General features: G+C 40.0%; 7 protein-coding genes across 9 annotated transcripts in view; 5 read left to right on the top strand and 2 right to left on the bottom strand.

The window, feature by feature from the left end:
• The first annotated feature begins 28,534 nt into the window (after nt 1-28,534).
• On the top strand, nt 28,535-63,321 carry LOC121954866 (chromodomain Y-like protein 2). The gene is made up of 7 exons (XM_042502636.1): nt 28,535-28,853; nt 43,113-43,704; nt 49,198-49,415; nt 58,446-58,618; nt 58,713-58,923; nt 59,978-60,121; nt 60,212-63,321. Exons 1-7 carry the CDS (start codon nt 28,830-28,832, stop codon nt 60,368-60,370), a joined length of 1,521 nt encoding a protein of 506 aa, XP_042358570.1. The 5' UTR covers nt 28,535-28,829; the 3' UTR covers nt 60,371-63,321.
• A 3,151-nt stretch (nt 63,322-66,472) lies between these two features.
• cmc2 (C-x(9)-C motif containing 2) lies at nt 66,473-69,341 on the bottom strand. 2 transcript variants are annotated; one of them, XM_042488300.1, is made up of 5 exons: nt 69,066-69,341; nt 68,717-68,796; nt 68,053-68,123; nt 67,895-67,966; nt 66,473-67,777 (listed from the first exon to the last, which is right to left on the bottom strand). In XM_042488300.1, the coding sequence occupies exons 2-5, from the start codon at nt 68,751-68,753 to the stop codon at nt 67,694-67,696; spliced, it is 264 nt and encodes an 87-aa protein (XP_042344234.1). In that variant the 5' UTR covers nt 68,754-68,796; nt 69,066-69,341; the 3' UTR covers nt 66,473-67,693. The 2 variants fall into 2 exon arrangements, with proteins under 2 accessions (XP_042344234.1, XP_042344242.1); XM_042488308.1 differs by lacking the exon at nt 68,717-68,796 and having other exon boundaries at nt 68,053-68,169.
• A 1,864-nt stretch (nt 69,342-71,205) lies between these two features.
• Nucleotides 71,206-76,789, top strand: cenpn (centromere protein N). Of its 2 annotated transcripts, XR_006105918.1 has the most exons (11): nt 71,206-71,470; nt 71,754-71,799; nt 71,892-71,951; nt 73,125-73,198; nt 73,321-73,494; nt 73,595-73,696; nt 74,515-74,569; nt 74,742-74,851; nt 75,027-75,150; nt 75,441-76,661; nt 76,758-76,789. XR_006105918.1 is itself a non-coding variant. In XM_042488409.1 (10 exons), exons 1-10 carry the CDS (start codon nt 71,300-71,302, stop codon nt 75,560-75,562), a joined length of 1,038 nt encoding a protein of 345 aa, XP_042344343.1. In that variant the 5' UTR covers nt 71,206-71,299; the 3' UTR covers nt 75,563-76,780. The 2 variants fall into 2 exon arrangements, 1 of the variants encoding a protein (XP_042344343.1); XM_042488409.1 differs by having other exon boundaries at nt 75,441-76,780.
• Nucleotides 76,790-79,488: 2,699 nt separating this feature from the next.
• Nucleotides 79,489-89,351, top strand: atmin (ATM interactor). Its single transcript, XM_042502521.1, has 4 exons — nt 79,489-79,818; nt 84,092-84,217; nt 85,549-85,748; nt 85,847-89,351. Exons 1-4 carry the CDS (start codon nt 79,567-79,569, stop codon nt 87,621-87,623), a joined length of 2,355 nt encoding a protein of 784 aa, XP_042358455.1. The 5' UTR covers nt 79,489-79,566; the 3' UTR covers nt 87,624-89,351.
• An 863-nt stretch (nt 89,352-90,214) lies between these two features.
• LOC121954612 (uncharacterized protein C16orf46 homolog) lies at nt 90,215-94,615 on the bottom strand. The gene is made up of 3 exons (XM_042502280.1): nt 94,528-94,615; nt 93,638-93,865; nt 90,215-92,280 (listed from the first exon to the last, which is right to left on the bottom strand). The coding sequence occupies exons 2-3, from the start codon at nt 93,830-93,832 to the stop codon at nt 91,429-91,431; spliced, it is 1,047 nt and encodes a 348-aa protein (XP_042358214.1). The 5' UTR covers nt 93,833-93,865; nt 94,528-94,615; the 3' UTR covers nt 90,215-91,428.
• A 901-nt stretch (nt 94,616-95,516) lies between these two features.
• Nucleotides 95,517-100,094, top strand: LOC121954695 (protein phosphatase 1 regulatory subunit 3E). The gene has a single exon (XM_042502404.1). The coding sequence runs from the start codon at nt 95,517-95,519 to the stop codon at nt 96,438-96,440; it is 924 nt and encodes a 307-aa protein (XP_042358338.1). The 3' UTR covers nt 96,441-100,094.
• Nucleotides 100,095-140,221: 40,127 nt separating this feature from the next.
• Nucleotides 140,222-144,179, top strand: part of gse1b (Gse1 coiled-coil protein b) — a 193,512-nt gene continuing 189,554 nt past the window's right edge. The window contains exon 1 of the mRNA XM_042501982.1: nt 140,222-140,320. Coding sequence (XP_042357916.1) covers nt 140,237-140,320 — 84 coding nt within the window. The 5' untranslated portion in view covers nt 140,222-140,236. The remainder of the gene's footprint in view (nt 140,321-144,179) is intronic.

The raw sequence follows: 144,179 nt of genomic DNA, 5'->3' as shown, positions 1-144,179 counted from the left end.
GAACAGCCTGCAGGACTGTTTTGATTTAAGGGCCATAACAGCGTCTTCTCTCTATACAAGTACCTGCATTTCATTTGTTTCAGTTTTTCTGAGCCGTATAAGCAACCTGTCAGCTTGTCATAATATTAGGCCGATAATCAGAGTCAATTAGCGTCCACCTTCCCTTTCTTTTGTACCTAATCCTTTGCCTTTCCCCTGCCATGCCTCTGAAACTAGAGAACAACCATTACTGCTTTTATTATGATTTTTCTTTTTTTTTTTTTGCGATCCAAAGTGGTTTTTACTGATATCAAGCTTCTTCCTGATCAATAAATAGGACTGTAGGCTAGTGCCATTTATCACCTCCAAACCAGCCTACCTGCCTCATGATGAGTGATAGATCTTCCATGCAGTCTGCAATCTAAAATTACTCATAAAGACTGATTAAGGCCAAATCAGAAACTTCCTCTTCTGAATCCTGTACATATCATCAAAAAAAGGCTTCCTAGAGTCAAGCAGCCATATGATAGACGAGCATTTCCAAGCACGAGGCCAGGGTATTGTGCGTGCCATGAAGCTTATTTTATAGGGTCCTTGATAGATGTTGTTTAGAGCGATTTAAGCGGCCCTTATGCTGGTGTCAGCATCTGACCCCTCCGCAGTGATAAAGCTATCAGAAAGAGAGAGTAGAACCAGAAGTGAAATATGGAGGGAGGGACATGTGTGCCAGATAAACTCCTGCATACTGGGCACCCACCCAGCTCTGAGAGAGGAAAGCCTTCAGTCTTATCTGCATAAAACGTGAGGGGTGGCTGATGGGGGGGGGGGGGGGGGACAAGTGCAGAAAGAGACATTTCAGTGAAATTGCCTGTAAAGTCCACTTACAATCCAACTTTCCAAACCTGAATTTGAATGAAGACCATTTTCCCCAAGAAAAACATGTGCAAACTCACTCCTCGTTGCATAAATCAGATCAAAGTTTAAGACATTACTTTGCTAAGTGATAAAATCGATTTAACTAAACAGGTGAAAGCTGCACAGTGCACAGTGCAACGCGTAGCATCAAAAGACGAGCAATATCACTGAAAACAGAAGTCTTAATCTTAGTTCAGGGTTCCCACACATTTTCATGGATAAGATTTCAAACTTTTGAAGGACCAATAATATAGTTTTTTTTCTTCCACTTCTCCTGGCATTTTTTCAACCATACCAGATACAAACGCTATTCAAACATAATTTCAGCTAGATGCCATGCATAAAGGGAAAGAGAACGCAGGGAGAAAATGAAAAATCGTACTTGGTGGTCAACAAAATGTCACATATCAACACATATCAGAGCTACAAGTTACATTAAAAGCTACGGAAATAAAATCTGCCATTATGTTACATTGCATAGAAAGTTTACAAAAGATAACTGTGACAATTTCATCATACACAAGAAAATTCCATGACTTTCTCAAAAACGTTCAATAATTTTTACTAATTTCTTGACGTTTCCAGGCGTTAAAAAATATGACAATATGATCAATATGACCAATATCCAGGTTTTCCATGACCGTGGGAACCCTGCTAGTTCTTCAACAAAGTGTTTTGCAATAAACTGACAGTAGAACAGAGCCAAAATACCTAAACTTTAAATCAGAATAATAAAACAACAGTAAAACAATAAAGGCAAAGTAGAAAAATTAAAAAGGGTGATGCTAAAAGTTGTACAAGGGTTTCAAATGAAAGTAAATTTTAACAAATAATTTCAAAGATGACAGCCTGGGACGCTGAAGCCAAAGCTTAGAGGGTCAAGACTGAGAGACTGTATTGAAGGATCAAAGATAAGAAGTTCCTCACCTTAACTTTTCAGGTTAGTTGTTTAAAGAACCAAAGAGCCCTACCTGAGGATCTCAGTCAACTGTGATTCGTAACATGTAATGTCTAAAATGGAGATTGGTGCCACATAGAAGTTTAAAAATGATTAATCCAATCTCAGGGTCAGGTGTATCTTTCAATCAACCCTGATAATAAATAGCCATAAAAGGTCATTTCTGTTCAGTTTCCAAAGGTATTACAACCAGCTCACAGTTATGCTGTGCTCTACAAATTTACCCCCACTGTTTGGAAAACTGTCACCCTTGACAGTATGCTGAATTAGCTGTTAGGAATTCCTTCTTGCAGTGTAACCTTGCGTTCATAATATGTTGGTCTTTTATTGTGGAAAGCAAACAATGGAGGGCGTGTGATGTAATGCCATGACAGTCTGATAAATAATAAAGAGTGGGCGTCTTGGTTCACTCTGCTTCAGAGTACGGAGCCTGTATGTTTACATCCAGCTTTCTGTTGGATTTCACTGCAAACTACGTTAGCAGTTAGCTGCCTCTCCTAGCACAACCAGAATGCTCCAAAAATAAACAAGCGACCATGTACGAGCGAGTTATGTGATGCAATTTTCTGTTTTCGCATTTGGTGTGAACACACAGTAGCAATGGATGTACAGACAACTACCACTCCACATCTAGTGTGAAATGTCTTTATCATCACTGCATTTTTATAAATGATTGCAATGTGGTCTCATATCGCCCACTACACAAACACTGTCTCACTCCCTCTTCCTCTCCTTGTTATATGTCTCGTACTCATACTACTGACGTTACATCCAGTGCAATTACCAACGGCAGGACATAACCAACAAAAGAAATGGATGTTTTTGCAACTTCAGTGTAGCGATTGCAAGGTTTACTACAACTTCAGTAATATCTGAAGAGTTACATTCGACAGAAACAGTTTCAAGTCCACTCATTCACAGAGCAGTCCAGTCTACATCTTTGCTGTTTGTGGCAAGGCAGTCTTCAGTATTGATAGGCTATGACTGGTGACATGTAACCAATCAGATAGTGCTGTGGGCTGGACATTGAGCGAGGCTACAAGGTAGTGACTGCAGACAGACCAAGCCCCCAGGAAGTGCGCCATGCATTGATGCAAACATTACATAGTGGCCGAAAGTGGAGTTACACCGTTTGAGTCAGTCACGTGATGCACACTGCCCCAGAAAGACTTTTCCCGTTTGCTCACATGGGGAAAGAGACATCTGTAAATCAGTAAATCATTTTTTGTGAGCATCAAAATCCCCACAAAACGTATTCTATCCCTGTCTGGATGTAAACAATCCAGTTTGATAACATTTGGAAAGTCTAAAAGAGCCACAAGTTTAAATTTTTTAGACCGCCATTCAAGCTATCCAAGGCGCATATATGACAGTCGGTCGCTCCGCCGGCTGGTGTTACCCGCTCGTCCATACTCGACCCAAGATTAGCGTCACCAATCCAGTATCTGATCCAATGTCTCCCCTTCTCTTCCTGTGATATGATGCTGACTAATGGCCAGAAAAGTGTTTTTGCACAACATTAAGAAGTCACAGTGGAGCTGACATTTTGGGTATGCAATGTCTTCACTTGACATTTATGTGAAATTTTGTCAAAACCAGCTTGTGAATTCTTGAGTTGCGAGGTCACAGTGACCTTGACCTTTGACCTTCAGCCACCAAATGACTCAAAGTGGACGATTGTGAAAAATTTGAAGAAATTCCCTCACGGCATACTTATTATATTGCGTTTATGAGCATGGGACAGACATAAAAATATATAGATGTAGGGACGGACATGCATCCCATTCTCATAACAACACATGGACAGATGGGTGGACGGACAAATTACCCGAAAAACAAAATGCCACGGCTATCACTGGCATAGAAGCATGAAAACAAAAAAAACTGCAACTACTCAAGTGACTATAGTATTGTGGTGATATGATTGTTGTCACAGCTCTTGTTGCAACCGCTTTAATAAGTAGGTCAAATCAGTGGACAAACTACTGTCACAAGCTTCCACTTGTTTTCAAAACACTTTGTGTCATGCTTCTTCCTCTGTGACTTTGCTGCAACTTTGACTTAGATACCTGCAAAGAGTAGGAAAGCTATGTAAGTGGCATGTTTTTATTTTATTTTATTTTATTTCTGTCAAGACTGCAATCTCCACAGGTGATTGCATCATCAAGTGATTTTGTGTGCAAGAAAGCTGATCTTAAATATTATGTTTAGCTTTGGTATAACTATCAGTAGCTTAGAGCCTAAAGCTGGTACACAGACAACCTATTGTGGCTAATTACTTTTAATAAGGTCCACCTTTATAGACCATTAGCACCAGCCAGACTGAGTTGCAGACCTTTAGTGTGCTGATAAACTCGACTGTTTACAGCCCTTAAACCACAGACAGTGTTGTCACATTGCGTTAAAAGCTCTGTCAGTCAAAATGAGTGAAAATTTCTTTTAATTCCATCGAGTGAAGTCAACTTGATTTAGTCACTACTCATCACTTGCACAATTAAGATATAATTAAGTAGTAATTTGCAATAGAAAAGACTCATAAATAAAATATGTGTAAAATGAAACAAATCCAAACTGCATTCCTACCAGCTTGAAATGAGCTAAAAGACAGAGAACAAGGAACGGATTCAGAGATGTACTGCAGGTAAGAAAAGGTGCTGGCACAAAAAATACTCTTCATCATAGAGGTTACTCTTTTAGGAAGGTATTACAAACCCAATGGGACATTAACCCCACCTCCCATCTCCCCTCCAAGCTCTATAATACAGACACTGCCCCAAATGAGTAGTTGGTGTTGTCATGTGAAATTGAGACCTATTGGTTGTAATCAGGAAATGCGACAGGCCTGTCCCCTCTAAGAGCAGGTCACCTCTACTCCCCCGCCCTCTTCCTGTTCTGGTCTGTTCAGCCTTCATGAGCCCCATGTTTTATTCCCCATTTCTGTCCATACACATTGGCCCTGTCATTTTTCACCTGGTGACTGATTATGGCTACACTCTTCAGCCAATCTTCACTTACAGCTCCTTGTCTTCTCTGGCTTTATGACATTATTACATGTCTTTATCACCGCCATCAATACTCCTGGCCACACAGTGAGATCATTCAACACCCAGTCCAGAATACATGTGGGCACAAACACCATAAGCCTAGCCCACAAATCTTCAACACACACTATGCATGTTGTCTTAGTTGGACAGAGTCCTGAGGCAAAGTACATTCAAGTTAATATATTATCAATTGACCATAATCAACATTATTCCGCCCCATTTATAAAGTAGTAGTTACTTCTCTAGACTTACTCTGCTCAGCCTGGGATATAATTTCTTTCTGTCTGGCTGCACAAACTTGACTGTGATAACAGAAGTTCAATAGTTTGACTAACCAAGCATGTGTGAAATTTGTAATGAGATTCATAATCCTCTAACTCAAAATGAAATTCTGTTCAAAATCAATGAAAACAAGGCAGTAGTTCCTATATTACCCAGTCTAATAGATTAAACATGTGGGAGTGGTGAAATAAAGTCACAAGGAGGGACAATGGAAAAAGAGGGTGAGATAAAATAAAGTAGCACGGAAGAAGACATCTCTGTCCACAGAGGATTGTACTCTGTTGTACTGTACTGTAAGAACATAACGCTATATATCAGCATTATATCGATATTGTGATATTAGAACAGATATCTTTTTAGACTTTGGATATCATAATATTGCGAGTGTTGTCTTTTCCTGGTTTTAGTCATTACAGTAGTCATTATATCCACATTACTGCTGATGATTTATCAAAAATGTAATTTTGCAAATATGTTGCGAACGCTCCAATATTCAATCTTAATACTGATGGAAGTATTTGGTCAAAAATATTGTGATATTTAACATATTTCTCCATATCGCCCTGCCCCATTTTGATTTTCTTTTTCCAAAACACACTCAGTGACCACAAAAAGTTTCTCTGCTTTTTCTCTTTACACTCTTAACATTAGGACTATGACTTTATTTTTATTTGTTAAATTTGTCCTTTAAATCCAGACAATTTCTTCCAAACTAACTTCAGAGAACAATGTAGAGACTGAACACACCCAAGTGATGAAATAGCAAGAGAGACTTAAAATTAAGGAAAAGAGATTTCCAGGCCAAAAATCTAATCACATCCTGAGTTCATAAAACAAGTCAAACACTTTGCTCTAAATAAAGAATGAAAGACACAACAAAGATTTTTTTAAGTGGAAACCATATTATCTAAATGCTGTTCAAAGTCTTAACTGATTTCTCAGTTACACAAACAACCGTAGCCTATTTTGTAACTCAGAGGTCAGAGTTCATTTTCAATGTATGTACATACAGAGGTGCATGCTTCAAAGCATCTGACATTTGTGGTTTAGGGTTCCTGACCAGAGGTGGCAGTCACAAAGGTTAATTGCTTGCACAATGGCAAACATCAAAAGGACTAAATGAACTGCCAAAAACAAAACAAAAAACAATAGTGCAAGTTTTTCCATAAGCCCTCGACAGACTGTAAGCCAAGTAGAGGCTGGATTTGTCATGAACTGCTCACACTGTAACTTAGTAAGTCTAAGTTTCAGTTAAGGTAACACTTTTCCTTACAGACACCGATAATAGATATTCTATTTAAATATCAAATGCAATTCATAAACAAAACACAGATTCATTTTTCTGATCCAAACAAGTTAGTAGTAAATGAAGGTGTGTCCACTGCAACCCTCCAAATGTTTATGTTTTTTCAGAGTTTCTTGACATGTACTTTCAATTCATGTCAATAATGACAGTCACATATTTTAGCTTAAGCATAAACCTCCTCAGTCTCCTGTCTGTAATGGAAATGACTTGTGGTCCCACCACAGCCCAGTTGTAAATATGTGTCTAATATTAAACAAAAAATGAGCAACACTTATCTATGTTTCACAGTCACTTTTGTCAAATCTAACCGAACGTACATGCGCGTGTGTATTCTCTTTGTGTACGTATGTGTGCATTAGTGTCGGTTATTTGAGTGCAGTCATGCATGCCTGCCCCTGGGTGGGTGTGGGGATGTGTCTCTGTGTGCGTGTGTCTGAGTGTGTTCGCGTAAGAGAGCTTGAGCACTTACAGTAAGTTGATTGAAATGGGGAATTTTAACATGAGAGAAGCGTAATCTCGGTCTCACAACAGGCTGCCTCAATGTCAGAGGAGCACTGCACTGGTGGCAATTACTATTGACATCACGCTAATTGTAGCTGAATAATTAATCCTTACTGTTCAGGTGTACAGGGACCTGAAAAGGTGAGCTGGATGTGGCAGAGTTGAACTCTCGCATAGTAGAATGGGGACTAATTGGATTTTGAATCATTGTGTTTATTGGACAGTCACAATATTATCTATTCCAGTTTGGGTCATGTTTAAGAAGACATAGTAGCCATAATTAGACTCTTAAGACCACAGCATACCAATTAATAACAATTACAGTATGAATCCAAATATCCACAGTATTCTTGAAGCATATACACATTTATTGTACATGCAAAGCTGAATTCAGATCATGAAAACAATGTAGTCTGTGTCTGTGTAAGTGGATGAGCCAAGTCAAGTAATTGTAGCACTTGTGTGCCCTCTATTGGACCCTACAAGGATTTAAAGTAATGTGTTATTGTTGTTACATTACGATTTGGGTAATCATATTGACTCTCATGATTCTTACAGAGAACTCAATCACAGTAGGCCTGATGTTTTAGGCCAATCAAGATATTTTGTATTATTTTTAATTCACGTTGTAAAATCCCTTTGTATTGTTCATAAAACTGTGGTGATGAAACATACAACATCAAGATGCTTTGAGTATGGAAAGAGCTGTCCAACAATAAAAAGTTGTCTATAAATGAGAACCTGAGCTTTAAAAATAATTCCTGTAAACTCCTGTGTTGCTCCTCTGACCTGCCTTAGGGCACAATGAATTACCAAGATATCAGACATTAAATTTAATGTTTTTTAAGATTTTTGAGATAATTCTTAACCACTTTACAAGATTGATTTTTGGACAAATCATAATATTCTTGTTCAAGCACTGCAGGTAGGTATAAAGGTAAGCAGTATATGTGGTCTCATGCAGAGAGGTAAGTACATACATGAAGTAAAGATTTGTAACATTACAAATGTGGACTTACACACACAAGACCTTGATTCATTTTGACAAAAACAGATATGCATTTGGAAAAATTGAATTAAATGAAATGTTTGAGGCAATAAAGATCTCATTAATTTGAAATCAAGAGTAATTAATGACTCTTGAGGCCTACATTTTATAAAATTGAACTCAAGACATTTTAAGACTTTTTAAGAACCAGTAGACACCTTGATTTCTCAAGAAGTACCACCAAGCTATTATAGGACTTTTATATTTATTGCAATAAAATCAGCTTTGAACAGATAGTTTCTCAATATTTGTTAAAGGTTTTGACCTAACCTTTAAAAAACTAAACTTGAATGCAAATTATCACATATACTGTTAATTCTTAAAGACTTCTATCAGATGTATAGTGACCTACATAATGAATACTGTTCCGTTTGAGGAAAGTCAGATGTGACCAAAGTTTCTGTGTATAGTTTAAAAACTTCAGTTAAGGGAAAACCTATTCATGTTTTCTCCTTCTGACTAGTTCTTCAAAGAAGGCAGCCTGAAAAAAGGCTTTGAGGGGAAGTAAAGTGTAATGTGGTTTGAATGAAATGACACCTCTGATCATTCACCAGGATATGCGGAATAAAATGTACCACTGAAAATGGTGTTTGACGTACAACAGCGTCAAGAGAAGGTGATTCATCCTGCTTAACACCAACGTGTGATATAGCTGCTCTGTTAATCTATCATCAATTATCCTTCATTATCTTCTTATACTAATCCAGTATGGCACTACAAGCCAATGAGGTTTCAATATTTGTGGAAAGTTGACTCATCACAGCCATTTCCAAATGACTCATTACTATACATAAAGACCAACATCCTAAGTAAGTGGCAAAGTACAAATCCGCTTCCTCTTCTGTACTAAAGAGACAAGAGCAAGACTTAACATTTTGAGGATAATCAGACTTTCTTTCAAATGTAGCACAACTGGGAGACTTGGTGCGTCACTATATAGTGAGACAATGTTGCCATCTAGTGAGTAACACAGCAACATTTTTTCTGACCCATTAGCTCATATTGTGAAGTAAAGGCCATTTTCCTGTTATTAACAGCTCTCATCCCCCCAGCTTTAGTGAAACTGATTTTCCAATATTTGTCTCGTAATATTTTATTTCCTAAATTGTTGTTTGTAGTGCTTTGTTTCATACTGAACACTGTACAGTGCCTATATTTTGTACCAAATATGTGAAAAGGCTTCTGAGAAACAGCAGCCTATCCCTCCACGAGTTGTCATGTTAATTTAATTTATTTTTCATCTTACTGAGTAATGCTGCATTTTTCCGAATTTCCCTGCAGACGGCTTCAACTGGAAAACTGCAAATTAATTGCTGATACTCAAAAACTTTAAAATCTAAATATTTTGTACAAAACTACCAACGGTTATTGTAAATGTTAGATGATATCCAAAATATATCTTTGTTTATGAGTGAAGACTCACCTTTACATTTAGATTTATGACTTTGTCATCTGGCAAAGACTTCTTTTCGCCAAATTAGTTGAAATTAAAGTCAAAGTTATGACCTATCCATCAAAATGGTCTAAATAACATTGTAAAAGATATAAGATCAAGCTGTAGGACTACAAAAGTACCATTCATTTGACCTATCATTCATGAAAATAACTAACATCTCAGAGATCACAGCCCATGTTTTAGTTTAAATCGGGCTGAACCCAAATATTCAGCTTTTCAAATATTTGTTAATTGGGTAGGTATTCAGTTTTCAATTTGGGCATTCAGTTATTTGTTTTTTTTCTGCAGAGAATGTATGCTATTTCAGTGTTTTTGATACTGCCCCCCAAGGACACTTGTAATAGATCGGGTGATGCACTATTTTGTGGTTTTCTTATATTTTTTTTTTTTGTTTGTTTTTGGGTTTTTTTTAATCCTGGTCACCATTATCTTAGATTTTTTGGGAGATGAGTGCAAAGACTTTTCCCCATGAAACGCCAGCAGTGTTTTGTGGACTATAAAACTCGACCCGGCTTTCCATCGGCATGAGAGTGAGTGAATATTGATAGAATTTTCATTTTTCATTTTTGGGTGACCATCGTCGCATTTTCAATTACATATGACTCGTAATGCCAGGAAACATCTGATCTGTCTGCTCAGACCACAGTCTTCTTTGCAGATATCCGAATCATATGTGATTTATTTCCACATATGTATGAGGCCTGAAACCCAACTGAGAATATCTGATTTCATGTGCTTTTTTTTCCTGCCTACAAGTTCATGATGGATATCCAATCTGTGCCACATGAGAGGATGAATCGGAATTGGGTCACTTGAACCATGTAGTGTAAATCCAGCCAAATTTTTATGAACTAAAACCAAGTAAAACAAGTCGCAAAAGGGGGGACATGTTCTGACAAGTGTATTTTAGATGTTGTGCAATGATCAGCACCTTTTTGTCAGGTAGTTTTCTTATTGCTTCAGACACTTTGTCACACCTCTCTTGCCACAATAATATTTTGATAAAGTGTCAGGGTCAGACTACACCACTTGAATGTACATTTTAACATTTCTACATCCCTAAAAAGTTTATAGACTTTTTCATTGCTAACCTGTTGCCAGGGTTACACCTTTGGTTCCTCTTTACTTCCTGCCACCCACTGCAGGAAATACAAAAGAACCCATCTATAATGTTTGTGTTGTCGCGTTTGAAAAGATTTGTACAGTTCAAAAGTAGCTGAGTTTGTTATAGATGCTTTATTATGTTATTTTTGTAAGAGCCACACCAGTTCAGTTTATCACTATGAACACTGTCGCCTTCAGTTGCAGTGTAAGTAGGGCCTCTACATTTACAGTCAATAAGTGTAAAGTCTAAAGAAGCCGCCCTGTAACTATGGAAGGAACCCATGGTTATCAGGACGGCATTAGACAAAGTGATCAAGCCATGATTCTGTGATCCAGAAGGGTTAGTGCTCTGTTGTTACAGGCAACAGCTTTTTATAAGTTTTTACAGGATGCATATATGCCATGCCCAAAATGGACAAATTAAGAGTTGTTTCCAGTGATTATGATTGCCTTTCAACTCTTGAAATGGATTTGATATAGTTGTAGCAGCAATGGAAGAACATTACTGGCAAAGCTGACATTTGGAAGGCCACAATCATAGTAAGGCGTATGCATGTATACGATACATATTAGAAGCAGACATCCTGTACAGAAAAGCAAACACTTCCACAAAACGTATCATCAAAACAATGTTGACTGAGTACTGACAATTAAGGGAGTTTAGGGATATTGAGGGAGTTCTTATCCTTGGAGCTGGCTGTGTCAGTAGACAGCATGCAGAGACAGTTGCAAAATGCAACTTAAATACAGCTGAAACCAAGTCAGCAAAGCACAGTATATTTAATTTCAACAACATCAGTTGCACACAGCCCACCAAAGTCATGCAGTATGTCTGCTTTGACCAGCAGCATCCAACAGTCATATCACAACCTAACATGTGAGAGTTATCACACTGACAATTAAGACTTTTTTTCTTTTAACTGAATTTCACAATTACTAAGTTTGAAGTTAAGTGCATATTCACCTTTTTTTTGATGTAGTAGTAGTCAGTAGTCACAAAACTGAATACATTACTTATGGCATTTGGTTTGGTTTTTTAACCTGAGACATCACTGAGACCATCAGTCAGTGTGTGCTTAGGGCACTATCTACAGGACAAAATGTGTTACGACATGTAAACTAGAGAACTGGATAGGTTTAATTCAGTTGCTCTGTCTTTAGATGCACATAAAATTATCCCAAAAAAAGGCTTTATCCATAATTTATGGATTTAAATCTGACATTTCTAATCTTGACAATCAATAGAATTTATGATGACATTTTTTAAACAAGAGAACAAACCCTGTAACCTTTTTAGGTGATATTGTGCTTCAAGGGTGATTCTCCCAAACAATTTTTAATTGATCATATGTTTTGGGTGCTATCTCTGTCTTGAGACAATGTTTGTGTAGTTGGTGGGGATGTGCTGATGAAGGCCATTCTTTCTGAATCAGCATCAGAAAAGAATGAGTCGGGGCCTTGCAAAAAGGAAAACACCCTACAAATTCTATTATTTATAAATACCAGCATCTCTTTAAGTTAATTATACACTTATTTTTGCTGACCTACAGCTTTGCCAGACATACAGACATATACAAAATGCAGCCCTTGCCCTGGTTTAGGGGAGCATTAAAGTTTAAAAGGTAATGTGGCTCAAACAGCCACATTTTTTTCTCATTCTTTCAGTTTTTGACTGAGATATGACATTGCAGACAATTCACATACAGATTAGATAGATAGATAGATAGATAGATAGATAGAAATTTGTACAAAGCTCTTACAAAAATGTTTGCACAAATTTGTATTTTCAGCAGGTTTCACTGGCCAATGAAAGAGCAAAGAAAATGGTGAGATGTGGAAAAAGTATGATGCACTGCTGCCATTATGCAGATTCATTTAGTCATTTCAAGATCTGAGAAAACATATACCCACCCAGCAAATTCTGGCTTTTGACTGTGACATTTACGTTAAAATGCCAAAATTTGCTGGACGTTTTAGAACTCACAATTCTATTCTAACACATCAGTGATCAAACAGCTGATTTCAGAAGATGCCACTTTAGAGTTAAAACACATACAGAGCCAGCAAGAAATATGCATCATTCAATTTTCGCAGCAATCTAAGTATGGCAAAATGTGCACTCACAAACACAATCATAGATTAGTGAAGAACACAAACAAACAAATTCCAGGCGACAATTCAACAACAGATTAAAACATCATGGAGGCTTGTGGGCGAATTAATAAACATCCAAAATGTATAATATCAGATGTCTTCTGCAGAAATTGCCCAGATGTGGCAATATGACATGGCTGCATTGTATATAAGCCTAGACAAAGCATCATCCAAACACTAGCAGGCTTTGTGTCAATACATGGTTTGCAAAATCAAATCAGCTGCGAGTCAACTTCAGAAGGGAAAAACCAACTTACTCTACCAGCCACAAAACAAGACAGAAAAAATGTATTTGACTCCATCCAAATTCCCTGTCTGTCACCTCCATCAAAACTCAATCACAATAACTGCACAACATAGCCTACTTTTTCCAGTAAGCAAAGCATTGAGCCCAAGATCTTCTGTTGCTCATTAAACCAGCAATAAACATTATCAAAGCCAGCGGTCCTACCTTACAGTAGCTGTTGGATGTTCTTTAAACTTGCTCCTCCACGCCAATTCAGCACCACCGCCATGACATAACACAGCACAGTCTTTCAGCCACTTGTCCAAACATTATTGGGGGCGCTGCCATGGCTGCTCTTCCTAGTTAGGGAATGAACATACAAGCTGTCACTTACAGGGCTAACATTAGCTAGCATCAACTTTAGCTGTAGCGGGCCAACTTTACTCACCGCCACCCTGCTTTCATTCTCCGAATTGTCCTCCAAATCTGTGGTTTCATCGTCCTCTTCAGATGTAATTGTTGAAAATATCTGCGTTATACCGCTTTTTGTAATAAACTGTAGCTTGTGTCCATCGACTGGTCCGGTTGACCAACAAACACTGAGTCTGAGTCCAGCTCGAGCGGCGCCGTCTGAAACGTCACGCTCATTACTGCACGTGCACGCTGCAAAGATATTTGGTGAGGGACATTTGTCGCGCAAATAAAAGAGCAATAATCCTTGATTTTGGGCGCCCTGGGATAATTCGTGCTTTATCACTTGCATGGCTTAAATTAACTATCACCACAGGAACAAGTAAAAATGGATCCGCGACATTACCGTCGGTGTGTACCGGTGCGCGAGTGGGCGGAGTTTGAACATTATCTGGCAGCTATGTCGGTGTTGTGGCATTTTGCGCTGCCCCCTAGAGATGAGCAAGGCTGACCTCATTTTATTATCATGGTCCATGTTTGCGGACCAGCCTGCCTGAACACCTACCTTTTTAGTTTGGCTTTTAATTTAACTTTATGTATTCATCTATTGATTATGTGTGCATACATTTCAGTCTGTTTTACCGTTTTAATACTTTGTATACCATTTTATTATTTTTAACTTGTATGTATTATTTTACTTTGTGCTGTTACCCTTTATATACCCTTTATTTGTTCTTTGACTATTTTATGTACTTATCTGTTGTTATTATTATCATTTTATTTTTTGAAATCTATTTTTATATTTCTATTTATACGTTTTATTCTGCCTCTGGTGTTTCCTCACTTATGGTAACATTTCCTTAGTGCTTTTTTAGTACCTTACTTTACTAAATCACAGTCTTGTGTTCATTTGCGTGTGTGTGTGTGTGCGTGTGTGTGTGTGTGTGGAGGGGGGGTATGAAGCACTTTCTGTTACAAATTGTATGAAAAGTGCTATGCTAATGAAGCTTGATTGACTGATTGACTGGTTGATTGATTGATTGATTGATTGATTGGTAGTATCAGACTAGTCTGATGAACTGGTCTTCTGATGCACACTGATTTACCCTTGCAAAAACAATTTTCAGTGTCTACTCAGACATGTCGTGTGAAACAGACAGTGGTGGGCTGTCAGGACCACCAGGGCCTTCTCTGCTGGCCCTGTCAAAATCAGAATCATAATTTGTTTTTCATAATTAAATAGAAATATGCTTGAAATATGTCTGTATGTAATTACTTGTTCAGTGTGCTACTTATCCACAAAACAAATACGGTTTTTTTCTCTCTTATGGGCTGTGCTTGGATTTCCTATGTCACCTAAATGCATCACAGCTCCTTCAGTCCAGCTCTGTGGTAGTGCTAGCTTTCTGATGGAGTCCAGATCTGCTAATTGATAACAGCTTTGAGTGACAGTATTATCAACCAATCAGATTTTGATATGTAGTGACAGCCCGCCCCGGGGGTCCCGGTGTATCGCTGCTACTTTGGTGTCGTCATCAGCTTTGAGCTTGACTTGGCGGGTTTTGACGTTAGCTAACGAGCTACCGACTTATTGATGGAGAAACACAATGGCCGCTGCATTTACAGCTGCTACCGACCTTGTTGCCGATGTACTTCAAGTTCCCTTTTCGAGAATATCGTTTGTAGACAAGAAAGAAATAATTACAAGAGGAAGACCTACACCTAAACTGGATGGACTTAGTGAGGCGAGCAAAGGTTTGTGCGGCATTTCACTCAGAGCAGCTGTGAAGCTATGAGTGGCTAACAGCTAGCGCTGAGCGGAACAAGCTATTTAGCTGACCATGTTTACTGTTTAACAGCACTGAGGGGACGCGGAATAGCTCTGGTTTTAACAGCCTGAACAGCTTCACCAAGGCAGCTATCAAACATCAAGCCTCTGAGCGGTATCTCATGGCAGTGGTACATCTGAAGACCTTTGGTGCGTCCAGAGTGGATTTACAGCTGGATGAGCAGCGGAGACATGAGACGAGCCTGAACAAGGAGAAAGTTTAAAAAAAAAAAATTTAAAAAAAGGCGTGCGATTTTAAAAGGGCTTGATCGTGGTGGGTTTTTTTGGGGGGGACAGTCAGAATGATCTTTCAGGGGACACGAGGAAGGGAAAGAGTCGCTGAGTCGAGATAATGGTATTACTAACTTTGCTATCAGACTATGATGCTGACTTGCGACACCATCTTGCCACCGCCACAGTTTTTACTGGGACATCAGGAAATTCAAAATGACTTCATAAATGCTGTTGCTGAGCTGCTGAATGATGCTATCAAGAAAGAGATCAGACACACCAAGTTTGCGGCAGTTATGGTCGATGAGACCACCGACTTCAGCAGTGCTGCCCAGCTGTCACGTGTCCTCAGCTACGTCACTGAAACAGGTGTAAAAGAGAGACTTAAAGCTCGAGGATGTTACGGATAGAAAAAACGATCACATGATCCAGCTGCTTTAGTGCTTGATGTGTTGGATAGCTACTGTTACAAAACAAACTTCGTAGCTCAATGTTATGATGGAGCAGTTGAGCGATCTTTGTCGGCTCTCAAACGCATCCAAACATATGAAAGGATTACAACTGGACAAACTGTGGGCTTCTCTCTCCATAGAGAAGGAGCTGCTCATTCATCTAAAGCAGGAAGCACAACTGCACGAGGAGGTCATTGAATGTTTCATCAGAAAGGATCAAAGGATGGATTTTATTTATAAGTGATGGGTGAGTGCCACTTTTTTACTTAGATAAAGTTATTGTATTGTGGTTTATACAGCATTGTGCATTGTTAAGGTTGTATGTGATAAGTATTGTTGGGTGTTGCTTGCACATTTAATGTTTCTTATTGAACTGAAGGTCACGCAGTGATAATATTATGCTAATATTTATTGAATGGAACAGTTTTTTTCTGCCATGTTGTGTTGGTGTGCGATGTGGTTGCTTGGAGACATGTAGGATGATCTGATGGTGGTGCTGCAGTCGCTGCTGGTGGTGTTGCTGTTGTTTAAGCTGTTGATGCAGTGGTGCAAATAGCGTGATGATGTGTGCAGTCACTGCCATGAAGGGTGTGTGTGAAGGGGGGGTCTTGGGTTGCATTTCATTACTGCTGGCCCTGACTGAAACCCCAAGGTACACTACTGTGTACAAATATCTATCAGAATGGACTACTTCCTGTAAAAATATAGTTAAATGTAAAGAAGGTTAAGCTTTCATGTACAGATATCTGTCAGAAATGGACTTCTACCTGTGTAAATGTTAATAAGGTTTTAAGCAATGACAGTTTTTGGGGGGTTTTTTTGTAAGGACAGATTCCACACAGTCCACATGTGCCCATCAGAGACAAATGTCAGACTACACGTGAGGACAATAATACTGTTTAGACATTTGTCAAGAAAGACAGCGTACTTATTCAAAATGTTTCTTATCTTCAACCCTTTACGGGGTCAGAAATTACAATCAAAACGTCTTATTTCATGTGAGACACATTGACAACTCAAATTGAAATTATATGTCCTTAAAATACTGCAATGATTGAAACAAGAAAGAAAGTAGCTGTCCTTCAAATTACATTTTTTGACTGAAAATGGATTGTTCTTGCCTGTCACACAATAATAATTTCAATAAAACATTGTATTCCGCAGATAAAAGAGCCTGTCCTGTGTCTGTCATAAAAAATAAATAAATAACAGATGGAATTGATCTTCACTTTCGATGAAAACCCGTCTGTAAACTGAGCTCTTGCAAAAGAGTCTCAAACACTTTATTTCCAAGCACCTAAACAGCCAGTTTGATTTTTATAACTTTTGAAACACATTAAAGTAAGAAATATTTGACTTTTTTCTTGGTAATTTTAGGGATGACGTTTAAGTCTAAAGGAATTTCATTTAGCCTACCTGTAGAGGAACGCTCCCCCAACCATGAAAGTCCTAGTTAGTGTAAAATTATGGACATGATGTGTGGTCCTCTCAAATGTATTTTATTCATCTCTGAGACATACTGCACATGTGCACATTGTGCTCATATGTCATTCTGAGATGACATTATTGGTTGTTTCAGTGACTGAAATGTATGTTTTTGCTGCCACTGGCTAACACATTTCACCTTACGAAAAAACAGCTCACCCGGCCCTCACTGTTACATGTTGAGCAGTGCACCGGTGCAGTGAAATAAAGCGGACCCACTGGCTCTGGAATTACAGAGGCCCCACAATATTATACTCTCATAATACTTATGTCACAATACGATATTGCAATCTTAAATGTTTTGCGATATGTTAATAACATATTGTTATATATTGCAATTTATAATTTACCTATTTCAACTGCAAACAGCATCCCCAAAGGAAACCTTTGTCAACATCTGTTTTATCTACAAAGCAAAAGTTTTCAGTCTCCATTCACGATTCATTTTTAGTGCAGAAAAATATTTCTAGTGGACTGAAAAAGTGACAGATTTTATTTTCTAATAGGCTGCCAAAAGTTTAGCTAGTGTTTGCAATATCAGTATTTTTATAATTTAAAAAATCGATAGGCTTACTTGGCATATCAGTACAATAATGCCACGCAAAATATCACAAGACGATATATGTTGGATTTGTCCCAACCAGTATTAAAAATGCAATATGTAAGAAATCATTATCACACTTTTTGCATTTTTTGTTATCTGACAATATAATATTGTAGATAGCTACTGCATAATATCTTACATATTCACTCAAATATAATAACTCAAAATATGAAATTATTGGTGTGAACAGTTACCTATTATAAATAATACTGAAATGGAGGCTTTGTGTCCCTCAAGTAATTCTGATTTGGTAAATTAACACAAATTCCCCCTCTAGGTCTATCTTTTTTCCATGCATGAAACTCCAGCACATTCTCCTCAGCTGCCCTTTATTGCTTCACAGCAGCAAGTGAGATGTCATCCTATAATTTGTGGTAACATGGACATAGCTCACTGGGGTAGAGATGGTGATAATGAAGGGGATTTGTCTGAGGAAGATGGTTTTGCTGTCGCCATCATCTCATCCAGGGTACATAGCTGCAGATACTGCTAGCTGCTCTGTAGTTGATGCAGTTGACTCTGACTTTGGCCGAAGTCCAGTCTACTCTTGCTGACTCTCCAGATGATCAGACTGACTCAATCTAGATCCAGTAGCATATATATATGTGTGTGTGTGTGTGTGTGTGTGTGTGTGTGTGTGTGTGTGTGTGTATGTATGTATGTTTATGTATGATAACGTCTCAATACCATAGAGTGACCTTTCAAGATAATCCCAACTGTACTGCAGGTCATATGATGTAGCACCTGGATAGAACTGTTTTGTTAGCTATAAACATCTAAATGCAAAAAGAAACCACTGTAATGCAAAAACAAATCCTGAATGTCATACTTATTTAAGTCCCCCTCCAGACACAGCACTGACATAAAATATCTGCTATGATGGATTTTTAATAGATAGTGGAAGGAAGCTCCAGGGTCAGGTTTACATCCTATAACTACACACTGTGCCATGTTTGCTGGTAAAACTTACAGTATGATAATGCAAACTCTTCCCCGAGGAAGTGGGTTCGATTTTTAAGCCAGTTTTCCTAGTGGCCAAAAAGTGCCACTTGCCCCAGAAAGACTTTTTTCCCATAGCCTTATATAGCAAACCAGGTAGGTGGCTCTACCGGCAGAAGTCTGGGCCACACAGTGCAGTAGCCATGTCAGTCCTTCAGGTAATTTTATACACAGCAGTTGATTTTCTTTTTTTTTTTTTTTGCCTAATGCCCCACTGAGCAACATTCATAGAATAGGGCTCAAAGTTGAATCTACTCTCTGTATACATCCATGGTAATAATAAGGCTGCTCTGCACTGGTGCTTCCAGGTTTCTTTGCCAGTGTTGTGTAGAAATGTGTTCCCTCATTGATATATGTTTGCTATAAAAGACAGCAATTGACTTCAGTATTAGTTACCTACCTAATGTAGCTTTGCCAGCATACATTTAAATCTCAGATTTTGCACAGGCATTTCCCCCTTCAGTTAATGAATATATAACAAATATAGTGTCAAACTTTGTACAGACACAAGTCAGTGTCTTCAGATCAGTTTCAGGGTCCTGGTATTGTGCATGCTGGCTCACTGTCACTCTGCCACGGTTTTCTGGGACACTTGAATAGAACAGAGCTATTGTTAGTGGTATTATTTACACCTGTGACAAGTCAAAATCACTGCATTGAAAAAATATCTATTATATGAATATCCATAGCTGCAGGCACATGTTTTCTGCAAGGGGTAATGGGTGCTGCACACTGAAGTACACTATATGTGCTCTATGCAAGAGCATATTATGTAACACTTTGTTGTCATCAGCTGTTATCTGTGTCCTTGGACTCCTTTGTCACAGTAAACAATGGCACTGTAAAAGTCAAGCTTTGCTTTGTAGCAGTTTACAATAATAGTGGCAGAATTGCCACTTGAAATTCATAATAATTAGTGTAAGTTGCATACCTTCTAAACTCAGGCCTGCCTCCAACAAAAGCTAGATCATGGTAGGGTTCAACAATCAAGTATTTATAGAACTATATCCTAAAGGCAGTGGATGGAGTAAAATATTGCATTCTCTTTCTAATGTCTAACTTCAGGTCTACATGTAAATAGTTAAAGCTTTTTTCTTTTTAACTGTTATGTACATGTAAGAAGTTTTGATATAGCCTAAATTTAGTTTCATGACCTACAAACCTTATGGTGGGTTGCTTGCTAGGATGAGGTGTGGCTGAAGATTGAGCAGCATGCTGCTGGTGCTGCCTGAGCAGCCGGGCAGCTTTCCGTCAGCAGCTCAGCATGCTGTTAGGGTCCGTCTGTCATCTGGTCATTAAAACAAAAAAAACAAGTCATAATTTTTTTGAATTTGTTTTTCTGTATAAACCAAATATTAAAAAAAAACCCGTTCTCATTTTCTGCTTGAAAGGAAAAAATCTAATACATTAACAAACAAAATAACAATTTTACATTGTTCTTTATTTTTACGTTGTTCTGTATTTTCATTTGTTTATTTTCTTATTTCTCATTGTTTCATTCTGCGGCGGCTTCGTGCATGCGCCATCAGAAGACTGACACTCAGAGTTTGGGACATGACAGTGGAGAAGATTTAAAACATATTTCAGGTAGTGTGATCATCAAAGCCGAGGTCACCACCTGGACGTACGTCTGGCTGTAAAGTCCAAAATAGAGCTAAGAGCTATGACCAACAGGAAGTTGTGACCAGTGCACCATTTGGACTGGATGTAACTTTTACGCCTCATATGGAGCAGGCGTAAAATGGAGAAACAAGCATCCATGGTAGTGTGGAGTCGCAGCCAAATGAAACCATGAGAAATAAGAAAATAAATAAAGATTACGAGCAGCGTAACTTATTTTGTTTTTGTTTCCTTGTTTTGTTTTGTTTTTCCTTTCAAGCCAATAATGAGAAAACAAATGTCCTCTTTCAATATTTGGTTTATACAGAAAAACAAATAAAGCAAAGTCTTGCTCGTTTTTTTAGTTTTTTTTGTTGAATGAACGGATGATACACAAACTTGTTAGCATTCTAGTTAGCTTAGCATGTTAGTTGAGGGTGATTGTGTTGTTGGTGCTTGGTTAGTTGAGCAGCGTGATGAAAACAACATGCTGGTTAATGCATCTTGACATATAACGGTAGCTGTTTGTTGTTAGCTAGTGATGTTGTAGACAAAAAGGAAGGCTGGAGGGTGTTCACCTGATGACCCTGACTTTCCTGTACTCTTACAAACAACTTCACATTGAAACTAGATTTTTTCCTTAGGTAAGACAGGTAAAGGGATATAGTTCATACTACATACATTAATTTAAGTAACAAACACTAGATGAAAACTGTCCCTCAATGACCTTTTTTTAATGACAAAAACGAGATGCTGACAAGCTAAAGATAGATAGTTATAGTAGATAGATAATTGATAATGAACACTATGATTTCATTTCATTTTTGAAAACTAAGACAATTTCTATTTGTTCTTTTTGACAAGATGTTTATCAATTACTTCTTTTTTTGTTCTGACAAAGAAAAGACAACGACAGTTGAAAATTTATCATCGATAACTATGACAAGATGTTTGCTTTTGTTTTCATTGATGAGATGAGACGGGACTAATGTTAATAGTGACTTATATTAAAGTTAGTGGTTGGCTATAGGACTAGTGGCTATTAGTAAGACAAGTGCAAATAGATGGTGGTTGGACAATTGAGTGGAAGTCAAATGTTAACTGACAGAATTGTTGTCACACTGAAAGAGAGGAGGAGTGTAATCAGCTGTTCATCAATAGTTCACATTAATTCAGCATTAGTCAGATTCTGTCAACTTGCTTATTCTTGTGGCTGAACTGGAGTTTGTCAGGATGATTGATTAAATGAACTTCTAATATGGTTTTGATTGACAGCAGTGTGGAAGCTGTCTTCTTTCCTATATGCTGTAACTCTTGAGAATGAACCTAGTTTAAACCACAGTAAAGATAATTCTAATAATCCCATTGCATTCACTCATGCAACATGGCCAGGCTCACTAAAAGATATAGTCTTAAAAACCATTATACAGTAGTTGTTCATTGGCACTGTGTGTGTCAACTTCCAGTGTTGAGTCAGATCAGTTCATGTTCCTAAAGGAAAATGTGCAGCATAACATTCTCACTGTGATTGGCCTCACATGATTGTAGGTCGCTGATGATAAAATCAACATTACATGCAAACAGCTAAGCGGACACGCCCAAGACTGACATTTAGCTAAGTGAACAGCGTGCATAGAAAACACAGAGAACTTCTTACACCACCTGTAGGGAATGGTTAGCAACATGGGAGGTAAACCACAGGAGTCCAGATGTCCTCCTCACCAGCTAACAAGAGAATATGAAAAAGCGAACATGTGAGAGACGCACTACAATGACCGTAGGGAGCACATGTGGACTGTTTGAAGCCAATAGTGGAGGGGGGATGTCTCAACTGTATTATTAGCTCTTATGTGCAGTGAGGATGTTTCTTTCAAATAAGTCATGAAGAAGTGAGATGTGCAACTGCAGCCTTGTTGACTTAAAGGTGGAGTCAGCAATTCTTGAGGAAGTTTATTGATATTTAAACTCAACACCCAAACAAATAACCCCTCCCTTCATGCGCCAGATTTAATGTTCTCTCTCTCCCACTACCTTTCTCTTTATACATCAATGGTCTTCCCTCTGTCCTGTGCAAGCAGTGGTGTTTTTTCACATGTAGCCGGTCGTGGGGTGCACACCAAAATCAAAAGCAATAATTGATTTTCAGGAATTGTGTTACGTTGTGGAAGTATATAGTCTAGTTGAAAACTATATATTAATATAGAGTAATGGAATTGCAAACTGACATATTTTGATGTCTTATTTTATAGTCAGTGACACTGATTATCTGAACCAACAGTGTGCAAGAGGCCAGAACGATAGTGTTGTGTGGCTGAGACTGAGCCACTTTTACAGAGTCATGTTTTTTTTCCAGAGCTCACACAGAATGTACAGCTAGTAGTCTCTAAAGAGATATTCGCTTATTCTGACAAAAAGTTTATTAGGTTAGAATCACTGACTGTACATTTAGCTTATCTATTACATCTGCCACTAGGTTTAATTTTATTCCAGTGTGTTTTGTGTAGTTAGCCGAATATTTCAAAAACTCCATCACAGATTTCGGTTAGAGTAAGGAATTAGGAATAAGTGATTCCATTTTGGTGCAGCTGGTTTCACTATTTATGAACTACTTAAACATGAGGTTATTTGGTCCAAAATTGTTCCAAAATTTCATAAATTCTTTTGGACGTGCTGTGTGCCTCCTATATGGTTGTGAAATTATGTAGCTACATTTGCCATAACATTTAGCAATTTTAGACATTGAAATCAGTGAATGTGTCACAGTTAATGTGGGTTTCCTCTAACCATGACCATGATATCCCCCCTAACATTGTATTTAAAAGTGTTTATTATGTTGAAAGTCTTGTTTACATACATGTGCATCCTTGTCCACAATATACAAAGAAACCGGGGGACCCAATCATAAAATTATTGCTCTGTAGCACAGCTTAGAGGACAAAAACTGTGCAGGGCACCTTTAAATAACCATAACTTAAATGCTGCAAGTTTAACTCATTTGAAAATGGTGATAATCAAACAAGTGTTCTCTTGTTTGTTTATCATAACGTATTATTTGATTTGTAGGTATCTCCACTGACAACTCTACTGATAATAAAATCTAAACGTATAGTAAATAATGAATTGCATTTCACGTTATCATTTATTCATGAAGATTTTCTTTTCAGGAACACATTGCATCAGAGTACACACTGAGGACACACTGCTTCTTTTACACACTAAAACAGAACATCTGAGCTCCTGACTGTGACATGAGCATGAATGGGCATTACACAACAGCTAAAACATTAATTTCATTTAATGATGAACATTTATCAAGATTTAAAAGTAAAACACAAATCCAGAAACCTCATTTGATAACTTTCATGTCATTCACTGCAAGGTGAATGTTCAGAGTTCAAGCTCTTTACAGTTGTGATAACTGAAAATGTTTTAATTATATCATAAGCTTAATTTACCGTTAACACTGTGCCATCACTGAAGTGGCCAGCTGGGAATGGAAATACTGATTATCAAAAATGAAAGTCATGTCTCAAATCCACCTGTCACAACAGAAATAGCAACTGGCATCAACACTAATGACAGAGGAAAAAACACATCTGCGACTATAGGAAAAGATAGCATTCATTTCCCTTTTTCACAAATATATAAATACCTGCATCATTTGAAATGTGGTGCACTGCTGCCAATAGCAGATATAAGCACAACTAGAAACATATAGGCTATATGGCAAAATACATCGTTGGTCTGTAAGGTGAAACATGTTTGGGAAAATTTGAATCCATTGTGTTTTTCTATGATAAATAGCTTATTTCTCTCTATGGAAAATAATGATCGTAACTGTCTCCTGCAGCTAACTGAAATCTATCCAGATAACTCTTCCTGTTTTGCCATTTCCTCATCCTTCCACATCAACAGTTGATTTACAAAACAGGACAAAGGTGCCGTACTGGCGCCTTGTGCAACTGTTTTTTTTTATTTGTCAGTATGACTCCATTCAGAAAAGTCCTATGTTTCTTTTTCCTCACATTCAACATCATTTCCCTCCTCGGCTTAATAAAACACAAGGGAAAGTCTCCAATAGCTTTAAAAGACAAAATCATAAGGGGAGCACCACATGAAGTGCACTGTAACAGATACCTCACTAGCCACAATAAATGGTGTCACAGGATCCCAGGAAGCCTTTTCAGGTTCTCACACACACACACACACACACACACACACATACCTTTGAACGTATAGGCTACACGTGAGGTACTCGATTAACATCATGCATTCCCTAGCCTCTGACCCTAACCTTAACCATTTCAACTAAATAGCCAACATCTAACCTTTTTTCTAAACTGAACCTAACACTGCTCTAACCTGAAACTCATAGCCAAAACCAAACAGTGTTTTCAGTGACTTGGAGGATGTATAGACTCAGGTGTGCTCTGTGATATGATGGAATACCAGTAAATCATGAAAAAGAAGACATCCAGAGGTCTTTCAGCAACTGTGAGCTCTTGATAATACATTGTGAGCTCCCTCGTGATATTTAGAGAAAGTCAGCAGTTATTTTCAGCATCAGACAAGGCCGCTCAATTCCTGTTGATAATGTTAATATACTGTAAAGGTTAAGCAACTCTAGCACCTAATACAGACACATGAAATGCCCTTGAACTTTTTGAAAATAAAAGTTGAGCTTATACCTCTTAGTGTGGTTAAATTCATTCTGTGCAGTATTTCAAATCTTTCCAACCAAGCACAGTCCACATTAATATTAAATGAAGGGCAAAATAAGGCGCCAGTTTACACCTCTGCTGTGATATCAGCGTGGCCTGTATGCTTGTTTTCTTCAGCATTTGTTTTAATGGTGATGATATTTCTTTCTATTAAAACAGAACAGTGAGATATTTTTACTTTTGAGCACACTCACAGGAACAGTTATGCTCCAAATGTAGTGCGGCCTGGAGAACAATTGCACATTATCTGCACTGAGTGCCTTTTCTCCAAATTTGTTTTCATATGCTCCTAGACACTGAGTAGAGTAGAAGAATACCTTACAGTGTTGTATAGCCTAGTGTCTTGATAGGTATGATTTTTCTGGGTTTGTTGATTTTTGTGGTTGATCATGTGTGCACAGGCATGTGTGGTCAACATTTAAATTTAAAGAGAGAATGACTGACGGAAAGAAAATCAATGAAAAATAAGAATTAATGGCTTTCCACACTGCAGTAAATCTTTTGAAATTATATTGTGTATGGCATAAAAACCTTTTTCTCTGGATATTCCATATATTACATCAGCTCATAACGATTTGCATTATACTTACATTTAGTATCACTCTTTACATAACTTCATTATGAGGAAGTTCTCGACCTTTCAGTTTGAGACGCATCATTTCAGAGTCATGTTGACGTGGTGCTTACCACATGACTCTTTACCATAAAGCCTACGCTAAAGCGGTGGACTATAACACTGATAATGTTGTTGATGCATGGATGCATGGATGGGTTACTGATCAGGTCTACAGGCACTGGCTCAGGGGCCCAAAGTGTCAGAGGGCTCCCTGGCTTCACTTACAAAATGTCAAATATCAGATTACCATGTCCTAGCAGGAAAGAGACTAAAAATGACCACAAAGAGACACATAGGAACTGCGAAGTGACACGAAATATCTACAGAAATGAAAAAAAACTACCACAAATTTACACAAAATTACTACAAGGAGACACAAGAACAATCACAAGGAGACATGAGATTAGAACAGTGACACAAAAATAAAAAATAATAAAAAGATTTACCTCAGAGACCCAAATTTACACCAGAGACCCAAATGACCACAAAAAGACACAAAACAAGGAGACAAAAATACTGCAAAGTGACAAAAAAAGACACAAAATCATCTGACAGAGACCACAGGGAGACATAAAATGACCAAAAAAGACCCCAAATTACCCCAAGGACACACAAAATGATCTCAGGAAGACACAAAATTAAATAAAGTTTGTAGTAAACATAAACAAAAAAAGACACAAAATGACCACAAAGTAACACAAACCACAAAAAGATGCATATTGACTACACCACCAAGTCCCTCTGTATTAAGGGGGCCCTTCGCATATCTGTGCCCAGGGCCCATTGTCTCGTCCACCCATGCTGCTGAGAAGCCCAACTGTGTCCTTGTTGTATGATGTCATTTTATTATGTGTAGACAAGTAGATTTTAAAATGGAAAAAAATAAATAGGCTACATATTATTATTTTTGAATCCTGTATTTTTGCTTGCCATCACATTGTTTATGTCGGTGGTAGGGCTTAATATTGTGCTAAACTGCAGCATGGGCCTGCACGGTGCCGGTCCTTCATGCTGCATTATTGTGACTGTCTTGACCTGTTGATGGTGATGTAAACTAGGCCTACATTGGAAATGGATGTTTTTAGGAGACATTGTCATATGTAATGCTCACTACGTTATTACAGGCCCTATGAAGTTATAGAGAACCTCAGTAATAAGTCCTACAACCCAGAAATGAATTAGCATTTTAGCACCTCCAGTTCCCTCGTCTCAAAGGTTTTTGGTTAGAGGGATTTTGGTTAGTTAAATAAGGTGTGTGGATAACACTAGCGTAAGACACTTTCATGTTTTCTTCTATGACATAAAATATGTCAGTAAATACTCCTATCACTAACTTTTAAGCTTTTATATGTCTCCTGAAAAAGATGGTTTCTAACAAGTGGGTAAACTAAACCGCGCCGAACACGGCTTTACAGCTTCGTAGCAGTTGCAACACGACCACAGTGTTTGTATCAGCCCAGCTTTTTGCTTCTGGCGATTGCAGTTAGGCTTCAAAAGTGTTTTGTAAAGATTATCTTGCTAAATAAACCCTGTAAGTATTATAAATGTTTGTAAAATCCAATGCAAAAGTCCCATAGGCTTTTTGACAAGTGAACTGGGGCCACGCTAACTTCTGGGAGTACAGAAAAACGTCATCCATGAGGCACTTTATGGTGGACACATATTAATCTGCTGCTGTGGAGTTTGAATGTTCATAGGTGCAAGTCGCCCTGTGCACAGATTATTGTCTGTTGTTATTATATGTTTCCATTAGAGGTTGACCGATATTGTTTTTTCAGGGCCGATAACAATTATTAGTAGTTAATGAGATCCATAACTGATATTTCGAACCGATATGCATTTCCAATAAAAATGAACATTTTTCTGTCAATATTTAGAATTTGAAATACAACAAACTCTAACTCAAACTCAAAACTTTGTTTAAATGCCTTTACCAAATGTTTAATCAAAACTGAAGTGTTCAACATCATATAAAGCAAGTTCCCTGCAACTTGTTTTTATAAAGTTCAGTGAAAATTTTAAATAAAAAATGAATAAATGAAAATAGCTCTCTGAGGTTTTACAAAGTAAAAGTTCCTCCCATACTGACATTTGCTTTGCACCTTTTAAAAATTAATTTTATGGGCTAACATTAAAATAAAATCCCGATACAGATAATCTGCAAAATGCCAAATATCGGCCCCAATAATCAGCAAGGCTGACAACTTTTGACCCCTAGTTTCCATTTCATATTGTTTGTGATTTGATGTGTTTTTTTCCATGTTTTTACACTTGCTGCAACATAAACTGCCCTCAAGGACAAATAATAAAAATGAACTGATTGAATACACTTTGATCATATTTCTATAAATATTGTAAAAATGATGGAAATTCTGTGTCGACACACAAAAGTAATGCATGAACATCATTAGTTTTGTATTTTCCAGTTTTCTTATTGTTCATTATAAATAGTTGAGATGAATTTGTTGTGGGTGTTTCCCAATAACTCTAAATGAAGGTGGACAGGTAGAGTGGGTCACAGAAAGGGAAGTGTCTCTCTGAAGACAGGACATGTAGCATATCATCTCCCGTTGAGTTGTTGGATTGCAACAGAGCTCGGAGGAGCAGGGCGCGTGCAGACCATCAGGCTGCGCATTCTTAGCTGGGGACTAATTTCCAGTCCTCCACTTGGGTCTGGGTAAACAGCACCGCCCCGATGGTTGTTTGTTTAAAGTGTGGAACGATCCATCGCAGAGCGCCGGGCTCGATTGACACTGTCTGCTGATCTGCTACTGCGGATTGCTCAGAATAACACGGCTGCTCGCTAATTCCCGTCTATCGGGGCTTTCGCCGAAACACCGAGAGAGTAGGGTCCAAAAAAAGCCAACAAGGCAGGCAAGAACGCCGCGCCGCCGGAGTCCGCACCCCAGAATGGCTTCAGGAGACCTTTACGAGGTAAGATAAACCCATGTCCACGGGAAATGCTCTGTAATATTGACGAATAATGGAATTAGGAAGTAAAGGGGAGGGCGTCGCGTATGCAAAAAGCGGTGTACTAAGCCCTTTAACAGGCGAAACTAACCCTTCTCAAGCTTTGCGAAGACAAGGTTCGTTAATTTATGCTCAGACTTTGTGTCGCTTCTGATATACTTTGCCACAATTGTTCGCGGCTGTAGTAAATAGGTAAGATGTCATTTACGGGCTGAACTCCTCAGTCTGTCGCCGAGTTGAAAGTCGTGGTAAAGTGACAGCAGCGCGGAGCGGACGGACGGGCATGGTGAATAGCTACAGACGGAGTGATGGTTCTGAAGGTGCGCATACATGCCAAAAGATATTTTGTCATCACAGGCTTTTACAGCAGTGTGACTGTTTTGTAGGCACATAAGATGAGACACCAGTTTATTTTTATCGAGCGGTGTAAACAGGTCTGCGTGAGCTTCTTTCCCGGTTCAACCGAATTGGTGAAATGATCACTCCGACAGTTTTGGGGCGTAAAAGTTGCCCCAAATGGGTGGCAGGAAGGTCACGCTGCCCTCGTGCGCAACATCACTCTGGAATCGGTGCCAGAATTTGCATGAAGCCTGGTTTCTACATCAGTTTCACTGAATCAGTCACTTACTGTCATTAGCCTTTGTTGTGCTGACATGGTGTCATATGTTTCAGTTCGTGGTGGTGACAGAGGGAGATGGGGGGGCTGTGGATGTCTGATCACTTCCAGGGACAAACAAAAAGGCTTTAGTTTAGGAAAAATAACAAGTTTTCAATTTTTTAAAAGTAAACTACACATTTTAAACATGCCAAAAAATATCTAGCCTATCTGAAAATAAACTTAGAGACCCTCTTGTGAGTGTTCAAGTAGATAACATTATCTGCTCACAGCACTGACAAACAGCCTATGAGTCAAACAGGACATCTGTTAGAGGACAATGGAGTAAATAAGTGGAGATGCAGTTGGTAATTGCCTTTTCACAAACTGTTAGTCCTGCTGACTGTTTTTTTATTAAAAGTGTAAGTCACTCGTCCATATTGATACATAATCACAAGGGTTGCAGCACTGTTTCGAGGTATACCATGGTATCAAAGTTGATGGTTATTGTACCATGTGCATTTATTTATCCACAGTACTGAAAAGAATACAATCAGACAGAAAATTCATATTTTCTAATATGATCAGTCCATGAAAATCTTACACCAATGCAGCCCTCATCCCCACCCCCTCATGTGCATGTGTTTTAATTATTGTCAGTTTTATTTTCTTTCAATTTTTCTCCTTCATAATATATGACAAGATGGATTATAATTGTATAATATCAGTTCTATTTGTTATGCTTATTTAAGTTAGGTAATGGGGGCCTCATGCATTCATACACACATACGCTGCAAAACCTTTTTTGTTTTATGCTGCATTCAAATTGAGTAATTATGAGTGGCTGATTGGGAAAATCATTCACATCAAAGTGAAGGTAGCATCGCGTCACTGAAGTAGTAGTTAGCTGTTGTTTTAAATATGACTACAGATTAGAAAATGTTTATTCCACACAGGCAGTTGGTTTGATGTGTAATCTGCCTCATGTGCAGTCTGTACAATTAGCATGTGGTCACTGAAGGTTGATTAATTTTCTTTGGAACTGCATGGTTGAGTGCTCATTGTTAAACAGGTTACTGGGTTGTCACTCACAAAATATGATTTGTTTTTGTTAGTACCAAGGTGTTGTCAGTCCTCAGCAGTCAGTTGAGTCTTTGGGTTGTTTTCCTACTAACATGGTAATAGTCTAGTTGCCAGAAGAAAATGTTTGCATTGTTAGTTTCTGCAAACCACAGATATGTTGCATATGTACATTTGATATGTATCATAGCAATGTTTTTAAAGTGACATAAAGTGTAAGCTGTCTTTGTCATTGTGAAGTGTAAGGGGTTTTTGGATAGTGGGTGCAGGCCAAGCTGCAGACCAACAACAACCAACAGCACATTTTTTTAAACATAAAAATTCAGTGTATCTGATACATAAATACATGCAAATGTAGCCTAAATATTCTGTAGTTTTCAAAAATGTAAAATGCTAAGACATTTCTGGTTATTGTCTTGCGTGGCAGCGGGTCATGAGTGACGGTGACCTCTTAGAGTGACTATAATTGAGAAGCTGACCAGACCACCAATAAAGTAACTAACAACTTCATGAAAGTGTTGTTTGTTTGATGGCATGTAAGAGATTGTTTGGAAAGTGAAAGTTAGAAGATGCATATTTTGGAAAGAAGATGTGGGTGGGGGTCAACAATGTGAAGCCTGGGCTGAAATGCTTTGGATAAGCAAGCAGTGACATCCAGGACTGAGTGAGATAGACTAAGACCATGGTTGGGTAAATTTTGGTACTTTGGTAGCGTTCAAAAGTGGGAAATAATTTTATATTTGACCTGTTATTATCTTTCTGAATTCAAAATTCAGTCTAAGCGCTCCATTTATGGGTGTTCCTAAAATGTTCCGTCACTCTGATCTACTGCATGCTTCACAGACCCATCAGTAAATTAGGCCTTTGTTCTCTTTCTAAGTGATAATATGGTAATGTAGTAAGTTGTGTTGAGCAGATTTCATGGCATCAAACCATTTGAGAAGTAATGTGTGAAAGCATTTTTTACAAAATCGCTGAATAAGGTCAGGCTTTCTGCCGAGTCGTGCCGACTTCATTAAATGCATTGACGCAGCCGAAGCACAGTGAATGAACGGGACAATGTCAATTCTACAATGAAGTTAAAAAAACAACAATTGCTGGGGTCAAGGATGCTCACGGCTCACCATTTATTTACTGAGCACATTTAACACTTAGATACACAAACACAGATGCACACAGAGGAGGAACAAAATTATCTTTAGAGAGCCACCGTCCTGTTTTTCCGTTGTTATTAACACTTGTGTGTTTACCACCAATACCTAATGTTTATGAGAGGAACTAAGTATTAAAGTGAATCTCCACCCCAAGTCTGCACTTTGAGCATCAAATACTTGCCTACTGTAGGCTTTAGATTTGGCTGTCAAAAGCAGCGGTTGTCAGGCGCGTCTGAGCTGCGTGTCAGCTGCACATCTAGGGAAACAGTGGCTTGCTGTTTTTTTACGCGTGATGCTCGTGTTTGATGCGTGTATACCACTTTATACTGCAGTTTAAAGTCTCTCTCGGTCACAGAGATGAGGAAATACTAAAGTTACTAAAGAAATAATAACGATTTTTTGTTTTACCTCAACTTCCTCACTTTCCTTTCAAAACAAAAGCTATCTGACTGTATCTCTGTGGACAGAATGCCATCATGCTGATACAATGCATTTTATTTTTTGAAACATTTACAGGACAGGTTGTCAGCTGTATAGGAGCTTGTATAACTTCAGAAATGAGGAATATGTGCTTATAAATATGAAAATACAACACTGTTATTCAAATTGCACTAATTTCACTGTAAGATGTTTTGTTGGACTGCTAGGTTTGAGGTTTGTCACTGTTACAAAGAGTAACTGTTTTGTTACTCCTCCTAAAAGTGACTTGAATTTGACATTGTTTTATTTGTTTTGCTGTTGGATTGCTAAATGTAGATTGCACTTCATTCCTTTTACTTGAGTGGAACAAGCTCTTGCATTCACTTTATTTGAAATTTGAAATTTTGGAGAGTTTTTATGTCAGACTGTAAAACACAGATTACCAGTTAAGACTGGGCTATTGCCCAGTCTGCCCTTAGACCCTCACATCACCCAAGGAAAAACCCTCTTCCAGGACGGACAGACGTGCAACAGATGTCGTAAATAACAAATGAGAAACAATTGCGGCAAAAAAGAAAGAGAAAGAGAGAGGGAGGAGGGGGAGAGAGGCATAGCAATATTGGAAACAGACGCATGTCATATTACAATAGCGATAGGTGTGAAATTATCAAATGCACTCTATGATGATATTGTGGGTGTTGATAAGAGGCTCATGCATGTATTGATACAGAGGTGTCCACAGGCATGATCACGGCGTTGGGCGCAACCAGGACCAAGAGCACGATCAGTGTATGACAAGTTTTAAAATGCTATTTTCAGTAAATTCGTTGTTATATTAATCGAGTAATAAAAAAATTATAGTTAGATCAATAAAAAAAAATTATCGATAGATTAATCAATAAAAAAAATAATCGTTCAGTGCAGCCCTATTCCAGTAAAATATCCGTAGCAACCTGACTGTATGTTACCGAAGGAGGATTTTCTACAATATCTCAACATATACTTGAGGGATTGGGACAAACATTTTGGACAATGATTTTGGTGATATCGGTGTTGCCAACCTAAAATTTTAGGACCCCTTGAAAGACTTAAATTTAAAAATAAAAAAAGCTGAGCGATAAAGCTAGTGACTTTTCTCCCTTGAAGAGAGTCAGAGTCAGGATTTAACTTTAGTTTCATGTTTTCTCTAAATACCCAGAGTTGCAAGGACTGACTGTATTCCAGGATCTGAATCTTCTCTATTTATGATACATAAGTTTGATGGTCAATATAACAGCCTTCATAAAAACTTTTTTAAATTAGAGGCAGATATAATGCTTGTTTATACCTCATATTATCATGCATTCTGGGAGATGTTATCACCAATGGACAGCTCTTACACCGGGTCCGACAGCAAGCAAGCTGCATCTGAATATCACACCGCATTATGTCACATGGGACGCTCTCTATCCACACTAAATCCATAAAATATGGCAATCCATCAGGTAATGCAAACAAACCATTTACCTATCGGCTGTTCACTCAGAGATGTAACCTCTGAAAAGAGCGTGAGCTTCAAATTAGGGACAGTTGGTGAGAGTCCGTCGAGCGCACAGACACACAGTGACAGGACTGTCTGTCAACATTACATGGTTAAAATAAGCTATCGGTTACTAATAGGTTTAATTATAGAGTCCAGCCATTTTGGTGGCAGTGTGGGTTTGTTGGGACTGTTTAATAGCTGCTATGTTAGCTTGTGCTAATAGGCCAGACATTGAACTTAATGTTCACGTGGAGGAAAACGGCTCCAGAAATGGTCCTTCAGCGCTGTCTCTAACCTGTAGAAAGGCAGTAACAGAAAGTGTTCTTATCTGGTGGGACAGTGGAAAAGCTCACCTTGCTGACACTAAAATAAAATAACATTCGACTTTAACCTGGTGTCTGTTTGATAAACTCAGCACGTGTTTTAAAATGAACTGATGTTGTAATAATTGTTACATTATGTTTGATTTTACCCTTTTTCAAAGAGTATATCCTTTGAAAATGATGATTTGTTGGATAATAGTGCCCCAACAATGACATTTTTGTGTGGGCCAACCTGGAGGCTAACGTCCTCTTGTGAAAAAGCCTATGGGATTTTTTCATTGGATTTTGTATCACTGCAGAAAATTAGCTCTGTGGTAAACAAATATTTATAATTAAAATTTTGCTGCAGGATTTTTGAAGCCTAAATCTACTCGCCAGAGGTAAAAAGCTATTGTTAGACTACAACTAACCACACTCTGGTCGCGTCACCACTGCTACGAGGCTGTAAAGCCGTGTTCGGCTCGATGTGATGACGCTCTGTAGTCTCATTTAGCCACTGTTAGCAACTACCTTAAATGTTTTAAAGTTCAAAAGTGGGGTATTTACTGACAATTTATGTTGAAGAACAAAACGCAAAATTCTCTTAAGCTTGTGTTAATCTCAGACCTTATTTAGGCCTTCTAACCAAAAACCCTTTCAAAAAACCCGCTGACTTTGAGACGAGGGAACTGGGGGTGTTGAAATGCTGATTTATTTTCAGGTTGTAGGACTCATTATTAGGGTTGTCTATACTTCACTGATGTTAACTGTCATGGCATTAACTGGATGCTTCCAGGGAATTTGGTTGTTGGTTGTGCAGCTTGGTCATTACTTCTGTTCTTGTGAGTTGAGTGGTGTAAATTGTGCTTCGGTGCAGACTCAGCATGACAGGTGAGTGTGGTCAGACATCTGCTATGTTGCACCTGTAACCACACTTAAAAGTGATGTCAGGGTGTAAAATACCTGTCATGATATCCCTAACAGTCTATTATATGTTTTTTTTGGTTCTTTTTTTTTTATTTTGCTTTGGGTCGGACGTTAAAGTGTAAATGTTGGTAAACCTGTCTACTCTGTGTATTCAACTGGCCCTTCTGTCTGCTCCCTCCTCCATTTCTTTGCATGTGTTTCTGATACGCTGTTATATTCTTAGGTGTCACTGTGTCTGGGAATGTAATCATTGAAATCTCCTGTTTATTTCAGTGACACCCCTACAACTCACCCATCAAAGACTGTTTACTCCTGTTCATGTGCTCAGCACTTCTGAGGGAATGAAGAGCAGTTATAACTACAGCTGCATTAAATCTTCCATTTCTGGTTTAACAAACAGGAGGCGATGTCAGAGCCCTTCTAATTTCTACTGGAGTAAATATTCACAAATCCACTGCCTGCAAGGGGACACATAATACTTCATCTTATGAACTGTCATGCTCGCGTGCCTTCATATGAACAAACAGGCTTTTGATGGAATCTAGCACAGAAGAAAATATTGAAAATCTTCCCCTAAAGCTTGATTTGTAGTAGACACAAAGGGTTAAAGGGAGTCTCACTGTAGAAACCCATAGCGTAGGTTTCGATTTATGCAGTGTTGGATCGATGTGAGCTGAAGGTTTGCAGTTGGCATGTCTTTGCTAGCTGTGTGTTACTGAATAGGAGAAGACTAATCTCTTCAACAACCTGAATTTTGTACTCACTCCGATGAAACTCTACCAGCATGTGAAACTCGAAGGAGAAAACACAAGCAGCCCAATCTGACCAATCACGGTTTTCTATGCATGTCAGCTTTGTCTGCTGCAGTGACTACATTTGAAGGCTTTGTAATGCTATAACCCCTTAAATATAAATTCTTACTGTAGTTTACTGTAGTCTAATCAGCAGATGATGGCATATCGGTGAGTCACTGGCAGTTATTTTCCCACTGAAAGTAGTGTGACAGTAATAAAGCAAATTTTACTTGAAGCATTTAAATATATCAAAGTTAGTTAAGTTGGTAACTATAAAAATAACTTTCTGTTATATTTGCTGAAACTGTCACTACGTAGAGATCCTGTTACCGCATTGCCTATTTCTTGCCTCGAATGTTTTCAGAAATGTAGTTTAATGTACTGTTTATCTGTAAAATGAGAAAGAATGCTCTGGCTGGTGGACGGTACTTGGTTTTGGCTCGACTGTTTCCAACATGGCAGCAAGGTCACAAACTTGTTCATATAACAGCTGAACAGTATAAGTTGTTTTTCTGAAAACATCTGGGGGGAAAAATAGGTAATGCAATAACAGAATATTGATTCATGTGTGATCAATGCTGCCAAGTTTAAACAGTTTGACCACAGGTCACAAGCAGTGATTGACAGCTGCGGTAGAGACTCCGCTGCTCTAATTGTCTGTTTTTGTTCACGTGCGGTATATTTCTGCAAATGCCATCCAAAGCACTATGAGGAGTGACTTTTTTTTCTCAGATTATCTGTCTCATGTATTACTGTGTTGATGTAGAGCCCCTTTTATTAAAAATGACAAAAAGCTGTATAAACAACAGCTTTAAGAATGGATATCGTATATTCTTGTGACATCTGAGGATTAGTAAACCATTAAATATATACAATTAAGATAAAGTATATTTTTATCCTGAAATAAGCACTAACAGTGATCTTTGTAATTTTATTACAATGGGAATTAAACATACGTAATTAAAGAGTCTTGGCTATAGAAAAATCATGAGAGAATGTCTCTGCGTTGAATGGATTTCCCACTTGGTTTGTGTGTTGCTGTCATTACTTTTTAACGTCAAGTTCGTCCTCCTCTTTCCATTTTGTTGTCCGTTTCTAGAGCAACAATTGTACACAAAACAGAACTAGACACAATGCTCTTTCTGCGCCTTAAGTTTTAAAGTAGCCACCTATAACTTTTAGTTTATAGCAACTTTTACCTTAATCTGGTGAAAACGTCCTTAAATAGCAGAGAGAATGGTGATTTTAGGCCTTGCAGCAAAGAAGAGAAGCTTTGATCGTAATAAAAATGGCCACTGGACATTTCAGTATAAACATAAGAGATGAGGACAAATCATCGAGTCAGAAAGGATTTATTTGGACGGTCAGAACACAAAGTGAAAACACTACCATCATTCATGATTTTGTTTGGTCACTCGCGGTCAGCTCAACAAGCTGCACACAATATATTATCACCTTGTGAAGTTGTATGGTTAAAGGAACAGTTCACCACTCCAGTCAGTATATACACATTTTCCCTTTTGCCTGTAGTGTTATTTAGAAATCTGGATTATTTTGGTGTGAGTTGTTTGGAGATAATGCCTGTAGAGTCTGCCTTTTTTCGAATAGAATGGATCTAGATGACAATTGGCATGTGTTGCTCAAACTGCCAAAACATATTTTTTTTTTAAATTGAAAAACTTGACAGTAATGTCTTTTTCCAAAAATCATGACCTCATTACTCAACAAAGACCTTGTTGTAAGCAATTTCATGTAGGAACTATTTTCTTTTTACAGAACTACACCCACCAGCTTTATCACTACACAGAAAAAAAACTTGAGATTATTTTACTGAGCTAGTGAAAGAAAACGTGATGGCCCAGGTGAGGAGGATGCCATTATTGTGCACTTCTTGTTGTTCACAAACACAAGACTCTCGTCCGCGAGTAGATGCACGCCTCCTTCTGTGCAGTGATATGGTTGGCAGGTGTAGTTTCATAGAAATAAATCATTCCTGCAGAAGAACGACTCACAACAGGGCCTGTGGATTATCTTTAGTAAATGGGTCATGATTTCTGAAAAGAGGTATTGCTGTTGAATTTTTCCACATGAATTTGTTTTGGCGCTTTGAGCGCCACAAACTGAATGCCATCTAGTTCAGTTATATTTAAGAGAAGGCAGAAATCTCTATCGCCGACATCTCCGACACTAACAACAAAACAGTCTAGATTGCTAAATGCAGCACAGGCAAGAGGAAATATGTTTATTTTTGATTTTGGCAAAACTGTCCCTTTAGCTTGGTCAGTCAGCCCTTTTACACATCCAGCAGTCACAATGCGACTTTAGAATTCATTTAGTGATTCTGACCATCTGATGAATATCAGGTCAACATTTACTCCTCTTTAAGTTCCTTTCTGTTATTCACCGATTCCTGAGGAGAATTGCTGGCTCTTCTGAAAGCAGCTCAATGCACTACTGTGTTCACCAGCTTGTTACTTACTTTTTCTGTAATTTGGTGATGGACAGGCAGCGCACCGTCACTTTATCAGAGCTTTTTCACTGAAAACAGCTGCCTGCTGCAGCCTTAAACACTTAGAGAGTGGTGACACTGAGTCAAACAGTATAGTTGCGAGCGGTAAAACAAAACAACATGAGGTGTGGGCTCATTGCTGTGAGTGAAGCATTTTACATCACACCCAAGACGTTTTAAATCCCAAGCTGAACCCAGTGATTTAAAACATTCATTCAAAAGTGAACCCAACCAGAATGTCTATTAAGGCACGGACATCCTTTGCAAAACTGTGTGTGTACACAGGGAGGCAAGGTGTAGTGCACTGTTACACTGGGGAGTAAACTGCTGATCATATTTGTTCTTTAGGTACAAATGGTGGTCATTGCATTTGGCTGAATGTTTTCACGTTTTTTTGATGGTAGCCTTCTGTAGGTTGTTACTGTGGTGTGAGCGTCGTTGGACCAGAGCGGTGACTTGTTGCAGTGGATTGTGAATGAGTACGTCCACACAGTTCAGCGCAGTTCAGTTTTTGAATGCATCTTTCTATCTGAACCCCCTGTCCATTCTAAAACACAGTTTTTTCACTTGCAAACTGAAATTTTCAAAAGCGGTTTCCGAAATAACTTGATCAGAAAATGTGGGCTTGGTGTTTCAGCGTGTACGGACAAGGACCTTGTGCAAAAACAATGATGTGAGCTTTCCGGTAAGGGCTGGAGGTGTATGTCTGCTGTAAAGGTAATAAGACATCGATTCATTCCTCTGACCGTCTCTGTGAGCGTTCCTTATAAATGTCAATGTAACCAAACACAGCACAGCTGCTGTTTGTTCCTCATGTCAGCATTGCTGCTGATGGTTTGTCTGACTTTATACACACCGTGTGATGAAAACAGCAGAGTGTGTGGTTGGTGTTGGAGGATACCGATGGCCCACATTCACTCATTTTCTGCCAACTCATACTAAAGCATCAAGTGTTTCTGAACCTCTCCGGTCTGTGTACACAAGTTTACCCCACGCTTTCTTCTTTCGACGCTTCTTTTCTCTGCATGCGTCTCTCTGCAATGCTGTTAAGTGTGACATTGTTTGGGACTGTAAGCAACCTAATCTTCTGTTCATTTCTGTGACACCCCTGCGGCTCACCCATCAAAGGCTGTTTACTCCTGTTAATGTGCGCAGCACATCTGAGAACATGATGAGCAGTTATTACCACAGCTGCACTAAATACTGATGAAACCTTCCAAGCATTTTCCATCAGTCTCATGGCCAAAACCTTGTCGAACTGTCCTACGAGAATAACATACCCTTACTTAAACTTTTTCATTGTCCTCACCTGTAGAGCTTAGTCTTAAAGACCAAAAAGATGCATTAAGCGTTTATCTTCAGGGTAACCAAAAGAGACTAACTGCAAAATCAGCTTTACATGATGCCTAAGGGTGTGTGTGTTGCATGTGATTTTAGTGCAAGTAATAAATCTATCCCAATGTCAGACAATTATAAGGAACCTCATATGTAGATATCCAAGCACAACCTGCGTATTACACATCTACAATGTGTCGACAATCTCAGAGAGACGCTGACATTGCTTCTAATGCTGACAGTGTGTGTTGGTGTTTTAGTTTGACGTGTATGTAAGACCATTTGATGTGATGTGTCCTATCTGCTATCTGTTTTTTTTTTTGTGATGTGATGATTGTGTGTTTGGCTGTTTGTGATATTTGATTTTTTGTTGTTTTTATGATGGACCAATGGTCTGACATAAAGTACACTGATTATAGGCCTTCAGTTGGTCCTGTTTTTGTTCCCTCAACCTTTTTGTGGCTGCTCTCATGCTGTCAGCGTGTCAGCACCTCTGAATTGCAAATCATGTTGAATGCAATCAAACTGAATTGCAAAGTAATGATTCACTCTGATTATTTGAGTGCTTTGTCACACACATTGTGTGAAGTTTGTAGACGACACTATTTAAGTGTCTTAGCTCTTTTGTTAATGCAACAGCAGAAACGTACTCTTTAAATTCAAACATATATTTTGGTGTTATGTAGCCCATCATTTATCTAAATGAAATAATTTCACTAACTATTTTGAAAGAGAAAAACACAGTCAATATATATATATTTTTTTTTTACTTAACTGTAGATCTGAGGTTCATTTTTTGTTGGTTCATATTCAGCATTCAGCAAGACTGTGTAGTTTCTGATAGGGAAGCACCAATCCGATAATAATATCAGGTATTGGGCCACTGCTGACATCCATGGCTGGATCAGGTATCAGTGACAATGGAACTGATCTATTCATTTAAATTCTATGTTTACATCTGATTAAATTTGCGTGCCATTTAGGGCTCGACAGAAACACTTGCCTGAGGAAAGTATACTCTGTGTTCACCAGGACACTGGACTGGACACTGTAGGTGATAACTCCAGGGTCAATGATGTTGTACACGACATAACGCTACTAAACATCCCATAAGCACTGTATGGGAGGGGCCCCTGGTGGCACAGTGGATACAGCAGCGCCCCATGTACAGAGGCTGTGTCCTTGCACTCACACTGTCCTGTCAATTAAAGGTATTAAAAGCCAAAAAAAATAATCTCTTAAACACTGCATGGGAAGCTCACTTTTTTTGCCCAGAGGCTAAAACTAATCATTGGGGCCATTCCTAAGAGGGTTTCAATCACATCCCTTTCATAAGCTTTGTTATCCAGCCTTGAACTTCATTGTCTTTTTGGAAACTTAATAAAAGTAAATCCAGAATGACATTGAAATTCTTCTGTGATTATCAATTTTTCCACGTTGAAAACAGTCATTTTTAAGTTTTGTTGTACCTTCACTAGCCATCTGTGATGCCTGGATTGAGGCTGAGTGGATAAAGCAGGCGCCCCATGAATAATGGCACTGTCCTTGCCACAGTGACCGTGGTTTCAAATCCAGCTCGTGGCCCTTTGCTGCATGTTGTCACCTCTCTCTCACCCTTTCACACTGTTGATCTGTCCTATCTAATAAAGGCAAAAATGCCAAAAAAAAAATCTTTTTTTAAAAAAAAATGTTCCTCCAATGTCCTTAAAGTAGGTAGAGTACCAGAGAACCAGGCAAAACAGGCAATAAATCTATGTTTAAGTTAGAATCGTCATCGCCATGTTATTGTTACCTTCTATTTGCATGTTATATTATAATTGTTTAAATCCTTTTTCATTTTATTTATTCATTTGACAGATTTTATGCCTCCTCGCTGATAGCCACGATGGCACAAAAAGGCACTGGAGGAACTTAAAATTTGGCACCTCCACTTGGAGTAAATGATGAACTGATTAGATTTTGGTGGTCAAAGGTCACTGTGACCTCACATAACATGTTTTTGGCCATAACTCAAGAATTCATACACCAGTTGTGACAAATTTCACACAAATATCTGATGGGATAAAATAATGAAGTGCTGACAGTTTATATCTAAAAGATCAAAGGTTAGCTTCACTGTGCCATCATGATGTTCTGCAAAACCCTTTTTCTGGCTAATACTAAACGTTATAACTCAGGAACAGAAGGGGAGACATTTGGTCAGATACTGAATTGGTGACACTTATCTTGGGTGTCCACCTTGAAACTGTGCTGATTGTTAAGATCTTCTGTGATGCCGGGGGGTGAAGATGTGTGTGAAGCATCCACATTTTTACTTACGTGGGTTTAAACTGCAAAGTGCAACTTGACTGGCATGCAGAGATATAGAAATGCAATGCGGTAATTCTAGTCTTTAATTTTAATTTCTGTTTATGTCTTGACTATTTTATTGCTGCAAATAAATGATTTACACTTAAATTTTAATTACTGTTAATCTTCAAAGACTTTTTTAAGCTGCCAGTGCACAATTTGTATGATTTTGTGATTCAGTAAATTTATATCTATGTATTATTTTGTTACATCATGTTTTACAAAGTTAGGAAAAGAATTCAATAAACATATAAAACACACATAAAAAATGATCCCAGTCACTTCCACATTTACTACCAGTACCATACTTGGTACTGGCTGGTGCCCACGGCTAAGGTATCGGTACTGAAAAAGTCAAGTTAGTTCTAGTTTCTGACGAGTGCTACTTTTCTTGTGTGGGCTTATTCAGTCACTGTACATAATTAAGTGTCTGTGTCAAATAGTCACATTTATTGGTGTGTTGTGGTCTCTGTTGTTCTAATATAATTGTAAAATACACACGATTTTCAAGTCTTGGTTTGACTTTGTAGAGCTGATGTTTAAGGTGTTTTTAGGACTGCAGCCTGCAGCTCATTTCAGCTCCTCTCCGGTCTCTTATCTTTCTTCTGCAGGGAATTGCGTTATCTAAAGCTTGATATATGTCACAAAATTTGGGGGGGGGGGGTTCAACATTAAAACATGCATCGTTAAACTATACACATCCATGATTGAAGGGTTCTTGTTCTGGGAAACAATAGTGTTCTTGGTCACTTCTGCAGAAATCTGACCACAAGGTTTTAAAACAGTTTTGTACACAGTTTTAAGAAGAGATTTTGGCCTGATGGTGCCATTACAGAAAACAAGAGGATTCAAACTCATTAGGGTTTCATGAATATTCACAGTAAATTTCAGTGTTGTAGCTGCTGGAACCACAATGCAGCTGTGTATGGTGCTTGGCAATGAAGTACACCCACAAGGGGGCCACACACTCCCACAGGGCCCTGCTTTTCAGCAACATAAAATCATCTTGTGAACTGTTTCTTACTCTTATATTCAGTTTGAGACTGTATTAATTTAACTCTCCCTTTTAGAAATGATTTAACATGTAAAATCTCTGTCTATTCAATTCACTGTGATTTTTTTCTGCTGATCAGTTTATTGTGGGAGTGGAAACACTATTAAATCTGTGTAGTAAAACAGTTTTTAGTTTTATTAAAATGCTGTCTGATTTCCCACCTCTCTTTATGCTGCCCTCAGGTGGAGCGGATCGTGGACAAAAGGCGGAACAAGAAGGGTAAGTGGGAGTACCTGATCAGGTGGAAAGGTTATGGAAGTAAGGAGGACACCTGGGAGCCAGAGCACCACCTCCTGCACTGCGAGGAGTTCATAGACCAGTTCAACAGTTTGAGACTGCACTCACACAAACGACCCAAAGTTCCAAAAAATCGTCAAGAGTCCCTCATCACAAGCCAGCCATCTGCTACGGAAAACTCCAGAGCTCGGTCCGAGGCCCGAAAGAAGAAAAGGACTTGTGGCCCAGCTGTTGGGGTTAGAGTCGGAGCTGTTCTAGGGATTGGGAGTGGAGGGAAGCAGAGGAAGGTGGGTGTTGGACCTGGGAAACATGCTATAGGGGACAGAATTGGCAGAGCCATGACATACAAGGCTCCTCCAGCAGGAGGGCATCACTTTGTTCATCCAGTGAGGGTTCCTCACAACGGACTCCAGAACGGAGAGATGGATCCTCACGTGTACAGGACAGCAGCAAGGTCACATAGACTGCCCTCGGACAGAGCGGATGGAGAGCTAGGAGACATGGACACCACTGGACAGCAGTTCACTACTGAGCTAGGTAAGATGTTAAGAAATTAAATGAAATGAAAAGTAGGGCCCAGCTTTTTTGGCAGATATTGATATTGTCAAGTGACAGTTAAAGAAATGTGATTATGATATAGAGAGCCAAAGTAATACCCAAACTCGTGGGTCCTGTTCCTGAAGTCAGAAAACACCACTCAAAACTCTGTAATTTTTGTAATAATGCAAATAACAACCAGTACAGCATTGGAACAGTATTACTCAGCAGTATATCAAGTAGTTTACTCCACATGTTAGATCATTTATTTATCAATCTAATATTGTATTTAATAAATATTTGTGTTTTATTGGCATTTAAAGGTCCAGTGTATAGGATTTAGAGGCATCTAGCAATGATGTTGCAGATTGCTACAAGCACAGACTTCTCCCTTGTGTCAAATGTATAGCAGAGCTATGACTGCCGGCATAAAAAAGGCTAATGGTCCTTTCTAGAGCCAGTGTTTGGTTTGTCCGTCATGGCCTACTGTAGAAACATTGTGCTGCAATATGGCAGCACCATGTTTGGTTGTGGCAAACTGATGAAAGCAATGCAAAAAGATAGCATTCATATTTTAAATGTGATCTTAGATTTAGTTATCAAAGAAATCTTAACTGTGAGATATGAGCAGGACTTTTTACTCTTAGTACCCTCTAAGTCATGTTTTACAACTTTGAATTGCTACCACCACTGACATCAGTTCAGTAATTCATTTTAATAGAGTGCATCTCTTTCATGCTCCCTACCACAGCGATCGAGATGCAATCTGGGGTCATTGGGTGTTTATATTCTTTCAGCATCAGTAACCCTCAAGTTACCCAGCCGAGGTTGATCAGGCCCCCACTTGTGTTCAGGTCACTCCTCTCCATGGAGCTCCTCTCCTGATTTCAAACCCATCTTGAGACTTTCTCCACTGCCTCTGTGATGTTTTTGATGGCTCTTCTCCTCCCAGTGCCTGGGATGCCCAGTGCACTCAAGGCCTTGTGAAATGGCAAATCAGTTTGTGAACAATCAGTGGTGACACTGGTTTCTGAAATACTTCAAATATATCTGGCCTGTCTGTGCTGCAATTTCTTGTTGCTTGTTGACTGTCATAGATGTTTAGGCCCATACTGATATACCTGTTGTGAGCTCGAATTAGCTAATTGGTTAATTTTAGATGTATCTAAGCCTCGTATCTAAAGAAGATTGTATTGGAGGGTGGACTTTTCCACATGGAAATTAATAGTTAAGGTGCTGAAAGCAGCTGGGTGATTACTTCTTGTGTCATGACAGATTGCTTTGCTTATAAGGAGAAATATGGTATATTTTAGCAGGCCCATTTTTGCACTGTAGAGACTTGTGCTGACACACAGCTGTTAAAGTTCCTACTATGGTTCTTTACTGCAGGAGCAGCTGATAACACCTATGAATTTCCCTCCTGGGTCACAGTCCAGAGCCCGTACCGCTGAAGTTAATCATTACATACATTTTCAAAAAGTCATCTCAACTTATTTAACAGAAGATCCAGATCAGAGTGGTCAGCCTTTCTGCCATATAAGAGTAACACATGTCAGTATGAGAATGGAGCTTGTCCATATTACCTGTTAAAGGACTGTTTTGTCCTCTGTGGTGTGTGCTGGGTACAAACTGTTCTGTTCAGATGCACAGAACATGCAGAAAGCGTATATCAGTTCTTGTTGTGCTCTCTTGATGGTTCTTGGTTTTGCTGTTTGTTATCACCGAGCTGGCATCCACTTCAGCCATATTTTTAAGTGTATTCAGCTGATATTGAGTGGAATTTTGGGGCTGCATCACCATTTCTAGGTAGACACATGAGAGTCTGTCAGTGGTTCACTCATTTCAAAACGCCACAACTTGATAGTGAGACCTCATCTCCTCTGTGTGAGAACATTAAGGCTACCAACCTAACCTAATAGCTATCGGTCTGGCACGCCATTGCGGATCCTAATTACCTAATCCTGGAAAGACTACACGCTCACCTCCTTCAGCACTCTCAGCTCCACCCATTAATCTGCTGCTGTGCTGGCAGAGGGTGTTTCTGTGACTGTCGACTGGCAGCAAAATGTGCACACGAGGTCATGTAATTTGAATGTCTCTCTGCAGAGGACTATAAGAGAAGCAGTGCCATATATTTGCTTGCAAAGTTGCAACAAGCCAGTGTCGGTGGCGTTCGCAATGCTGGTTTGATTGACCTTTATTCATGAAACATTCCGTGCAATTTTCTGTTTCACCAGATAAGTAATTAGTAGCCCTTGGGGAGATATCAGTTTGTACTGTAGTCATGCCAAAGCCTTTCAATAAATTGTAGGAGCAAAGACAGGATGTTATAAATGTTATTGATTTTACCACAGTGGTTGAGATGCTTGCATCGCTATGATAATCAGCTAGCCAACATTAACACTCTGAACCAGTTTCGAACAGCAAATCTTAGACTGTCCAGAAGTTTAAATTGTCGCGTGTCCGGAGCGCCGTCAGCGAGACCAAAGTCTCGTCCTCTTGTCCCACAATAATTTGGAATCACTGCTGCCATTAAAAATCTCATGTATCAGGGCTGATCTCTGTTTGTGGTCTTCCTCTGTAGAACTGAGATGAAATAGACTCTTCATCACTCTTTATTACATTTTGTATTATGGAATCAAACTCCAGATAATTCTGTTTGTTAGAGGAACTAATCCTATTTGTAGGTCAACCCAGCAGTAAACATCGCCCTTGAAAAGCCAATATAATTTATTTTTCATTAGATTTTGGTTTATTGCTGAAAATAACCTCTGTGGCAATCACAAGTGTAGGATATTTATACATTTTGTTCTGTAAGATGATCTCCATAGATGAACATCACTTTCGCTATTTTTAAAGCATAAATGCAGCTATAAACAACTTACACCACTGTCATATGACTTCCACAATGAGGCTTTAAAGTGTTTGTTTAGCGTGATGACGCTGTTAGCCACTTCAATTAATTAATCAGTCAATCAATCAGACTTAATTTGTACAGCACTTTTCATACAAATGAACTGTAACACAAAGTGCTTCATACAGTAAAACCAAAATCCACACCCCCACCCCCCAAAAAAACACCCACACACGTCTTTTTAAAGACATGTAAAGCCTTCAAAGTTCACAAGTGGGGTATTTACTGATTAATTTGACATCATATAATAAAACATGAAAGTCCCTTTAGCTTATATTAACCAGAGACTTTACTTCAAGCATCTGACCAAAAACCCATTCAAAAAAACAATTGACTTCAAGATGAGGGAACTCATTTGGGGTTTTTAGGGCTCATTCCTGCAGCTCTCTTGTTAGGTTTGGCTGTAATTTGAGTCGTTATATGTTGGGTCTGAGTTTGAGAAAGCTTGGAGGGATGATACAACATAAACCTTTTAATGAACATTTTAAAATCTGACGCCCATATGTTCAGCCTGTGTTACCTTTACCATTATTTGTTTTTGTAAAACCCGTGGAAAAAGTTACAAACTGTTTTTTTTTTCTTTTTTAAATTTAGTTTGCTGTTGCTGTTTCTATCAGTGACAGCGACCCACTCAAAGGTCGAGTTCTAGTGATTTTTGAAGCGCCGGCTTGGTCTACAGCTTCAATGCATTATTCATCCTGAAATCACTCATGGTTAAAAACACAGACTGAGGCTTTCAATGAGTGCTTTCAGGTCGTTTCAAAGTCTCTACTGAGTTTTTTTTTTCATATCAAGCCCACGTCTATGTGGGAAAAACCCAGCTTTTGTATTAGTATTCTCACAATCGGCGGTTAGCTGAAATGTTTCAAAAAAAGCATCGAACCACTCTCTGTGGTGAGCAAAGCTGTGCTTGTGTTTCAGAGTGATGTATGACTTATTGGTGGTTCATTGTTTCCTTCTCCAACATCAGTAGATCTCAGATAAAGGACTCATGCACTGCTTAATCGTAGTACTTTCTTCTTTCATCCATTCAGCAGATAAAACGTGTACAACTCAGATCGTGTTTCTCAGCTTTCACAAAAATCTTTTTATCAACAGTCAATTTTTTCCCTAGGGGAAAACACCTTAAAATGATTGAAAGCAATGAGGACTGCTTTTCAAATGTTAAAGTTTAACAAAACTGCAAAAAAAAAATTAAACTCTGTGTGCAGTATTCAAACTAGAAATATTAATGCAATCAACAAAAATTCAAATTGAATAAATCCCACAGTGACAGCTCAGATATCATGCAGAGAAACTACTGTTGGATGACACAAAAATAGGTTATTGCTATCCTGGCACATTAGTGCCATGAGCCTGCAAGTTATAAAAAAAAAGCACATTTATCAAGGAAAATAATTAAGATCCTTAAAAAAACAACCAACAACACTTTACAGTTAAATTTCTACAAACAATCTACAGTTAGTGTGCATGTACATATGTCAGTATTTCCATCTATCCAGCCAGAAAACTTAAACCACCTTATGGCTGAGGTGGGACCAAGTCAGTGTTTTCTAATGAACAAGTAAGTCTCAAGTCTTTGCACTCAAGTCCCAAATCAAGACAGGCTGGTCCCAAGTGAAGTCCCAAGTCCTAAACTTAGAGTTTCGAGTCACAAAAAAGTAATAATGCACTCTTGACTAAATGCAGAGTAAAAACAGAGTAAAAAAATATTAAATTTACAAAAATCGTGCATGCTTTTTAAAATTTGTGTTTATTTCTTTAAACTGGTTTGTTGAAAGCTGTTGCTTCTCTGTCTGTAATTTTTGCCCCCCTTGATTTTGTTGACCATCTTGTTGTTTATGCACAAACTAGAATAGCAATAAAGATAAAATAAAATAAAGAATAGGTGGTGAGTATCTGCAGGAGCCTTGTTGTTGAGAGTGGTTGACAGTTGCTAGGTGAGGGTTTTCAAGTGCATCTCCACCCTCCAGTTATCTTTGGTATAATTTTTTTCTAACTGGCACTCAACAACATAACAGTCCTTCATGGCTTTCTCCTGCAACTCAACTGGATGATGTCAGATTGTTTCAAACAAAGTGAATCTAGAGAATTAAGTGCCGATTTGCTGTGAATGAATAGTATAGATGTTAGTTGGTTCAGGAGATAAAGGAAAATGGATTGATTTGTGATTTTAAAGAACATACTTTTTCATTTTGGGGGAAGGTATCAAGTATTTTAGAGTCAAAAGGCTCAAGTCTAAGTGAAATCATGAGTCTTTGGTGTCAAAGTCCAAGCTGAGTTGTAAAGACATTACACAGACAGATGGTCCACTTTTCCATATCAGATATGCAAATCTTTTGTATACCAAGTCATATCAAGCTTCATATATATTTTTTTGGCCAACAAGCCTATCTCAAAAGTCTCCAGTTTAAGCATGTTTTCTGCAATAATTCCACCGGGTGAAGGGAAATTATTAGGATAACTTTCTGGATTCTGTGATGGAGGTGTGTTAATTATCAATTCTCAGCAAGTGTCTAATAACTACACAAGCCTGAAGAGACATATTGACCTGTTTAGTCATCTCTCCTCTGTGTCAGGCTCCCCTCTGGCTAACGGCAAGATGCATCTACACAGCTCAGTAAAGCGGAAGCTTGCTGAGGAGAAAGGCTACGTGTTCGACAAGCGGCTCAGGTACAACGTGCGACAGAACGAGAGCAACTGTCGATTCCGAGACATCGTTGTCAGGAAGGAGGAAGGCTTCACGCATGTGCTGCTGTCCAGCCAAACGACAGACAACAACTCTCTGACACCAGAGGTAAGAACGGGAATGTGCAGTCACCCCTCTATGTTTTTGTGTTTCTCTGGTATGTATTAATGCATCAAGATTTAATTATGTAACTTTTTGATTGTATCCCAGTTGCCATGGAGCTCTGTTTGGGAAATATAAATGAGGAAAGTTTCCTTATTAACTGCTGTACAGATGCCCTGGAGCTATGCACTTACTCCCCAACTGCTCCAGGGGAGCTTTTCAAGAGACAACTTTAGGAAACTGTGGTTTTATTTGACAGCTGCCAGGTGTGAATATGTTTAGCTGCATGAATCTTACACAGTCCATTGCTGGAAAAGAGTGTGTATACTCAACAAAAAGGTTAGGAAATGGCTCTTGGGCTCTGTTCTCAGTACTGACACAGAATTTCCTCAAAACTGCCTCCTGCCAAACAAGATTTCTACAAGTAAAGTAATTAGGAGTACATACAATTCAGCGTTCTGCCATCTGTTGTTATTGCAGCAAAATGTCAGTTTTACTGAACTGGAGATAAAATTATGCAGCAAGTTCACAGTGAGGAGCACTGTGCAATTATTCTCAGAGACCCAAGAGATGCCCAGATTTCCAGTGTGTCCACTGCTCACTGTTTAGAGATAACACTGACATCTCTGCTAGAGATTGCAATGTTGATGTTAACTTTTCTTTGTAGTCCAATTAGTGTCAGATCATTTGGTTTAAACAGGCTGTTTTAAAAAAAAGGCGCAGCGATCACTAACATCTGGAGAATCATAAAAATATATTATTTTCAACAGACTAAAAAAAGAAGCCCCAACAATTTGATGAGTTGTTTGCTCTGCTCTCACAATGTTATCCAGAAACGTCATTACAGAAGCAGGTGTAAAAAAAAACATTGCTTTTGCAATGATATGATGATGCGCAGATGTTTGTGCTTGACGTAAAGTCAAATGGCAACCTCCAAGGCTGAAAAAATGAAGTCAATGCAGAAGTGCCAAGTTCAAGTGCAGTTCATTGAATGGCCACTTGAGGCTGGCTCCAAAATAGAGTTAATCTCCATAAACCCTCATGTTAAAATGCCCGACTTTACAGCACTAAATGTTTACAGCCTGGTACAAAATCTGTTTTGGTCTCTATAGCTAATTCCAACATTAATGACAAATGTACAAGGGGTGATTTTTTTTTATTGAGGCCCAAAGTTGCACATATTTAACAACAGGGCCACTTGAGTGACAGGCTGTCTGCCAATAGTGCCCTTGGTTTAACATAATAAATGGGAACTGGCGTGCTCACTGTGTGTCGAGTCAGTTTCGGTAAAAAGGTGCACTGTGGTGGTGATCCAGTAGACAAAAAAGAGCCAAGGACCAGCTTACCTCTGAGCAGAGGTGGAGTGGTCTCTGGGTGGTCACAGGCACTCTTGTGTAGGAGAGGATTGAGTAGTCGTTGTGTAGCACAAAAATTAAAAGTAACAATACAAATAATGAAAAATAATAATGAAAAAACACTCAGCATGGTGAGAATGTTCCAGTTGGATCTGATGAATTGTTTAATGCTGTATGTAGTGGTGAAATAAGTGTGGTTGGAGTGGGCCTTAGTCCTTTCAGTGCCCTATAGTAGACAAGCTGTGTCTTGTGTGGCAGCCCTCTGACGGCGACGGCTAAAATGCTGAACTCGAGGCTTCAAAACAGCAGATCCTGTGGGTGACATCACGGTCCATTTTTATACAGCCAATGCCTAACACAACAAAATGTTTTTTTGTAAATTATAATAGATTGCTGATTTACCATGACGCTGAACACAGGATGAACAGGATCTTGCTTTTTTAGGAACATTTTTTTTTGGGGTATGATAATATACCAGCTGAGTCTTCAGGCAGTGAGGGTGCATAATCTCCACACTGTGTTCACTGGCATGTTTTCTCCTCTGCAATTATTGGATCACCTGCAAAGTCCATGTCAATCAAACATCCAGTGGCGAAACAAACTGTGTATTCATAATTCAGGAGTTGCGCTGCGGTTTACTATAACCTGTCACAGTGATGGATGAGTTCTATCAAGGAGTATAATTATAACATTGGATATAACACTGTACCTATTTTGGGATGTTTACGTGTATGATTGCTGCTGTCACAACGTGCTGCTCTCCACGAGCCATTCTCAATGAAGAGGTTAAAAAAATGACAGCTTGATAATGCCGGGATGTCTCTCACACTGACTGGCTCTCTGCCTTGGTGCTGTAGCTTCTTGCATCGTGATGATCTACTTGTAGAATCGGCTGCCTGCAGGAGAGTACCAGCCTGTGATTGGTCACTCGTTCACACACTCCAATCAATGGCAAGCTGCTCCATTAAAATTTCCCCCTAAAAAAATATTCAGTGACTTGCTTTCACAGTTCAGGAGATGCGTTCCCCTCTCTCTGTTTGTGCTGACTGTTGTGACTTTTTGTAATATTCTGTTTGATGTTATAAAGGTTTTTATTTATGATTTATGAGTTACCATGTCAGTTCATTTTGAATCAGTCAATATGACAAATAGTTTCTATAATTATTCATTAATGCTTTTAGTATAGTAACATTGTTGTGTTTACTGAGCGCCTCCTGATATTGACCCTGCTCAGTGGAGAGGCCGCATGTCATTCAGGTGTTTACACTTACAATTTACTTTACTTATAAGCTGTTTAAAGAGATACTTTGCCGAATTTCAACCAGCTTTGTATCATAACGTTATGTGTATAACACGTAAATGAATTGTGGTAAACTTACCTTCATCTTAACCAGTGGTCAGATCTATCTGCTCATCTCTTAGCTCAAAATCAGATTTCCACTGGCTGTACCACAGATTGCACTTTCTCATTTTTGTGTGCCAGCTGCCACGGACACAAGTATAGAAGTACACCCCTCCACTCTCAAACTCAGACCAAGCTTCAATCAAACTGTAAAGCTAGGCAGTGCTGATCAAATATAAAACAAGAGCAAAAGCAAATGTCACAGTCCTTTATCCCTGTTTTCTATGGCCATGTATCACAAATGTCAAAGTATCATCATCTTTCCATTGCACAGACAGTCATCTTTCCAGCGGTGAACTAGCTCCTTAAGCATATCACAAAGAAGTCTCTTTTTTTTCATTTTTGCAACATTTTAAAACTTAAATCTTTTAAAGAATTGAAAACTGAGTTTTCAATGTTTGTTTTTTTTTCCTTAAAGGTCCATTCCTACACTAGTAAGTTGGGCCACAGATAATGGCATGTATCACAATCATCCACCTCTGGATCATAAGTCTAAGTAAACAGGATTTTCCTCCCCTCAGACTGTAGGATGCGTCTTGATCTTCCACAGAGGGTGGTTCTTGCTTTGATATGGGGCCGTGTGCACAGCAGCCTGTACTTCACAGGCGCTGAAGTGGCCTATAGTGTGTGTGTGTGTGTGTGTGTGTGTGTGTGTGTGTGTGTGTGTGTGGGTGTGTGTGTGTGTGTGTGTGTGTGTGTGTGTGTGTGTGTGTGTGTGTGTGTGTGTGTGTGTGTGTGTGTGTGTGTGTGTACGTACTTTCATGTGTGACAGTAAGCCCGTAAGCTGTGGGCTTATCAAACAGCTCTGATAGCTCCCTCTCTGTCGCTCAGTCTTTGAAGCTACAGGAACAAGAGAGACTGTGGATGTGCCCACTGAATGGCTTTCCGAAAATCTTCTAAAATATCCCTGAACATTTTTTATCCAAACACTCAGCGCTTGCTCAGTGAAAGTCCCCTGAGCTGTTAACTGGTATCTTTCTCTCACCTCTCTGGCTAAATACACAGTAGCTTTTGGCATGCTGTTGTATACTGCTATTAAAATGTTTGAACATCTGCCTTGCATGACTTTTTGATAATTTCATGAAGCAACACACCAACGACAAGAACTTGATATTGTATTTTCACATAAGAGTAAACAAACAAGTATTTGATTTGTTCTTTTTTAGGGAAACTTTATTAATCTACTTGGAAATTGCCTCGATCTTGATCACTCTCAGGCATGTGCAGCATATGATAGATTTATATATAAAAGGCCAAATTCCTGCACACCTGTATTTAATAAGCACTAATTAAGAAGGGAAAAAAAGAGTTTTGCACAGCGGACATTTCGACTTATCATAGCAGGAAAGGCACAGGTGGTACTAATGACATTATCAATGGCTCGTTCTGTTCTAAGTGTCCCAGTAAACCATGACGGTGTGACAGCGAGCCAGCATGAACAACGACAGGATGCTGAAACTGAAGCGGCTAAATAGAATTCACTTCAGCCATTATTAATGTCATTATTTACACCTGTGCCTTTCCTACGGTGACATGAGAAAACGACTTTTCTGAAGAAGGCCTGTTAGAATCTTATAAATAGGAAATGTATGACTTTGGTAGAGCTCTCTCGACTCTGCCCTTAATCATTCAGCATTCACTTTATAGTGCATTATATTCTCTATATCCACAGTTTTATTTGAGTTTATGTATCTCCATGGCAGTCTAGTCTCTAGAGCTAAGTGTCCACGGGACACAGTCGACCCGCCAGGCAAGGTTCAGTTTGGCTCACCAGGTGTTTCTACCAATTTTCTTTTTTATTGATAAAAAACATTTAGATATTGTGAATCAATTTTTATGCATTTTTATTTTTGTGAGGTAAAATGTGTTGTTGATATGTAGTATACCTGATTATTAGTAATTTTTCATTATCTGAGCACAGCAAGCCGAATGACACTTTGCACAGGAAATCAGTTTGGTGCTTTTGGCCCAGTAAGTTTTAGTTATGGCCCTTTGAGGAAATTAGTTTGGGCCCCCTGCTCCATAGTAAACTACTGTTTGTTGTTTAGCAGTAAATAAAGTTACGTTCAGACTGCAGAAACATCAGATTTGTTTCTCAAATCAGATCTCACAGACAGACAGTCCACAATGGTATTTGCAAGTAATCAGATCAGATTTGTTTGCCCATATATCACCAACTTATCTGCATGGGTTGCTGTGGTAACAATGTTGACGTCAGTAACTATGTGGCTTGTGATGCGGCTTTCCAACGCAGAAGCATGAGAAATAGACGTCCATTATTTCACACTCCTAAGAAATTTATTTTGGCATCTGTCCACTGTTGTTCCTCATGTTGTCCACTTTTGAACTGAGATACATCTGTAGAAATCTGTTAGTAATTGCATTTTAAACCACCTCCAAATGTGGTTTAGTTCAGATTTGCAAAAATTGCTTTTCATGTTTTTTTGTTTTTTGTTGTTGTTGTTTTTGTCCAGACTTCCTAAAATCAATCTGGATGTGCCAAAAAAAATGATATGGGCCGGCAGTCTGAACCATGCGTCAGTGAACGAAGGACTGATTTTGGATATAGGCCCAGAAAAAGACAAGCTATTTTTGTCTTCAGAAATCAAAAACTGTCCCACAGAAAAATGCAAAAGTAGCCGACAATATCAAAAGACATGCAGAAACTGGGAAGAACACAAACTTAAAATAGTCTGTCAGGCCTTTTCTATTTTAAAAAGATGTGATTGATTGACTTCTGCCCACCCCTAGATGTGGTGATTTCATTTTAAAGGAGATGAAGCCTGCTGTTGCAAATTTCTTTGTTGTGCATACCTCCTTTGTTTGTCTACAAATGTCCTCGAGGCATCTGCTCACTGCACAGGAATGTCACTTTGACTGCTCTCTTCTTCCTCTCTGTTTCACAGACTGGAACCAGCATCTGCCCATCTCTGCTTCTAGTGTCTGAGCAGGATTTCTAATTCACCTTGCTTGAATAAAGTCACACGTAGTCACAGACATACACACACACACCACACCCAGTTAAAACTGGGGACGGATTATGTGCTTGGTGAGACAGAGAATTAAATTCACTTTGAGGTTGAATGGTTAATATGGGTCAAGGGTGATAATCTGATTAAAATGCAGCAATAGAGTGGGCAGATTGACTGCAGACAGTGATGTGTTGTTGTGGGTTTCCAGACGACTTCTTATCAGGTTGGCTGTCTGACAATGTAGGCTTGCTTCCTTTTTCATCACTTGGGGCAAAGGCCAAATGCTTGTGTTGATGCTGAATGATGCAGTGCTGGCAGAGTGAAACTCTGCGCAGAATACATTGGTCGACCTTTGTTGAGGTGTCAAACTGCAAGTGTACTCAACTGAAGGCTGATCATTGATTAATCAATTATATCCCAGGGATTAATTAAGCGAAAAAAAAATACTGTATGCCAGTTATTACATCACATCTGCATGAACAACTTTTCTTATAACTCCTGTTGGTCCCACACTACAGCCAGCAGGATAAGCTGCTACAGTTAAGTCAGTTGCTGCCGGCAGGCAGGCTGTCAAGGAAACAAGCTGCCCAGCAAGTTCTCATGTAAACATCTCACCTGCCGCCTGAGCTGCACACAACGTTAACTGCCTAGAAACAATATATCTCATAGTGTACACATACTAAACCAACATTGGGCCTCATGCAAGAAACTATATACAAACAGATTTTCTCTTATTTTTGCTCGTATCCAGGGTATGTTCTGAATTTGTTAGTACCCATTGATTTTTGGGATTCACCAATATTTTCTAATGTTTTGCTTCTCTCTTAGGTAAGAGAAATTTTTTTGAGTGCTCCAGAGCGCACGTGCCAAGATAAGAGAAAAACATCTCCCTTTTACAGGCCACAAATTGTTACTGAGCAAAAGGAAAAATAAGTTTTACATTTGAGGAGCATTTAAAAATGCACTAATATCATTTAATCAAATTTAGATAATGTTTAACTAAAAAGTCATGGTTCCAGATCTCATACATTCTGTATGTATGAGGCATTGCTGCTTTTTCTTTTAACTATTTTAATCATTTTGTTTTACTACATTTATTTAAACCTTTTTGCGAGTACTTGTACTTTTAATACTGAAATGCATCTTCCTGAAATCACATTAACTTTAAGTTTATTTAAAGGTATGTCAGTTTCACTGCAGCAGAAGTTCTTCCTCTTACACCTTTTTTTGGTGTCATGTCTGTTAGCTATGTGCCAGAGTCTCTGCACACAGCACACCTACTGTTATTTAGTGTTCGGGGGGCGTTACCTATGCTAATAGGTGACTTCAGATAAAGTGGGATTCATCATTGAGCACACCTGGGTAAGAGCAAATTTGGGTGGTTAAGAGCATTCAGTGCATCTTGAGTTGACTTAGATTTTCTCTCACCAGAAAATTAAAAAAAAAAAAAAATCTAAGAGAAATTTAAGAGAATTGCTGCAAGAGGCCCGTTGTTTTCCAATAAAGAGAGGACATTTGCTGGGGAAATGAAATATATTAAGTATGTTTTATTTAGTGTATAATCACCTGAAAATAAGAATCAGGTTTTCGTTACATTAGAATAAGTCGTTTATATCTACATGGGCAGGGGGTCCTTGTCATCAGAGTTAACACCGCCATGTTTCTACAGAAGCCCAAGACGGACAAACCAACCACTGGCACCAGATAGGGCCATTCCTGTTATCGTGTTTTCGCCATGGTAGTTAGCAGCTGCTCGGCGATCAGCAGTGTTGACAAAACACAGAATTTTAAAATGTGAAACTGCTTTATTCAGTCTTTTTACCATTTTAAATGTCCAGGTCTGTTTCTCTTGGAGAGGAGGAGACCTCTGTGGATAATTCCTTTAGTTCCCACTTTAAATTCCCGCCGCACCCTGTAATTATTGTGTGAAATGACACATCGAGTACTCGCCTATGTCTTATGGAATTTGGTTCATCTTGAAGTATATGGTGAAGAGATAACTAGAATTTTGTTTGAGATAACTAGTATGGGCAGAGAGTTAAAAATGACTGGTCCATGAACTTGCCAGGAAAAGCCATGTGGCATGCTGGTCCCGCAGCTAAATATAACAACAAAAATGGTTGAAGTGTGTTGCTGTTGAGTAACTGTTGGGCTTATGATCAATATATTTTCACAATACACTTTACTTTTTATTTAAAAGGTTTTTGAGAAAGTATTTGATGCATTCAGGTAAAATGGGACAAAAAATTAAGCTAAAATGGGACATTTTTTGAAAGTAAAACCACAATGTTTTCAGGCTACCGAGTGTCATAAAATTATGACTTATGCTGTTTGCACCCTGTCAACTACTACTCAAGTATTTTGTCTCTTAAAAAAATATTAAATATGATGCTGTGAGTCCATGTCAGCCACAATACACTAGTGTTAGCCATGACCTTTAGACACACATGCATGTCCATTATAGACAATATGGCACCAAGGACAGGGGAAAGCAAAGAACAATCTTTCTGAATGAACTGCCAAAGGTTACATTATGATTTAATGAATTAAAAAGTAACACTTGAGGTAGTTTGGAGAATTTTAGGTGGTTTTCTTGGTCATCTACCAAAAAGTGTCCAAAATTAGCCACCTCATTTCACCCTACCTTTATCTCTAATAATTATTCACTCTGCTTTGTTGAGAGAATTTGTGGTTTGTAGATGTTGTAAAATAGGTAAACGACAGATAATGAAACAAGACAAATGGAAGCTTAGAAGCTGCCAAACTGCCCACTGGCAAGGTCTACTTATCTCTCCTGCTCTTTTAACTATTAGTCCTTAATCAGTGAGTGAGCACCAGTGTGTCACTCACAGCAGCTGTAAGAAAGCTTGAGAGAGAGATGGGAGAAAATGATTTTTAAAAAAAAATACCACGCTTTATCCATAACAGTAACAAGAGACTAAAAGCTTACATTATGAGTAACTTTCACAGCAGCGCTTATAAAATTAAATCCTGAAAATCTGTGGCCCCTAAATTGAAATTATTAATCATATGGTGCCTCGGTACATTAGATGAATAGCGCTATTGTAAATGCACTTTTCCATTAGCTGTCACTGACAGTAATGTAGGAATGGAAATTAGCGTTCTTGCATTCCCAGTGTTTGTCATTATTTCTTAGGCCTGTCTGTGTGCCAAATTTTTTTTAACAGGGTTTTCAAGCTGTGCTCTCAGAGTGAACATCTTTATTTTCTCTTTTTTTATCAGCCTCTCTTTGTGTGTCAGGTGAGGTAAGAATAATGTGTATGCATTTCTTCCTCTCTCTCTCCAGATCATGAAGGAAGTGTGTCGAGCTCTTGGTAATGCAGCTGCTGATGACAGTAAATTATTGTTGCTCAGCTCTGTGGGGACTGTTTTCTGCAGTGGCCTGGAGCCATCGTACCTCATAGGTCGTCTGTCCACTGACCGCAGAAAAGAGAGCAGCCGCATCGCTGATGCTGTACGGTAAGAAGAAATCACTCTGCTATACACAGTGACTCTCTTTTCACTTGTCATTACACTTTACAGAGTTGGTACTGATTGTTTGGGACCCCTTTAGGGAGTTTGTGCTGGCATTCATCCACTTCAAGAAACCCATTGTGGCGGCAATAAACGGACCTGCTCTGGGCTTGGGGGCCTCCATCCTGCCCCTGTGTGATGTGGTGTGGGCCAGTGAGAGGGCCTGGTTCCAAACTCCATGTGCTGCCCTCCACCTCACCCCCTCTGGATGCTCCTCCTACACCTTCCCCCAGATCCTGGGCGTAGCTCTGGTGGGTCACAGCAACATCAAGGCTTTCGGCAAATTCAACTTGTTCTCATCTGATTCCTCTAATAAACAGTGGGCGCACCCAGCAGAGTTTTTATAGGGGTGGTCAGATGTGGCCTCTGAAAGTCTTGGGGTAGCACACCAAAATTGGAAGCCATAACTGAATTTCAAGAATTCACTCATGCTGTTGAAGTGTATGTAAGAGTTGCTGGTACCCCACAAGCTTCATGTTAGCCTTTTTAGGCTAGCATGAAGCTAGTGGTATCTTGTGAAACTTGGTTCTAGTGTGCTACAGTCTCTTAAAGACTGAGCAATATCAGCCTCCAGTTGTTTTTGACCAGTAATTGTATTGGGGGCCATGACAGCCCCTGGTCCCCCCTGGGGGCGCCACTGCTTATAACCACGTGATTATCCAAATCAAACCTAATTTAGATTCCATGACACATTGAAAATAATTTGTCATTTCCCCCAGTGGTGGATAAAGTACCCAAAAGTCACACTTGTGTAAAAGTGTAGATGTCATACTAGAAAATAACTTTGGTAGAGGTTAATGTCACCTCACCAGAATATTCCTTGAGTAAAAAGTCTTAGAGTATCTGATATTCATTTCACTTAAGTATCAGTTAATTTTGTGATATCAAATGTACTTAAGTATTGACGGTAAAAGAAAAAGTAAATGCTGTTTTGAAAAAAATTCATGCGGTAGGAATTATGAGAATTTTTTTCTTTGTAACATGAAAACCACCTTAAAAAAAGAGCACACATTACACCTGAAGGAAAACAGGGTCTTCACAACTTAAAGGATTCAAAGAAAAAAATCCAGTTTCTCCTTCCCTCCCATTCCTTTATTCATCCACCTGACCTTTCCTCCCCCTTTCCCCTCCTCCCATCCTTCCCTATTTTGTAGTAAGTAACTAGCCTAGGTGAAATAAATTGGAGGAAAAGCTCAAATAAAGTACAGATGCTCCCAAAAATACTTAAATACTGTAACCAACTATTATTGCTTCATTACATAACACCACTGACCCCCCCACCCCCCACCCTGTCCCCATCGGCAGGCCAACGAGATGCTGTTCTGTGGAAGAAAACTCACGGCACAAGAAGCATGCAGTCGAGGTCTGGTGTCACAGGTCTTCTGGCCGACCACATTTAACCAAGAAGTGATGCTGCGCGTGAAGGAAATGGCATCATGCAATGCAGTGGTAGGTCCTGATCCAGACAACCCAGGAGGGCAAAACATTTTGTTAAATGTCACCAAATGACCCTCACCCCTTTCTGTGTGTTTTTAAAAGGTTTTAGAAGAATCTAAATGCCTGGTGAGGAGTATCCTCATGTCAGTCCTGGAGGAAGTGAATGAGAAGGAGTGTCAGATGCTGAAGCAGCTGTGGTGTTCAACCAAAGGACTAGAGGCGCTCTTCAGTTACCTGCAGAACAAGGCGTTTGAGAAGTGATCATCCACACCCAGATCGATGTTGGTCAAGGGTTATCTGCAGAGGGAGATCCAGGTTTATGATTTGATCTCAAACGGAAGGAAAGGTGCGCTAAGGGTCTTTGTTTCCATCCTTCGGCAGAGGGAATTCTCTGGAGTTCTGTTTGCTTCTATATCTACCAACAACAACATCATGGTCTTCTACTTTTATAAATCAACTTATATTTTATATTTATTGATCCCACAACTGTCCAGATGTTAATTAGGAGTTAAAGAGCAAATATGCATTGCTTAAATAAACACTGAAAGTGGCTCTTCAGGGAGGTACAGAGTGTTTTTTGTACATATGTGTGACTTGAAATTATCAGGATGTATGAAATCAATGTGTCTGATAGCACACGATAAATAGGCGATAATATATATTAATATATATTTATTTCAAGCGTGTAAAGAAGTTGCTTTCTTGAATATGTGGATTTTCTTTAGTCGCTTATTGTTTGAGCTGAAGTGTAAATATCAGCGTACGCATGAGGACACTGTTTCTTGCTCCTTACATGCACATTCCATCCTCTGTGTATGGACCGGAGAAAACTGGCCGCACATGCTCATTCATGCCACTGGATCACTGTCGGTGACTGTGTTAAATTTCACGAAAGTCGCTATTCATCGCTCATACTGTAAAAGTTCTTATTACACAGAAAAGACATCTTGTTTGCCAGTACATTTGTTATCATTATCATAATCAGCATAAATTTGCTTCCGTTACTTGAATTCAAGATTAATGCTGTGTGCTAATGAGACCGTCTGGTCATTAGTGCATAAAGTATCATCGTCATGTTGTCAACATTCATCAGTCTTTAGGTATTTTCACCTGCAAATAAAAAGGCTTAATTAAACTTTTATTTAGAGAAATAAAACCTTATTGAGGTCAGAGATTTTTCTTTCAAGGGAGACTTGCTTGAATAAAAATGAAAATCTGAAAGATAAGTGGAAATAGAGAACACTGGAAGCCTCATGGGAGCGCTTAATATACAAATGTGTCCGTTCTTAATAAAATGGCATTTTGAGTTGAATACATAATTGAATTGGTGGCACATAACATGGAAGGATTAGTGATGAATTTAGTTTTAACTACATTTACATACAGTCCTGTGGTGGTTCAAATGTACAACATAGCTTCCAGTCAACACAAATAGTTGCTGTGTGAAACCTGTGATCATCATGTCGATATTACCTGAAAGTTATTTCTAAGTTGTGTATATTTTTTGTTTGAGCACACAAAAGACATGGTAATTGTTGGTCCTCCGTGAATCACATTGTGACTACACTAATTGTCAGTGATCTATATTGTGGAGATGCAACAGTCATGTAGCTGAAATCAACTTTGTCCTTATCTGCATGTAATGATTCAAGATTTCCAATCATTTTATATTGCGATGTGTATTATATGTAAGGATCTACTTTGTTTCCCCCCCCCCAAAAAAAAAGTAGGTCTGTGAAAATTGTTTTGTAAAACTCAGAATATATTTGTCCATTTTTGCAGTGGTACACATGCAGTACAGAATAATATATAGATAATGTGGACTGTTTTGTGTATATATACTACTATATATATATACTGTACATATAAATGTGCTGCCTGTCTGAATACCTGGTGTTTCAGGGTATGTTTTGTATAAACATTGTAAGTATTGTTAGAAATGGTGCAGTTTATTTTTGTATTTATTTGAGATAACTGTCTGGATGTGCAGTGCCATGTTGTCTCCTTTGCTCTAGAAGCCCGCTCAACTCTCTCAAACACCCTTTCTAAATTAATACCATTAAAACTCTAAAGAATATAATAGTGCAAATAGTTTATACATATATAGTTTCAAAATAAAAATGTGCAAACACTATTCCAGCTTGAATGTTTGAAACTTCACTTGACATTAACAGTTAAACTATTTTGTTGTAAATTATTAAAGGCATGCCAGATAATTTAATATAAAAGTATAAACGGCTGACCAATAAAATGACCTTTATTGTATTTTCGATTAGACTCTGTTAGTGTCCCATGATATTTTTCACTGATTTTCAGCCATTGGTTTTATTTGACTGAAGGGAATAATTAATTTGATGTTGTGTTTATGATATTTTCAACTCTTTACTTAACCAAAATTAACACACACGCACAAGAAAAAACAGCACACTTTCACTTAAGCTCATGAAAAATACAAATGTGCAGATGCATTATAGTGCACCTGAATTTATCCTTTTCTCCCTAACTTGCCAGATAGATAATCAGCCCCAGAAAACAACAGGCAGTTTTGTGACCAAAGACTCCATCAGGCGTAAATATGAAGTCAGTCGTCATTGTGATTTTTTAATAATAAGATAGGTCTGTACTTTTCACCTTTGCAACTATGTATCTTGTCTGTTGGTGAGTAATGTCTCGGGTTCTTTCTTTGCTTTAGGGTCCCAAAAAGAGGTGAGAGGGGCCTGTAATGTGGCTCCTGTATGCAAATCACACTGATCTTTCAAGACTAGGTCTTTATGTATTTATTTGTAAAATGTTTGTAAGATATTACAAATTATCAGTGTCACCTGAGATATAAAATGCATTTCTTTACTTGTTTTGAACTTTTTTTTTCTTTTAGGCATTGGATCGAAATTCCCACTTCAGCATGTGTTTTATGTGTGCTCGGTAATCAAATTTGAAGTAAATAAGTTATAACTAAAAAAAAAAAAAAAGAACTGCTCATATTAGCTCCTTAATTTATTGCAGGTGTCTGCATTTTTGACAGGTTTCTGTATTTTTGTCCTTTATAAGCCGCAGTGTCAGCTGTGGCCCGTGTAGATGTTATATGTCTTTCATCCTTCATGTTTTTTCTCCTCACACTGTCTCAAAGCACACCTTAGGGTGCCTTACAATTTCAGTATCTGTCAAAGATTGATCCATACGTTGTGATGGGTAGAGTGAGCTGCTTCAAATAAAGAAATAGTACTCTCACTTTGTGTTTTTTTTGTTTTACATTTCTCAAACTATTAAGGGACTAAGTGGCTCTTCTAAGAGGGAGTTTGCTGGGATGTGACTACTTTTTTTAATTTCTTTTTTTAGTCATGACCATAGACTGTATATAAAGATGAACAACACGCCCCCACTTAGCCCCGCTATGTTTAAGTGAGTTTAAAATATCCCGCCAAACCACCCAACCGAACAATCGCTACCAGCCCCATCGAATGCGAGTTCAGATTGGCACACACAGCTGTCAATCATGGTGGAAAAGCCCCTTTTTGTATAATTTAATAACTCTTTAAAAACAAACACGTGAACAAACATCAGGGTTATGAGAACTACTTTCAGTGTCAGTAACCATCTTTGGGAAAAACATTTTTGAATGGCACATAAAATTTATGTCCCATGCAGTAACATGCAGGGGCGGGCTTTATGAGCTAGATGCTGCAGTGGTGATCAAAAGTGAAAAGTTTAACTTTTGAGGAGCTGTCATGGTCATGACTCTCTCTGAAGCGACAAATATTTCTCCCGTAGCCTGTCACGATTCTAGGTTTTGTGTTATATAACAATGGACTTTGTTTTGGGGTTTTCTGTTTGTGTGTTCCTTGTTTCTTGTTACTTATGTTCCATTTCCTGTTTTACTTTGTAGTATCACTCATTATGTGTCATGTCTGGTTTTACTTCCTGTCTCTGTGTGTTTTCCGCCCTTGTAACCCCAATTATTTTCACCTGTTTTCACTTTCCCATATGATTTTCCAGTGTCCTTAGTTCTCACTGCCTTTGTCTGTCTCCCCCGTTTTTTAACTCACCTGTTTTAGTCTTGTTGCTCCACTCTTGTGTTACCGGCCACCCCGCTGGTATTTCGTCAGTCCCTGTGTTATCCTCCTTTTCTCTGTCCGCCTACCCCAGCTGTGTCGTCCTGATTAGTTCCCTGTGTATATATTCCTGTGTGTTTCCTTGTCAGTGTGTCTGTTATCCTGCTGTCATCACTCCCGTGTTCATCCTTGTGATCCAGGTTGGTTTTAGTTAAGATTTTGATTTGTGTTTTATTTGTACTTTGTGTTTTTGTTACTTGCTTGTTTTTTGGACATTACCTTGGGCATGAAAGCTTGATTTTTGTTTGTACACCTGCCTGCCCTTTTTTGTTCTGCATTTTGGTCCTCATCTTGACTCACCCGTCACAGGGCAAAAACACCTAACCCTCCCTCCATCACAATTAACCACATTTTTATATTCATACCAAATTTAGGTATTTGAGCCAGTGCAACAAGCAAACAGCACTGGAGTGTTAGTTAACACCAAAACAAACTCTAACTGTTTTAAGATTAAATTTGGTAATGTTTCCTGATGAAAGCTTTTGTCACACATTGTGTTCAAAGAGGTGAAAATATGAAAATCCAACGATAATTTCTGTTTTTACAGATGCTGGCTTTGTTAAATTCTGTGATTTTAGCAATTGTTTCAAGAAAACATGCCTTTTTAAATCCGACAGCGGCTTTTAGGGTTCTGAGGGTATTTAATATAAAATGCAACCCAAAAAAAACCCCAATGATTTAACATTGTATGTCCTTCCGCTGAGCCAAAATAAACACATAACTCCTCGTTGCTTAAAAATCATTTGATGAAACTCACCCCGTTCTGTGCCACCTACTCCTATAAATAACAAACATTCCCTAACTGGGAGTTTGTTTTCTATTCATTTCCTGTAAGCTAACCTTACTGAACACTCAGTGACCCTTAATATAACATCAACCAGGGTGAGGTCACACATCAAACCCCTGTGATTCACCCCGTTAGTAATTATCAGGAAAATATTCACTAAAATAATTTCATCAAAAAGAAAATGCATGTTCACGGTCAAATCTCTTTTCCTAGTAGCTTTGATCCTGAAATAGTGTTTTTAACAAAAGCTTACTCAGAAATGAAGGATGTGAGTTTTTACTCTGAACTGCTCTCTGATCACGTCTTTTCAGTGCCGTTGTCTTTAAACTCAGCTCAGCTGTTGGACAGACAGGCGCTTGCCGTTTCTTTTGTTGGTTGTGGGTAAATAAGAGTCCTTGTTGATCTAACAGGCCTGCTTCAATCAGTTTCTGTTGTTGTGACCTACTCTGACATAAAAAAAAACAACAAACAAAAAACAGACAATACCTTTGGTAACATTACCCTATGTAATAAAGAGGATCCACGTTTAAAGGTCCAGTAACTAATGGTTCTGAGCCCTCACCCTCAACAGTGTCTCATGGTCCTCATTCAGCACATGGGGATGGCTCAGGTTTGATTTCATGACCTGAATGTGAACTTTTCATGTGAAGACTCGGTCATCGATCAAGAGCCAAAGCAAGATCGAGGAGACAAAAAGAGGGCTAATATGACCACATATGACGAAAGCATCCCATTTAGGTGATGTGATGACACCTTCACCTGCTCCAGTTGCTGAATAAAGACCATGACATGCAACTGAAATCTCTATAAAATGCTATTAACTTAATATTTCAGCTTAGATTCTTTTTACGTCTTGATCAGCGTTTCTGCACGTTTGACCGTTTCATTTTAAACCTCTTCACAATCTTTTTAAGACTATAGAATTTAATACCTGCGTAGCAGTCATACCAGTCAAAGTGTTAAAGTATTACTAGAATTATTTATAGTACATTTTTTGCTGAAACCAGCCCTTGCTCATTATTAAGAAACATAAACTTCCCAGGTACTATAGCTAGCAACAGTTAGTATTTTGCTATAGTGCTCCCCAGGAATGAGGTTTTTCTGTGGACTGACGTGGAGGTTAGCTTCACCCTTTTTCCCTCGTTAAAAAGCCTATAGTATTTTTCCATTGGATTTTGGATTATAGCAAAAACAAGGTCTGTGGCAAACAAAGTATGAAACCTACATGTTTTGTTTAGCAGGATTATGTTAAAAAATGACCACTTTTAGGCTTTATGAAGCCTAAATGCAATCTCCAGAAGTAATAAGCTATTGTTTGGCTATAAATGAACTTAACTACGGTTGCGTCACCACCACAAAAAGGCCGTAAAGACATAGATCGATGTGATGACGTTCTGTAGTCTCATCAAGCCTCTTGTTAGGAACCTCCTTTTATAAGACATGCAAAAGCATAAAAGTTCACGAGAGTGATAATTACAGACATATTTTATGTTGTGGAACAAAACGTGAAAGTCTCTTAAGCCTGTGTTAACAATAGACCTCATTTCAGGCATCTAACCACAAACCCATTCAGAAAACCCACTGGCTTTCAGGCAAGGGAACCAGGAGTGCTGCAATTATAACTGTTTTCCAGGATTTAGGACTCATTCCCAGGGGACTCTATACTACATGAACAATTCACTGTTGTAACAATCCATAGCGAGTTCATAGGTTTTTAACTGCTCCTGACAACCTGCGAATGGATACAAAAACATTTTATAACATTATTGCTGCCCACAGCTTGCTATCGACTAAGCCCTTTTTGTGGAAATAAATGTAAAATCTTTCAGGACTTTTCAAGACCAGCAGATGTCGATCAATACTTTTACAATGACAAGCAATATGAAAGCATGAATTCTTATATTAACGTTACATTCACTTTATTTGAAAGCAATCAAACTTGCAATGAATCAATATGATTCCCCATACAAATAAACTTTCATACGAGTGTGTTCAATATGTGTGTTCATGGGTGCATGTTCACATCGAGAGGAAAACCCAGCCACTGCCTCTCTTGTTTTGTGTCTTTTTACACACATCTCTGATACCATGAAATCCACTTTCCCTGTTTTCATGAATAAAACAGGCAGGAGAATATTCCTGAGGTGTCCTGCCAACTTAAATAATGGTTTGAGGAACGCGTTGTGCCAGCAGCTACACTAATCTCTTTGATGGAGCTGTAGCTGTCCTGCTAACAGAATGGGAAATAAATGACGATCCCCAACAGCAATCTTTAATCCAAAGCACTAAATGCTTTTGTTTTTATGTTGACCTAAAATGTTCTGGAAACACTGCACGTTTCAGTCTGTGCTGATGATAAAAAAAAGTCAGAAGTGTTAGGAGGGTTCACGTCACAGTAAATGCAGGAGTATTAATACAGTAGTGGTATATGATCCCATCATTTCAAAAACCTTATTCATGTTTCTCTCTACTAATATCAACATTATATATTACTTAAGTAATAACAGCAGACACTTAGATTTATCAGTGCCAATATAATCCACACTCCTCTGAATTTAAAGCGACAGAAGTTATAAACCCTTCTCCCGTTTCGACATAAAAAGAGCAGTGTCTTGCTTTAGTCAATGTCCCATTATCTGAATAGTTTTAACTTGCAGTACAAGTGGCAGAATTGCAATAAAAAGTCCTTCAGAGCTGTTCTTTGGGCCCTTCTTTCAGCCTCCTTTTCATCTCTTGTGCATGCTGCTTGCTGCGCTCCCGTTTTTCCAGTCTCTGTTGAATGGTGAGGAAACAAAGAAAATATTGATCAAATAAAAAAACAATCAAGGCTCAGTAGTCAGAGCGCTTGTTGCATCTCTTACACAAACTGCTTAAAAATTATTGACAGACCTCCTTCTTCAAGCACTGACGCATAGCGCGGTCCACATCGTTACACGTGCCAAAGAACTTCATGACATTGTGCTGAGGGGAACATAAAACAACATTTACATTGTTTTGCTTCAAGCATATATTAAGCATGCAGCAATAACATTTAGAGAGCGACTTACCTCTGTGTGGCATTGCCTCAGCTGACTTATCAGTTCATTACACTCATCTGTGTGCAGGTGAGGCGACAGGTCAGGGTGCATGCTGAGTTAAGGGCTTACTGTACCACTGCGTCAACACTGAAAATCCACAAACAAGAGGAGCATTGATTGAGAAGCTTTGAGTTAACAATTACTAATAAATATTACTGCAAGAGATGTTATTTGGTGGTAACGTGCAAGATTGCCTTTAAATAAGTTTTACTTTCTGCTGTACTGCAGTTTTTCATCACATTGGAATATGCTGAACATACTAAACCTGCAAATAATGATTATTTTCAATTTAGATTTGTGTATTCATTAATTTAGTCTACAAAATGGCCAAAAATTGAGTCAAAATGCCTCGTCAGAGCCCAAGGTCAAATCTTCAACTTGCTTGCTTTGCCTGGACCAAAAAACAACAAAAAAACCAATTAACAAAAGTATAACAGAGAAAAGCAGGATGTTCTCACATCTTATCTGGAGCTGTGAATATTTGCCATTTTTGCTTGATAAATGTCTCTAAAAATTAATCGCTTTTTTAAAAAAAATCAATGTTGAATTATTATTTAAGCACTTCTTTATTGCACCAGGTCAACTCAGCATTGATACACTAAAGCAAATGTTTTGCACGTTTTCTAAAGGATACTAATGCCTCCCCATCCCTCTCCTTCCTGAGCTGTCATTGTGATGATGATGATGGGGTTTGTTTTTCCAGTGGACACTTACCTGCAGACACAGAGAGGCAGGGAGAGAGACAATGTAACAAACTACCTGCATTTAGCCTGAATCCCCTGGAATAATGTCAACAATGCGACCCTCACTAGAAGACTCTGGATCAGAGTAAATGCTCGACTGAAAACAGTTTTGACATGTTGTGTACTTCCACCACACTATACAGAACTGCTAGGTTTGCTCAAAACAGTGCAACACATACTGCATATCTGGTTGTTTGCTAAAAAGCTGTTTGATAACAATGTTTAGTATGATGTCCTTACCAGTGGAGAGGGTTTGTCATCTGAGAAGTTTGACAGCAAACCACGGTGTTATGTCACGATAGCTTAGCTGCTAGGCCTCAGCTAACGTTAGCCGTTTGTAACACTGCAGAAATCCATAAAACAACTGAAAAACTACGTCTCGTCTGTCTCTCCGTAGAATAACGGCGCAGGTTACTATATTTCCTCAACAATTTGGGCCAAATCATCCGGTCTTGTACTATCGCAAATGTAACCTACAGCAAGGACCTGTAGGACATGCTAGCTGCAAAAAAAAACACTAGGAGCTTTTCCGTAACTGTTTGGCGGAGGCGAATTGAGTGACATGGGGGAACAGCGAATCAGCGTCTGCCATTTTTGTTAATCTACCAATGGTGTGCGTCCTTCTCAAAAGAGGCGGGACTTTTTTGACGGAAATTGACCAGAGGTACAAGATGCTTCCCTGTGGTGTTTTTCCGTTTTCGCTTATGGCTTCATTTCACAATTGGCCATTCGACCCTTTGTTGGAAGTGGTTACAATATAGCTATCTGTGCTGCTGGGATAAATATATACCGTGTGAATGCTGACTTAATTTAGTTAAAAGTCATGTAATGGCTAAAATGCCAGTGCTGGGCATCAATGATTAAAGTCCATGATTCCACTAAGCAATGTTGCTTTTGCATCCCATGCGTTTCAGAGGTGATGGCCTTGCTGCTGCACTGTTTCGGGTTAGTGGACAAAGGGTCCAATGTGATCTTAACATACTCAAGTAATGGGTGTCATGGTGACTGGACTGGAGTGGAGAAACAGTAAACCTACTGTATTTCATATGAGCGTCAGAGAAAAAGAGAAGCAGAAAAGTAAAGGTAGTATGCTAAGTGTAGCCAACCTCAATATGGTAAAATAGGCAGCATCCTCCAAAGGGAAATATCATATTGCTCTTTTTTATTACACTGTTTTCTTTTTTTTTATGTATAGTTCCTTCCTTTTCATTAAAGGGATACTTTACCCACAAAATTACTGTTTGTAAATCAGATAGTCATGCCATGATGAATGAAAAATTTTGTTTTTCTCACATGCCTCCAGGGAACACAGCAAAGAAACTGATTTACTTTTTGACTGGAGACAGGGTTTGATAGCAACAAAACTAAAGGCTATCAAAACATCAGTTTACAAACAAACGTGTTGTCTACTATTTAAAACTGAACTGAGACTGAAGCTTATCTATACGCTCTACAAAGCCAGATTCCACACTAAAGGATTTGTTTTTTAGCAAAAATGTATGTGTTTGGGAAGGACTGAGCCTATGGCTGGACAAGTGAGACTTGGATTATACTTAATAAGTTGTGTGAGAGTTTGTTAAAGGATAGTTTGACATAATTTTGCTGGTGTAAAATATGGTCCCCAAATCAATTTGTATATTAATGTTTGCTGTTTTCCGGTACTGCATGCAAAATGAGAAATAAAGTTCTTTGGGTTTTTTCAATGTCATCTTTTGGGTAAAGCATTCTTTAACACTGATTTAGAAGAGGGTTTTAATGAAATAACTATAATAGCAGCACGTGTACTAACCAAGACCAGAAGGAGAGCCCACATTTCACCTGTGCTAAAGACCCTTCACTGGTTACCAGTTAGTTTTAGAATACATTTTAAGATCCTTTTCTTGATGTTTAAATCACTCAATGTAATAGCCCTCGAATATTTATCAGACATGCTTTTAATGTATACTGCACCCAGACCACTAAGGTTTTTTGTACTTCCTTGTAGATAGAACCATGGTAACCTTTTTTTTTATGGTGCATTTATTAAATCTGAATACTTTAATTGTTTTATCTTTTATCATCTTGTCATGTTTTATCAAATCTACCTAAGGGTACAAATAAAGTAACCTTAACTTATCAGAAAGTAATCAAAAATGGCCTAATGACTTTCATTACAATGATGAAGTAATTAAAACTGTAACGTTACTTATTACATTTTCAATTCAATTCAATTCAGTTCAATTCAATTCAATTCAAATCAAATCAACCCAATGCAATAGTTTAAGTACTACCACTCCAACACAACAGAGGGCGCCACAGGAGGCGCGAGAGGTTCTCTGCTGTTACCTGATTGGTTGATTCGTGTGTTCTCTTGTAGGCGGTTTGTTTGGAATTTGCCGCTGACGCTGCAAACTGAACAGGACGGAGCCGACTGCTTAAAACGAGCAAAAACTAATTTAACTTTGAAGCTAGACACAACAATTGTTTGAGTAGGAATGGATGACTCTACGAAACGTTTTCTGCAGCGACTCGTCAGGCGGATACCGACGCAAATGCTGGAAACGACGCTGGAGAAGTGGGGCCGTTTGAGTCGAGCCCAGCAGCAGTCAGTGGATTTCTCTCAGACCAAATGGGCGATAACGGAAAAACTAATAGCAATTTGCGAGGTAAACAGAGCTTTTCTTGTACACAAAAGTAAATGTACAGTGTAAAAACCCGTAATCTGGTAGTTAACGTCTGTTATCAGCGCGTTGTTTTTTAAAATGCTTGGAAAAAAGTGGGCCGTGTTAGCTATCGTTATACTCAGCATTACCACGGTTATTGTTACGCCACCTGAGATTAACAGATACTTCTCAGTTTGTTTGTTTGTTTTGTTTTGTTTTTTGAACAGTAGGAAATCATTTATTGTGTATTCAGTTAATCTTTTAACCTCGCCTCTTTCCTGTGCAGGAAAATGAGTTTGCAGTGAAACACCTCACAGAACTCGAGATGATTTGTAAGTTAAATTATTTTCTCATTTTCCTTTGCTAACGTTAATCATACCATGTCAATCCAATAATGTTTCTCTTTGGTGTCATCGTCGCTCAGATGTCATTGACAATCCAAACCAGGGAATGTGGTATGCCTTCCAGCTCATGGACCCAGAGGGTATGATTAACACGTTTACCATTGTGGGCTGAAAGTCTGCAGCTTTTTATTCTAACCAAACACTACACTGCTGGTGGGATCAGGGCTTGCAAAAGTATTCAACCCCCTTGAAGTTTTTTTTTTTTCCTATTTTGTTGCATTACAGCTTGTAACTAAATTGAATGAAAAATACATGCATTGAATGAATGCATGGTGCATGCGTATGAATTCACTCCCTTCGCTATTAAACCCCTAAATAAGACCTGGAGGTACCAATCACCATCAAAAGTCACATAAATTGTTACATAAAGTACATATGTGTGCAATCTAAGTGTTACATGACCTTAGTTTGTATACATCTGTTCTGAAAGGCCCTAGAGTCTGCAGCACCACTAAGCAAGGTTTTCCACCAAACAAGTGCACCACAGAAACCAAAGAGCTCTCCAAACAGGTCGGGGACAGAGTTCATGAAAAATATCTGAAACTTTGAACATCCCAATGAGCTGCATTGAATTCGTTATTACAGAATGTTAGAAATACAGCACAACAACAAACCTGCCAACAGAGGGTTACTCAGCAAAACTCAAGGACCAGGCAAGGTGGGAGACTACAAAGATATGGAGGAGGGTATTCTGTTCGTATGAGACTAAAACTGAACTTTCTGGACACTTTTCCATAAAGCCCAGCTCTGTGGAGTGTACAGCTCAAAATGAGCTCATGGACAGTCAAGTCTGCTGTGGAGCTTTCCGGCTCCTCCAGGGTTATCTTTTGACTCTTTGTTGTCTCTGTTTAATGTGCTTCTTGCCTGGTCCTTGAGTTTTGGATGTGTTCATAGGGCCACTTTTTCACCTTTTTTATATATTTATCTTTCAGAATTTTCTGAAACTTGTTTTTTTTTTTTTTTTTTTTTTCATTTCACTTCATCATTTCTGACTACTCTATGTAGGTCCATAACAAAAAAAACCCAATAGAAATTAATTTAAATTACAGGTTGTAATGCAACAAAATAGGGAAAACGCCAAGGGGGGGGGGGGGTTTTGCAAGGCACCGTACAGGTACAAAGCAAGGTTACATTTTTGCACATCGTATGACCCTGTCACATCTATATTCTGGTTTTGATACAGGGAATTTAAAGCTGACTTTACTATTCAAACCAATATTCTTCCGATGTTAATTATTTTCTCTGTTCTCCAGATGATGCTCACTCTGTAGAGCTGACGCAGTTCAAGGAACAGTTTAAGGCTCACCTCAAAGAGCTCGTAAGAAATGTAAGCCAGAAATTCTTCCTCACACAAGTTACAAAGTCTTCTGAATTTTATTCTTGCATCACTGAAAGACATTGCATGGGCTTCTCTGTATTTAACGGCCTGCTTTTGATTTTGCATTCAAGGTGTCTGTCAAAATAAAGAAGCACACAGATGAAGCTGTATGGATTCGGGTTGCATGGGGAGACGCATACTCTCGACCCAACCACCTGAAACCAACATATGTTGTTCACTATCTTCAAACCCCTTATGTCTTTGTGACCAGCCTGACTTCAAAACAAAAACCACTATTATCCCAGGTGAGGATTTAGTTTCATTTTCAGTCTATGATGTTGTTTGCACAGGCCGCTATTTTTTCTTTTTTTCCAATCCCCCCTAACGAAGTGATGTACTCCGCAGGCCTTAGTTCTGTCCACCAGACATCAAGCTGTCAAGGACGCTAACCTCAGTGGACGGAAGCTCACTGCCATCAGGGACCTACTGATGAGGCAGTATCAACAAGTAAGCAATTTCCAACTACACGCACCATACAAAGCTCTGCATGCCCTGTCCTCCCCACTTAATCAAACATGGCTGATTAGCACTGGAGCGTTTATAATTGTCTGGTCACGGACGTCTGCCATCTTGTACTGAAGAGTTTCTGATGAATAATTATCTTTATTGTCTTGTTCACCTCATTGACCACCAGCTGAGGGAAAATGAAAATTGCCACGTTCACCCTTTATTCACCTCAACTGCACTTCAAGCGTTACCTTTTTATTTTACCGTATGTTTATTATTGGTCACACAAAACTTTTACAATGTAACGATGAACTGTTAAAAGCATCACGCTATGATGTTTTTCCATTATAGGGAAGTTCTTTCTGTGGTGTTACAGCCTATAAATCGTAAATATCTGTGATGGTGTTAAACTACTTCCCGGATCAAGTTTGACCTTTGCACTATTTTGTGAATGAATGCAGTATTTTTACTGTCATCTTAGTGGTTTAGATGATGAAGTTTAAATGGGGGATTGCTGTGACCTTAATAGTTGTCTAATTGATCGGATATGATCATGCCCTTAAGTCTGTAATCTCACTCTGTTCGGCCTAATATATTAACATTTTTTTGGCTACATAATGAACACAGTTTGTGTCAAGGGAGCCACTGAACAAAAAGGAACTTTCAGCTAAATATTAACTCCTTATAACCCCGGATGAGGTCTTCCTTTATTATGAAAAGACCAACTGTGGGATATAATTTACAAAAACATTGAACTGATTTACATTATGAATGTTGTTCGTTGGATGGATTTTGACTCTGTGTTTTACTGTTTCTAGGTGTTTCCCACCAAGTATCCCAGCCCTCTTGCAGAAAATAATCACACCGTCTCACGTATGTTGGTCAAATCTTTTAGTCCGACAAGGCCACCTTAATATTTTTTATATGATGTCACACATATTTAACATTGTTTGATTGATTAGCTGAATGTATTTGATCTTAATGTGAACTCCTGCTAAAATTCTGCATTGTTATTTTATTCATTTGGCTTTCTTTCTATTTACAGACCCACACATAGAAAGAGAACAAGCTGAGCCTGCAGCAAACAGACTTCAGATGGCCTCGGAGGCCTTCGGTGGAGGGATTTTACCTCAGCTACAGTCTGCAGTTTACAAGGTATCCTGAGGCATGTTTGTGTTTTTAAAATATTGAGTTTCAGCAATTCATTTTTTTAAATTAAAATCAAAAATACAAATTGCATGACTTGCTGTCTCACTAGTTCAAAGATGCTAGAGGTCAGAATCCCTCTGTGCTGTGATTTTCTCAATTTTGATTTATCTCCTTTCCTCAGCTGGAGACAAAATTCAGAGACCACACCAACAAAACCATGACAGAGCGGGAAGAACCCTTCAGATGTGTTGTCAAATTTGCGAGCACAAACCTCCTGGAGTCACTCAGAAACTGTGCATCTTCAGGTATCAATATTTTTTTGCCACATCATTCTAACATGGTGATTAGTTTTGAATGTTTCATAATCCTGGCACTTCCATAAATGACCACAAGAGGGCACACACATACTGACATTTAATACTGTATCCATCCTAAATAATCATGGTCAGTGCATTAAAAAAAAATAATAATAAAAAAAAAATATATATATATATATATCCCCTCTCTCCCTGAATTGTTTATATTTAATTTTTAACCATATCAACAAAGGTAAACATAATTGTAATTAATTGTTTTTATTTTTTATATTTTACAGGAATTGCCTCCACCCCTGTCACACCTCTGCTCTCATCTATTCCTCTAAAAGGAAGGAATTATTTTGTAATCACAGACAATGGACCAGGTCCCTCCTCACAAACACGGCAGCAGCAGAACTGATGAATGATAGGTGTTTGATTTAAAGGATTCAAAGTTTGGCCTGCCATGTCTAATCCACAGTTTGCTTTACCATTCTAACTTCAGTCTCCTTGTTAACATGGTTCAGAAGAGCCATGACTCTTAGGACTTAAGAATCAACTAATGTGTCTTAGTGGGCTTACACTTACAAATAAGTCAGTAGTTGGCAATGCATAATCGGCAATTTATTATCTTGGTATTTAAGTGGTAACATGTTGACGCCATTTTTATGTGTCCATATTGTATTTATAAGCAGGCTTTTTAATATTCTTTGAGTTTGTAACTTGTGTCAATTTCATGTTGTATTATCCCACACACACACACATCATTTTACTTTTTTTCTTTTTTTTCATCACTTACAGTGTTACATAAAGGTGTTGTGGAGCACATGAGAGGTCTTGTGGGAGTGCATAAAATTATTAAACAAGCTCCTAATAAGTTTGCATTTACAAACCTTATGCCCTGACCAGAGGCTGTCTAACTGATCTGAGCTGTTATAATGGTTTTGATTTATTGATGTAATTTGGCGGTGACAGATGTGCTCAGCGGATTTATATACAGCAGCAAAATGATATGATGCTAATATACGTTAGAATTCATGTAAATGAAGGCTGAACCATGAACAGAAATCACAGATCGCCTGTATAACATTTTGTCACCGCCTCCTGCTGCGGCCTCCTGCTCTCGTGCGCAGTCCATGCGAGACGCAGTTCATCTGGAACGAACCTAATATTTTAAATGCGCAACGACACAGTCAAATTTAGGTTGCTTCAGTGTGAGTTATGGTTAGTGTCACTGTCTCCGGACATATCTCTAAAAAGGTTGCATCTACCTTAACTTTTAACTCATTTAATGTCCAACGCGCCCTGTATGCTAATGACCAAAATCAAACACACCTGCGACGTTGCGTAATGTCCACGTGCGTCTGTCAGAGCTCTGACTGAAGGGATTTTACATTCAACTGACATTATCCTGTTTTTGACAATAAACCGTAATGTGACCGCATTCAGCTCAGCATTATGGAAAACTGAGGAACGCAGTGGCACAAAAGGGACGAGTGGACTGTCAAGTAGCTGTGGGAGTGAGTGACCAGACTGTTTGATTTCCCCACTAATGTATACTTTTATATTTCTTCTAAGCATGACATAATAAATCACTTTTTTTTCATCTGTTACAGGACACTGATTGAAGTACAGCATTTCCTGGGCCTTTTTGAAACATTTATTCATCATGCTGTTCTGGAAGATCATACACTTTATGTAGCAATGTTTGTTTAAATGTTTTTGTTTCATAAAAAAATACATGTTTACATGTACCAAAACATAAGTGAAAAGATATGTAAGAATAAATATATATATATATTCATGCTTATCTTTTCTCATTTAAAATGCTGTTTTGTGGCTATTTTTCATGCTTAATAAAGCTTTTTCAAGCTCTATTCCCATGTGCTCTTGTGTGGTATATTCAATCCAGGCTGATGATGACATAATGAGTGCTGTCCCATCACCTAGGTAAAGATTTCAGCCCTACCCCTTCTGACTATATTGTGAAAAGGCACAACGTTTTTGGAGGTCACTCCAGCAAACAGGGGTAGTGACACTTATGAGGAACTGGGATTCAGCCAATAACTATAACAGAGAAAGGAAAGACAACAAAAAGCAAGATCAGGAAAGGTGTAGAGTCTACAACAGTGCTGTACATGTCTAAGACTCTCACCCCACTGAGCCAGGAGTATTTACATCAGCTGTTTTTTTATCACTATTAATGCGATCTGTCCACTGGTGGCTCTCTGGCTTCTGTATAGGAGCGGCTCTGTAGTGTCCAACGCACCAACACCCATTTGGTGGCTTCTCTACAGCAGAGTGGGTATCTGTGCTGGACTCTGGGTATGGGGCCAAAGAATGTTGCAAACCATAGGCAAAGACCTTACACCCATTACACCCTCCAGGTATGCCCCACATTTACAACAACTAAAATTTGGATATATCTGACAGTCAAAGCCCACTAACATGTTTTCTTTCAAATCAGTGGATTCAGCTTTGAGCTAACTTCAGCACTCGCAGTCGTTGTGGCATCCAATGTCGGTCTTCCTGTCAGCACAACCTACTGCAAGGTAACAAAACTGTGAACCTTCAGCCTAAATAGATGAATATGATAATCAAAAATAGAACCCAATGGCCACATCTGATATTTACATCCACATAGGTGCAATCCATGATGGCTGTGGGATGGCTGCGCTCCAGGAAATCAGTTGACTGGCGTCTCTTCAGGAACATCTTTTGTTTGTCACAGTCCATATCTCTGGGCTGATCAGTGCTCTCTTCATCATGTCTTTCTTCATATATGTTGTTCTGTGAGCTTCCCAGTGCCCAGCCACATTGTTACTTCAAACGACAGGCTGCTACCAGCAGCTTTTGTGTGACTGACTTGATAAAATTAGGCTATTAACATGTTCCATTTGGTCCTATTGATGATTTTTCTAATATCATTCAGTGTCATTTCAAGGTCAAGCAAATGATATTACACAAGGAATATGTACCTGAATAATGTAGGATCTAATAACTTGTATATCCCTATGTATATTTGAATAAAAGCAATGTGTATTAAAAATCAAATGATTCAATTGTGACTGAAACAGAACAAATAACAGTTTATATTCTGTTTTTGCATTTGGATGTAATAAAAAAGGAGTTGCTTGATTTGCAGGAGTTTCAATGTGTTAAACTATTAAACATTTTCCACTTAATCTTTTGTGTTTCTGTGTAAGTAGGAGGGATAAGTCAGTTAAACAAACAAATAAAAATAAATAAATAAAATAGAAATACATACATAATAAAAAAAAATGAATGAAAAGTTTTTATTCATACCCTCTTCCCACATTTTTGAGATATAAAGGTTTAATACTGTTTTCATTTTTTTCATCTGATATATATACACTTGATATTTTTTTAAACTTACCCTTAAAGGTCAGCAGTAGTTTATTGTGAACGTGATTCTACAAGTTTCATACTACAATACAAAAACTGCAATCTTTTTCTAACAATAAATGCAGCTACTCCTGCTAATGTAGTACATGAAAATATCCACTAGGTGATAATGTTGCTGGAGCAGCCACCACAGTTGATTAATTCTGCCTCTATCAAATACTTCCTGACAGGGACAGATTTCACCACCAGCGCGAAAAGGAGCTCTAATTAATCACTGCAGTACATCAACCATCTGCTGCAGGCTGCTTTTAAGTTTGTTTTGTCATCCAAGGTTATTTATGTATACTAATACTCACACAGGCCTGTAAACTTTAGGCTGCTCGAAACAAATTAATTTGAAAGCAGGGTTTAAGAGCTGTGTTTAAAAAAAAACGTCAATCACTCACCATTGATGTAGTGTATTAAATAGTGAACTATTAAAGGAATAACTGAATGAGATTTGGGACAATTTTCTTCCTCTGCAAATGCATGACCACATTGCATTGTGGTATGTGGAGGTAAAATATAGGGAATGGTTTCAAACACAGCTTAAGACATGTAGTGAGTGGGACCATTTATTGTGGACAATTTATGTAATTTTGACACTTTTTTTTAAAAAACTCCCTGCGTCATTCTGTTTCTAATTTCTCGAATACAATACCACAATATCTGTGATTAGTCCATATTGGCAATAATGTAATTTTGATCAATGTTTTGAACAGGCTCCAAAAGAACACTTCTTTCTGGAAAACTTCAAACAGACTGTCAGTAAGGGACAGAAATACCACACAAACAGGCATATACACTACAAAGTCTAAAGAATATCAGCCAAATTAGAAAAAAAAAACTAATGCTTGATTGTACACTTTATTTTGTAAAACGGACGCTGAATATTGTACCGGATGTGACGTAGCTCAGCTGTCCCAGCCGAAGATGTCGAACCAGCCTTTCAGGCAGAGCTGAGGGTTGTTATGCCACTCTCCATTCAATGCTGCTGCTGGGGCTCCCTGCCAAACACAAATGGACTGTCAACACCGAAACATGGCCGCCTCTGCGACGAGCAGGACGAATAACAGAGAAAACGCCACCGCAGACAGACCCAAATGTCAAGAAGAGTCCCTGACGCCGTCGCGGGACATAATAAAACCCACCATCACGGAGCTGACCAAAGAAGTGAGGACGAACATCCTCTGCACCGTGGAGGGATGTGGCAAGATTCTCCCCAACACACCTGCATTGAACATGCATCTTGTGAAGTCACACAGGATAAAGGTGAGCCTTACCTGGCTGATGCTCATATGGTTTTAGGCGTTCATGTTACTAAAATGCTAAGTTGGCTAACTCATTGCTGTGCAGTCGTTGCTAAAAAACTGGAAAACGCAAGTCATCCATCACAACTTGGTTTTAGCTAGCACATGGTGAAGACGCTTAGCATACACATTAGAGTAAACCTCGAGTAAAAGTTGTAAGAGTGTAAGTGAAGCTCCGTTTAGTGATTTAGTAACAGTTACGTTTGCAGTTAGCGAGCTAGCCAGTTAGCTAGCTGACGTTACTAACGTTACCTGATTATCTACTAATCAGGTAACGTTAGCTGCTGATTATCGCACGTGACGAGTGATGCTTAACGTTACTGCATCTATCGATACAAGTCCATCTGCACCCTGAGCGTTAAATTTCGCATACTTGACTGTATGTGATCAGGAATTTGGGGAGTGACTGATTTGGCTCTGCTACGTTGGTGTGAAGTGATAAATCAGTTTTCAATTTAATGATGATGATGGGGAAGTCTTCTCGCCTGCCACACAAGCTCCGATGACTCCCAGCGTCTAATTTACAGTCCACTGCCGAAACTAAACAGTCAGCAGAGTGGACACAGTCAGAGCATTTGGATCGAGGGACTGCACTTTATTTAATAGAGTAGGGGGGTGCTGGGGTGGGAATAGTTTTTTGTAATATCATAACCTTCTGCAGAGCAACAAATATTTTTCCTTGAGCCTTCCTCAGTGTTCCCACGGTCATGGAAAACCTGGAAAAAGTCATGGAATTTCAATATTATAACATATATTATATATGTTATAATATTCCAGGCCTGGAAAAATCGTGGCATTTGTCAAAATTCTTTTTAGTTTTAGAAAGAAGTTGATGTGTATATATATATATACATATATATTTATTTTTGCAATATTCTTCTTTGGATAACCGTTCACATTAATGTAACATAGCGGCAAGTTCATTTTCCGTAGCTGTCGATGTGACATAGCCCTAATATGTGACTGTGAAACAGTGTTTTGCTTGAGATAATGAGATGCTCGTGCCATTATCTCACTGGGTTCATCTCTCTTTTTCTGTATGCCAGCTGGGTTAAATTATGTCTAAATCCTGAATTTGAATCGGAGATGTTGTAAAAATGACTGGCAAATGGGGCACTTTTTAAAAATGTTATTTTATTTTTATAATGGGTCATTAAAAAGTCATGGAAAAGTTTGGAAATCTTGTCTATGAAAATGTGTGGGAGCCCTGCTCCCTGAGTTATGCATGACCCTCCCTTCACCATATCTAAACATATCTCAACATTTCTGACAGTGAAAGCCAAATCAACTGCCTCCCCAGTTCTTAATAAAATACCTGAAGTGGCTCTCCTGTTTGGCACCACCCCTCCCCTCTCATAAATAACGAACAGTCCCTAAAGGCTTTTGACCCTGGTTCTTATGTCCTCTCTGGACTGGGCTTTTTCGTAGGCGGCAGTAATTCACTGTTTCCCCTCCATGAATGAAGCTCTTTGCTGGGTAAGGCTGCCTTTTGTCCTGCAAAAGACTAAGCTCTTTGTTTAAAATAGGTGAATGTGAGAATTTGAATTAGGAAGTAGTTCATGTGGCCCAACTAGAAGAGTGTTTAAAGGTTCAGTTGGTGGTTCTACCATACAGATTTAAGGCAGGCCTACCGTTAGGTATATTGAGTCTGTTATTCATATCTGAAATATTGGCCTTTTTGCTCCGGGGCCAAAAGATTTCTTGTTTAAACAAACCATTAAGAGCTACAGTAAACTGATCCTTATCCTAAAAGGCACGTCAGCCACTTTGAGAGTAAAAGCAACCACAATTGCATCACATATTCTGCTTTGAAAGTAGTAATGTGTAGGATGTGGGGCACCTGTTGGCAGAGATGGCATATAATATTCCCAACAATGGTCTCATTGGTTTATTATCACCCGAAAATCAGAATCGTTGTGTTTCTATTACCTTTATATGACCTGTTTATATCTTCATATGGAGCAGGTCCTCTTCCATGAAGTCTGCCATTTTTACACTGTAGCCCAGAATGGACAAATGAAAAACCGCTCTAGGTTAGGCAATTCATGTTTTTGCATTGGCTACCATCGTACCCCTAAATGCTTTGCACATGGGAGAAGTTTCAGTCCTGCAACCTCACCTTCAGATGCTTGTAAACCTTACACACTGGACTTTTAAGGGGTTGAAAGAGAGTAAAGGAAGGGAGCAGTGTGTTATTTTTAATCCATAGTGATGTCAAACTTCAGTCAGCTGTGGTAATGACATTCTGATTGACATGATGACAGCAGTTTCATATGCTGGGAAAGCTCACTCAGTATGCCTCCTCTGCATAATTCATCACGTCTGACTGCAGGATTAAGGCATGATGTGAGGCACCATATGTGTTTATATTACATCCACTTAAACACCGCTGTAGCTCTACTGCATCGTTGCACAGCAGTAATGTTTTGCTGATCACTCACTCCTCCAGTCTGTGTCTTTTTAGTCATGAAGACTGATGCATTTGAACTCACTGACCACAGAGTTCAGACTCTTTTCACAAATTTAATGTGACTGTTTTTGGCTTGGCTTTTAGCTGTCTTTCTATCCATTACTGACTTCAGCAGTAAGGAGAAGCAGAGGGCTATTACTCTGACTTATCACCGCATTGCACAGTCCCCTAGAAAAAGGATTCAACCTCAGTGATGGCCACTTAAGGGCTGCGGACTAACCCTGGTGTGGCGAAGTCAGTGAATGCTGGCTTGCTTTGTCTTTTGGGTTACAGCCCGCTACTGACTGATGACTTATAATGACTCAGGCTTCTGACCAGATGATGTGATCAAGGCAAATTGCAGTTTTCATTTTTAGCAAAATGTCTGTTTATGTTAACTTCTTATGATAAACCAGAGGGTGTTTGTCAGCTTGAGCTCTTCTGCTCCCTCCAGTGTTACAGCAGATCGAGGTGACCTTGACCAGTGGAAGGCTGCAGTGTTAGTAACAATTATGCAGGATGATGGTTTTGTCTGTTTTTATCATGCAGTGTACATTCAGTGTAGGTGCTGTTTTGTGCAATAAACATGCTATCCACTGACTTTTTAACATACGGTATGCTGACAGCTGCTTTAGCAAGTCTGCCTTAGGACTGAAAGAGGAGCAGTTGTACAGCAAACGCTTATATCCCATGTACTGCCCCACTCATTAATTCATTTTCAGTTATGTAAAGAAGAGCCTACTGTAGAAGAGTGTGTGTGTGTGTGTGTGTGTGTGTGTGTGTGTGTGTGTGTGTGTGTGTGTGTGCGCGCGCGCGCGTGTGCTTGTGCATGCGTGTTTTGCTAAGGTTACATTTTTAATATACTTATCATATTTACATATTTACCCACTCTGATGAAGGAAACCGTTGCAATGTACAACCATCACTTTTACTTTCTGGGATCATAATGTTGCCTTTGAACTATAAATAAAAACTGGTATATGAAAACATATTGTAATTGTACACTGTAGTTGTCACTGAGTGCTTTTTGTTGCAGTTACTGTAAGAAATATCGTAGGTCAAGAAAAACTTCAATTCATCAGCTAAGATGTTGATTGCCAGTCACTCGGTAACCCTGTTAGACTGCTAACTTACAAAACAGCTGAAAGCATTACAGGCCTTTCTTTTGGTTGCTTATATTTATGGTGTTTAAGGAACTTAACTTATTTAACACTCACTATAGACCAGTTCAGAGTTTCTGCGTATGAAGGGGTCCTTTTTTGGTCCACATGATGTGAATGTCGTCATCCACACATGTCCACATGGACCCTTGTGCAGATGTCCGAGTGCAACCCTTTTGTTTTGTTTTGTTTTGTTTTATTTTGTTTTTTTGTGAGCGAACGAACTGTGCACATAGCAAGCATGCAAACTATTCATGCTCCAAACTCTTGTTTCACGCTCCAGTCCTGTCCAAAACACTGTGGTAAAGCTAGCTGCAGCTGCCCCAACATGGTGAAGTTAATTTTAAGTTAGATATTTGACAGACATTCACTCCAGAACCCGCCGCATTTTCGTAGTTTCAGTTTTACCCAATGTAGACAGTAGGCAAATGGTGAGCTAACCTGATGCGAACCCTTAAGTACTATGAATGGAACTGGGTATGCGTCTGCATGAAGTTGTCTGTGGACATTCAGTGTGGAAAGTGTCTGAACCTTAAGCCATACTGATATTATTTGCACAAAAACATCCAAAATGCTAATTTTCCTTTGTCCTCCCTCTTTGTGTTTCACTCGATCGTCCCCCTCAGGATGGTATGGTCAATCCTACGGTCAGAAAGGACATGAAGGGCTCTCAGAAGCTTTACTGCTGTCCAATTGAGGGTTGTCCCAGGGGGCCTAACAGACCCTTCTCCCAGTTCTCTCTGGTTAAACAAGTAAGTATTCCCTCTAATGATCTGTGAACCTACCCATGGGATCAACAGAGTAACATTATGAGATGTCAGTTTTATGGTATAGCTCCTAATGTATTACTCCAGGGGTGTCTGAACTTTTTTTGAATGGGTGCCAGATTACATAATGTGAATATACCTGGGGGCCAGCTGCTTTTTTCATCAAATAAGTGATTAAAAATATCACAAACAACACTTTTGCTGTGGCCATGTAACCATTCTCTTTGCCTTTTCACTGTCTGTTGAGAGCCCATTAGATCCTACTTGATGCATGTGTACAAGCTGTATTATAGTCCTGCCACTAGGTTGGTTTCCATTACAGATTTGTGCAAACCTCAGTGATATTTTCAAAACGTCGATAAAACACAATTCTGTGATGACTGCGTTTCCACAAAGTGATGTTATGCGACTTCTCCTCTCGTGATAACATTCAAAGAGCAGGTTAATTTCTATTGCAGCCACCACACTAGCCGTCATTATTTCCAATCGAGTTGACAAAAGCGTGTGATGCGAGCAATAATGGAAAGGCAAGCCCTTTATACGTGGGAGCGGCCAGGTATGAGGCATTTCTGGGAGGTGATGGTCCACGATTTCACAGAGGAATTGTGGATTCAAAACTTTCAGATGATGTGTTCAACTTTTGAAGAGTTATGCGATTTATTAACACCTCTTGTAGCGTTTGCTGCATCAATCTAAGGGAGCAAGTTCTTACTGACAGGTGCATAGCCATAGCATCATGTCACCTATAAAAGTGAAAAAAAGGTGTTTCCACAGCAGTTTGGGAAATATTATTTTTTCATATAGCTTAAAATAGCACTCCAGCGTGCGTCCTCCTCCTGCGAGCGTAAAAACATTTTTGTGATAAATGGGTGTTTTTGTTTTGTTTTTTTTTAGAAATGGACATGTTTCCATTAGGCATATTTTATATTCACAATTTCAGTTTGTACAATTTGAAGGTTTTTGGAAACCCACCTATTGTGAGGTGAATGGAAAAAAATGAAAAATGAAATGAAAAAAGTGATCACGCTTGATTAACCAATTTTGTGTAATTACCCATAGTATATTTTGAAAGTCAAGCAGAGGGCCATTTAAAATTGCTGTGAGGGCCGTGATTATACCTGAATACTTTGCTACTGCCACGTGTTGATAAATGCTAAATGCTGATTGCATTATTTAGTGGCCCACCTGTACTTAATAAAATCCTCTAAGATCTTTAACCCCTCTCACAATGCTTCGGCCAACTGTTACTTGAAAAAATAGTATGCAAACTTAAAAAAAAAAAAGTTTAAAGAAACTGTATGCACGTTTCATTTTAGCACTTCATGAAGATGCATGCAGAGAAGAAACACAAGTGCTTCAAGTGCAACAATGGCTACAGCACAGAGTGGGACCTAAAGAGGCACATAGAGGACTGCGGGAAAACCTACCATTGTACATGTGGCTGCCCCTATGCTAGCAGGGCTGCGCTACTCTCGCATATCTACAGGACGGGTCACGAGATTCCTACAGAGCACAGGTACCTGCACACCCCAGAGTGATTTTGAAACTTTGCTTCAGGTTTGACAAAAGATTAATTTGGTTGTCTTTCTCTGTATCTGCTTTGTTTCTTCACAGAATTCCTCCCGTAAAAAAGCGAAAGATGGAGAAACTGTTAAGTGGCTCTGAAAAGGTTAAGATCCATGAGTCAACCTGTCCGATCATGCCTGCTGGTAAAGAGCTGACAGAGAGCGTTCTCACTTCTGATACAGCTATTCATCACACAGACTCGGTGAATCAGAACTCCAACACCCGTAAGAGCCCGCAGAAGTTGCTCCTACCAAAGCCGAAGATGGCTTTGGTCAGCGTTCCTGTGATGCAGCTGGCCCATCTGCCTGTCCTGCTTCCATCTACAGAAAGCGGGGCTCTGAGGTCTGTAGTGCTGGCGGTGGACAGCCAAGGCTCAGTCAGCACCCTCCACCTCCTGCCACAAGCCACGGGAGCTGTGGTACCCCAACTTGATGCTAAGAGTTTGGGTTTCAAGGACAGCATGCCTACTTCCCGCTCCAGCCTGGGGCCTATTAGCACAGGAGTGCAGGTCAGTCTGGATCCTGCGGGCACAGACGACTCAGCCAGCCTAGCACGGGGAAGAAGCACTTCCACCAATATTCAGACTGACAAATCGTACTTGTCAAAAATGCCCACAGGAGTCGGGGTTGGGGAGGGAATAGGGTTGTGCTCTGTGGGCGAGTCCTCGGTGTCGTCCTGCTCCCAAACAGACATCAGCGTGAGTGCACAAATCCTCCTGCCAGTCAGTGTTGAAACCCAAACATTCTCCTCCCGGGCCAAAGCTACATCTTCTATTGGAGCTCAGACGGACAGCCAGTGCATGAGTCAGATTCCTTGCACCTCCTCATCTGTGCCCCCTTACAGAACCAGGCAGACACAGACATATTTTGCGATGCCACAGTCAGAGGAGAAGGCTCAGGACCAGGCCATAATGTGCTCTGAGCTATTTGGCAGTGACTCCCTCAGCGTTTCCACTCAGACGGCTCTGGAGATAGATGACACCCTCACTGCTGCGGGAAGCAGTATATATGAGGACTCAAAGTCGGCTGGTGGTATGTGTTTTGGGGTGCAGACAGATGAGCTAAACTCAAACAACATGGCAGATAACCAGACCCAAACAATGACCTTGTTAAACGACTTAGAAAATATTCTGTCTGACAGCATGTCAGGCCACCAGGTGCTCACAGAGGCCTCCGCGGGCTGTGGGTCAGGTTTGGGAACTGTTCAGGAGCAACACAACGGCATTGACTTTGACTTTGAGGAGTTTCTAAATGCTGTGCACATCCAGACGCAGACAGAGGAGAGTGAGCTGGGAGGGCTGGGTGGTGACACGCCTCTGGAGTCTCTGGATATCCAGACCCAGACGGACTTCCTCCTTATGGATGAACTGGACCAAAGCGAGGGCCCAAGTCGAACCCAAGCCAGCGACCTGGAGCTATTCGATACGCAGACTCAGACTGACCTCAATTTCCTGCTGAACGCCGGAAGCCACATGCCCCTGAGCAGCATCCTACGACATTCAAGCTTTTCTATGAGCACAGAGTCTTCAGACACAGAAACACAGACGGATCTCCCCTCCTTTGCCACAGGTCTCCCTGCTCAGACGCCTGTGAGTCAGGGCGAGCATGCGAGGCTGCTGAACAGCACAGAGACACAGACTGTGACCAGCCAGGCAGAAGGCCTGGGACACCTCTTCCTAACAAGCAACGAAACACAAACGGTCATGGATGACTTTTTGTCAGCAGACCTGGCGTGGAACATGGAGTCCCATTTCAGCTCTGTGGAAACGCAGACATGTGAGGAGCTTTGTGCTCTCTTTCAGCACCCCGAGAAACCCAACAGCTGAACCCCTCTTAGTGAAGCTGTCTAAGCTTCTGCAGTACAGGTTTCTCGCGTCTGTTCCTGTGAGAGGAATCTCGCTGTCGTCCAGCGGACCACAGTCTTAGCAGTAAGAAGTCTGCGAAAATGTCTTTGAACATTCCACCGGAGACATCATGTCCAGAGCCTTGCCAGGTCTACATCCTGACAGCTCTGCTGCACTTTATTAGCTCAATGGGCATGATTCATCAGCTCCTGCAACAGTTTACATATTTATTTGCACATAAAGTAACATATTGTATGTGTCTTGTCTGAAATGGCAGTTTATTTCTGTATTTCAGTGTATAACCAATGTGGCTGGTTTTCACTGTTTGGTCTTACTAGCATTTTTAAAAACATTTCATCAAAGTTAGATTTAAAAAGGGATAATACCTTTAGCTGTGTGTGGCTGTCAAGAAAAGGCTTATAAAATGGTTACCCTGTATGACAGCTTTCAGATATGCATATACTGCATAAACACAGCTTCATCTCAGATGTGCAGTGAACAACATTGTGCATTTAGTTTATGCGTATGTTTGTGCATGAAGCCTTCACTTGGTCAGCAGCGCAGAAGCATAAAATATCTATTCTCTGCTTGTGCACCTAATGGCTGACGCATTGATGTTGCCCCATCAGCGACAGTGAGTCTATAAACTCTGAATTACATTCTGCAAGCTTTGCAGCCACTGAAAACTTGACCAATGAGAGCGCTATGCTTTTCAAAACAAAACCTTCAACAGTGAACAGGGTATTGCTAAAAGGCATTAAGTTGTATCTCTGAAACATACCGTTACTCTTACAGTTGTGACACAAGTAAAAATGCTTGTTTATGTCTCGTCAGTTGTTGCGCACCTTTCATTGAAATGTGATTGTGAAGTTTGATGTTGTGTAAACACTTTTTTTGTGTCTGGGCCTCTATAGTTAAGCAGTCAGTTCAAGTCAGTAAGCAGACGAGGCTGTCAACGTCTTTGACTTATTCATTAGCTGGGTGTAAGTGTATACAGTAGCAGTGCTCTGCCCCGAAGTGATCCAGTGATGTTACTGTACCGAAACACATAGTGGATTAGCGCTAGGATTAGCACAGAGCCATTGTACGTATTCAACACCTGATTTTGACTGAAAGGAGTCCTGAAGAATATCTGCTGATAAGTTTGTGAGATTTCCGACCCTTAAGAATCGGACGCAGTATTTTAATTTATTTTATTTTTTGATCTCCAAGTGAGACTAAAGTTGACGTTTTGATTTTGTTTTACTGTTGCACCACAGAGTTACCTCACTAAGCACAGGCACCGCATGCAGACCGGGTTCTACTTGGGAACCTTGAGCTATAGGCCTTGATAATTTGTTAATTTTGTTACGTTGGTGCCTTAACCCAAGTATTTACTACAGTTTGCTGCTTCATCATAATTAACAACTACCAGAGTATGTTTTGGAAAATGAACACTGGAGAATTGTCATCATCCTTTCAGTCTTTGCTTTGCATGCTTAATCCATTCTATATTGGTATTTTCATCACACTTGCATGAAATATTAGAGTGTCCCTAATTTTCCTCTATAGAATATTTCTGCTCTGTCACATGAAAATAATGCTATGCAGCATTTTATTGAAGAGAATTTGTTTGACACAATGTCACTAGTTTTAGTGACCGGTGGTTAATGCTGTTGGTTTATAGATACGTATTTGTAGAAACTGAAGAATGTACAGAACATTGTGACACTGTGCCCCAGTACAACGCGCTCTATTCTTTCCACCATATCCAAACATTTTAAGGATAATTCCCCTTTGCTAATAGGGATTTTGATTCTCATATTCAGTTTCAAATTTTCTTGTACTGAGATTAGTAGCTACTTCTTGTTTGTGTTCTCAAATTCAAGTGGTCCCTGCTGGTTTAGAGGAACAGGGAAACGCCTTGCTTTAAACAGAGCTATGTGTAGAAACAAGCCTTGTCAGTCTCAAGTGTCAGTTACAGTGCTTTATTTTCTCTCTGCCGAGAGCGCATGCAGATATTTTCCCAGCAAAAAAATATTTGTTTTAGCAAATATGAGTTTCTGTTGGCTATATGTGTAGAGTTAATGGTTGCCTTGATTAATTGTTGAAGCTACACTACAGATGTTCTTAATAAACCGCTGGAAAGTGTATATGGTGCTCCATGTCACTTATTATAGAACCAAGGTGGGTGAAAAAAACAAGCTCACATGCACTCAACCAATCAAAAAAAGTTTGTGAAACCAGAGGTGTCCAAAAATTAGAAACAAGGCCTCACACACGTGTATTATTTAGCTTGATCCTTTAATTCAGCTCTCAGTTCAGCATAGTGGAAAAAATTACACATACATTTTGTTCTTCTATATAAACTTAGAAACTGACAGCTGAATTTAGAGTCAGTTTACTCCAAAATCAAAATGGATATTTTATCTCTTCCATATTCATCAATCTAGATTATTTTAGCACGAGTTGCCAAGTGTTGGAGATATTGGTTGTAGAGGCGTCTGCCTTTTCTCCAGTATAATGGAACTCGATGGTGCTCAGCTTGTGGTGCTCAAAGCGCCAAAAAGAAATACATTTGAAAAAACTCGACAGACATGTCTTTTCAGAAATCATGACCTGGTTACTGAAGATAATCCACAGACTTTTGTGAGCAGGTTCATGTATGAACTATGTCTTTGCTACCAAATTAATGTTATCTGTGTTATCTAGTTTAATTATGTTTGAGTGAAGGCAGACATCTCAGCTGCTGATATGTCCAACACTTGGGAACTCACACCAAAACAATCTAGATTGATGAATAGCGGTACAGGTATGAGGAAAAATATGTATTTTGGATTTGGGGGTGAACTGTCCCTTTAAAGGCTGTGCGGAGACTTATTTAAGGACTTTTTATTATAGGACAATAAAACTATACTAATGTGTATTTTGCAATTACATCTCCTGAAAACCGACATGCTGAAGCCTGGCTTGCGCTGGATTGAAACTCTTTTCAGATTGGTTTTAAGTAACTATTTTACATGTACATTTAGTTAAGCCAGAAGTTTTCTGTAATTAAGTTAACACTGCAGCTCTTTTGATTATACTGTAGAACGATTCCAATAAGTGAATCATTTTTTATTCAACAGAGCAGCTTAATGACAAAGGCAGTATAATAAAGCAGTGTAGTATAAAGCCCAGATGCTGCGTTAATTGGCTGACATTTGGAGCCCAACTTGTCAGAGTGTATGATGAGGGATCCCAGTGTAATGCTGCACTGAAAACCCTTGTTCACTGCACAAGCAAGATCCTCTCCACAATCACAAGAAATCACCTACTGACTGATATCAAACTTCAGCTGCATACAATAAAATATTAACAGAGCACATGTAGTAGTTTGGCAACGACTGATATCATCATCACATGTAGTCACAGGGCAACACTTAGCTGCTTGTAGCTGAGGTTGAATAGTAGAAAGTGCGAGGCAGGCGCACTGCCATGCTTCTTATGAGGTAGTTGCACCGTTGCTAGGTAACTAGAATAGTGGAAAAAGCACTTGTGGGAACTGGTCAAAACAAAAAGGCCCAAATTCAGTAGAGAGCTTAACATTTTATAGTATGTAATGAAATGTTACACCAAACTGAAATAACTGAACACTAAACCAAATAAATTACCTCTGCAACAAGTTACTTTTATGAACATGTGTCATACCTTGATTTATTCTTGCAACTTACTTTTTGGAAGGAAACCATATGTATCCTGTGAGGCATATGCAGTACAATATGAGGTTAAAATGGGTTATTTTTACTTGGTTGAACCTGAGAGTTTACTACATACACGCAGTCTTGCTGGGGTGCGCATGTGTTTGTGCACCTGCTGCAGTGCTGGAGTGGAGGGCCTGCGTGAGGCTCTTTCCCACTGAGTAGCTAGTGTGGTGCACCGTCTCAGGTTTGGAAGATGTAGTTACTTGATACCTCTTGGGGATAGAAACACTCAAAGCAGAGAACAAGTGGGGGTTATACGGACATGTCCGGTACTTGGAGTCCAGGGCTGCAGAATAAAGGGGAAGCTCTGGGTCAGTAAAAGGGTCCACTCTTGTTCCTTTTGTCCCGCTCTTCTTATCAAACATGAAATAGTCTTCCTCTATGGTCTCTCCTGCTGGAGCCTTCTTGCCGCTGTCTTTCTGACAATTCAGGTGTGGTGATTTAATAGGTGGTAAAAATGTGAAGTTTTTAATGGGAACCACTGTATTGCTGGGCCTATTCCTGTGTTTCTGAAGCTTAGTTGGCCTGTTGTCCAAGTATTTTGAGTGGAGATGGTGAAGCTGCAAAGGAGTCTCTGTGAGCGTCCCTTCCTCTTCTGTCTTTTCTTTGAGCGAGAGATTGGATGCAGCTTTCTGCATTGTATTGAGGAAAGGCCATTTGGAGGCATCTTTCTTCAGAGCTGTCTCAGCGGTGTTATCCCAGGATTCTGTGATCTGGTTTAATGGTGTGGATTTCTTAAAGCTGTTATGTGGGGCCACATTAGACTCACAGCGGTGCTCTGCAATGCTGACTGTGCTGTCTGTTGGGTCAACAGAAGAGGGGGTCAGGTTGTCAGCCTCCTTATGCTTTGGTTTCCTGTTCTTCTTCTGAGGCAGAAGTATGCAGCTCAGTGGAGCAGCTCTGGCCCAACCGTGAACCTGTTTACACATTAAACAGAATGTTAAATATGAACACAACTGTGTCGATTTTGTTAGAGCCATTTCTAGCGAGCCCTTATAATTTTCCAATTTTTGAAGGATCACTTGAATGCATCACCTGACCTGGCATCTCAGGATGCTCTCATTGAGGACAGGTGTGTGAAATTAACCAATAGGGAAGTCATCAAAGAGGACACAGTCTTCAATCGCCATGCTCTTTTTTTTTTTTTTTTTTGTCAAATCTCAATTTAGTTCAGCGTCACACAGTAACTCTCCAACACCCGAAGAACCCAAGATCATCAAACAAAAACAGTGAGTATCCAAATACAGCAAGTTGGCATAACCCATAGCATCTGTGGGCAGCTATTTCAACTTATTTTGAATCCACAATAATTATGTTTGAACTGAAAATGCATTGAAAAATTACTTATTGTACTAAAGTGAAAAGGAAGCTAGTGGAAATTATGTTAAAGCAATACTCCACCCACAAAATGATTCTTTGTAAATGACCATATGATGCCATCTTACCTTGAATTCTTTAAAAAATCTTTGTTTTTCTTGCAGTCTTCCATGGAAAATGGCCAATATATTGATTAATTGATTGATTAGAGGCTTTGGTTAACAGCAAAACTATATCAAAAAATCTGTTTACAAACTCCCGCACAACTCGCGCAATATAATCTACGAAACTATTATCAAATTGTTTGCTAAGTACCTCCCAACAATGTGCATTTTTGCTAAAAAACTTTAAAAAATTGAACTGAAAGTAAGAATTATCTATGCTCTTTTACCAAGGTATTTATTATGAAAATGCCTGTGTTTGGGAAGTACTGAGCATACAACTGGATAAAAGGGTCTTAGATTATACTGCATGAGGTGTGTAAGAGTTTGAAAATGTATGTTTACATACAGTTTTGCTGTTATTAAATATAGACTTTAATCAATCAATAAATCAATATATTCACAGTTTTCCATGAAGGCATGTGAGAAAAAAAAGAGTTTTGAAATTCAAGGTAACATGGCATGACTAATTGATTTTTGTGGGTGAGGTATTCCTTTAATATAGGTATGAGAGTAAATTTGATACCAATATCAAAAAATAAAGGTTATAGTAACACATGGAAATATAATAAATCCTAAATCAAAGCAGACATCTTATACATTTGTTGTTCTTATGTGATAACATATTCAGCGGTGCCCCATAGAGGGTGTATCCTCGCCGCAGCAGCTGCGAGTCCATTCTTACCTCGACCCTTTGCTGCATGCCCCCACCCCTCGCTTAAACTGTCCTGTCCAATAAAGATAAAAAAATGTTAAAAAAAGACAGGCTCATAATATAAGATATTCATTCACTTACAGCTTCGTCCCAGCCAGAGTAACAGTGATACTCATATGGCTCCAGCTCCTTAATGAACTCCTCCTCACTGATATCTAGAAGGGCATCGACATGTCTCCTTTCTGGTGGCTGCTCCCCAACTGCGTCCTCCTGTGAAGAAAGCTCCTCGTGTGATCCATTCACAGGTGTGTGATCCACTTCTTTTAAGCTCGTCATTATGTAGTTAGCTCATGTGCTTCATGGTGATATCTAGAAAACATAGAATATACTACAACTTAAGGGTACATTTTTGAATTCTCTAGGAGCAGTGGTGGACAGTCACAAACAAAATGTACTTAAGTAGAGTTTTGAGTATTTGTACTTCACCTCAGTATTATATTTTTGGAAACTCGTTGCTTTGACTCCACTTAATTTAAAGACAAATATTATACATTTCTTTTTCTTTCATAAAATAAAAAGTCCAAATATCCACAACAAACTGTTTGCACTGGCAACAGAATTTGACTTTTTGACCTACAAACTGGGTGGATGTTCCCCCCAAATTAAACATTGTGTGAAAAATGATTTTGTGTTGTAAAATCAAATTAGTAATATTTCTATCGAGCCAAATTGCTTTTGAAAATTTGAATAGCAGGCGTGTAACTGGGATGTTAAGGTAGGCTGTTTCGATTTTATTTTATTCATTTATTATTTTTTTAAGAAGCTGCATCTACAGCACATTACACTGTTTAACAGATACGGCATTGTAAAAAAAATGGACTTTTCACCTGTATTAGAGTAATATTTGACCAGGAGTACCTCTACTTTGACTTAAGTAAGAGAGTTGTGACCTACCTTGTCCACCACTGTGTAGGTCAAGTTGCACAATTTTAAAAACCTTGAAAACTGACATTACATCGGACTTTACTCACCAAAAGCAGGCAGTCTGAGTCCTTGCAGCATTATCCCCACATCAGAAAGCCCCGTTCACAAACAACTGCTGCGATCTGTCGTGGTGACTTCTCTTTCCGGTCGACAGAGTTTTTCAAACACAAGTGTGGGAGCAGTGAATGCCTTTAGAGACGGGCTGCAACGCCGTCGTCATAGCAACCCGTGGAGGCTGCACGGGGGTTTGACGTAGAGAAAAGGGGAGGGTCTAATGCTGCAACAGAGCAGTCAGCTCCAGATGAATTATTACATCTCTGTTATGCAATAGGCTTAAAAAAAAAGTCTTCATTTACATTACACTTCCTGGTAAATCGGTGGTGCATGTAGCAGCAGCATTTAATACAGTGAAACAGAACAGACACTTATGATTGGAAACTGTTGAATAAAAAGCTGTTCTGTCGTATTATTTTAAAGCAATGCCCCAAAATTTAATTAAAATGTGTTTAGAATAAGATCATGCATGTTTTCTTCTTTTTTTTTCTGTGTGCGATGGAGGTCATTATTAGTGTGTTAAAGTGAAAAAGGGAAGTTAACCGGTTTATCACATTTGAAGGAGGAAACCATTTTGGTTAGTTGCACGTTCAGATCTGCACGTAGACGCCTCTGCTCTGCTCCACGCTGGTTCACGTCAGTTGTGGGAGGACACTGCATGTTCATTACATGTACGATGGCAACGAGCGATGGTCGCTGCCAAGAAGATAGTATTCTTTTTTGAAAACTTTACGCAACAAGAAGACAGTGGGATATATTCTTCACACACAGAAATTTAAAGTGACTGATCTGCTGGAGCAAACGCGGACATCACCGGCTCGGTTTATTGGTCCAGAGCTGCACAGTGTCAACCTCTGACGCAGCCGGTGCACCTATCCGCGAGGGGAACACTGACACCTGACGGCTCCGTCTCTCTCCACACGACGCCGGTCTTTCCCATCCCGATCACTTGGGCTCTGCAGTGCAGGAACTGCTGCGTTTTATGGAAGCGGAGTCTGTGCATACTGTCGTGGTCATGCTGCCCCCAAAGAACTGCCTGCCGAGGAACTACAGCTGCATAGCTGGACTCTTCGGGAGCCTGGCAGCGGCGAACCCGCGGTTTGAAGATGGGGAAGATTTTGACATGATAAACGGCACTTGTGAAACCACCGAGTGCCCCGTGGTGGAGGAGAGACCACGGGGCAGAGAGATCTTCCTGAAGCCGCCACAGAGTCCGAATCTGCGTCGGAGGTGCAAGTCACTGCCCACACCCACAGAGAGAGCCAAGTTAGAGATCTCCCGCAGCAGGAGTCCAACCAGCCAGAAAAAGGTCCGGTTTGCTGACTCCCTCGGCCTGGAGCTCATCTCAGTGAAGCACTTCGATGATACAGATGAGCCCGAGGTGCCGGAGCGCATTTTGGCCAAACTCCCCAAAGGACACCTCCACCTGAATCATTTGGACACAAAGTTCCCCCGCGCTCCTGCAAAGTCTGTGTTCATGGAGCTGCAGTTCACCAACCCGGGCACACTACCCGGCTTTGAGCAGAAAGTGAGGGAGGTGAAAGTCCTGTTGGAGACCGTCGAGGCGGATGAATTCAGTCTCTCCGGGTTTGTGCGCGTGTTGAATCTGGCCTTTGAGAAGAGCGTCTCTTTGCGCTATTCTCTAAACAACTGGATAACATTTATGGATAGCCTGGCGTCCTATGTTCCTGACTCAAGCGACGGTGTCACTGATAAGTTCAGTTTCAAGATAGTCATGCCCACATACCTCGAAAACGGAGGTACATTCCAGTTTGCAATTAAATACTGTGTCGGCGGGCAGGAGTTTTGGGACAATAACAATGGCAACAACTACAAAGTGAGGCGTCACCGATTCAAGATGTCCCCACCGCGGGAATGGGAGAATGGATGGATTCACTTTATCTGAGCTTTTTGATGCCTGCGCAGTGGCACACTGCGTGCGTAATTTGCGCGTAACTAATCCCCGGGTACCTTAAGTATGACTGTAGCTTTTTATAGATTTCTTTTCTGCCATTGCCAGCTACACACATGCTGTGACAGTGAAAACCCACAATAATTCAAATATTTGCTCCGCTGTGGTGACAGATTAAGTGGTGGACATACAGTAGTACAGCTAGGTGCCCGGTGAGCGATGCTGTTAGATAATTTGCCTTCATGTCGGGGCTCTCTGTACAGCTTGTAGCCCTTTGGGAGGGCATGCTCACGTTATGTAATGTAGAAACACGTGCCACGGAGAAACGTGCCGGGCATCGCCGACCTCAGGCATCACTGATCCTTTTTATGAGATGCTGTACAATGATTTTGGGGGGCACGGAGATTTTAACATCATCGGTTTGTTTTGCATGCGTGCAGAAATGGGAAGCAGAAAGCATCACATCTTGACTGATGTTCATGCAAAGCGAATATAGTAGCATCTAGTAGTCTCCTGCAGGCTGGGAGAAACACGTTTTATCATTTTGACAGGAATATGTGACAGGTTATTTTGATTTAAAAAATTCAATGTATAATATCCCACTGCCATGCCATTGAACAATGCCTTATTTTAAGCCATGGTGTGGGAAATTGTGCATTGAAAGCTGTGCAGCATTTTATCACGAGGCTTGAATAAATTAAATGCATTAGATGGTTTTCATTCTAAAAATTACATTTTTAAAACAAGGCCTCTTGGCACTTGGAAGTTTTTATTGTCCATATACCTGTAGGCTTTTAATCCAGGGACAACATTCTTAGTCATAAACCAGCCATATATTTGCACACATCTAACAGCTTTAGTATATATATTTTTTGCTGAATCAGACTAATGTAAAGTTAAATAAAAAAAATGTTTTTGCCGCATTCAGAAATCAAGAGGGCCTAAACAAAGTCCAAAGATAAGGAAAGTTTTCTCTTCGAAAAAAAAAATTCCTAAATTGAAATTGTGCCATGCATATTCCATCTAATCATAAAAGTTACGTTGATTATGGGCCTTAATGCTCTCAAACAGTAGCATGGTTGTTGTCCCATCAAGGAAAACAAATTAAGTAGCAATGTTTGCGATGTTAAATTTACCTCAGCTTACTTGTGGACCTCCTCTTCTTCTTCAGGTTGATCGTTACAAAACATTATTTTCACAGTAATTGTTTTCTAATGGTTACATTCAAACATAAAAGTATTATTGTACATTTGCAGATTCAAAACACAATGCATATTTTGTTTCTAATGTTCTTTACTACACTGTGTAACCATTTTTCTAATAGAGCAGTGTTATCTATAGACAAAGTAGCTATTACACAGCTGACTGTGTTGAACCGGCTGTAAAGGTATGATGATATCCTTGGTCACCACTGTGCAAAAATAGTGCCGCTCCTCACACCCCACATGACCTCAGTGGTTTAAACTGTCTCGATATTTCCATACTTTGATGGAAACCATCATGTGATCACTTCACTTTCATTTGCCTTGATTGATGATGCACAACCAGTCTTCTATCTCCAGACAACAGCTTAGGTTACATCCACAAGTTTGTAATTAAATCACCCGCAGGCAGTCTTCCAAACCAGCTCCTGACCATTTATCATTCTGTGCTTTGTGGTGAACAGGTTTGCATGTCGAAGGCAAACACGTTTGCTTCAAATGCAAATATTCATCATGCTTTCTTTTTTGGTGTATGACATTATCAACAATTTGTCCATGTAGTAAGTTGGGAGTCCAGTTCAGCAAGTAAAAGGATCAACAGGCAGGATGCTTTTAATTCCAGTGCTCCGACTGTAATCTGAACATCACTCTGCTCTTTGTTTACATCATCATGGCATCAGAGGAAGGCTCTCCATTTTATGAGGCCATCAGGTTATGATGTGGAAAAAGACTATTCCTGTAACCACTTAGTTTTTGGAGCAGTTCCACTGTGAATCCATCAGTAATGTTTGTCTCCGAATCTGACATGGGATAACTGATGTTGTTAGAATAGTTTTGCTGAAGTGACAGGTGGCCAGCACCGGGTTGATATTTGCTTTTTCTACATTTATCACACACAGACTTTCATTCTCTCACATGTTTAGTTAAGTACACTGGATATAAAAGGTCTGGCCATGGCAGAGCTTACTGTGTGTTATATTGTTATATGAGTGGGTATTTGCCTGCTTTGGTCTGTGTAAACTTTTCAAGCATCCATGCTGTGCAATACCAGAAAGCATTAATTATCCAGGTTGACTTCTAATGTGAGTGCTGAGAGATGCATCAATACCAATTAATCACTGCAGATATTCTTCTTTCAATTTTAACATTTAGTTTTAACAAGTCCTGACAAGACTTGCTATCTTGAGATCACTTGACATAAATGGCTGTCTGAATATGCTCTCTTAAGTTTTCAAAAAGTATCTGTCAGATAACAGTGCTCACTTTTAGTCCGGTATCGCACTGCTGTTGTAATTGGTGCATCCCTACCATAAGGAAAATGAAGGGCTTCTGGTCTGATTTCCACCTCAATGTATACATAACATTTTGCATCAGCACTCAATGATATATAGATATGTATGTAAATGTGTAAATGTTTCATATTGAATGTCTTCCTGTTACTGTTCTATGTTGTGTGTATTTTGAAGCATTTTTAAAGCAGAACTGAGGGATGGTAAAAGTTTGTTATCTGATGATGCTGTGAAGTTGGAAAATAGCATATGAGCCCAAAATAAATTATTTGCTAAAGCACACTTAGATTTAATAAGCAGACCTTTCTACAATGTAATTAAAAAGAGGGCTGCTTATTAAATTGGTAATACCACTTATGTGATCATTTGTATCAAAATGATGTTTACTCTAAATACTATATTGCAGAATTTGCCCTGAAATATGGACCTAAATGTGAGCAGTGTATCGGAATGAAATGAACACATTTGAAAACCTATGTGCACAACTATAGGTGTACACTGCCTTACTAAAATATGAGTTTACTTTGAGATATTAAGCAAAGCAGGAAGAATGAAAGTGCTTGTTTGTTAAGAAATTATGTGACTACTGATATATGAAAATGTGTAGTGTACAAAAGGACAAACCCTAACAAGACAGGTAGCGCAAGATGCACTTTGGAGTTTGATAACTTTTGGCACGAGGAACTTATGATTGTAGCTGATACTGAGCAGACTCAGTCACAGCAGGTCTAATGCACTTTGTGTGAGTACAAGGAAAAGGGAAAGAATGGGTTGCACGTAAAGCTTCTCCTTTGAATAGCTACTAACCAAGATGATTTCCATCTTTGTCCTGTTTTGCTTCTCTTTTCTCTCACTGTGGAAAGCCTAAATCACCTCTGTCTTATTTCTAACCATTGTATGGCACTGAATCTATTTTGGTGAGTTTTTTCTTCTTTTTTTTTCAAAATCCTATGCACCTCCTTCTGTGTTGTAACATCTGTAGTCACCTGGTTGTGTTAATCTGTATTCTGTGCTGTCTTTTATTTTCTCTTTCACAGTGAACGTTAACCATGTTTGCATGTACAGCTCTACCATACCTTTATTTCTACGTTAAGTTTTTAATGTAACCTATATTTTGTTAAACAATATTAATAAAGGCATTTGTGATGGAAACTTAACACTTTGCCAGTACTTCAAACTATCAGATTGGCCTAATTTTAACTAGATACTATAGCCTTTATTTAATTTCTGATTATTATGTGAGCAGTGAATACAAGCTGTTGCATAATAGTGTAATGTATTCCTCCATGAACAAATATCTTAGAATTTAGCAAAAGTCCACAGTTGTTTTTTTTTTGTATAATAATTCCTGTGACATACCATGTGCAGAGCTGTTTATTGTGTGTGTTCCCAAGGTGACTATCAGCTCAGCCAAGCATCTCAATGGGAAATGGCTGCTGCTGGTCCCCATTCATAAAGCAGCAGACTGCAGTGGGCTGTAGCCATCGCCATTGTGGACACTGCTGCGGACATGTCCTTGAATTGATTACTGTCTGAGACCACGGTGAGGGGGGGCAGGGGGCGGCTGGAGCCTAAAGCAGTGAGCACAGGCAAGCTGGGCAAAGGTGCAATAAGCAGCATTTAAAAGATCATATAAAAGGCTAATGGTAATAAAGTATGTTTGAGATTTTTCACTTTTAGTTGAAGCTCCCTTGGAAACATAAGTACTTCCTCAAGGCCCAAAGAGTTGAGTGCAGCTATTTAACTGTAGACAGCTGCTTGCTTAGCTCCCCATCTGTTAAAAGCTCGGCAAACTGTATTTTTCCTTCAACCTTATATTAGATCTGAACATTATCTCCACACCGTGACATGACATATGGTTATGTAACATAATGCATACACTGTATCCTCATACTTAAGATTCAAAGCTTATCAGTGGTATCCCTCTATTTTCATCACTTTCTGGCTATTTATTTTGTTAAGTGTTTTTTTGGGTCAACAAGTGCCAAATTACAATCAATTAACAATCTCTTTATTTCTAACAAGCAAACCGGATTTTAGTCTAAATAGCAAAAATGTAATTCCCATACAAGAAATAATTAGGCAGCTGGCATGCAGTTAAATAAAGCCAATGCCTCTATAGTCCATCAACAAAGCCTCCTACTCTTTTATAAAGGAATTAAATGGCTGATAACGACACTGTGATATAATGCATTCTGGGCTAATTGAAAGTCTGATATTGATGGTTTGCAATTCAGAAAACTATGAACAGGAGCTGCATTTAAAGGTCTAGTATGAATGGTTTAGTGGCATCTAGTGATTTAACTTTTTGACCCAATCTCACTCCCAAATCATGAAAAACCGTCGCTTTATCAGTGATGTCAATGCACAGACGCAACTTTTCAGTGAGACGCGCCAGATGTGTCAGTTTTAGAGGCAGCAGGCAACAACCCAACTCATCCAATAATGCGGCTTTGTCAGGGCATGTTATTGTCAGACACTGACACAAAGAAGCACTTTTTTCGATGGGATATGATGTGAGCTGGGCGGCAGTAGTTCGCAACACTGCCATAGTATGAAGAGAGAGAGAGAGTCTGTTCAGAGAAGGCGGGAGGGGTGAATACCAGTGTAACAATCTCTGGAGCCAACTTTTGTTTTCCATGTGAATTTTTAGCCAAACCATGATAGTTTTTTTTTTAACCTGATCACATGCTTTTGTTGTGTAAACCTAAAAAATACACCTAAATTTGAGATGTTTTACCCAAGTTGTAAGTCTATTTTGAAAAGATGCAATAGATATTACAAGTGTAAATTGACATGCTGTACCTGTCAGTGACCTTCAGGGTCTAATTATGACGTTTTAAGTATCCTTCTGCATCAGCTGTTTGCGATGTGGGATGCCGTTGCTGCAATGTCGACAAATGCACATGGTGGGATGACATAGGTTTAGGCAAAAGGTGTTGGAAAAAAAAACGCCACACACACATCCATGCAGGAAGTGAATTCTGGACCGCACGAAAATCAGTTGTTTGTGGGACCCATCCCTCTCCCCTCCCTCCTATAAGCACACTTGCACTCCTTATGTTAGGGGGTTACTGGCAATGATATTACTTGATGCCTGTCCGTCAGCATTTCATGTGCATGCGACCGGTTCTATCCGACCGTGTTCTCAAGTGACACGGCCTGTGCAAGTTGCATGTGGAAGCACCTGGTGCCATCCAGCTGTCCACCAGCGTTTAATAACAATCCCACCGATTCTGTCCACTCACATTCTCATCTGACGCCGTCCAGCTGCATTCTGGTTGGACACGGAAAGTGGCTTTTGGTGTCACACTTATACGCCACGTACCTGATGTGTTAGGATGAGAACACGCTGTTTGGTTTCTCTATTTTGGGCTGCTGTAGACTCTGTGGAAGAGGACCCCCTCCGAGTGTAGATGTAAATGTCTCATTTTAAGGTAATGAAAACACAGCAGTTCTTATTTTCTGGTGATTTTGAACTAATGAAAACATAGTCATGAATATTAATACCATATCTTTTAATAGAAATTATCTCTGTTGAAGTTGCCCTTTCAAGCTTTGTCCATATGTGCGCAGCAGGTGTATGTTGTTTTTGTCATCTTTGTGGTGTGTTAGGGACACTCTGTCAGATTAGACACACTATCCTGCCTAATCTTCATGTAAACCTAAAGCAGCGATGACTGAGCTTTGCTGACCCGCAGTCAGAGGAAGTTGAGTTAAAGTTTGCTCACTTCTAGCTGTGTTGAAGGCATCGTGACAGTTTCTGCATGTAAGCTTATGCTTCCAGCAACCAGTCAGTGTGAATCCATATGGCCAGTCAATAAAAACCTGCTGTGAGATTCCAATTTAATTCTATGATTAGAGCTACTCAGCAGCTTGCTTGAAGTGGAAAATCACACAGTTCCCCAGAATACAGATAAAGAGAGATTAAAATATCCAATGTCAGTAATTGGTGAAGCAGGAAATTAAGACATGCACTGTCTGATTTGACTGCAGCATGGCACATTTGTCTTGTCTGGATTTTATTTGACTATTTGTGAGATAGATAAGATATATAAACATCAAACTATTTGTGTTTGTGCGCACGTGTGTGTATTATAACATATACAGCATACAGCAAAGTGCATGTGTTGTGTGCCTGTCTGTGTAATTAATTACCAAGCTGTGGTAATCAGGAAACATTGTCATGCTGTGTAACAACAGCTGCTTATATAACTGCTGTGTTCATGTGATGATGCCGTTCTGATTGTTCTCTCCCTGGGGCTTCCAGCTTTATTAGACTGCAACCACAGAGCCATTTTCATCCCACCTGCGTAGCCTCTCCCGCCTCATCCAAAGTGTGTCCTACGGCTCTAATAATGTGGTCAAGTCGATGCACACAAGCGGGTTTCATGATTTCCAGTTTAAAAAATGTCATATGAGACATTCATAAGATAGCTGTGCCATGAGATCAATCCTGACTCAGCAGCAGCCAGGGCTGCAGTGTATGGATACAGCCATAACCTAGTCTCAGTGAGCACCGAACCTGAATAATTAATTGGCTAAATGGCCTTTTACAACTTTGAAAAATTCATTATGTTGTTTTGAAGTATCTACTCGCACAGCTAACCAAAACAGCTTCCTTAATCCTCGGACTGCAGCTGTTTCTTTGGAATTTCTCTCTTTATTCTCCTCCGAGTAAATGTTGCTTTCCCCAAAACCCTCTTGTTAAAACTGAACCTTCATCCATATCTCAAAACACATGCTTATCTATATACATGCACATTCACTCACTCACTCACCCACTCGCACAGAGGTGAAAATCAGATGTGGCAGAAGTCAGGCTGAATCTTTGTCAAACAGCCTGCTTGCCCACTTTTCTCATCCTCTTTCCTTCTTCTTTTGCACATTTAGCACATTTCTTTTGCCCTTCTCTCACCAACTCTTCCTTGCTTACTCATTACACTTTTTTTTATCAATATGAATTTTTCTCAGTTTTTTCCTCTGAGTGTGTATCATCTTTTTCAAGTTAACTTAATCTATGTATCTGCAATGTATTGTTCATGCATTTTCTCTTCTGGTTGCTGAAGTTATGTGAAATTCTTAATTAAAGGACACGTGAGCCCAAACATTTTACATGTGAAAGATCCAAAAACCACGTGTGTGTAAAAACCACACATGTATGGCTTGATAAAGTCACATGTAAGCTTTTTAGAGTTTTATAACAGTTCACACAGACATACACTATACATGATGAAATATTGATGGAGGTGGCAGGCAGCAAGAGGTGCAGCAGACTAAAGAAGATTCACTTGAGCTTTCTTCCAATTCATGTGAAACCCTATTAGTGGGTCAAATGTACTTGTAAAAACCAACACTTCTGGGGGCATTTGGTGGCTTAGTGGATTAAGCAGACACCCCATGAATAATGGCACTGTCCATGCTGCTGCAGGCACAGGTTGAAGTCCAACTCGTGGCCCTTTGCTGCATGTCATCCCCTCTCTCTCCCCCTTCCACACTGCTGATCTGTCCTATCTAATAAAGGCAAAAATGCCAAAAAAATTATCTTTAAAAAAAAACTGAAACGGCAGTTCCACAACATCACGGGTTTGTTAGGTAAGAGTAGATAAACTAATACAAGCATGCACAGAAATAGCCTAAAAAAATCACAATAGTAGGTTCATCTGTATCTGTGGGAAGCTCCTGACTTGGAGCTTTCAGTGGAAGTTTCCATTCTCTTAAAAAGGCTTGTTTATGAGACGGAAAGATAAGTTATTTCCTCACACACCATATTTAGACATGGTAAAGGAAGTCGTTTAGAAAGGCTTCATAGAAAATGCTTTCCCAAAAAAAAACAATGGCTATGTGCCAAGGCTGCATACCACAATTTAGTCCGATAGGCTAATATGTAATTTATAGCACTGCCTCAAGACAAACAAAGAACTGACCTATGTCTCATTACTGCTGTACTGTAATGGTTCAGCTAATGATGTGGAAAATTGATCAGTGTGGCTGCAATTGGAAATGGAACTTTGTGAACAAATGTCTCGAAATCACTATTAAAAATCTCCCCTCATCTTCCCTTGCAGTCAAAAACAGTTAGAGACTAGCCGGTGAACACAGAGGTGCATTTAGCAGCTACAGAGCCAGGTGATTTCCTCAGTAGTTGGTAGAGACCAAAAATGAAGCTAAAAGAGTGTGAATGTTGGGCTTGCATTCATCAGGTTGACACAAACATAACTCCAAAAGCATGAACATGTTGCTCCGTAACAGCTAGACATGTAAGAGCCATCTATGCCAATAAGTCCACCATATCAATTTAAACATTGATATGTAAATGTTGTGTTTAAAACTTGTTTTTGCTGCCTCCAAGTGGCACAAAAAAAATATTTAGGCATGTGAAAAATCACCTTTTGTAAAAATTGAAATGTCTATAATTGAAACTACGTATAGATGGACTTATGTTAAGTAAAGTGAGCCATAAAGATGTGCAACATTGTCCAATTTGGCCTTTTCGTTTTCAGTTTACAGTGGCCTCTTGTCAGGTAAAAGAAAGAGACCAGCTTTCCCATGATGAGATTTCTCAGAAAATGTCGACCCACATCTTCTTTCGGTGAGATGCAGTCCAGTTGTGAGGGGTGTGTTGCATTATTCATACTGATTATTTATCTTGTTAGTGTTTACTCGTGGTTTCAGCATTGTTTTATCTTACATTGTTTTATCTTACTGAATGGCTGTGTTGTGTGACCATGTCACATTGTTGATGCAAGAAGGAAGAACACTGTGGTAATGTGTGTTGCAACAGAACACTGTAAAATAAATGGCAAGCAGTAACAACAATTGTATGTTTTGCATGTAAATGCAGTAAAATGTCAGCATTAAATTTTCTGTATATTTTAATATTATTTGCACCAGGCCTCTCCACAGGCCTGGTGCAAATGTATGTGCAGCAGGTGGAATACGTCTGGCCTTAAAAAACTGAAATGAATCTAAAGTATCCTGAAAAGTAGTAGCCTTGTTCTTTGTGTGTGACGTGTAATCCAAAGAGCTATATAGGCGTTCCTCTCCACCATCAGTGACTGTTTAGTATGCTGCTGATCTCCTTCTAGACCTCCAAGGTCCACCAGACCTCACGTAATAAAACACAATGGTTCCGTTTCATAAGAGCACAGCAGGAGTTATTGCGCCAGGGAATATTACTCTGAATAAAACAAAAGGTACAACTTTTCCTTCATTTTAAAAATGTTATCCTTTTCTCTCATTTCCATTATCTGCTGTACACTCAAGTGGTTTAATATGTATTTCAGTTTCTTATCTGTTGCTCGTCCTCTGCATTTTCTGATGCTCTCTAATAGGTTAAGTGTTCTTTTGTCCATGCTGTTCATTGCTTTCTTCTCTTTCTTTCCTCTCTTTTTTTACTGCCCTTATGCTCTCACTGTCCTAGACTGATATTCCAATAATGCAATGAACATTCAGACCACTGCAGGCAGAGTAAGTTTCGTGCACTGGCACCGAGGATGAAGTTTGGGCCAGGGGCACACTCATAAATTATGGACTGATCCAGACTGTCTCCACAGTCTCAGCAGCTCTGCAGCATGTCAGTCTGACCTAAGATGGTTATACACGAAGCATTGTGCCAACAATCAGGCGGAAAGACCAACTTCGTAGGCACTTATATAAAGGCACACACCAGAGTGCGGGCACACACGTACTGAGGGACCATGTGGTGGGACGTGATAATCAGCGGCACATTTAGCATCATCAGTTCCCAGCTGACAGGTCTTCTACTGCCACTCTAAAAATGGCCTGTCTGCCATGCTGAGATAGGTAATTTATTGAGGACATTGGAAGGTTTTTCACTTCAGCCAGTACTGATGACAAAGGCTGCTGATAGAAGTAGGTTTGTGTGGTTTAGAAAAAAGAATAAATGTCTATCAGTTTATTGATCATTAATAATAAAAGTGCATATTATGGCCAGACGTATGTGGATATTTAAATAAAGTAGGTGGACACAGAAATACTACAAATATGTGACTGATGAACATCTCAATCCCAAACCAGTAAGGCCTGCTGTAATATGGTGCTATGGTAACATCCTGGGGAGGCCTTCCGCAAGAATTTGTCGGCAGGAATTTCCTCTCATTAAGTCACAAGAGCATGAGTGACGTTGGGCGTGCAGGATGTGCGATAAGGCTTACAGTCTGTGTTCCCGGTAATTCCAAAGGTGTTGTTTGGGACTGAGGTTAGGGCTCTGTATAGGTCAGTTAAGGACACACAAAATGAGCAGTCCATTTTAAGAATATGCACAGAACGCATCTATCCCCGAGCTGTAGATATCATAATAGCCCTTCTCTGTTGCTTGTGCCTTAAATACAAGGCAGAAATTGGTGCTTTAATTTGTCTTTGGTCACGCTGTAAGCTGCAAAGATCTTGGTCACGTGTTTTCTGAAAGTGGAAAAATATTGGGTTTGAAACTGGAGATGGACAGAGTGACCCTCATTCTGGGCCTCCCAGAAAAAGACATATTATCAAAAAAAAGAAAATAAATAAAATAAAATAATTAAAAAATAAAATATTGGGATGGCTCTGTATTCTTACTGATAGTCAGGGGTTGAAGTAACTAATTTCATTTACTCATACTGTAACAAAGTCATATTTTTGTGTAGTTTTTTGAGTACATAAAAAAATCAGTAATTTTACTTGTACCTAAGTACTTTTTTAAAAAATAGTATCAAGTATCATACTTCCCTACATTTCAAGTCCCATCTGTTACTGAGTAGCCTAAAAGCAATAAGCTGTGTGAAAATGGCACAAAATAAGGGAAATAAATCAGTAATCAGTCTGCAGGCTGGTTTGAGATGCATGATGGGAAACACCTGGTTCTGACCTGACTGAACAGCTGATTGGCTTAGATGTTGACTCAGCAATATGACATTTTAGATACAGTGTGTATGTTTTTGTTGAATTTCAGAGATTTGGATTTTTGTTGTCTCATTAGAAGGTTTATTATTTTAACAGAGTACATGTTGTGGCTGATGGTAATGTTTGGTAGTCAGAGAAACTAAATACATTCGTCATAAACTATGGTTACTTAATCTATTGTATTGCTATTAATACTGGACAGTTTTAATTATTTTATTTAGGCCTATTTAACAACACAAAGACATGTGATCAGTGGGATTTGAGGAATCGTAAAACAGCACCCATTATAGTATTTATCTTTTTGTGATGAACACTCTGAAGCTGTTTTTTGGAGTTATTCTCACACCAAGAAACTTTGGAAGGACATCTGCAGATTCATCATGGACCATATCTTTGGAGACTTTTCAATTTCCCCAAGAAAAGAAGACAAACCATTTTTCATAATTAATTTAGTCATGCCTAGCAAAGTACGTCTTACATAAATGTAAGTTTAGCAATTAAGAAAACATAATTTTGATTATCTCTGAAGGACATTTAACATTATATGAAACTTCTGTGATATACAGAATGTAATATACACCTGGCTTTTTGTTAATGTTTTATTTGTATATAAATGTTAACTAGATTTTTTTGTTGCACTCCGTTGTGTCAATAAAGAATGGAAAAAAAAAGTAGCCTTGTTTTGTCACCGCCTCCTGCTGCGGCCGCCCGCTTTGGTCCACCTTCCAGGTGAGGCTCAGGTCATCCCAACGGGCCTAATGTTATGAAATGTAATGCACGTCCTTATGGGTTATGGTTTGCTTCACTGTACCTCGGCAGGGTTGAAAAGGTCGCATCTACCTTAATTAATGAGTTATTAATTGCTCCACCCGCCGAGCACGCCGGTGACCTAAATCAAACACACCCAGATGTTGCCTGATGCAGATGCACCATGAGATGCACACTGTGTTAGCCTGACTCAGGCTAACATGCTAACATGGATCCACTAGCGCTTACTTTTCCTTTCACTGAGGAATTTTCACCCTCTGTGAGGTGTGTGAGGACTTTCTGTAGTTTTCATTAATGATCTCTGATGCGACTGCATTCAGCTCAACACGCTGGAAAACTTGGACAGAGGCCCAGTGGACTGGTAATGTTGGGGACAGAGAGGCAGACTGGACTAGCTTCGAGGATGAAGAGCACAGGAAGTTGAGAGTTGAGCGGATTAAAATGAAGACTTCTCGCACAGTGACTTCACACAGGTGAGTACAACACCTCCAGGTGATAATGTCATCAACAGCTGCTTGCTTGAGGATGTTGTTTGTGCAGGCTACAGTGTAATCTGTGCAGTGCCTCCTATGCTGAAATGTGTTTTTGTGGCTCCTGCTCAGTTTAATGTCCACACAGCTTCCTGATGTCTGCTGTGGTGATGATTTTATTATGCCGTTGTTTCCATAAGAAGTGACAGCTTATTTATTTAGTGTGGCTTGATACTACTTTTTGAATTCACAGACTTTCCATGTGTTATAAGTCATTTTTTTCTGAGTTTTGTCTCTACCAAGGCTATATTGCTTAATAACCACTTGCACAGGCTGCAAAAGGGTTGTCAATAGAAATGTAATTTACGCTACTGTCGATTTGGAGACACAAGCGGTCATGTTAATTCTCTTGTTCTACATCTGTATACATTGACATCTATGGGGGGGCATGGGATTTATTTTGTAATATTATACATGAGTATAGTATTCTACTACTCTTATATCTGTGCTTATACTGCGAGGAAAAATGTCTCATTGCAGTGGTTTAATGACAAAGAACCAACTGTTAGGCTGGCGGAGATTGCTGTTTGATTTAGTGCATTAGAGTCACATGTGTATAAAACTCAAAAACAGACCAATTCTGCAAAATTTGGGAACCCTACATAAACTTGGCCTTCATAGAGACTGGTGTCATCATGCTACAATGGTTTTCCTGATTGTGCCTGCTGCATTGTATCTCAGTCACCTCTGGTGTTGTATGTATTTATTTGAGCTGGTTTCAGTGTCTTTGGTTTATTTGTTTTTATTGATTAGTCTTTTTGCCTTTTTGTTCTCTTCTGTGGATTTCAGTGTAGAAAACGATTCATCTGTCGACGTGGTGCCTTTGGGCATTGTCATGTTGAAAAAACTAGCTGTTGTCTAAATAATCCTGCATGCTGTCACATTCATATTTTTCTCAGTTGGATATAAGGGGCCCAACACATGAAAAACAGCCACAGATAAATAGTATACAGGGTGGGAGGTGGTGGTTGGATGTTGGATGTTGGATTTAAGCGAGAGGAGCGGTAGCACTGGGCTTACTTGTTTGGATAATGTGAACTAGAAAGGAGTTGCTTTTTAGATTTTAAGAAGCAGAAAAATATGTGACTGGACTCGAGCCAAGAGGTGTGGCTGATACAATGTCATGAATGAAGAAGTAGGGGAGAGTGAATGAAAGCAATATAGAACATTAAAATGTCAGAGCTGGTTTACCTACATTGTTAGGAATGACATTTTTCAGAAAGTGGAAGTTGCACCCAGTACGTGCTGGGACACACTTGAGTCCCTCGAGACTTTGAGTGTAAAACCTATTCTATTAGCTGTTTGGTTCCCATGCCATAAAAGCACAGACACTGTGTGTGTGTGTGTGTGTGTGTGTGTGGGGGGGGGGGGGGGTTGGGGTACACTCAGCAGCAAACTGAGAAGGTCACCCTTAACAATTGTCAACAGTGCTAAGACAGGATGTATCAGCCTTGTGTGTCTCTCCAGTGGGTCTGTAACACGATGCCAGGCTGTCTCTCTCTGTGTCCCTGTTTATACTGAGTGGGGAGAGTCAAGCACCCCAATCCTCCTTTCACACCATTGTCACCCCTGCAGAGGTGCCATAGGCACTTTATCACCAGGAATGACGTCACTGACTCTCACCCAGACTCTCATTTCCAAATAAAACCCCCCTGCCTGCTGTTAAGGAGGAGGACAGGGCGCGTGAGTGATTCAGCAAAACGTGACTGCTGTCAGTACAAATATTTGTTATTTGCTTGTTGCTGCCTGCAGATGGGTGCTGGAGATGTATTAAGCACGAAGCAGCGGCCATGCATGCATCATAAAAATACTGCGGATTCATTTATGCAAACCCATCTGTGTGTGAGGGGGAATGCTGTGTTTATATTTAGGTTGTCCTCTGTGTGTGTGTGTGTGTCTGCCTTATGGTAACCTGAATCGTATCATTTTCACCCTGGTGGCTACATCTCCATAAGCCCTGTTGCCTTTGGGTGCAGTGCACTCACACAACAGGTCTCATGAAATAATTATGTTGCTGCTCTCTCACACACCTCTCTGTGTGTCTGGCTTCTGTCCCAGAGCACTCTCTTATGTCTCTCTGAGTCTCTCCTACAGACAGTGGCAGGTCACATGGAGCAAATGTGTGACTGGACGTGCTGTAGTCTTCCTCTGCCAGTGACCCTTAGCCCAGCCGCTTATATCCACTCCACATGAACACCACACATCCTCCCCTGGGCGTGCAGGAGTGTGCCTGGGGCGTAGGTATATGGATCTAGTGTAGTTCCAATAGCGTAGACTGACAAAGTCAACGACATCCAATGAGATCACTTCTCAAGACCCCTTTTTATAGTGAAGTATTTTGAATATTTCACATTGCCTGTTTTACATTAAATTTAATAGTTTTGTTTTTGCTGTATTAAGAATCAAAAATCAACCTCATAATTCTGATTTATCATTTTAGATTTTTTATTGTATCTATCCTTAAACTGTTTTGAAATTTTATTATCCCTCACAATTGCAGTTCTTGCAATGTACCCTGATTCAGCCTCTTTTCTTGAATTTTGCATTACTTAACTAATACTTTACCTTCCGACTGTATGAATTGCAAAAAAAGAAATATATGCATCCCGAATAAACACATGACACTGTAGTTCTGCAGATGCTCCACAGTCCTGACATGTGCTGAGGATGGGGTTATTTAGGCACATGCGCACGTGCAGGAGAAAGCGCTCTGAGTGATGAACCAAACCGTTGCACTTCATGCATGTGTGCACCCAGATTCTGCATATGGTGACTTTTACTCCTGAGGTTTGGAGCCCACTCTCTGCTGCCCTCTTTTGTGCAAACATGTTAAAACAATATTATCTGTTTATAACCTGAGACGCTCAGAGTGCTGCAGAGGAACATGCAGTCTCCAAATTCATCAGCACATCAGTGAGACTGTCTTTTGAGAGACAATTCATGATCTGCACTTGTGTCGTATTGACGACTGGCAGCCTTATAATATAACTGACTTTAATCCAACATTTCTGTTAATATTGAGAAAGCCACATTTGCTGCTCAGCACAGCACACCAGACCACACCATACACACACCCACACACATCCACCCACACACGCGCACACGGCCAAATCCTTTTAAAGTGGTGTAAATCTGCAGGCAAGTCAGGTTAATGAAAGAGGCTTTGTTGGTGCCTCATCTGAAGGCTTGTGTTCTTGCTCACAACCCTCTAAATGTGTCTCATCTGCCCGGATGCTCAACAGGTCTGCAGATTACACAGAACAAAGCCCAGAATATGAGCCTGCTGGCAGCAGAGAGGCACAGCCCATTGCCCCGGTCTCCGGGGCCCAGTCATCAGAAACGGCATCACCGCCTCCATCTGTCTGAAGGACATCTGGTCTTTTCTGTCTTTTCTGTGCGTGTGTTTTGTGTCACCATGACCATTATCACTGTCAAATACTGGCCAGTTATACTTAAAACTGTCTGACCTTGGCACTTGTGTATGTTTTTAAATGAATACATTTCTTCTTTATTTGTGTGTTATTTTAGATTAAACACACACACACACACACACACACACAAAAACAGGAGAGGATCTCACACCCTGTGATTTACAGCTAACAGACTCTCAGACATGTTTATGTGCCCATCAGCATCAGTGAGTTCGCCAGGTGTGCCATTTCTTTCCCCCTCTCCCTCATTTGCTTTCAACTCCCCAAAGACCCGACTGTTGCCATGGTGACCTACCACTCCATCGTAGGTGAGACCCCAGTCTGCAGGTGAATATATGTGGTCATACCAGCAGATTCATCACACTGACTGACTGACTCCTCTTTTTCGAATTCCAGAAACGCAGCAGAGAGGTTAATAGTAACAATGAAGTAGAAAAAATCTCTGCTAATTCATCACAGCAGCTGTCAAACAGAGCTGACACTTCCGTGCCACGAGGAAGACGGTTTGGCAGGAGATGAGTGGAGGGCTTATGATTTTGGCGGTGCTGTGTGAGTGTGTGAGAGAGCGGATAGAGCGGGGCTCTTAAGTGTCCTCCACCCGGTGTTGTTTCAGCTGGGCAGCCTCGGGGACAGCAGGGACAGATCCAGAGGGAAGGATTTCAACAACACACACAACAGACAGACAGACAGACAAAGAGACAGACAGAGAGTAAGACAGACAGACATTACGAACAATACTCCATCCCTTCTGACACAGATCCTTTGTAAGAAAATGTGTAGTTAAACCATTAATTACCACAGCACTGAAATGATATTCATTATTATAATTCACTCAGTCATCCATCACAATCATCAGAAACTTACAGTGTGTTGAAGCCATAATGACCTCATTCAAACTTGACAGAGTGAAAAAACGGATGAGATATGGCAGCATGTTGAAAGGCGCTACTACGCTGACGTCAGTGTGCTTTTTCTCTGTATTGATGTCCTCCAGACGGAGCTCAGTGCATACGTGCTTGTGTGATCACCATATATATTGCGTTTGGGCCCTTAGCATGTGATAACAGTTGCATTTGCATTTCTTTTTTATTGTATCACACACAAGCTAGAGAGAGAAATAGCGGCTGTGCCTTGGCATTAATACAGTCTCAGGTCATGCAGTAGCAGCCCGCCAGTTACAGTTGTTATTGTTCATATTCAGCTGCCATGACTGAGCTGCTTATTATTGATGTATTCATTCAAAGGGAACAAAATGAGATGAGAGCTGATGAGAGTTTGTGGCATTCATTTTGTGTAATTTTACATTTGTACGCTGTCAAGCTGAAATGAGATGTTTCCCGTTTTCATTGCTGTGGAGCTTATTTAGTCGTTTGAACAGAACAAAATGCCATTATTGTTTTGTTGTACCATATAGCTGATTTTTTATACACTTTTCTTGTTGTTGTGACACATCAATTAAGTAAACTGATGTTGGGTAATTTGTGTTTGCTGAGGGCAAAAAGTACTCCACGGTCATGAAAGATTGATTACAACACAGTGGAAACCATGTAATACATATTTATCTACAGTGGGGGACTGCATAGCATCGCCATTTGGATTAGAGCCGATGTAGTGTTTGTGTGTATGTGTTTGTGCATCTGTGTGTACTGTTACTTGCAGATAAACAGTCAGACATCCTGATTCATCTCCTAAACATTTACAGAGGCAATAAAGACAGCATGAGTCTGTTTCTTAAGGCATGTCCCTTATCAAAAAAGGGTCTGAAACCAATTTGTGAAGATGAGCACGAGTAAATTAAGTTGCTTCTTTCCCTTTGACGGTACAATTGTCCACCAGGTATGAATGTTTGCAACTGATTTAGACTTAAGCAGGCTTCAAACAAAAAAAAATGCTAACACACTCAACAAAATGTTCTTGGGTAAACAGAGCAACTGCAAAAGTGCTGATGGTAAACCTTTTTCACAGAAAACATTTTGACATTTTGACATGTCACAGTAAGAAAAGTGCATGTGTAAATAATGAAATGAATTATGGCTGAATTCCATTTAGCTACTTCAGTTTCACTGCCCTGGTATTGTGCGCGGCTCACTGTCACACTGTCAAGACTTGAATGGGAGACCTGAATAGAACAGAGGCATTGTTAATGTTATTAGGAAAACCTGTGGTTTTCCTATTATACCATGTCAAAAGAGCTGCATCACTTCCTGCCCTCTGACCGCTGTCTGCATGATGTTCCTTTGACTGATTTGGACTTCATTTTATTTTGTTAAATTAACTTATTGGGAGCCATGCATGAAATCATTAGTTTCAAGCAGCAAGATTGTCTGCAGTATCTCTGCCCGCCTGATGTCACCAAAAGAGATGCAATTCTTCTCAGCCTTATTGACTGTCTGCTCCATGTTAAGTCATTTACATGATCAGTCCTAGTGAAGACAAGACAAGACTTAATTAATCCCACACTGGGGAAATTCACGGGTTACAGTAGCTCAAGAGTCCGAAGCAGGGGAAAAAAAGAAAAAAAGTGATGAGTGCCACAAAAAGATAATATTTAACAAAAACATACAAATTAGATTAATTAAAAAAAAGATAACAATGATATACACACACCTTTCACTTATTCATGTATTGTATGCCCTTAATTGATAGTAACTAAAATACACACATGGTGTGTGGTATATTTACTGTGAAGAATTTAAGATAATATTGCACAGTAAGTGATTAAATATTGTATAGTAGAAAACTGCACAGGAATGCTACAGAGCATTCATGATGAATATGGATATGCACATATATATGTGAATATGTATGATGATTATTGAAAATGGGTATACACGTGAGAATAGAATGAACACTGAGTGTGAATTTTTGACAGCATATACTTCATGACAGCTGTGGAGATGTTTGTCTCATTTCTTGTTGACTATTCACTTTTCTGGTCAGAGATCCCTCCCTTAAAGGGATAGTTCACCCCAAAATCAAAAATACACATTTTTCCTCTTACCTGTGATGCTAATTATCAGTCTTGATTGTTTTGGTGTGAGTTGCCTATAGATTGTATGAAATAATCAATGTTGCTTCTGTGACCTGACCCATTGGTTTGTGGACTCCAGTGTTGATGTCTTGAGTTTGGCATTTTTTCCATCCCTATCTTGTTGTTTTTTGGAGCCAGATGTGACCATATTTCAACACTGTGGATGGGTGAGGGTTGGCTCTGACTCAGACTGTAGAGACACTTGCAGACAGCCTGTCACTCAAGTGGACCCGCCCTAAAATATATGCAACTTTAAGCCTTAATAAAATGTAAATGGGTGAGTTTTATAAAAATCCATCTCCCGTGCAGTTGACATGAATGTTGAAATTAGCTACAGTGACCAAAACCATTTTTGTACCAGGCTGCAAACATGTTTATTTTTGGGCATTTTAACAGAAGGACCTATGGGGATTTACTCCGTTTTTGGGCCAGCCTCAAGTGACCATTCACCGTTGTCACTTGGAGTTGCTGAGTGTTGCAGGTATTGGTCGTAGAGATGTAATCTTCTCTTGAATATGACGGAACTAGATGGCACTCCGCACCAAAGAAATGCATTTGAAAAACTCAACAGTGATGTCTCTTTTCAGAAATCATGACTCGCATCCTCAAGATAATCCACATACCTTGCTATGAGCAGATGATGTTGGAGCTATTTTCTCTCTGTTGAATTCCACTGAACAACTGTGTCACAGCACAAAGAGAAACGTGCATCTACTCATGGACTGCAGGCTCATGCCCGTGACACAGTGAGATGTAAACATGAATTGCGCTGTGCTCAGCAGAACTGTGGTGTTAACTTGCTCAGTTGTGCAAAGTGAATTCATGCATGCTGTCTTCTACACAGTGATACAAGTTGCAGGTGTAGTTTGATAGAAAGAAAGTAGTTCCACACAAAACTGCTAACACTGAGTTTGTGAATTATCTTGACAAACTGGGTCATGATTTTTGGTAGAGACATAGTTACATTGTTTTTCAGATTATTATTATTACTATAATAACCTGTATTTAACTGGGATGGTCCCATTGAGATCAGAGATCTCTTTTATAAGGGAGACCTGGCCTGATCTTGGCCAGCAGCAACACAGAGTTTCAGCAATAAATGAACATAAAATCGCATAGAATCACATAAATTAGAATACACTAATACAATCAGATAAAATGTTTGCACAAGTTGGACTCAATGGATTTCACCATAGTTTTGAATGCTTGTGGTGACTGTTGACCAACAGTGTAAAACCCAAAGATGCAAAATTGAGCTCCATTACATTACATTCAAGAGAAGGCAGACAGTCTAGGCTGACAGAACTACAGGTAAAAAAAAATCTGTATTTTTGTGTCCCTTTAAAATAGTCCCTTTTGTGTTCATTTCATGGTTGTCTTTTGCATAGCACGTAACATGAGTACAAATTTGTTATTTTTTAAAAAATCTGTATATGAAGTGCAGTCAGCATGAACACCATGGCACAAATCAAGATGTCTTTTTCTCTTTAATATTAGTCACAATAATATATAAATTACAATGTGTGGTTTAGTCAGATACCAGCAGTTTGACTTTGGAGACATCCAGTGGTGTATTTTTTTTATCTTCAGAGCTGCAACTTGATATCACACCATGTGTGAATTTAGCCAAACAAAGCTATTCATGAGTTGGTCCGACTCTGGGACACAGCTTGTAATTGTGATATGTGTGGGTGAACTGTTGGTAGTTAATTATTTCGGCCACATGATGGCAGCAGAGTGACATGATTAGGTTGTTCTCACAGAGCAGGGGGAGCCTTAACAAGGAAATAAATTGTAACCTCATCCTCTGAGCCTTTGAGGAGTCTGGTAAAATTGCTGTATAAAAGCGCTCTCATTGCCCCCCTCTTCTCTCTCTGTCTCTCTCTCTCTCCGTCTAGAGGGGAGGGATTGTAAGGACTGCTGCCTATTAACAAGAGTCTGTGAGAGAGATGTGTTGAAGCGAGGCCAGCTCAGCTCTCAATCTGAAGAATGTGTTGGCATATACAAGGGGCGCCACTCAAATGGAACTTTAATTCATTTACACAAAAACCAGAACAATCGTAAAAACAGACCTCACTGCCGAGAGCTAACAGCTTAGGTAATAAAGGCTGGAACGTAACTTCCTTTAACCTGAGAATGAGCCTTTTATAGGGTTTTTCTTACAATTTATTTTGCACATTAAATGGGAAGACGGCGCGTCCCTCTGTGAGTGTGTGTGTCTGTATGCATGGCTGTGCATGTGTGTCAGATGGTAGAGGTGGGCAGTGAGTGAGTCTTTGATGTAGCCTGCCAAGTTTCCCCTGTGGACAGCAGCTGTTATGATAAACACGCTGTCTAGTAGCAACAGATCCTCCCAAGATGGTTCCCCACCCCTCCTCTCCACTCTCTTCTCCTACTTTCCCTCTTTTCTCCCAAGGCTGTGTTTAATGGAAGGGAAATGAAAACAATAGCCCTGCCAGTCTGCAGGCCAGCAACGACTCTGCCAACCTGACAGTAAGTCAGAGAGACAGAGACTGTGAGGGAAAGACTGCGATGTACCAAACACAGTCCAGACAGTAGGTGGGGGGGTGAATCAGGGAGTCTGATTGTGCGCGACCATCTATATTATCTGTCACATGAGCTCTGAGAACAGATAGAAAAGATCTTATGGGTGTCTAACATGCTTGATGTGCTGCATGGAAAACAACTTTTATCTTTTTATGTGAGCCGCCTTTCATGTGAGCCAAGTTTTTACCCAGAATGGTAAAAGAGGTCATAATACTTACTGGAAATGATTAAATTCCCATTAGCTGGACTGTTCTTGTCTCTAATACATCTTTGCTCACTCTGACCTCTGACCACTCTGATGAAAACAGAGAAATACTATATACTGATCTCCAAAAAAATATTTAAGAGCTGGTACTTTTTTTTTTTTTTTTTACAGCGCACATCAAATAATACAATTTTTTCAAAAGAAAAAAAAAGTACTTGGGCCCATTATTTAGTTAGTAAATGGCAAATGCATTTAGTACTACAGTAATATAACTGTAGTTAAGTTACAGTTGGTACCTTTAATTTAAAAAAACAACAATTTAATAACAGATTATCTGTTTTAATAACGGATAATGAAGTGAAAAAAGTAAAGAAAAAGACCCCCTTTATATTCCTCTGCATACTCAAATGGCCTTTTTGTATACTCAGTTGGCCTTAGGGATGTGAATGAAAACAACCAATCAGAGTCTAGCGGTCTCTAATGCAACTGACAGTCATGTCAATCACTGCTCGTGAACTGTGGTCAAACTGTCAAAGCAGGCAGCGCTTATACAATATGAATCGAGATTCTGTTTCTGCTTCACCAATTTTGAAATGAGAACACTTGTGACCTGGCCGCCATGTTAGATACAGTTAAACAGAGGACCAATTACTGCCAACTGCCGGAGCAAATTTTCTCATCTTACAGCTAAATAGTACACTAAAATATGTTTCTGAAAACATTTGAGACAAGAAACAGGCTGTGCAGTAACAGAATATTGATTCCTATTTGATCAGCGCTGCCTAGTTTGACAGCAGTTCACGAGCAGTGATTGACCTGATTGACACTGCGTAAGAGTCTCTTTGGCTCTGATTGGTTGTTGCTGCTGCACCGGTCTGATTCTAGCAAGTGCCTAAGGCTGGTTTCACACAGCATTCGTCAGCAGTGTGCGAGCAGTGCCAAACCTGTTGTTTTTTATTTCGGCACCCATATTAACAAGTTAGAGCATTTACACTGCCCGCCTGAGCAGTGCTTGTCAAGCAGAGAAACGGTGGCTCGTCAATTTTTTTACGCGTGCTGTGCGTGTTTGTCAGCAGAAATAGACAGTGAAGATGGTGTTTTGATGATTATATTGACCCTACACCCGCAGTTTAAAAGTCTCTCTATAAAGATGTTTGTTTTATTCCAACTTCCCTCCTTCCGTTTCAAAATAAAAGCCCTCTGAAGAGTCTCTGTTGACAGAATCCCATCAGATATTGACATAAGGCATCTTATTTTGAAACATTTGTCAGCAATGCAGATGCTTGCATGACTTTTTAAATGAGTGGAATTTGTGCTTATAAATGTGGAAATACAGAACTCATAGTAGCAGGCAGCAACGCAGCCGCGACGTAGCGACAGCGCTGCATATGTGAACACCACAAACATGAAACACGCTGCAGTTCAGCGAGGCTGCCATCACGCACTGCTGTGTGAAACGGCCTTAAACGACAATAGGAGGGGAGGAGCAACATGATTTTATTTACTGTCTGTCTCCCATCCTTCCTTTTAGAATATATTGACAATTTCAGCAAATAAGACACAAAGTTATTTTCATAAAAAGTTACCAATTGTAGCTTTAATGCATACTTAGTTAACAGGTTAAATAAAGAAGTTACTATTTTTTAGGGCATTTTTTTTGCCTTTTTTACAGAGCAGCTGGAGCGGAAATGGGGGAGGAACAAAAGGCGATGACACACAGCAAAGGGCAACAAGTCAGATTTGAACTCAGGAAGCTCCAAAAGACTCAGCCTAAATGAGACACATGCTCTACCAGATGAGCTATCTCTGCATAGATGGAAATCATTTTAAGATCTTTAATTTTTGTTATTTAACAGGCTGTCACTCAGACTGTTCAAGGTCTGTTAAAGTTTTGGAATAGTTTATAAATTAAACCCAGATGAATATTGGCAACATAAACTTAGTTTGAACAAATTAACTTGTATGGGTTATCAACTTAAACTGCAAACATGTGTTTATAGCAATTAAGTATTTAATGACCATATTTACGAACACACATTTTTAAGTTTTTTACATTATTTCAAAGGACATTTAAAGCATTATGAACTGTTACCATAATTATGAACACATAACAATTAGACACATTTTTCCACATTATATAAAAGGAATTTTAAAGTGTTAAAGCGGAAATTTGATTTCAGTTGTCAGAAAATCAAATGGACAAAACTTTATATGAGACTCTTCTGATCTAATTTCTGGTTTAATTATGACGAGCTACCTAAATACAGGAGAAATAGCTCTTTAATTTTTTTTTTCAAAAAGATCAGTCTGTAAGTTAAAAGAATCCCTTCCAGATCATGTCATTTATCAGTATCATTCCAAGATTAAGAGCACTAATCTTTATAATCTATATCCAGGTAAGATTAGTCAAATATACACAATCTTCCATACAATGCAAGTTACTTACAGTGGAAAAAAGGTTCATAAATTAATGCATTTTCTTGTTACTTAAAATGAAATGCTATCTGTGCAAAAAAACAACTTTATGAATCATTAAAAAAAGAATATCACAAATGCTATACCAAAATAAGGCACTCTGAAGAATTTCAAGTGTTTGTTTTCTCCTCCAAAGTTCATGGCTGATGACATGTTCAGGTGGTCACAGTACGCCCACACGAGGAATGAAAAGAAATTAGTCAACGCTGTCTTTGACTAATTCTCAGCCTCCCAGGTTTACTCATCAAAGTGCTGTCACGTCCTGTAAAATGATGTTGGTTTCCATGATGTTTGGCTCTCCACAGTCATGCCCATGTTGTTGAGTGATGGCGGAGGAAGGGTTAGAGGACACACACACACATATACACACACATGCACTGTGGTCACACGACAGGCCCAAACCACAGGCACCCATGTGGAACGAGTCAGTGAACAGACCTTTATTCCTGCACTGAGCTGCTCTATGAGTAACTCACTCAAACTCTCAAACTTTATGTGTCAATTCTCTTTACTTACTCATTTAGTTACGTGTGTGTTGCCAGCTCTGTGACTTGCAAAGGTCATTCAGAGCACTAATCGTGTCTCACTTTTATCCGGTTTGCATGCTGACCCTCTTACTGTGCCCGTCTGCTCTGTGACCTCAGCGTGAACTCTCTCAGGCTGGCCAGTTGCCCAGCAAGGGACTTGCAGCCCATTTGGCCCCTCAGTACCTGTCCGACACACTGATTGGGTTACTCAGTGTGTCGGAGTAAACAGGTACTTCCTCACCTATCCAGGAGCCCTGGCACTGCAGGCATGTGCAGAAGTACACAAAGATCCTTTTACATTTTCCACTCTGCTAGAAGCACAAGCCCCAGGCGCCCTGTGTGTGCTAATGCATGCATCCATACATGTGTGTGTGTGTGTTACTGTGTGCGTGTGCAAAAACACTTGGAAACCTTTGGGTGTTTCCAGAACAACCATCCCAAACCATTCACTCTGTTTGAGCATATGTGTGTGTTTTAGAATGTATGAGGCGTGATTGGAGTGGTTGATTCAATAAAGACTTATCTTTCCCCCGTGAAGGTATCCCACACAATCTAAATGTATCTCAATGGGATATCATGTCCAGTACCCTGAAATGCACACCCCAGTGCACACACAACACTAACCCCCCCCTCAGGCATCAGTCAGTGAGCCAATCCATCATGGGAAGTTTGCGCTGTTGAGAAGAAAATGGGCGAAAAGAGCAGTGGGTGGAGAAATCGAGGAACAGACATGGGGTTAGAGAGAGAGAGGAGGGCGGTGATTATAGTGTTGGATGAGGGAGAGGATGCTGGCTGATGGCTGGTGTGAAGGGACAAAGGAAACCTGGAGGGAGAAATTGATGTTAAATTGATGTGAGTGAGAGGAACCATGGGGGTTGTGTGGTATCATTGCAAGTTTGATTTTATTTTCCCCAGAAAAGGGGTCCTGCCTTGGTTAGCGCCAATATGCGTGAGAACCCCTGCACAGCGATAACTCACCACGTCAGTTTTCAGCAGAGAAAACATCAGACAAAAGGCTGCAGGATTTATACTGGTCGGAAATCAGCAGAACTCAACACTGGGAGAAACCACAGTACTGTCATGATCTGCGTCCAACAATGGGAGATTGGATAAATGCAGATGCTGGACTGTTTGGAAATGCAACAATGTATGACAGGCCTCACCACAACTGGAATATTATGTTACAAGAGGATGAATATCAGAGAGTTGGAGCGAGAGAGAAAAACTTATCATGCAGTCTATGTGTACTTTAGGTACTGTGAGAGGGCTTAATTATGGGCGCTAATGCTAGTAGCAACAATTGCATCCCTTAACAAATAAAGTAACCACTGAGTAAACAAACCACATGATCTCTGACTTATTGATAACTATTATCAGCTTAGGACTTCTAGAACATCCTGGAAAGGTTGCATCTGACTGGAGGGTAATAAAAGTTGGAGTAACAGGGCGAAGGGTGGAGAGAAGCAAGAGAGGATGAGAGATGGAGCCAAAAGAGTTTAGAGTGGAAAGAGAGAAAGAGAGAGAGAGGGAGAGAGAGGTTTCCAGCGCAGGACTGTGTGGCTGGCTGTGTGCTCCTGTTCTGCTCGGCGGCCGTGGCTGGCTAAATAAACAATCCTAATTGGCTGTGGAGCCCCACTAGTCTGGGGTTTCACTCGCTTTCATCCTCGGGAAACTGCCGGGAAGCTGTGGGAGAGCTGAGGTGAGGCATCATGATAAACACACATGTGCTCAATCATGCGCGCACAAGAGAACTCACAGACATGTATGCACAAACAGGGTGAAACTTGATTAAATGCGCGGACGAAGGCTGCTTTTTGATTCTGTGCTCTTTCTGTCGTCAGGTAAACGGTGACACATGAGAATTAGTATATGAGCTGTGGTGAGTGGCCTCCCCTGCCTGCAGTTCAGCTCAGAGGAGAGTAATGTGGCCACCTGCTCGGCACATCTGGGGATGAGCATTGCAACACACACACACACACACACACACACACACACACACACCTTGTGCATGTAGACATAGAGGCAGGCTCTGACTCATGCACAATCACACATTTGATTCTTACCACATAAATACACACTGACGCAGACAAACACAACAGCAAATTCCTGGATGTGGTGGATGCAGCCTGTGCTCCACTAACAGTGTTACAACACTGACTCTGGAACAAGCACTCTTTATCCACCATGGACCATTTAGATTCATCTACTGAGGTCTGATGAAGACATGAATCATCTATTATTTTAACAATGCAAGCATAGTTCAGCGTACAGTACAATATGAGAGACATCTAGTGGTGAAAAATAGAGAGCTGTCTCCAAATCTGTCAAATTATCTTATCATAACTAAAACAATTATGCCTGTTTCTATTTCCCAGTGTATACATCATCAGAGTGAATAGCACAAAAGCATGATGAAAAATGAGTGGGATGGACATGTAAAATGAAGAGGAGCTGTCTTGTGGAAATTCACCATCAACCCTGCAATGATGCTCCACTTTGCCCCCATCTTTCCGAAAATAGTTTTGAATCAACAAAAGTGAAGAATGACAAGTTTTTGTTCCTATGTTACTCTCCTGCCGCGGCTGACTTTTGATAAATTTTTGAATGCATATTGCGTGCCTGCAAAGAGTGCCTTAAGGAAAAAGAAGACCTACAACTACCGAGGACTGTGGTTTCAGTGTGATGGAATTGTGATGTCTGAGAGAGAGAAAGAAGAATAAAGTCAGGCTTTTTTGCTCTCAAGCACAACTCTGGCGGTTAGCCCGGCATGGCCTGGGGAAGGGGGATTGTGAAAGCAGTTGTCATGGAGGAGAATAGAGAGGAGGATAGGAGAGGAAAAGACTTGCTCTCTAGAGATGCAAAGTACTGTTGATTTGATGTCTCTGCTTTGAATGTTCTGTTTTAAGGCTCAGTCACAAAATCGACATCGAAGAAGTTGTTACGACAAAGGCTGACTGTTGCATCGCCTCAGGTTGCCTGTGTCTTGGCCAGAAAATTGCTCTTGAACACACTGCAAAGACCTACAGCCAACGGCCAACTAGCATGTATATTTTGCGTGAGAGGAAATAATTGTCTACATAAGCAGGCGGCAGTCGTCTGTGTTCGTCATTCAATAAGGAAAGAGATCGACAGGACTGATTCAAGATGCTAGTTAGCTAGTAAGCGCATTAACAATGCTCATAGTAAAAGAACAAATGATATTTACTGTTCACTATGAACAGTAACACAAACAAGATAGATTGATTTATTTGACAATCATAAGAATACACATAAAACTGCTTTCCCTAAAGACAGTTACATACATCTACAACTGTCAGGAATTTATTTACACAAGAAAGCCACGGGCTTATTTCCATTGTGAATAGTTACGAACTGCTAAATAGCTCAACGACTAAAAAACCCCAACTTACCTAATTTTAAGTTTGTTTTGATCTCACTCTCTCTCGACTTAATGCATTTGTTGTTTTTCCTCACTTTCATTTCTCTTCTTGTGCACTGAGCTGAACTGCCATTCACAGATATTTAATTAATGCCATCTCCGCAAGCTTCAACAAATTGAATTGGCCAAAAAAAGCTAGAAAGGGCCACCAATGGCCGATTAGTGCCAACGGTGCGGAAAAGACTGCAGCAATAGACGCAAACAGACGCTAACCGATAGTCCAACATTGACTGACAGTGTGTCAGGACCTCTGTAGGCTCAGCAACGAAAAAAGAGAACTTGAGGCAATAGGAAAATGGACTGATGAGGAATTTTTAAAGCAGCAACATTTAATTCTCACTAAAACAAAATGCATGTTTTGCACATACATGTTTAGATGATTCACCAGCAGCAGCAACAAAGTGTTGTATCGCATCATCAGATACAAATAAATCGATGAGAAGCAGAAACCATGATGACTTGTTGGAAAAACAAGTCAATAATGTCAATTTCAAAGTCAAGAAAGCAGAAACAAGCAAAGGTGGGCTCTGTGCAGTTATGATAACGCAGCAGGGCTCTTTGAGCTTAATGCTAACATTAGCATGCAACCATACTTACAGTGACAATAGTAACATGCTAATTATCCATTATATTGTTTACCATGTTTGCCATTGTAGCGTGTTAGATTCCATGTATTGCAAATATTGTATGTACCCAACTTCATTGCAATTCATCCAATAGCTGTTGATGAGATTTCACTCAAAATGACAAACGTCAACATCATGGCTGTTTTTGAGGAAAAGTCACCAAAGTACTTTGGATTCATCATCTGGGTGCCATTTATATCTATGCAAATTGTGTGCCAAGTTATCCAGTACAGTATATGCTGATATATTTTGTTCTGGCAGCAACCTCGAGGGCTGATAACTTAAACCAATACCGAAGCGCCAAAACTACAGGCCCTCTAATGGCCAGTTGAGCCTGGCTCCAGAGGTGAATAACTCCCCATAGACATCCATGTTAAAATGCCCAACTTTAAAGCAGAAATAAACTCCTTTTTTAAGCCTGGTACAAAAAAATGTTGTTGGTCTCTATAGCTAAAATAAACACTCATGCCAACTGTGCACAGAATTACTTTTTATACAACTCACCCTTTTTTAATGTTATTAAAGCTTAAGTTCTGCATATTTAAGGGCGCGGCTGTTTGAGTGACCGGCTCAGAGTCAGATCCACCCCTCGCTCCTCCACAGCTCCAACCTCTCGTCCAAATACGGTCACTTCTGGCTCCAAAAAACAAGATGGTAACAGTCGAAATGCAGAACTCAAGGATTCAAAACAGCATCCCACAAACGAATGGGTGACATCATGGCAGCTACATCCATTATTTACACAGTCTATGATTTCACAGGATAAGTGGAAACTTTGACCTGCCGATGGGACTGAAAAAAAGTCAGGCGATCTCTATAGTCATTAGGATTCACTGTCACTGAGGGCGCAAAGATCATGTGTGCAAAATGTCATGGCAATTCATCGAGAAGATATTGAGATATTTCAGTCTGTGTCAGCTGACATTCACTAGGAATACAAAGTGAAGTAATCTCTGGTAATTGCCCACTGAATGTCAAAAAAATGTTGTGACTTCTATCACATTAAAGTGAAACACTTTTAGATGGAAGCGTGAGCACATCATGAGATGAATTTTCAAAAATCAAATGTGTTTTATGGTTACCATAATTATAAACAGTAATTATCTGGCCAGTAAGTCACCCAATTGTTTCCCTGCTGTCTTCCAAGACATCCTCTGGAAATTCAGAGTTCATCGTGGTTTACTGGCTTTGGCAACAGGGATCAAGCTGTGAGTCAAAGGGCTGAATGTAAAGATGGCTTTGACCCAAACGCAGCCGCCCAGCCTGCCTCCATCCGTCCTCCATCCTTCCTTCATCTGAACATTTTCTCCTCATCTGACTCCTGGCTTAAGCTCAGCACTTATGCTGCTCCTCGCGTGACCAACACACCCCAGGAATCCACACAAGCTGTGAGAGGAGATTCTGTGTGTGTGTGTGTGTGTGTGTGTGTGTGTGCGTGTGTGTGTGTGTGTGTGCGTGTGCGTGTGCGTGTGCGTGTGTGTGTGTATGTGTATGTGTGTGTGTGCGAGGAATTAAAGACTCCTTATGCTAGTTGTGTGTATGTCAGGCACCTCATGTATCAGACAGCACCGCTGTTCACTGGGGCAAAAATGAACAGGAGACAAGGGGCTTTCCTACCTGGCTTGAATACTCCAGTCACGAACACACACACACACACACACACACACACACACACACACACACACACAGTTACACAGGTTAAAGGGCAGAACCTGAGAAGAAAATGCTTGCTTTTGACAGCTGCGACTGCATGTGCGTAAATGTGTTTGCCAGGGTTTGAGAGTAAAAGCATTTGCTCCTCTCTGGGGGAAAGATCAAGTGATCTAGTTGCTAATACCAAAAGATGTACACGACCACACACCCACGCATGACCACATGCACAGCCACACACACACACACACACACACACACACACACACATAAAGACAGAAAGGTGATAGAAGTAGATGGAGAGGGAGCAAGAGGAAGATGGGCTGGATATTGAGTGCTGAATAGACTGCAAGGCGGGGCGGTAGACAAGGAATAGCATTATTTGATAGGGACGAGGGTGGGCGGTAATCACTTTTTCCAGGGACCTCTCCGAAGATGTCATGTCATCAGCATTTCCCTGGCAGCTCTCTTGCAGTGAGAGAGAGGGAGGGAAGGAGGGAGTGAAGAGAGGGGAAGGAGAGAGAGGCTGAGGGCGCGCTTCTTCCGAAGGTGGCAGGCAGCCAACAACAACAGCCGACTCCAGTAGGTCGGCACAGGAAGGGGGGGTGGGGGTGAGTGTGTGTTTGTGTGAATCTGTGGGTGTGTGGGAGGGGGGGGGGGGGGGGTGCTGTTAAAGCCCTTATGTGTGCACCCTGCGCTCCTCAAGCATTCCCGTTTGTTGTTCCCGAGCCAGAGGGCCTTCGGCTGGGCCAGTCCCAGGGGAGTCGTTACACCACATTCCTTTCCCATTATTCCAGGCGTCTCTTTACGAGCAGCACCATCCCCGGATTCGGCTGGACTTTCCTCTCGCCCCTGATGTCCTGTGTTTTCATCCTCGTCATTATTTTTTGGTTATTAGCTGCTGCTGCTGCTGAGGGGAAAGATGGTGATGTGTCAGAGAGAGGGAGGGGCAGGAGATTGAAGGGCTTCTGCTACTACAAAGGCTAGGCGTCTGTGTGGGAGTGTGTGTGTATGTGTGTCATTTTGAATATCCTAAAACTACATCTTGACAAAATGTAAACCATGAGAACTTATCCAAAGGTGCTTCTTCTAAGATGCTACATTCATTTGAAGCAGGACACCATGCTGTGACCTAGAGAAGGATGACAGAGTGAGAGATAGTTTACTAACATCTGCTACAGAGAACAGGTGTCCCAGGATCTCCAGTTCCATGTGGATCACTGACAACCCAGCAGGGAAACACAATCAGGGCCTCTTATCACTTGTCCTCACTGTCCTTACATTCACTCCTTCTGTCTCTCTCATCTGGTCTCTTGTGGAAAACAAGTATGTTCTCTTCTTCTCCCCACCGGTGTAGCCTTCTTCCGTTGGGTCTTTGTGACCTGAGAAGGGAGGAATGTTCATCAGAAGTATGTCAAGACTTTTCAAGGTCTCTGATGGGAGGGTGTATAAAGCCTCAGGCCTGGGAGGGGCCTCATGACCGACTGACAAGTACAGGTGAAAGCGGATTGGGTCAACATTGTGTCAGTGGGGACACACACACACACACACACAGGCTCCAGCCAGGCTATGCCTCTCTGGGAAAGAGTTTAGAGGTCAATTACAGCTGTAATGGGGTTAGCTACAAGAGAAAGTAGAAGCTCCCTGACCCACACATGTCACGTGACTATATTTAATCTGTATTATGGTCTACAGTCTTCTCTATTTTGCTTTTTCTTTTAAAAGCCACAGAGACTTGTTATGGAGAGCACACTTACGCAAACTCACTTTGATTTGATCAAGGATAGGGTCAAATAAGGAGCATAAAACCGTAAATGAATGCTTTTATGCGAGCATTTCTGTTAGTCATGCCTTAAAATAGACCTAATTGAAGTCACAGCTTTATCATTTTGTAGAAAAATTGCTCTTATTTTGTTGAATGTCTACTTAGCACACATATTTGTCTGTGGTGACTTCACTACTAGACTGCACTTTGACCTATTATGCTTTTCCTTATTTTCTGTTACATTGTCAGATGTTTGTGATGTTTGAGACAGGCTGATCAGCTTGTTATAGATTTCTTTATATGGACATCTTCTCCAGGCATGCTACTGCAAGTGTTTACATTATGTAGTCTACACTGCTACATGTAACTACATGCTATAACGTCAGGGAAACATATAATCTAGATTGCTGATGTAAATTTACCCCAGATTTTGGGTCCTTTTAAAACATGTCATACCTGGGCCACACTGCATGTGTGAGCAGTGCGTGACAGCTACCTCGCTGTACTGCTGTGGCTCAGACGCTTTTGGTGTTGTTGCTGTGGCGCTGCTGTGGTGCTGCTGCAGAGCTGCTGGTTGCTATAACTTCTGTATTTCCACAATTAAAAGCTGATACTCAACTCCACTTATTTTGAGATGGATCCAGGAAACTTACTTTACAGGTTACTTTACACGTTACAGGTTACAGTTTTATTTTTATTCATGTCCGTGACAAATGTAGACAGAGAAACTGTAGTGAGAGGTAGTATAGTGCCAATATGATTATCAAAAGACCATTTTCACTGTTTATCTTTGCTGAAAACCATGAGCATCATGCTGAAAAAACCTGCAGATCCCAGATCTCTAGATGTGCCACAGCTTAGAAGCAGCTGCTCACACAGTGTGGCAGTCACATTGTGGCCCAGGCGTCAGGTGTAAAGATTTTTCTTGAGAAACTTTTATTGGTGATTTGTCATGTATGAAATTGATACTACACTCTGTTACAGTCATTCCCCCTGGCTGCAAGTACAATGCTACATATAGCTACATGCTAACATCAAGGAAACATGTGGTCTTTGTTGCCGTTATTTTGGTTAGGGAGTTGGGATAAGAAGTTAATATTTATGGTAAGTGAAGTTATCCTTCATTACAGCTATTCCCCCATCTGCAATAACTAAATACAGAGGAACCAGAAATGCTGGGAGGGCGGCTTAAAGAGACTCTCAGAGGATAATTACACGTGTTCCAACACTGATATTATGAGAGAGATTACGTTGTTTTTTTTTTTTAATCATTAAAACATGGAAATATGTTCTTGTAGAAAACCAAAATGGAAGTATGAATAAACATAATAGGTCATAGAGCAGGGAATATGGTCCAGAAAACCTAATGAACTGTGGCCCGCAGCAAACTGTATGAGCTGGACGTGTTAGTTTTTCCTTGTTCGGAGGAAACACATTCCTTAGTTGCACCTCTGACCTTGGAGAGAGGGAAAAGATCCTGCAGAAATAAATGAATAAATAAACAAGGAAAGAGTCCAGGCGTCTCTCTAGAGGTTGCATTTTCTCTCTCTCTCTGTTCTGTGTAACATGCTTCAATGCTGCTGATAAAACAGGATAATCCCAATTTTGCAGCTGCGATTTTGAGATTTATCTTGTTACACTTAAGTGTCACAATTTCAAGGACTCGTCCTTAATCTTCCTCACAACCTTGAAAAGCTTTTTTAGTATGTCTTTTAGTGTGTAGAATTTGTAACTTGTTTCTCAGCTAGTGTGATTTTGGCCCATCATGGACCTGAACTGCTGACACTTTGGCTTGGTTTACTTCCTGTGTCACCTCTCTGAAATGACCATGCACACCCTGACTTCCTGCCTGGCAGGATGCAGAGCTGTGGCTGGCAGCTGAGCATGGCTGTTATTTCTGGCATCAAAAGCCATCAGCCACTTTTAAACCTTATTAAACACAACAGACATGAAAACGTTCGCAGACACAAAGAGGACTCATTCCTGCTCTCACATGTTTCCTGCCCTGCTCAGTCCCTTATTAAAACTCTTTTATATTTCAAAAGTTTTTCAACATTAATTTATTAATTAGTTTGTTTGAAATGTGTTTGAAGTGTGTTCCCACACCTAAAAAGTAATGCCTTCTCTGGTTAAATGTTGTCACTACACTGGGCCTTTTTCACCGCAGACATTTATAATCATAGTGGGAAAGGGTTCAGTCAGTGGTCAGTCTCTTTTCAAAGAGACTGATTAGCCCACTAACTACAAGACTTTCTGTACCCAGCAGCAATTACTACAGCCCTGTTAACACCAAATATTTATAACAACGTAGAAATACTTTTAAAATAATGATGAAATGCTCTCCATCATCAACAGAGCCCTACAGAGACACAGAAAGAAAGAGAGAATTAAAGTCAGAGGGGTAAAAAGATGAGTGAAAAAGGAAGGAAGGTGCTGAGTGACAAAAGAGTCAACAAAGCTGTCAATCATATCTGGTTTGTATAAGTCTACTCAGTCCTGGGGGACAGGGCTAATCAGGCAAAATGAGAGAAAACATCTGTGTAAGGAGTACTTGAACTTTGTTTTTGAAGAGGAAGCTTTGACAGAAACAGCAGATCAAGCAGTATTAACAGTATGAACAGCGGAGGGACCCTTTCGCTCTTAATGAAGCAGAGGTCAGAGGGCAATTTTGCTAAAAACTCTTCAAAACTCAATTTCATTTTATACATTTTTTATGGGATGCATTTTAGTATTTTCATTATTCTCTTATTCTATTAAATTCTATTTATTTTTATTATTACATCAGCTATTTTTTTCCACATGTTTTAAACAGATTTTGTTACTGTATTCATTACTATTTGTATTTGTATTTGTTTATTTATTTTATTTGTTTATTTTGTTTGTTTATTTTATGAAATTAGTTTTATTTTCAGATTTCTAAAATATAACATTGGCAATTTTTTTAACCCTTATTTTATACATATTTTTTTATTTGTATCTATTTGACTTGATTTTTATTTGTTTGTTGTACGAAGTTACTTTTATTTTAAGATTTCTACTATATTACATGGACTTCTGCACTTTTTACATGCATTATACTTGTTTTTTTTTCTTCTTAATAAATTGATGCATTTTGTTAACATTCTATGGCCTATAATGTTGTGTAATGTTTTGCAAAGGCATTTCTGAGTGACTGTTAAAGGGTTTAAGACAAGAAATAATCAAACTAATCTACAGACTGGCTTCAGTTACAAGACGTGTAAATACTGAACTTTGAATGTTTTGGATACATTTCTCCATCCTCATGAAATCACTTCCAACACTTGATTTTTGAAAATGGTTTCCCTGACTAATCCTAGCTGATTAGTGCAGGTGAGCAGAACAAAGCATTCAACAAAACCATCATAGCTGTTGGCCTTCAAGCAGCTTGCTATATCCTAGCTTTGTCTAAGTGATGTCCTGTTTTGTAAATTACTTTCCACTTTGAGCATGATTCTTTTTTGTTTTTTTTTCTGTTTTCATTATTAAGGCCCAGAAACAGTAAATCTAACATCAAAGAGCTAGTTGTGACAAAGGCTGACTGTTGATTTGCCTCACATTGCCTGAGTCTCCGCCAAAAAGTTGCACCTGGACACACCGCAAAGACAACAGCCAGTGGTACAGCAGTAGTCTGTATTCATCATAAAAAAGGGAAACTGGAAGACTGGCAGGACAGATTCGAGGCGCTTGTTAGCCAATTAGCACAGAAACAACACATCCTAATGTGTCCATCCTAATCATGGTGGTTGCTCACCAATGGCCTGACATTTTCAGACTACTGACCATCAGCTCGGTGTGTAAGGACCCTTAGGAGATGACAGTGTTTGAATTCTAGATCTTGATTGGTGCTATAAACTTCCATACTTTGCACCAAACGCTATTTATTTAGTTAAAAGTCTGGACTGCTCTCACACTCTCTGAAAAACGTAGTTCTCCTCATACCAACATTATATTCTCTCACTCCCACTGACATGTCCAGGTCCCAGGGGGTCTCTAGTGAAGTTTGGAGTCTTGGGGTGCAACTGTAAAATAATACCTCCCAGATGGCCCTGAAAGCCCAGACACATACAGGATGACATACAGTATGCTTGCACTGCACATGCACATACAGTGAGTATGCAGTATATTACCTGTGGAGGAATCAGGTGTATTTATGACCTGCTGTGTCTGTCGCAACCCTGAAATATCAAGAACAAACAAAGAACACAGGCTAGCCCTTTCAGCACCTTTGTATGCATATATATAGAATGCATATATATAGCTGAATTATGTCTGTGTGAGTCGTGTGTGCAGGTTTCGTGTGTTTCAAAGTTTAACATGCATTTATAGGTGCTATTGTCACAAACTGGCTCAGGGAACATGAAAAAGTTACCACAACTGAACTATGGGGTGTGGAAAGCCGTATCAGCAGTGCATGTGTGCAACATGTGTGCTGTGGAGATGTTGAAGGTGCAAAGTAAAAGATGGTGATGCAGAGTGGCTGCAAGCTGCAGGAAACAAGAGGAAGCACACAGACCAGTTTTCCTAGTTGCTCAGGTGAAGCAGCTGAGGACCGTCCACTGTCAGCCTACTGTCTATTTAGGTTGGCCAGGACTGCCTCCAAGACTGTGGGAGGGGCATCACACATCACGCATGCACGCACGCATGCACGCACACACAATGTAATGTCTATGTGGCCTCCTCCTGGCCTTATCATCACCTCCTTCCAACAAAACTCCTGGAGGCCCTACACTACTCAACAAGAGGATTTTATTCAGATCACTCTCCCATTGTATTCCGTTTCTCCCCTCACTAACCCCACTTCCACTCACACACACACACACACACACACACACACACACACAACCCTTCATCCCATCTCCCTTTCCACTCTCCTCTGCCTGAAGGGTCTGTCAGAGCAGAGCAATTTCCATACAGAGCATTAAGAGCAATACGGCAGATATCTCAACTCACATGAAACCTGCATTGGCACCATTTCAGTCTCTGCACACATAGATCATTATTACACACAGGTACTGAGAGTCTGAAGACAGTTATAGAGATGACGTCCAAATCTCCACTTTCATATCATCGGCTACAGTTTTTGATAGGTAGAACATAAGTGTGTGCTGCATTGGGGGTCTTGATTGTGTGTCTGGGAGTGTGTACATTTTATGTTTGTCTCTAGTGTTTCATCAACCTGAATAACCTGCCTCTTGTTACACTATGGGCAGGGACCAGTGATACTGATAAGCTCATAGAAATACAGAGATAAAGTCTATATTGAGAAGTACAATGTACACCATAAGAGCAGGCAAAGTGATTCCCAAACTTTTCCATGTCTGACCTCTTCAAATTAGGGAGTGTCTTAACTTGTGACCCCTCCTCACATTTTAAGACATAAGTATGGACATGAGTTTAGAGTTCAAAAGAGGTAAAAGTACCCAGTATTTCCTAAAAAAAAAGAAACCTGAATAAATAATACAGTTTTGTGCAACAGAATTTATCATTATTATTTCTTGTATCAACTTAATCATTTTGTGAGCCCCCATATTTGTCCCGGCCCCCAGCTGGGGAACCACTACACCAAGAAAGCAATAAAACAGAAAAAAAAAGAAAAGAAAGATGATCTCATACATTTTTTTGAGCTCTATCCTTCTCTTGTTTTCTTCCCTTTCAAATGCTCTGCCTACTTGCTCTCTTTTAGTCCTTCTGTTTTACTGCAATTTGCCAGCATGAGCCTCAGTCTGACTGGCTGTACTGGGGGATTTCCCAGATGATGCAGTACCAAAATTTGACACTGCAAGGCAGTGTTGTAAATCTGTGCTGACAACACACCATCAGTGATTCACTATGTGTTAGATGTAACTTTGGGTGAGGACAGATTAATTGGGGTATGCATCTGCAAATACATTAATTACACTCTAATGTTAGGTGTCTGCACTCTCTGTGCTCGTCTCCCCCTCTCACTGTCTACTCTCTGTGGGAATTGTCAGTAGAAACAGGTCAGCATCACTCAGGAATGCCTTTTTTTTCTGTGATCTTTCACGGTTGCCATATTGAAGAGAGAGAAAAAAAAGCAGATCTTGGGTGGGCAAGGAGTTATAGTCAGGCTCGGCAGTGTCATTAAAAACCCTCTTGGACTTGGTGGTTGGAAGGCTAAGAAGGGAGCACAATTTGTCTTCAGGGGACAGAGTGATGATGAAGAGTGTAATGGATGAAGGGGAGGAGAAAATGGGGAACTGCAGAAGTAGTAAGGGGAGGAATACTCTCTAACATCAGTAAGTCACTGGATGAGTGGACGAGGCCAGGGGGCAGCATAAAATGGAACGGACAGACATAACAGTTTATGTGCATTATTGTTAAATGACACAAGTGTTTAAGGGTTGATTTCTCGACTTGAGTTCAGCAAGCAGATGGGGTCTGTAGTAGATGTGTAAATATTGTGATGTCTGCATGCACATGGAGTGAGGAAGATATCCTTTGGGTTGTTGGGCCTTTAGCATCAGTTTGTTTTTCTGTACATCCCTCTCTCTCTCTCGCCCCCCTTAAAGACTTGTTGCTGCAAATTGTAATAAATACTAACAAACACACTGTCGGACGGATAACAGATGGAAAGCATGCATGCATGTCTCGTGACATTGCCGTTTTAAAGCCATTCTTGCATGGTTGTGGTCTTATGGCCCCCCTTTTCCAAAATTTCAAAATGTTGCTCCTATTGTCTAAGATAGTCCAAAAATATTAGTAAACATGAACAACTTTCTTCAAAATCCAAAAACCAGAGAACTAAAGCTCAGATTTGTTATGTAAGTATTCAGTTTGGAGCTGCTCCACAGACAATGAAAGATGTTGATGTTCTGAGCGTATGGATACATTCACTATTTCAGAACTGAGAATACTACATAAAGGTCATCATTTGGGTATAAAAAGAGAAAAACTAACATTCTGTGGTTCCACAAAATCAGGCTCCAATTCATTAAAGAGCAGGTCTAGACTTAATACTTGACTACATCGCAAGTTTGAGACTCACCTATCTGGTTGCTGGCTTTGAGAGAAAGTAGCTCATGTTCATGAATATTGATTGAACATTCATAGGCCATAGAAATAACTTTGGAATTATTCATTTAGGTGGTGTTCCCCTTTAAAGTTCATGTGTGTAAGATTTAGTGGCATCTAGAGGTGAGATTGCAGAACTGAAATTTCTCTAAGCGTGTAGGAGAACTACAGTGGTGAATGCAAAAAACCCCCAAAAAACTAAAACAACAAATGTCACTAGCTAGAGCCAGTGTTTGATTGGTCGGCTCGGGGCTCCTGTAGTACAACATGGATGGAGCCCACTCCATGTGTAGATATAAATGGCTCATTCTACGGTAACAAAAATACAACTTTTCTTGTTTTCGGGTGATTATAAACTAATGAATACATAGTTATGGATATTACTTTTTCAGTGAAAAGATGCCCCTAGATCCCACACACTGGACCTTTAAATATGTACTTGTAACATTTGGTTTTGTTACGGCTGTTAAAGAGTCTCCCACATGCCAGATGTCATGTTAGTTTTCTACAAAAGCACCTGTGCTACTGTTGTTGTCACACTGCACAGTCTCTCCCATCTCAGCCATGACGCAGCTCTTTCAGCTTGGTGGCTTCCTTCATTTGTGCCTTTTTTCGACACAGGCACTCAGTGCAGGATCACCTGCTCAGATGTAAAGCTGTGTCACATTCTTCGACCTTGACTGATTCTTTTTTGACTGATTGAACTTAATTATTTGAAATCTCCTCAGTAAAGCTTTCATGGAAAGATCATTTGTTCTTGTGGCACAATTTTTGCCCAGACACTAAATATCCAAAGGATGAAACCTAACATGTCATCAATTACACACATCAAAATGCACAACTTATAGGTTTCAGTGGGGGTTAATGCTAGTGCAATGGATTATATTGTTGCATTTCTATTCATTTTCATATATTTGTTCTCAGTAATTAATTGTGAATTCAAAATAAAGTTTGATACTTCTAAATGGAGTGAGTTGCCTGAGGCATCATTATAATGGCATATTATCCATACTGTCTCACCTTTCTCAGACACCTTCTGCAGTGATGATTGTCTGAATTGTTTCATAATTGCCTTACATAATATGCATATAAAAACCCCACTGCATGCTCTATTTTTTAGTAAGTGTAATTCATATTTTAAACTCAGAAGAGATGAAGCAGAGAATGCTTCTCTTCTGGGAGCCGTTAAAAAAAATCACACTTTTCCATTTCAGCTTTGTGCATCCTGGGAGACAAATGATAATATTTTTTTTAACATAGTTAAAACCTTCTCAATCACATGCAGTCCCCCTAATAGGCTCTAATAATGATTTATGTAAAGCAGTTCTTAAGTTTTTCTCGCAGATGACTACCTACATGCTGGGAGTCTGCTGATTAAATACACGCCCCTGTGCATGTTAAACCGTGGCTATCCTGTGCATGCTTTGACGCATGGACAGCTACTGCAGGAGTGTGTGCTCATAATCTCTGCAAAATTATTACTGGGGGCTGGCAGGGGGTGGAGGTTGTCTTTGGGGGTGTCGGAGCGGGTCCCATGAATCGGGGATGGCGCTGTGTACAGTGTACGCGAGTTAGCAGCCAAAGTTTGCAGCGCGCAGGCAGGAAAGTTCGCTGGAGAGGCGACTCGTGATCGTCTGTCACATTACCTGTGGATTTCCAGTGCAAACATGCGGACTTCAGACCTCATGAGCAAGGACTTTTGTGCTGTTTCGTGGGAGTTTTGAGTGATTTTCTCCCTGTCCTTGAAAGATAACAGTTAACGGTTTGCTGCCTTCGCTGCACGCTGTAGTTTCAATGGACTCTCGTGTATCTTATCATCCAGTGAGTAACTGAGACTAACAGTGATTGTATGATTTCCTGACCTGTAGATAAGTGTGGGCCATGAGCATAACCTAACTGTTGACGTGATGCCATGTAGTTTGGGTGTTTAAACACAATGAACTCCCCCTGTGACAAGGAACTGGCACCCTTATCTCGGAAACACCGACTCATGGCTGCAGCTATGCCCAGTGAGGACAGCCCATTGCCCGGCAACACTTCCAGGACTGATCGGAACGGATTATTGGTTCATTGTTTCATATGTGGAAGCGGAGTTACACCCGGGAAGGAACTGAGATTACAAGTGACATATCAAAAGGAGAGGCTTCCGTTTTTTCCGTTTCTACAGAATCAGGAGCCAGCCCCGGGCGCGTGTGAAGTGAGCCCGGATGGACATACGCTGGTGTGCGCCGTGTGCCACTGCTTTCTGACGGAGCAGTGGAACTCCTTCGAGCGGAGCAGGACGCCCATTGAGAAGCGCATGTACTGGTTGAAACGACCGTACCAGTGCGACTCACGGCGGGTCCCACAGGAGTGGAACATCTCTTATGATCTGGAGAGGAGGATCAGTGTCAGCAGCCAGAACTACGACGGGGGCGCAGAGTCTGATTTCTCGTCTTTTTCTGAAAACGACAACATATCAGATCAGGAGATGGATTTAGTCGACAGAGCCAGCATGAGCAAAGACAAGTGTCTGAGAGCGTCTGGCAAATCGCCAAGAGACAGTAGCAGGAAGAACAATGTCATCAGTGTTAAAAACAGCCCAGATTCACAGCGGGCAATGCGCTACCCGGTGGGTGTTTATGGGGCGCAGGGATCGCCAAAAGCGGAGAGTGTTCTGCCGGCGAGGCGCGGTGCTAAAATTATGAATAATGTCTGTCAATCATCAGAATCTCTGGCAAAGTCCCAGGAGAGATTCCCTCAGCGATGCTATGACAGCCCTTTCTCTGACGCACCTGTGCAAGACAACGGGGTCATTATGCGCAACAGGCGATGGCTGGAGGATGGGAATGTCAGACACGCGGAGCCTCGTCAGATCCAGCGTGTTGCCGACAGCAGCTGTGCTTCGTCCAGACATCCATCGCTGCTGCACCGAGGAAGGCTCGAGGATCACCCCAGCACTGCTCTGTCATCTGTTGGCACTGCTGCTGTCACCACTAAATCCAACATGGCTGTTCCCAGGGAGAATAACTCTGACAACTCTGATGAAGATGAGATTAACATTACAAGTGATGATGACATGAACATGCATGAGAGCAAAACAGGCCCAACGGCTCAGTTTAGACCTGTCAGAGACCTTTCAGCGAGAAAGTTGCACCCTGCTGCGGACACCTGTTCAGAGGAGTGTGTTTGCTATATCTGTGGCACTGGGCTCAGACACGATGGCCGCTTTAAAATCAGTGTTCAGAAACAGGAGAGGGCACAGGGCGAGCCCTTCTTTCCTTTCCTGTGGCTTCACTCCCCTCCCCAGGGAGCAATACCTATCAGTCCAGCCGGTACAACTCTGGTGTGTGGCAGCTGCCACACCTCCCTCATGCAGCAGTGGCAGAGCTTCCAGCTTGCAGATGTGCCTGTTCTGCAGCGCCTGTATGTAGTCCCCCTCAACCAAGGCACCAGTTCTCTTCATCCTTCCCAGTTATCTCCCCCAGAGTCTACAGAGTGCAATACTGAACCTAGAGCATCCCAAGAAGCGTGTTTCCTCTGTGGTCAGGACTGTGGAGGGGATGTGAGAGTGGCATATGCACAGGCAGGTGTCGGCAAATCCCGTGGTGCGATGTATTTTCCTTTCATCAATATGTTGCCTTGCCCACCAAATGCCCAGGGGGTGAGAAACGGCCGTGTTCACTGCTGCCCGCAGTGTCATTTTATCCTGGAGGAAATCTGGGGTGCATATCGACTCAGCCTTAGTGAAGACCTTATCACCTCTGTCAGCTCCTTCCTGGTCAGGTACCACGCTGCCGTGGCCATTGAGGGATCTGGACCACCCCATTCCCAGACGGGTGTGGCCTCTCGCCCCGGCAGCTCCATGGTGGTGTGTTACCTGTGTGGAGCTGAGCTGTGTGCAGGTGGAGAGTACCAGCTGCATGTCAACCCACCTGGGCGCTGTGGGGAGAGGGAGCCTTTCTTCCCATTTCTCACTGTCCACCCTCCTGCTCCCCGTGCCAAGCCAGTGGACGCCACAGGCCTGGTGTCAGCTTGTAACCTCTGCTACCATGACTTACACACTCAGTGGGCCCAGCATGAGAGCAAGGGCTTGGGTCCCTCCACCCCCTCTACCTCAAGTTTATCCAGTGCCAACCCCCAGCCACCCAGCTCCCCCTGGGCCCGCCAGTACAGCTGTGAGGCTTTTGTGTGTTTCTTCTGCAGGAAAGAGCAGCGCAGGCAAGGCAGGCTGTGCGCTGTTACTGTGGCCAGGCTACCTGTCTTCCTGTATGCACCTCGCAGCACACGCACACTCCTGGTGGATGATGGGAGGAGGCTGGTGATTGGGTCCTGTGTGGAATGTAAGGCTGTGGTGCAGGTGGGACAGAGCATGCAACAAGACAGGGATAGAGTTGGACATGGAGCCTCCGACGGGGACAGGAAAGACTCAGCCTCGCCACAGTCTAGACACAAGGTAAGCAAACTGCTTGATAAGAACCAAAGATTATAACTTTTTCCACAGTGTCTTCAGTGTTGTCTAAAAGAATTCATGAGCTTGGTTATAATGACAGTCTCCCATCAGCCTTTAATCCTCCACTACATTCCCACAGTGCAGCACTGACTGCGTGTGCCCTGATACGACCTCTGAGTCACATGGCAAGGGATAATTTTAACATTTTGCACAGTGGAATTGCTGTGGTCTTCATCATCACAATACAGATAGTGCTCTTTGTGCTTTTGACAATTTTATGTTTGGGGTGGAATGCACTAATAGCCTTGATGCTGCTTCCCATGTAGTGGACTGTATTCTACATTTTGCAGAAGAATAGAGCAGTAGTGTCTCACTCTGTGTGTGTCTGTGTGTGTGCACAACTGGAGACTGAAAAGCTTGCTTAGGGTGGTCGACACAGCCTGGATGAACAATGATGAGACAAACATTTTCATCAAAACTTGCTTCTATAAACAATCAGAGGAAAACTATGGGGATCTGACGGCCAAGGCCAGGATTGTGTTTGCTGTGTCCGTGTGTGTGTGTGTGAGTGTGTTTATTTGAGCAAGCATGACTGAGTATGTCTCACCCAGTGCTGAACAGTTTGTTTTGGTTTAAGTATGTTGAGGATCCTAAACAGTGTTTTCGAGGAAGTTTGTTAAAAAAAAAGTCTGGAATTATGGTATTTATTTTGATTTAAAAAAAAAAGAAGAAGAAATAACCACGCTGCTAATGTATGCTCAGTTTCTCATCAAAACATCAGCTATATCGTTCTGTTACCAGTTCCTCAGACAGCCTATGCAATGGGAATCTCAACTCATTGCTCAAAGAGCTCACTATATAAGTCTCTATCTGTAGAATAAATATCTCAATATTATGTAATTTCAAGTGAAACTCGACAGCTTAGCATAATGAAAACAGAACAATCTGACCAACGAAGAGTAAATTGGACCTGTCTATCTATTTTCATCTGTTTATTTCTCAGCTTAGATTTGGGATGAAATGTCCATGATGACGTGGGGCACAAAGATAGTCCATACTACTACTGCATTCCCATGTTGTAAGCAGGGCAATAATTAAGTACACTCTTAATTTAATCAAGAAACCCCATCATATCATGTCAGTGAAATCAGTTTTATTTAAATGAGCCAAAACCCCAAACTTGTATACAAAATCTTAAATATATATAATTTTTCTCTCAGCTATAGTGCTATGTGGGAACTGTATCTTTTTTTTATTACACCTGCCATCCCTATCACCACAGAAAAGAAAGTGTGTATCTACTGGTAGCTCACCAACAGCTGATCTGAGGAGGACACCATTAATGTTTACATCTGGTGCTGTTATGAGCACAGCCACTTCTGCATGAATAGATGCATGCTTCCCTCTGTGCTGTTGATTTTTTGAATGTATTTTTTTAGCGCTTTGACCAACACAAGCAGACTGCCATTTAGTTCCATTATATTCAAGAGAAGGCCGATATCTCCAACACTCAGCAACTCAGGCCAAAACAGTCTGGCTTGATAAGCAGCACTACAGGTAAGAGGAAAATGTGTTGGTATTCTAGTTTTTGGGTGAACTTCCCCTTTAATATATTGATGCACATGCAATTATACACATAATTAATAGGATCAATGTAATTAGTCATTGATAATTGATTCCTGCTGATGCTATAAGATGCTGATCTCCCCCAAAGTGATTAGCAAGATTCAAAGTGACTGTCAATTTTCCACACTCAGTAATTCAGTCATTCTGGCTCCACATCTGCCCATATTTAGCTTATTTTGCAGTGGTGGGTGTTAAAAGAATTTGTACACTTGTGGTGTGGCTTCACTATTGCATATTCATGACAAAGCACAGCATGTTAATGTCATAATAAGTGATTCTGATGACTGAAATGCTTGCATTGGTGGTCCAGATGGGCCAGCTCAGGGAGTAGCACATCTACACACTTCCTCTGAAGAGAGATCATTCTGTCATCGTCCCCTCTTTTCTGTCTCCAAAGTTTGGTTTCTTTCCACTCCTCTCTCAACAATACACATTAAATCCCTGTCTTGCTGTTAGGAAGTCAATAGCAGAACTGTTGCTTTTCCAAAAGCAAAGAGCAGAAGTTGGAGGCTGTGGGGTTATACGGGGAAACAGTGGGGAGAAAATGAGGATGCTGATGTGTTGATGAAGACCTGAGGAGCATTTAGACAGCCAGTCGGCTCTGTGAACAGCTCTCTCATGCAAACAGACACAGAAGGTCCATGCAGGACACGTGAAAAACATCTGCGGATGCCATTCACACTCTGCAACCTCAGTATGTCGCACACTCACACCAGCTGTCTGGAGTCGTCCATCTAATTTTCTCTCCGTCCTTTAAAGAAGTGTTTGAATGCTCATTCTCGTGGTCTCTAAACTCAAGCTTTATTATGTGAGCTCTCACATGCAAGCTATGAGCTCATAGTAATCATATGTGAGGTGACACTCGTGATATAGAGTATAATTATGGGACCAGCTTCCATGTCTGCCAAAGTTCAGGCATCTTAGGTTGAGAGGAATGAGAGGGGTGTCGGGACAGGCTGGGTTTCGGATGATCATTTGGGCTTGTAGGGTTGCAGGTGGCACAGCCAGTTTTGGCCTGAGCGAGTCAGTGACCTCATGGCTGAGAAAGTGCCAGTGTGTGTCTCTGTGGGGAAAGGGAGGTGCGAAAGCGCTGTGGGGGAACAGGTGCTTTGTCCTCTAGTGTCATGCTATATGCTTGAGAGGGTCTGTCATCGCCAGGGTTTTGAGCTGTCAGGAGGGAGTGCCCATCTGGTTCCCCTTAGCACTCTGTGTGCCTGGTGGAGGGGGTGTGCAAATATAAATACATGCTTGCATACAGAATTCAATTTTATACTAGTTTTCGTGTTGCACAGCAGTTTCCATCAAAGCCACAAAATGCACAGCCACAGAACAGGGACAGTTCCAGCAATAAATTCATGTTTAATGTTTAAAGACAAGAAGAGACCAATCAAATCTTTGATCATGTCAAGAGTGAGATCTCAGTTTTTTAACTCATTAACTGTCCGCTTGGTGTAAACATTATTGAGCGCGTACGAATGCCTAGCCTGTGAAGTGTAAAAGGATGAATGGTGCTGTGCTGTCTGTTTTTCTCTGCTTGGTAAGATATGAATTAGTCCATGAAATGAGATCTGCCTAAGGAAATGTAACACACACGCACAAAAACACAAGTGATGGGTGGTTATCATGTTCTCTGCTCTGTCGCCGTGTGTTTAATTAGTATGCAGGACATGACCTTTGACAGGTGTGTAAGTATAGACCGCCAGCCGGTGTCTGCGGAGGGGCTGCTGGTCAGCAGATCTTTCACTTGCATTGTGAAACAGGTGTCCGTGCTGGTTAAAAGTGTTGCATGGACATAGTTGTGTTTTTCCTCTTAATGAGATGGCAGCAGGGTGGCTTACTGAAAAGGGAGAATGCGTTTTCTCTTTTGAAGTGCCGTTGAGCAACGAAAGGAAGGCCATATTTATTCAGTAAATCCCTTGTGCCTCATTTTGGAGGTGTGTGAAATCTTAACAGATGCAGTGACATAGAAGTAGTTTCCCTCTCACTCAAGGGGCAATTTTCCTTTTTCTATTCAGCACTAATTGTCTCTTTGTCTTATTGTCTCTCCAGTGTAGTGCAGCTCTGAAACACTGTTAAAAAAAGGGAGAAAAAAATAATACTTGATCTGACAAGCCACATATTAGTTTCAGATGAACAGTGGAATGCCTTTTTTTCTTTAAGGAGAAGAGTGCAAATAATGAGAGACAATATAATATGTGTTTATATTAAATTTTTATTGATTTACTAATGTTCACAC

Source organism: Plectropomus leopardus, chromosome 1 (assembly GCF_008729295.1).
Source record: "Plectropomus leopardus isolate mb chromosome 1, YSFRI_Pleo_2.0, whole genome shotgun sequence".
NCBI lineage: Eukaryota > Metazoa > Chordata > Actinopteri > Perciformes > Serranidae > Plectropomus > Plectropomus leopardus.
The sequence above is the reverse complement of the archived record's forward strand: the minus strand, read 5'-3'. Positions and strand labels throughout refer to the sequence as shown.

Coding starts and splice junctions, on each gene's coding strand:
- LOC121954866 (XM_042502636.1), top strand. CDS start 28,830: ATGGCTTCAGGAGACCTTTACGAG. Junction 28,854..43,112: donor CTTCAGGAGACCTTTACGAG/GTAAGATAAACC, acceptor TGCTGCCCTCAG/GTGGAGCGGATCGTGGACAA. Junction 58,619..58,712: donor CGCATCGCTGATGCTGTACG/GTAAGAAGAAAT, acceptor GGACCCCTTTAG/GGAGTTTGTGCTGGCATTCA.
- cmc2 (XM_042488300.1), bottom strand. CDS start 68,753: ATGACAGCTCAGGAAGGAGAGGGATGGGGAGGCATTA. Junction 67,967..68,052: donor TGAGGCAATGCCACACAGAG/GTAAGTCGCTCT, acceptor TGTTCCCCTCAG/CACAATGTCATGAAGTTCTT. Junction 67,778..67,894: donor GTCAGTGCTTGAAGAAGGAG/GTCTGTCAATAA, acceptor ACCATTCAACAG/AGACTGGAAAAACGGGAGCG.
- cenpn (XM_042488409.1), top strand. CDS start 71,300: ATGGATGACTCTACGAAACGTTTTCTGCAGCGACTCGTCAGGCGGATA. Junction 73,199..73,320: donor TCAAAGAGCTCGTAAGAAAT/GTAAGCCAGAAA, acceptor TTTGCATTCAAG/GTGTCTGTCAAAATAAAGAA. Junction 75,151..75,440: donor CAGAAACTGTGCATCTTCAG/GTATCAATATTT, acceptor TATATTTTACAG/GAATTGCCTCCACCCCTGTC.
- atmin (XM_042502521.1), top strand. CDS start 79,567: ATGGACTGTCAACACCGAAACATGGCCGCCTCTGCGACGAGCAGGACG. Junction 79,819..84,091: donor TGAAGTCACACAGGATAAAG/GTGAGCCTTACC, acceptor CGTCCCCCTCAG/GATGGTATGGTCAATCCTAC. Junction 85,749..85,846: donor GAGATTCCTACAGAGCACAG/GTACCTGCACAC, acceptor GTTTCTTCACAG/AATTCCTCCCGTAAAAAAGC.
- LOC121954612 (XM_042502280.1), bottom strand. CDS start 93,832: ATGACGAGCTTAAAAGAAGTGGATCACACACCTGTGAATGGATCACAC. Junction 92,281..93,637: donor ACTCTGGCTGGGACGAAGCT/GTAAGTGAATGA, acceptor ATGTGTAAACAG/GTTCACGGTTGGGCCAGAGC.
- LOC121954695 (XM_042502404.1), top strand. CDS start 95,517: ATGGAAGCGGAGTCTGTGCATACTGTCGTGGTCATGCTGCCCCCAAAG.